The 144179-nt window shown below is 38.7% G+C and overlaps 3 protein-coding genes across 8 annotated transcripts in view; 2 read left to right on the top strand and 1 right to left on the bottom strand.

The window, feature by feature from the left end:
* Positions 1–6346: 6346 nt before the first annotated feature.
* nr1d2a (nuclear receptor subfamily 1, group D, member 2a) lies at positions 6347–14002 on the top strand. The gene is made up of 8 exons (XM_061230628.1): positions 6347–6720; positions 8400–8621; positions 9062–9150; positions 9655–9799; positions 9893–10512; positions 10792–10977; positions 11387–11597; positions 12149–14002. Exons 1-8 carry the CDS (start codon positions 6702–6704, stop codon positions 12343–12345), a joined length of 1689 nt encoding a protein of 562 aa, XP_061086612.1. The 5' UTR covers positions 6347–6701; the 3' UTR covers positions 12346–14002.
* Positions 14003–21116: 7114 nt separating this feature from the next.
* LOC133121467 (thyroid hormone receptor beta-like) lies at positions 21117–67279 on the bottom strand. Of its 5 annotated transcripts, XM_061230660.1 has the most exons (12): positions 66725–67026; positions 54877–54952; positions 52003–52089; positions 39391–39455; positions 38807–38860; positions 34362–34462; positions 33991–34138; positions 33349–33557; positions 32790–32816; positions 31000–31146; positions 25205–25463; positions 21117–24521 (listed from the first exon to the last, which is right to left on the bottom strand). In XM_061230660.1, exons 4-12 carry the CDS (start codon positions 39395–39397, stop codon positions 24280–24282), a joined length of 1194 nt encoding a protein of 397 aa, XP_061086644.1. In that variant the 5' UTR covers positions 39398–39455; positions 52003–52089; positions 54877–54952; positions 66725–67026; the 3' UTR covers positions 21117–24279. The 5 variants fall into 5 exon arrangements, with proteins under 5 accessions (XP_061086644.1, XP_061086625.1, XP_061086635.1 ...); XM_061230641.1 differs by lacking the exons at positions 54877–54952; positions 66725–67026 and adding an exon at positions 67038–67265; XM_061230651.1 differs by lacking the exon at positions 54877–54952.
* An 18514-nt stretch (positions 67280–85793) lies between these two features.
* The window catches only part of LOC133137386 (retinoic acid receptor beta-like), a 125672-nt gene continuing 67286 nt past the window's right edge, over positions 85794–144179 (top strand). Inside the window, exons 1-3 of one of the 2 annotated variants that reach the window (XM_061255633.1) lie at positions 85794–85959; positions 86053–86137; positions 132130–132589. In XM_061255633.1, coding sequence (XP_061111617.1) covers positions 132385–132589 — 205 coding nt within the window. In that variant the 5' untranslated portion in view covers positions 85794–85959; positions 86053–86137; positions 132130–132384. Of the gene's footprint in view, positions 85960–86052; positions 86138–132129; positions 132590–144179 lie in introns of those variants that run through there. The other variant, XM_061255642.1, reaches the window with a different exon arrangement.

The raw sequence follows: 144179 nt of genomic DNA on the forward strand, positions 1-144179 counted from the left end.
CTGTAGTCCTTAAAATTTGTCAGACGAGGATAGGGGGTTAAGGATAGTTTCTCACCTGCTAAAGTGCTTTGCATACCTTTGCTAACCATGCCAGAGGTGTTTTTGTCCTTGTCAGACAATTGCTCACAAAATACACTTCAATGAATTTTTCCCCTGCTAACATTTTACAATTTATCATTCAGACTGGAAAAATAATTGAATGCAAATGTCTGCCTTCCAGTGAGGGCTCTGATAAAGCACTGAGAGCTCTGCTCTGCGGCTTACTGGAAGCTAAACATGACTATTTTACACAAGCAGGATCCATCACAGTGACAGGGCTGATTAGGCATAAGGCCCTAATCTGACAACAGCAGCACCCGCTCTCTGCCAGTAGCATATGATGGCAGAATATCTGTCTGCTGTTTGTGTTTGCACAGTAAACGCTAAACTAAGTTATGGCTGCTTAATATTCTCTAGAGGGCTGAATTTTGACGTGTATGAACTTGATACAGTGTCATACCTTTGTTCCTGACCGTGTTCAAGAGCCCAGCGCTCTGGTCTGTGGTAACAGCTGGTGAAGACTGCATTAACACGAGTGTTAGGGTGAGCGTTCTGGTCTGTGGTAACAGCTGCTGGTGAAGACTGCATTAACACGAGTGTTAGGGTGTGCGTTCTGGTCTGTGCTAACAGCTGGTGGAGAAGACTTCATTAACACAAGTATTATAGTGAGTGTTCTGGTCTGTGGTAACTGCTGACTGCATTAACACGATTAGGCGTCTAATCTGATACAGTTTCTTAAAAGGCCTTCTAAAGGCATCAGGAATTTGAAAGAAGTGCGTAAATGGCCAAGAAGAGTGGGGTTTAGACAGTTGTCCTCTACCATAGTAATGTGAACAAATGAACTGTTTTGCCTCTATAGTCTTCTTTATTGGCGGTCTAGAATGGGGGTCCAAAAGCTTTCCTGGACACCCCTGTGTATGCTGGTTATTGTTCCAAACTACATTTTCAGCCTCTCTATAGCAACAAACTGGTAATTGCGGTTACTTTTATATCTTAAGGGATGACTTTCCCTTTCTGGCCACATTATTGAGATCATGCAGTGAAGGATAAGTGACCCATACACACATGCCAGGATTTACTGATAAAACTGACCAATCGTAATTACAGCCACGCGTGTACCCTGAAATTAAGTGTTCAACATGAATCATTCTGTGTAATTGGCTCAGTTTTTTTTATAATTCATTGTTCGTTTCCTGACAGAAAAGACTACTTTGACTTCGGCATGACCTGGTCCCATTTATTCGTGTTGGTTAATCGCCAAACTTTTTATGTTCACGTAATGTACCACTAAAATGTTATGAATAATAAAATTAAGCACTTTTTCCTCCATTACTTATTTTTTCCACTGAGACATTTCCCTATAAAATATGCGCTTATTATTTTCTGATATGTGTATCATATGTGAAAGAAACAGCAGGGTGTTGGGCCACTACATAATCAGCTCTGTGTTCTTATATTCCACTATACTGGCTCATTAGTAAGCTGCTTTATCCAAAACGCATTAAGTTTGTCTGAGGCAATTTTATTTAATATGGTCAGGTCCTCATTTCATAAACATTCCCATATATTATGTTTTTGATCATTTTATGATGTTAATAAGTTCCGGGGCAGTGACTATGATATGTGGCCATGTGCAACATGAAATGTTAATGCTTGAGACTAAATAATTAAATGGTCTAAATGATCAGTCAAACATATATATTTTGTATATTTGATAACCCATATTTGAGACTTGAGTTAAAACCATTGCCCCCGATCCTGATGAAAACAGTAAATTATCCTTTACATCCAGTTGCCAATATTCTCTGTTGGTGCAATGAAAAAGTGTGCCTTCAATGTGCCCCAATTTGAGTAATCCATGGGAAGCCTGTATTTTCATTTTGTAAATATAATTACCAGTATATATTTTAACATTTTGCATTTTCATGAAAATAGATTTTGGAAATGTATTTAAATGATTCACCAAGGCTAAAAAATATACTGAATACTGAATTATATTCAGATAAATAGCTGAATTGTGCCTGGTCAGTTTTTTTTTTTTGTAGATTAACAATGTAGCTGTTGTATTCAAGCCTTGTTCCACACTGAATGACTCCTGAGAATCTCTTATGACAATTGCCTGAAAATAACGCCTTAGCTTTTTGGACTAGGGCATATACTCAGTTAAGACTAACAACTGAGTTAAAGATGTATCTGCTTTCCATCTGTGTTTATCCGGATGGCTTTCCAAGGGTGTGGTTGGAAATGTACCCGTTTTCAGAACAGAAGATGAGCACAGCAGTTGCATTTTTAACATAGTGTACAGTGTGAAAATCTTCAATAGGCAACTAGGCTCACAACTTTGCACAGTCTACATGGAGTCCAGGGTTGCATGAAAATCAATGTCCTTCCTATGTTGGGACAGTTTGTTTTGTATACGTAAGTCTGATGTTGCATGTTTTGACTGTGAGATTTTTTAAATCCTTGACAAAAATCGCAAGGATCATTGTGAATATAAAACATTTATTGAAACCGCTACGTTATAGATATAAAATCTAATTACATGGGTTTACTATGCATCCATGCACTATAGCCATCCCATAGCTGCCTGTAGTGCATGTGGGAAGGATGACTCAACAGTTCCTATACTGAGCTGCTGCTTATACTGTTTTAATGCAAGAATTTGAGATATCCACAATCAGACATGGCTTGCAAAATAAGACCAATTTTGTAAACTATGACCAATCGTTACCTGCATTTTCAGGGCTATTGTAAAGACGAATGGAGCGATTGAGACAGTGAATGCTAATGGAAAAGCCTTACATTTGTACAGATACTCACATTTAGCACTTGAAAGACTTGTGTGGTTATATTCAATAGTGTATTGTATGAAAGAGTAGACTGTTGACCAGTAGTTAGGGAATGTTAGGGAAAAGTGTTACCTTGTGTGACCCTATCCTGTCACAGAAGGCTTATCTTCTAAGGGACTCAGTAACTGACAGCGCGGGGAGATGTAGCGGCTTGCTTATTCTGTAGCATGTGACCGTTAGAGTGCTGATGACAGATGGCCGGGTTTAGATTGTGTGTGCGAGCCTCTGTCTGCCTGTGTGGATGTGTGTGTAGAGGAGGTCAGCCACTTTTCATACACCGGGTCTAAGCAGTTACCAGCTGTACTCCCCCTGGGTGCAGAGAGAAGTAACACCTTTTCAACTTTTTTTTAACTGGATCTCTTGAGATTAATGTCTTTTGCGAGGGAGGCCTAGCAAGACAACCATGGAGCAGGTCTATATCACAAAAGAACAATCAAAATAACAAATTTATCTTAAATAATAATAAAAAGTGAATTATATTGCTTTGTCTAACTGAAATTACCTAGACTAATATGCATAGCATAAATATAATGTTTTATAATATAATAAAAGGGGCGGCCTGTAGCGTAGCGGTTAAGGTAAATGACTGGGACACGCAAGGTCGGTGGTTCTAATCCCGGTGTAGCCACAATAAGATCCGCACAGCCGTTGGGCCCTTGAGCAAGGCCCTTAACCCTGCATTGCTCCAGGGGAGGATTGTCTCCTGCTTAGTCAAGTCAACTGTACGTCGCTCTGGATAAGAGCGTCTGCCAAATGCCAGTAATGTAATGTAATGTAATTTCTTTACTTGTCCTTCCATTACAAAAGCGTACCTTCTCTAACCCAGTCATTATAGATGGTACTGTTTTCTGCATTCACTGTAGTAACAACATTACATGATGCATTGCCACTGCACACTGAACTTGAATGAGATACAGTCTGACCAGAAATATGAAGCAGTGCTGTGCTATAGGCAACGGGCACACTGTCACAGACTTTTTGTTCTTGTGAAATGGCTATTTTCAGTCACTGAATTAGGTTGCCAAGTAGCATATTTACTTTTCAATAAATCAGTGGCTCATCTACAGTATGTTTGTGGTAATAGCATTACTGCATATTTGCTGCTGGTGGCTAGAATAAATATATATATTCTAACTATGTAGGTATGCTTAAAACCACAGGAATCTACAATTCACAGAAGCTCAAAATATATTGTTTGTGTTCTCAAATTTGCCAGACTTGTCTTGGGTCTTTTAAGGCATTATTACATGTGTGAGGGTGCATAACATGGTGGGAGTCTTACTATTTTGAAAAGAAGGAAGGAAAACATCTGGCATGTTGAATGGAATTTACACGCTGTGAAAAAGTATTTGCCCACTTCCTTATTTCCTCTATTATTGCATATTTATCACACTGAATGGTTTCAGATATTCATAGAAAATGCAACATTAGATGTTACCATGTGATCTGGTGTTTGATAACTTCATTTAATTAAATCAATTGTATTTACTCAGGTTCCCATTGTCTAATAATACATATTGTCTATAGATCTGAAACCATTCATGAAGGGGCAAATACTTTTTCATGACACTGTATGTCTTCCTTACATGCTCTTCTTTAAGAATCATCTTTAAGAAAGTGTCAGTTCTCTACTCAATCACCATCAAATGCAAATGCCTTTGCTTTCTGCCTTTTATTTCTCCAGCCTGTGAAAAGTAGTTTACTCAGGATGTTTTAATTTGTCCATAACATGCTGAACAACCAATTCAACAAACAAGTGTTTACTTACATCATCTATGTGTTCGTTAACCAACAATCAAGCAAGTGTCACAAACAAGTGTCACAAGCATGAAACAAAATCAATAATATATTAGAAAGAGCTCAATACACTACAGAAAATGCAGTATTGTACACAGTAATATTAAAATGTGCGGTGTTGGGTGGTTCATCCTACACATTGGTCTGGTGCTCTAAAAGTCCTCCCCAGTGTTGTGTTCCAGTCGCCTGGATTTGGCAGTCAGCACAATTCTTCAGCTAGAAAGTAGAACTAATGAGTGAAATCAGCTGACTGAGTTTGTGGGTGGATGGAAGTTACACATGGCACTTTTAGTTTCTGACTCCTGGGCTTTCCAACTCTGAATTCCCTCACCAGCACCAGCACCAGTCACTCGTCAAATCCACCCTATAAAGCTGTATGAGAAGGTTTTCCCTCAGTTCACATCCAACAGTGGTGTAATAATAATAAAGCTGTGGCTGACATCATGTTATTACAAGAATGCATGCTTGTTTACGCTCTCAATTGATAGCGGGTGTTGGGGAAATAAGAACTGTTCAAATAGATAGATAGATAGATAGATAGATGGATAGACGCAGAAAGACAAAAACCTGCCTGTTTTGAGGTTTACTCATATAGCATGTCATTGTTATCTTACATGTCATTTTTATCTTACATTTTACATGTGTGTCTGTATACTATTCATGACGATTATTTTTCAATGATTATGGTCTGTGTTTTTCAAATTTTTAGCTTTGTGTAATGTATTATATCTGTCAGTATGCTCCAGAATTATTGCTAGTTGGTACCCTTAACAAAAAAGGAATAAGGCTGCATATAAGAAACAACACATATAATAATATATACGTTATGTTATATATGTAAAATATATGGGACAACTATATACTTTCATGTCAATACATTTACTCTCATGTTTCAATATTTTTTATGAAGTAATCTCACTTTTTCTGAAAACCATAGGTGTCAAAATAATTGGCACCCCTAACAATTAATGTAAATAAAATCGAAACAAAGATAAATTGGCAATATAATTTTACTTAATTTAGATCATCTCTGTCTGAAGGAATGGTACTATTTCATTCCATCACTTCCCGGTTCACTTGAGTCTAAGAATGAGGTAACAAGCATGAAAATTCCCATTTGGAAAGGCCAGAAAACTGTCAATTCAGAAGAAACAGATGGTAATTGCCATTAAGATCAATGGTACAAGTATTAAACCAGGGGTGCCAATAATTGTGATACCTGTTTTTTGGGCAAATATATTTTTTATTTGAAAAATGTAAGACTTGATTCCATTAACAAATCATTAATGAATAATTAATAAAGCACACTACCCATGTTGGAAAATTAAGTTCATTTCAATAACAATATTACTTTTGTAATACGTATGGATATTCTTCCAGAGGAAGGTGGCAGCTGCCATGTTGACTGAGCTAATGTATCTTTTATTAAATATAATTTATTTTGTATTATAATTTATTAAAATGTATAAAGAAAACAATTGATATTTGGCTTGTGACTTTACCATAATCAAGAAGTAGCTGCGAATGAAAAAGTTGCCCTCCGAATCTCCCCGCTTTCGCCTTTGAACTGTGAAAGTGTGTCACTGGGTTAAAGTGACTCAAGCGCCGGGGCAGTGGGAGGGGCTGACAAATGGGTCACATGGTAACACAAGTTAGAACATTCAGTTCTCAGCAGGCTGTGTACAGCAGAGTTGCCAAAAGCGTACACCCAGATGCTTATTGCTTTCATAATGCTGAAGTGCTTTCCTGTTATAAGAGCAAACGATTTAAATCTAACCAAGGAACAAAGGTGTCTCTTCTGTGCACCCAACGGACTGCCTTCCCGGAGTTAACATTTACGTAGCTATATTTCACTATTCGTATTTATTTTGTAGGGGCAACCCAGGGTTATCTTCATTTGATTTTTTTTGCTTGCTGACGAGGCAACGAGCCCAATTCAGCCAGACGAACGCGAGAAAAACGGTGACAACTTTAAATTAGTTCATAAGATACCCAAATTTCTTGAAGTCAGAAGACATGGAATCTACAAAAGCTGGTGAGTTAGCATATCTGCATTTTCTTGTATAAATATACAGCTAGACTAATGAACTAATAGTGGATGTTTTATGCTTACAATTAATAGTATGTTTATGAATTTAACTCCTCATAAACCGTTCATGTAATTGCAGTCATCTAGCTACCTAATCGTTACCTACCTATCTATGTTGTTTACCACTTATGAATGAGAGTAGCTAGCATCGTCGGAATTCTCACAGGCATTGAACATAATTTTTGTCTTACGTAGCCATGCCATTTTAAAAGGACATTTCGAGTTATTTTGAATTGTGGTTAAAATACCTTTAAATGACTAGCAATTTTTGCAGTGTTGTCAACCTTTAAAATATCTGGGTTAGGAGTGCCAGTGGTGGCGTTTTTACGGGTTGGTTCTCTCCTCACATGTACCAGACAGCCTAGCCATGTGCAACTGTGTAGTACACAGTTCTCGGCAGCCACTCCTGATTGGTGTATTACAATGGTGACGTAGCCGTTGCATAATATTGCGAGGCGTCCTGGCGTGGAGACTCGCTGCAGGTCCACGTGAGGCGGCTACGGGAGGCTATTGCGATGACCTACTTTTTCGGGACAAAGCTTAAGAGACACGTGGGAGCGGGTTTAGACATGGTACAAGAATCGTTATGTAGCCGAGCCATAGTATTTATGAATCGAATTGGGCTGGCTCGCTACTCGCTAAATTTTTGTTTGTCGTTTTTTGATACTTGATACTATTATACGGTTACTTATTAGTATATGTTTTATTTAGTGTTGACCAGAAGCTTTGTAGGGAGGAACGCACAATAATATTTATTTGCATAGGTTTATGTTTTTAATTAACATATTTTTACTATAAGGTTGGTGTACTGGAATGGGAAGATTTATATATGGTTGCAGTACTCTTAGAATATAATTATAATTATTGGGTGTTTTTGCGAATTGGTGACACTCTACTGAATTAGAACGCAGTATGTTATCAAATTCCATATCAGTGCCTTTATCTATATACTTTATGATATATGTTATGTCTATTTGAAATGGCTGTGCTATCAGGATCTTGATTTGAATGAATGAGAGTGTGTGAGTGGCTGAAACAGAAAGACAACCCCCACTAGTTTTACAGTGGTATTATGTAACAGGGTTTTTCAACAACCAGTGGGAAGAGAGTAACTAACCAGGTCAGCCAGTGCAGGGTATAGATGGAAAAAAAAGAACGTAAGCAGTCTGAGCTGCCTCTCCTACACACACTGCTGCCATGTGCTCTGTGTGTCATCATCATGGTTATATAAGTCCCTTTTGTGTTCTCAAGACACATTATTCCTGAATAAATGAGATCACACATGTGCGTAAAATACAATTAACTGTTGTCATTGTTCTTTTCTTTATATTATTTTCTTAGTTGGCATGACTTCACCCAGATGTTGTAACATTATGAATTCTGTCATCTTTGCATTGTCTACAAAGTATACAATACATATATGTTGTACAGTACTGTTGTATGGTAGTCATTTCTACAATTTTGTGTTCTGCATACGGGTGAGCATGGGAGATGCCTTAAATGAAATGACATGGGAGCGCATTAGCCTCAGTCTCATGGGACTGAATGTCAGAGTGAATTTACCGCTCGCGTTCGCTGGCCGCGTTTGCCCTGACCGATGTGTTTTTGCGGTCTCCTTCTCCAAGGTGGAGTCATAGCGTACATCCGCTCTTCGAGCTCCACGTCGGGCTCGGAGTCCTGTCACAGCGACAGCTCCAACAGCAGCTTCCTGTCCTCGTCCCCGAGCAGGAAGCAGGACGCGCCTCACGGCCCGCTGAGACACGCCCCGGTGAGACACGCCCAGCCGCGCGCGCGCGCCGCCGAGAAGCCCAGGCGGGCCCCCTCCACCGCCAAGTGCGGCATTACCAGTGAGTATCTCCACCCGCACGGATCGGGTGTACGTCCAGCAATAACGCTTATCTTAAGTCCTCTGCCACTGCCAACACCACCAGGCCTTGGTAGGCCAGAAGGGGGAAGCTAAACTGCTGGGATTAAGATAATGGCTTTTTGGATCGAGTGCCTGATTCAGATAAAGGGCAGTCCCCGGCGATCAGCCTAGCGTGTCATTGCTGCAGGGATGGCCATTGAGTGCACTCTGATAAGGCCTTTACACACACTGGGGTGATGAGGGCTGACGAGTGACAAAACCGGCTTTGAGCCTATTTCTGATTACATCTAGAATACTGTAGGTATTTTCCATTGTTCTGTTCCCTGGACAAGACGCTGTGGTGTGTACGGAGAAGTGCACTGCCTGTGTGTCTGTGTGTGTGTGTGTGTGTGTGGCTGAACGATGTGCTTTGTGTGGCAGAGATCAACGGGATGGTGCTGTTGTGTAAGGTCTGCGGTGACGTGGCTTCCGGCTTCCACTACGGGGTTCATGCCTGCGAGGGCTGCAAGGTGAGGAACTCGCCCCGATTAACCCCATCACACTCACCCCCCCTCACTGCTTACCCAGGAGCAGCGAGCCCTTCATTCTTTCAGTTAGAAGTTACCTTCTTCAAAAATTTGGTTTCATCAGGGCCTGGGGAATTTGGTATTTTCTTGAGTCATCGTGCTGGTGTGTACTGGCTTTACCCAGCTCGGGTAATGTGGAAGCTCTTGCACAAAGACTTGATTTGCATATTTGTGTTTGCGTGTGGGTGGATGTGTGTGCTGGCAGATTCAGTGTGCCTGGTACCTATATATGATCTGAAACTGAAAACATTTCCAATCGGGTGGGTGTTGTATGCAAGGAATATTAGCCAGAAGCATCAATGAGTGTTCCCTGACAACTGAAATCAGGTGGCTGGGTTTTTATAAAATAAAAAGAGCAATTGACAATGAAATCCTCAGGAAATAAGGTCGGTTTAGTTAAAGTTTCTTTTACGAAACAAACCCGGTAACCTGAGTGTGGCTTTGCAGGGCTTCTTCAGAAGGAGCATTCAGCAGAACATCCAGTACAAGAAATGCCTGAAGAGCGAGAACTGCCCCATCATGCGCATGAACCGGAACCGCTGCCAGCAGTGCAGATTCAAGAAGTGCCTGTTTGTGGGAATGTCAAAAGACGGTGAGCATCTCGCGCGGACAGTCGATGTTCATTCGTAAGTGATGGATGTTTGACGGTTCGCTAACGTTCTTGCGGTTGCCTGTGCCCCATCAGCGGTCCGCTTCGGCCGTATCCCTAAGCGGGAGAAGCAGAGGATGCTGCTGGAGATGCAGAGTGCCATGAACAACATGATGAATAACAGCCAGCTGCACAGCCAGCTGACCTCCCCCCTGCCCCCGGCCTACCTCAGCCAGCCCGCCCCTGAGGACTGCGGCTCGGCCTGCTCCTCCGCCTCTTCAGAGCCCGGCTCCCCCCCGGTCGCCATGGACACCTCGTCGGGCTCGCCCTCCTCCTGCTCGTCAGACAGCGGGGAGGAGGAGGTCATCGGCACGGTGACCAGGGCGCACGAGGAGACCTTCATGTACAACCAGGAGCAGCCGGCCTCGCCCGCCCAGGCCCCTCCCTCCGCTGGCGTGGGCGAGCGAATGAGAGACGCCCGCGCGGAGCAGCAGAGAGACAGCTGGAACCAGCAGAACGACCGGGCCACTGTCACGGGCTGTCACCTGACCAACGGCACGGCTCAGCCAGGGACCGCCCGCCCCGCCCAGCATTACAGCAGCCGCTGCACTGCCTACGCACACGGCGTGAGCCACAGGGGCCACAACATCTCAGAGCCCACTGCCAACTGTGCCTTCAGCGGGCCAGTATGGAGTCAAGGCAACAGGATGCATCTGGTGAGTATGCAAGGGCAGTTACAGCCATTAATAATGACAATGACTCATAGCTGAATCAAGACCTATTTTCAGCCTATGTTATATACATCTCAACATCTCAGGTTTCAGGCTAACCTAGAAAAGCGTGCCTCCCTGCTCTCTCCTTAACTTTGAACGTAATGAATCAAGCTGATGTTCTGGTTGCTCATAGCAGCATGAACTGGGTAGTGAGTGCTTTGTCTGTGCATTCTAATTTGGTACGTGGTTGCTAACAGTGTTTCCCTCATTCATTTTCCAAAGGTGTGTCCCATGAGCATGTCTCCATATGTGGACCAACACATGTCGAGTCACCAGATCTGGGAGGAGTTCTCCATGAGCTTCACGCCGGCTGTCCGTGAGGTCGTGGAGTTCGCCAAGAGAATACCCGGATTCCGTGACCTCTCGCAGCACGACCAAGTCAGCCTGCTGAAGGCCGGGACATTCGAGGTACGTCAGCCCCCTCTCTCCCCCACCATTAGGCCTAGCATGATAACCCCCCCCCACAGCCCACCTCATTTTGAAATCACATCAAAGCCAGAAGCAAGAGAAAGTGAACAGAAAGGTCACTACTGGAATCCATAGGGGTCTTTTTCATTCATTCACTTAATTTTTTTTCTCTCAGACATTTCTATTTACTCTAATTCTCTTGTTAAAAATATTTATTTAACTTCTTTCTGGGCAACCAAGCTCCATGTCAGTGTGATTATTAGCGACTCTAATTGGAAAGATAATGATTTGTAAAATGGAGTGCTTGCCTCAGTTGTTTTGAGTGAAATCAGTCTCAGGTTGTTTCACTCAAAGCTTCTATGAGGATTGTGTTGCCCTCTAGTCTTACTGGTACTGGTATTTTTGGCAGGTGCTAGTGGTACGTTTTGCGTCCCTGTTCAACATAAAAGAGCGCACTGTGACCTTCCTGAGTGGTAAGAAGTATAGCGTGGAGGCTCTTCGCTCCATGGGCGCTGGAGAACTGCTGAACTCCATGTTTGAGTTCAGCGAGAAGCTGACCGCCTTGCAACTGAGTGAGGAGGAGATGAGCCTCTTCACTGCTGTCGTCCTGGTCTCTGCTGGTAAGCCCAGGACATTCCTGCCTCCCGAAGACAACTTCCTGTTTCCTCAATGCAGCTGACCAATCAGCCACCTATGTCATCGTCCATTACTAACATTTACAACTGTCGGAAATTCTATTATGTTCTGCACGTCTGTAATATTCATGTATTTCTGCCTGTATATTTGTATTTTGTCTTAATGTTTCATAAATACCCTTTTTTCCTTTCTCCATTTTTGTTTTGAAAATATAAAGTTTTTTCAATTTTCAGTTGATTATAAGTTTATAAGTATAGAGTTGTAAAATATTAGAGTACTACTTCTGATTATGTTGGCCAGTCTTGTATAATTCATGCTGACTTCAAGTAAATAGACTTTTTAGCATGATGGATGATATATGCATATGAAAATGGAATAATGTATGGCTAGTCTTTCTTTGCAAGCATATTGCAAGTACAAATAACAATTGTTTTAAATTGAGCACAGCTGTAGCATATAATCAGGAGAAGTACAGAAGTGATTTCGGCGTTCCCGTTGCAGTGGCACACTGACCGTGCGGCGTGTTTCTCCGCAGATCGCTCGGGGATTGAGAATGTGAACTCGGTGGAGGCTCTCCAGGAGACCTTGATCCGGGCCCTGAGGAGCCTGATCACCAAGAACCATGCCAACGAGGTGGCCACCCTCACCAAGCTGCTGCTGAAACTGCCTGACCTCCGCTCGCTCAACAACATGCACTCTGAGGAGCTCCTGGCCTTCAAAGTGCACACCTGAACTCCTCACCTTTCCCAGCACTCTCTACTACATTCCAGCAGCTCTCCCGTGTTTTACTGTACGCAACATCACTCTTCTTTTATTTTTCACATTTTTTTATGTTGATTTGAGGACAAAAGTCAGGAAAGGGGGAGCAACAAAAAAAACAACAAATCACTGTACTGTATGGCTAGTCAACCTGCCGTGATGGTGCACTCAAACAAATACACTCGCACTTCTGTGTGTGATGTGTACTAGGATTCCAGCTTGAGAAGCACCTTTTAAAAATTAGGTGAGCAAAAAAAAAAAAAAAAAAAAAAAAAGGCTCATATTAATTGTGGGTAGAGTATGGACCTTTGTGTTAGATTTTTCTTAGTCTCTAGCATTTCAGACACTATTGTTTATTCCAAAGTGTAGTGCACGTAGGCAGTTTGAATGTGGCATGTATTCAGGTGCTTTAAAATGAGGTGTAAAATAATGCTGAAATTTGAACTCCTCGGCGGTGAGCCCGGCTGCTTCAGAGTGAGGGTCTAAAATGTGTTGACCTCGCCAAAAAAGTACATGGAAAATGTAGAATGTGATGATAATTGCTGCTAATGCATGGCTATCTGCTATCCTGTATGACAGCTTGTTTTTTGGGGGTTTTTTTGCACTGCCTGTTGTCGAGAGAAAGAGCTTGCCTGGCAGGAAATTGTAACTTTCAATGACATATCATTGAATTTGATGTTCATTTTGCAAAGTTGTACAAGTTTACCATAATTATTGTCCATATTTTTTTTTGTTGCTTCGCTTCTGGATGTAATGAAAGGCTGGCAACAGTTGATTGGTTGTGAAAAAGATTAGCTTTGTTTCTACACTACCCCCTAGTGAGAAGTTGCTATAATTACAAGGTCTTAGTGACCATGGGCTCCTTGGGATGTTGTGAATTAAAATCCAGCCTGAGCCAGTAATGTCCAGCAAGTTTTAAGCCTAAATGTATGAAGCACATGTATAAGTTTGACACGCCTGTGTCTTGGACTACTGTACAATGTTATGATGGTAAACATGGTGGTGGAACTGGAGATGAAGACGCACTATGGTTTCTTCCACAGTCCTCACAGGGGCCATTCTGAGAGTCATGGCAGATCGGGTGCTGCTGGGTTTAGTCCTGTCCTCACCATGTGTTTGTTTCTTATTTTACAAGTAAACAGTGTTAAGTCACAAGCGTATACCGGCCTGTAGAAATGCATCACGTGCACTCGGAGAGAAGGGAAAGACATTTGGACCAGTTACACACATGGATGTTTCAGGGATCTTATCAACTACAGGGGATATCGCCCAAAACAGTGGGAGGAGCTCAAACAACAAACCGCAAAACCAGACAAACTTATGCCTGCAAATCTTGAAGACGGATGTTCCTTGATCACTAATCTGTCCTTTCAAAACAATACTGTGCTGATGTGCGTCACTCTGGATCACCGGAACATTCTGGGGCCATTTTGAGTTGTTCAGAGGTCAGTCCTCCCCTATTGCCCCGACAGGGCATGTTCAGCTCTGACTGTCTGTGCTTCTGTTACTTTCCACATCACGGTCTGTCCCTGTTTCTGTCTGTGAAAGCATTGTAGTATACATAGATTTATATAAATATCGATATAAATATATAAAATATGAATATATATGAATAAACATAATATGCAAAGCCTTGTCTGTTGTCATTTGAATCATTTGAATCATTTGAATCATTTTCATAGTCTATAAACTCATACCGGGTCGTTAAACGTTTTGCTTTTACCTCTATCCAGTTCTGAAGAACCTGCCATGTAAGTTATCAGTGTATAAATAGAGGACCAGAGATTTTATAACCCACTTACATTATAAACTGGTACAATAACCCCACACACACATACACCCCATCATGCAAGAGACAAAAAAGGCTTCCTAAATACTGGAATGAAAGCCTCCTTGATGTGAAAGACTTTGATTACAAGATTTCACAGAATTCTGTTATAAAGTGCCTTATTGTATATTTGGTCGGCCCAATTATTTAGCCTTTCGGAATATTGGATTAACCCGGAATTTAGACATTTGCCTTTTAGGAGCATTTGCGTGATACAAGCAATTCTGGAAAATATTGTGTTTGTGTGCGTGTGTGTGTGTAACCAGAGAGAAGCGACTTGACGTGAAAGTGCATTTTACTTGGAAAAACCAGGGATTCTTTTTCATTGCTAAATGTCTCAAAGCAGAAGAGTGGCTAATTTGGTAACCTGTGTTGCACAGTGGCTGTTTTTTGCTCTGTTTTGTGCAGATTCACAATAAACAGAATGTAATTGTATCTAGACTGCTGTAGAATGGCCATTAGCTAGGCATCTTTTCTAAGACTGCTGTTGTTGGCAAAAGCAGCTAAACCCTGAGTAAGAATGACCTTCCTTAACCGTGCTTCCCTCTTGGCTGGCCTCCCAGCGTCTGCCATCAGACCCCTCCAACTTATCCAGAATGCAGCAGCTCGTCTGGTCTTCAACCTTCCCAAATACTCACGTCACCCCCCTGCTTACTTCCCTCCACTGGCTGCCTGTCATGGCTCGCATCAAATTCAAAACATTGGTGCTAGCCTTCCGAGCAGTTAAGGGGTCTTCCCCAGCTTTCCTACAAAAAATCTTCAGACCCTACACCCCTGCCAGACCTCTTCGTTCAGCCTCCACAGGCTGCTTGGCACCTCCCCCTCTCCGAACTTCCACCTCACGCTCACAACTACTGTCTGTTCTGGCTCCACGGTGGTGGAACGAACTCCCTGTTGAGGTCAGAACTGTAGAATCTCTTCCCACCTTCAAGCGCAAACTGAAGACGCACCTCTTCAAGCAGCACCTTTCGCCGTCCCTCCCTACCTCCCTGTGAACCTTAATTGTTGTCTGTTGATTTACTTTGTGTATCAGTATTTTTAGTTTGGCTAGGTAAGCAGTGTTTGGCTAGTTAAGGGGTTTGGTCATACTTTTGCTTTGTTTGTTGTTGTTGTTTGTTTGTTTGTTTGTTTAAAAAAATAATAATAATTTAAATAGGCCTTGGTCCTTATCTTTGTTGTGCAGGTAGCAGTTGAAATTGTACTTCCCTCTAGGGTCTTTCAGCGCACTTATCCCTGGTTATGGGTATGCACTTTGTTGTATGTCACTCTGGATACATTACAAATTCCATTAATGTAATGTAATGTAATGTGCTTGAAACACAAATTTAAAAAGTGTAACAATACAAAGGAATACAATAGAGTACAGAAATGAGTGTGCCTTGGCTCTTTCAGTGACATAAAAAAACAAAATGGCCATCCTTTCTTCATCTGCATGTGCATAAATGCAGACAGGCTTTATTCTCTTGTCCACCGACGATATATTTCAATACTTCATGTTTTGTGCTGTATTTATTTTTGCTAGCATATTTATTGCTCCCATTGTCCTTGCTGTTTTCACCTCCACAACTGAAATATATCACCTGCTGTCCTGACAGAATGTCTTACCAGCAGAGAGCAGCATTGGCACATCAACAGTATCAACTCAATGGCGCACTCTTATGCAGAACATTAGCAAATAAGAGAGATTCAAAATGTAAAAATTAAACTGACCCTAAGCTCTTTTTGTTATAACAAATTGTTATCTAAATAAAACTTGCTTATCTTAAACTCTCCTGAAATGTGTTCCTACTTTACTCTGCATGTTTTATCTTAAATAAAATTTATGGTAGACATGTATTTTGAAAATTCAATTTTTTGCGTCAAGCAGAAGGGGTTTGGCATTTTCTGTGTGTTTCCCAGCATGCTTTACAAGCTCAGACCTAATATTTATAGCTTGACAGGGGCCAAGACAAATTCCTTCCCCTTTTTTTCTTTACCAGCCTTATTTTCATTCTTTTTTTATAAGGAAATGTTTTGAATATTCAATAAATGCACCATTTGATCTGTCATTTGGCAGTTATCAGTCGACTCAAGATGCATATAAGGCAGTAGGCAGTAGATTTTTCTATTCCCTGGTTAAAGTAGAAGGGTGGAATTTCTCTCTTTGAAAAGTGAAATGTTAAAATGATGAAACGTTGCCAACCAAACAAACTAAACTTAGAGCTCTTCACAATGCCTTGATCTCCCAGCTTGTCTTTGATCTGTAAAGAATTTGTCCCCTGCTGTGGCATGACCCTGCCTTTGGGGATACAGCACTGAAACCCATTCAATCACATCCCTCTCATGCAGCAAGCTCTGTGTAATGCAGTGTGGCTTCTTTAGTGAAAGCCTGGGACCTTTCAGCATGAGACACCGAGGTATTAGTATCCTTTATACACTCACTGAGCACTTTATTAGGCATTTACTAGACTTATTTTTTAGACTTCTACTGCTGTAGCCTATCCACTTAAAGTTATGATGCATTATGTGTTCAGAGATGCTCTTCTGCATACCACCGTTGTAATGTCTGATTATTTGCGTTACTGTCACCTTCCTGTCAGCTTCGACCAGTCTGGCCATTCTCCTCTGAAGTCTCTCATAGGTAAGGCGTTTCTGTCCGCAGAACTGCTGCTCACTGGATTTCTTTTTGTTTTTTGCATCATTCTTTGCAAACTCTAGAGACTAGTGTGTGTGAAAATCCCAGGGGATCAGCAGTTTCTCAGATACTCAAACCACTCTGTCTGCCACCAACAATCATTCCACAGTCAAAGTCACTTAGATCACATTTTTCCCCATTCTGATGGTTGATCTGAACATTAACTGAAGCTCCTGACCCATATCTACGATTGTATGCATTGCACTGCTGCCACACAATTGGCTGATTTGATAATCACATGAATAAGTAGCTGTAATAAAGTTCATAATAAAGTGCCTGGTGAGTGTATAATTACAGGGTAAATTACTTTAGAATTTAATGCTAAATGCAAACACATCACACAAACAATACTCATTTGTAATTATATCATAAACAATTACTAAAAGGATAGTCTCAGGGTAATATTGGATTTCTGTACCTGACTTAAATGAATTAAATAAAAATGTCAGGTACAGGGTTGGGTTGGAGAGGTGGGGGGTATGAAGTTTTATTATGCTAGTATTTATATTGGGCTTTGTCTTAATGCTCTCTGCACATATTTATTTAATAGCCACACACATGCACCAATTCCATTTCTAAGAAAAGAAGTGCCTCACATATGATAAGCATCATCTGTCCATGCAGGCAGATGACATCAGATTAGCAATGAGAAAACAGACTTTCAAAAAACCGCCTTCTCATCTTGACCCAAAGTAGCACAGCACACCAATACTGGGAGCACCAGTCCTAGCAGAGCAGGCCTGGCTTGGTTTGGCTCTGATCTATCATATCAGAGCAGCCTATACAGTGTTGCTAATGCAGAACTGAAAGTGGAATTTGTACTCAGATTTATATAAACATGACTAGCATGAAGCATCTGTGCACAGCTTAGTTCAACAGAATGGAAAAAATGCAAATCAAATCTGATCAAACTTTCAAGAAAATACTTTTACTCAGACCATGTGTGTACATTTATATTGAATAAAAGGGCTAATAAAACTGGCAAGTGAATTATTCCTTTTTGTACCAAAACAGGATTTTGTCAATGGTGTGTTTAGTCTACAGAAAGGATTTGGTCTATACCACTGATAAAATAGATTTAATAAAACACATGACTATAAATGTTAAACTAGCCTAGTCATTACATTAAACCATATTAAACTCCAATTACCCAAAGTGGCTTTTAAGATAATACAACCATCCTGTTTCTGGTTAATAATAACAGAAAAAACCTGCAGGTGCCTGTGTAGCAGGTTATCCTCTCTTCAGGGTTGGTCCTCCTCATAATGCCCTGCTTCAATACAAAAGGCAAATACATTCTTTATAAGGGAAAATGATAAACGAAGGAAGCTTCCCCCAGTGTGTTACCATTTCTCCACATGACTGTAATTACAGATGATGTTTCTGTGCTGCAGCTGGTCGACAGAAGGGTTTGACTCAGTCATCTCTGAACAGTCGTCTCTAAGCAGTCGTTTCTGGAGTGAGTCCATGCATCATCGCAGAAAGTGATGGATGCTTTTAATTTAATTGTCGAGTTTTGTGTAGGCCGAATTTTGTGTAAGTCGAGTCTTGTGTAGGTCAAGTTTTGTGTAGGTTAAGTTTGTTCAGCCAAAATGTCCGCCACCAATGTATATCCTTCCTATCCATCCCTTTATGCTGAGTGACAAGCACAGGATGTTTTTTGGAAAACCCATTACCTCCAACTACAGTATCGTATAATTTCATAATTATTAGGGTTTCAAGCTCATATGACTTTATTAGGGGTCAAGCACTGAAGGGGCAATGCACCCTATCTTATTTTCAGACATCTGATATTCATGAAACTTGGTATATATAATATTGTGAATGAGCGCTACAAATTGAACCACTAAAGTCCACCTGGTTAGATTTTCCACCATTTTCTTTGAAAAACAAAGACCTTTTTGTTTGTGGACTGTACAAAAATGCTGCTATTAACCAATGCACATAATGGGTGATGCCTACTACAAAAGTGGCAAAAAGTATTTATTTGACCAACCATAATGCAATTTGGTACTCACTTTTACCCCTGTTGAGTTTACCGTTTACTGTTTACTTTGTACTTTTGCACTACCACCATTGCACACAATTTATTTAACATAGCACCTTATTTATCTATCTATCTATCTATCTATCTATCTATCTATCTATCTGTTACAGGGAGCCTCCTGATTATATAAACTATATAGGCATATTCAAATCAACAAAAATGTCATGCCACAATTATCCTTGCCAAAATTATCTTGATTTACAGTATTATCTGGTTATAGCTAAAATATTCTGAAAATATGTAAAAAGTACCAAAACATACTGCAATCATTTCACCGACATATCAGCGAAATCTAAAAGTCCCAGTATGACAAAGCCTACCAGTCCATTCTGGAATTTTCCATTTTTGAACCAAGCCAAATAGACAGATGTTCTTAGGAAACATCAAGAAAGTCAATAAAGTTGTTTAACAAGTCATTAACAAGAGGCAATCAATAGTTTTACAAGCAGTTAGTAAATCAGATCAAGTTGATATGCTCAGAATTCTAAATTCAATAACCATCCCTGCTGAAAAAAAACAAAAACTGCCCAAGCTAGGTTTTGAATCAGCTGGTAGCTGGTTGACCAGCTCAAGCTATGTTTTGAAACAGCTGGTAACTGGTATTTCAAGCTGGGCATAGCTGGATTTTACACCAGGGATAGTATCTGGAGGCCTCAGCTGTTGTCAGAATCCTAACAACAGCTGAGCCTCCTGAATTCCAATTTTCCGCAATTTAGAATTCTGAGCATATCTCCCAGCCCACTTCAAGCCCTGGACTGCAGAAAATAATAAACTGTGGTGGTGGCAGAGACTAGGGCAGATGCTCTTTGGTCATGGATGATATAACAGACTATGTGACATGAGCAGGAAGCGTGTGCTGCTCATGAGTAAGTGAAATGTCATTGTGTTTACAGTAATGATGTAGGCGGCAGTGTTGTTATCTTCAGTGAATGTGAGATGCATTGTGAAACAGGTAACCGCACCATCCCTACCCAGAAACCAAATTGTCAAATGAGGTACAAATGATCTGGGGTTAAATATTAGTTGAAATATAAAGTTTGGGGCCAATGTGTGCAAGTGGGCTTGGCCTAAGACATAATTGCTTATAAGTGAAGAGAGGCTAGATGGTGGAATGAGTTCGTAGTTGTTCCCTTCTGAGAAAAATGAATCAGCATATCGGAGTGTAATGGATTCCTTTGCGCTTTTGTTTGCTGAAATGTCAAAATGCTGTAAGCTTCCAAAATCAGAGTCTACAAAAGTTTCATAAAAGCTCTGTGCTTAGGAACACCAATTAACAGGTTCGGAACATGACTCTGAATCATTCTGAAAGATGTAAAGTAGTATGGAGAATGAGAGGAAGACGGAGACATGAAACAGGATAATTCCACAAATCCAATTTGCAAGGACAGCTTTGACTCTCTTCCTTTACCTCTCCCTTTACCATAATCAGCACCTTTCGGCCTGTAGTTTTAAGGCTTGAAACCTGCTCATTGGCAGCTATATTTTTCATTTGAGTTTACAGTATATATTCTATCATGGTTCTTTTTCATTTTAGCTTCCATGTTTGTATACAATAACTATAGCACAACCACTAGAATCTGTGTACAAATCACTCTTTGCAAAAGTGTGCCATCTGACAGCTTTAAGTATACATACTGTGATAATGGCTTCAGGCTTCATACCATCTGAATGTGAAGGAAAGCAGTCATACCCAATCACTGATGTGGCCATATTTTTTATATGGTCTGATTTCCCCTGCCCCCCTTTCTGATATTCCTATCCCTCTTGTCTAACCCCCCCAAAAAAATAGCACTAATGATGACAATATGTTTAGAACAACACTTCATGTGTATTTTACTAGTTGTGATCCTTTCACTTGTGGAAGAACCTATGCACTTGTAAATCGCTTTGGATTAAAAGCGTCTGCCAAATAACAAAAATGTAAATGTAAATGTAAATATTTCAAATGCGTTTCCCCAGTAGCAAAAATCTATAGGGTTAATATAAATGTTTTCGTTTTGTTTTTGGGTTTTACAGAGGTTACCATTTAAAACTTTAAATTACAATTTAGTCTGATACTATGCCAATGGCCAGGAGAGATACATAATTTAATATGATATTCACATTAAAAGTGCTGTCATGTATATATTTTAGTGGTTTCTAGATGATTAAATATTCTTGACACAGTACAGACAAAAACTAAGCACTCAGCACTGTTCCAGGGAGTTCTCCAATCCGTATTTATTTTCAGAGCCAATTCACACAGCATAAACATCATAAGAAACATCATAATAATTACTATCATCATCCCTGTTGTCATTAACTTCCTTTAGTGCAACTTTAAAAATCGTCATGTCAACCAGGACATCCAGATCAAAGCAAATTCAATCTTACTCTGATAGTGCAGCCATGTGCAAAACATCCAGTTTAGTACAAAACTACCATTTACTCAGTGAAAAAATGCACAAACTCAGTCAAACCCTCTCACGTAGAACACATTCATAGTATTTTATCAATGTGAATGTAATTGCTCACTCGGATTAAACAAAACAGAACAAATTAAGATATTGTGATTACTATAACTAGCAAGGGGATGATTTTTTTTGTTGTTGTTTGGTTTTGAGCTCACTACTTGGAATACAAGTTTTGATTTCAAGTTGCCTCAGTTCACATTCTTTTCAGAAATGCCAATGATGAGTTTATTTTAGGGCCTGCAATTATTCCTAACATTATTATCATTATTGTTATTATTATCCATTTACATGGTTGGATATTTATGGAAGTAGCTCAGGTTAAGTACCTTTCTCAAGAGTACAACATCAGTGCCCGACATGGGATGCGACACCCTCTGATTTACAAGCATAGTTTCCTGAAAATCTCTCCACACTGCTACCATAAAAGACTGCATACAATTGTTACCAGTTAATTATAAATATGATGTTTAAAAAAAAAAAAAAAAAAAGGTAAACTGAGCAAGTATTAAACAGGTAATGAATGGCCAAAATGTATTTGAATGTTTTGAGAAAGAATTAGACTAGCACACATTATGTATTGCTCCAAAATCAAAATTTTAAGCCAACAATAGTTAATAGTTAATAATTTTTTTGTTCTGATGAAATGCTTCATATGGCTGAAATGCAAACTCTATTGTTAGATTAGAAGTTTGATTATGGAGCATTGTATCAAGTGTGCAGTCTTATTCTTTAATAGTTTCGATTTTGAATCTGCACCTTAAGCCATTGCGATGTTGTGCAAGGATAATATAGTCTCTTCCTAACTACAGTGGTATAATGACCATGACTACTTACTTCCTAGTTATATAAATGCATTTTAAAACAGCTTTCTTAATGTATAAACCATTTTGCTTGACTAGGATGACCTTCTCAGGAAATCAGCTTCCTCACACTCCCTTTTTTGGAATGATTGAAAGTATCACAGGAAACAGTCACTAATGAATCTTACATGGACAAGTTTCAACAGTATACCGTTGTAGCTAAAAAAAAACAAGAAAATACTTCTGTCAGGTTTGTAAAATGATAAAATATTATATGAGTACAATATCTGCAGAACACCACTGCATTTTGAAAATATACAAACCGTTATCCTTTATACTGGAAAATAGCATTTTATGGTATGTAACATGCCCACTTGCGTACTAGTTCATACCCACAATTTTGTAAAAATGTAGACTATGTAGAGTATACAACATTCCTTGATCAACAAGTTACCTCACGTGTGAGGGATACAAAGACCCACCACTCCATGTTGTGTTCACCTTTCCCTCAGGCAAGTGAGTTCCCTGGTACCCCTTCTCTAGTTCACTTGATTGTCTGTGCATTTACATCAAATCTGAGCTGTAGCGTGAGAAGTCACAATCATCCAAACATTACTGCAAAGCTATTGCTTATAAAAGGCATCGACTTGCATATAACAGAAGCTGCTTTGAGGATAAGGAAAGCTTTTATAGTACTGTTTCACACAAAACTTTTTTTTTTTTTTTTTTTTTTCAATATGAAGCAAAGCACTACGTCTACCTTTCCTGACTTTCTCCTCAAATTCCCCAAAAAACTGACAGCTAAACAGTAAAAAATATCATAAGATAAGCTTATACAGTTGTAATATTGGCCTTTTCCTAACACTGTAGCTAATGATGTCGCATTCGCTCACTCTCTTGCTCTCTCTCATTCTCGCTCTGTCAGTCTAATTTCCTGCTCCTCCTGATCATTATGATTCTACCGTAGACATGACCTTTTGCATCCAGGAACCATGAATCAGAAGCATGGAATTGGCCAATTCTTAGCACCAACAAGTCCTAGCAAAAGCATTGCTTCAGATGATTTGTAATAACTTACACATTTACAAAATGCCACATGGAATTCAGAGATATTGAACATTAACATATAACTACTGCATGGAGATTGTCTGGCGAGTGAGTAATCTGCAGTCTTTTGTACACAGAACACAGAGGGACAAACAACAGCTCCCAAATGAGATGATGATCCCCAAAGCAAAGCACATTAAGAGTGGCACCGTTTTTGTTTCTTACTCGTGAATTTTGTGAATTTCTGAACGCTGGTGAGAAAATGGTAACATTCCCTTAAGTGTGCTACTCAAAATCACTGATGAAGCACTCAGTAATGAGGCTGTTGTGAGGTTTCCGATGTGTGTGGTAGGTAGGCTGATGCAGTTTTAGCAGACAATATTTGGCACCAAAGAAGCGCCTTTTTATAGAGAAAACAAGATGTTGTTTTCTTGCTAATATGTGCACTTAATGGTAGAGAACCTATTCGATGAAATAATGAAATAATAAACAAAAGCAAAGATCTGTTCAAGGCTGTGACTGATGGCACAAACTACAGCATCGTAACTGTTGCGAGTACAGGTGCATGGGTGATGTCACTGCATGAGGGCGCTGTTTGTGCGCAGGTGTGTTTGTCGCAAAACACAGCGACATCATTTGGAATTAGCCACTTTATCCCACCTAAAGTGCTTTTTTCATGAAACACAGTCTCACTTAGATTACATGAAGCACTTTAAAAGTATGGCAAAACCTTACAAATCACCCAAGAAAAGATACGATCACATAAAAAGTGCATGCACTTTTAAAATTCAAAGTCAACTAGTTATCATGGCTAAGTAAGCGCTGGCAAAACCCAAAAAAAATAATATCTCCATGAAATCGAGCAGTCACATCGTTACCGTTAAAAACACTGTGTGTACACAGCTATACAAAAAGACAAGGGCAAAAATAAACACTATTCACGTGTGTACCCGCATTTTAGGAATAGTTCCATCCAAAACTCGGTAGAAGCTACACCTAATCTATGGAATGAAATGACTCAGTAGTGCTGAAAGAGTTTGACATGTCCGCGCCCCCCTTTAGTCTTCAAACACTTCCAGGAAGAGCGGGGGGAACAGCTCGGTGGGACACTCCACCTTCATGTGCAGAAAGCGGCTGGCGTGGCACGCCCCGATCATTCGCAGGTCCGTCACCTTCATCAGCAGCTTGGGCCAGAAGTACGACACCTTGTGTTTGCGATAGTTGATGTAGTGCTCGAAGGCAAGGAGGTAGTCCTCCTGGCACTGTTCGATCCGTTCCACACTTGTCAGCCCCGGACGGTCTGAAAACACAGGGCAGATATGAGCATAATCCCACAAAATGCCCTTAGCCTATCACAAAAAGCAGGCTAAAATTTCAAATAAAACAGTAAAACATGAATACCTCCTAATATACAGGAATACCACCACACACATGCACTTGTGAATGCACAAACACACGCATACACATGACTATCTTTTCGCTGCTTCAATAGACTAACATTACAAAAACACTAAGAGACTACACCCAGTCAACAAAAAGAGACAAAAGGGAATATGATCCTGACTGCACGATATGGATACGATCCTGTGAAACAAATACATTACCTGGTAGCAACCTTACACTATGAGTCTCAATTACAATTATTACAAGGCAGTGTACAATATACTTGTTACTAATACTTACAAAAAGCTGTGTTTCCAAGATTTTCGCGTTAATTCTGTTATGATTATTGGTTTTACTGACTGAACTGCTGAACAGCTAGATCAGACATACCCATTTTCTGACTTTTCTAAATGTTATATGTTATCAATATTGGGTCTGGAAAACTGATAAAATGTTTAATGGCTATAGGCAGGGCCAAACAAATGTGTATGGTCAGGCCCATACAAAAAAAAACAGGTGAAGACAGGTGAATGTGGGTGTTGCAGCCGAAGACAGGTGAATGCCTGGGTGTTGCAGCTGAAGACGGCGAGATATGCACACCTGAGGACATGAGGATGACAGCCTGCAGCAGGGCCACCTCAGAATCATCCAGGTTGAAGCAGGACAGGGACACGCCCAAGTCAAAGATGGCGTCTGATACCACTCCCAGCCCCCCGTTCTTCAGCTGACCCCGAGTCACGGCCATTTCCCCGTTCAGAGTGAGCGTCTCGCTCTCCGGGTCATAGCGCACCGCCGCCCGCAGGGACATGATCTCCATACAGCAGCCCTTCAGGAGAATGATCTGGTCCTCGCACGGTAACTGGGGAATACAAGCCAGGGCTCACTCGACAGTTCCATCAAATGTACCACAATATCTTTACTGCAGAATTATAATATGTAATATGAATTCAATATTTAACAGGTATTCTTAACTTAAACAAGGCTAAAACAAGTATTTGGACAGCGAATACTTCAATTTCTGTTCTATTGTCTCTGTACACCATCACATCTGATTTAAAACAAAATAATGGATAAGATGTAAAAATTCAGATGTCGCCTTTGACAAACGCCAATCCTAAGACTCCAAAGGCAATCAAAAGCCTAGAATCAACACTAGATACTGAAAGTTATCGTCATCAGTGTGATCTAAGTGACTTTGACCATGGAGTGACTGTTGGTGCCAGACAGGGTGGTTTGAGTATCTCAGAAACTGCTGATCTCCTGGGATTTTCATGCACCAGTCTGTAGAGTTTGCAGAGAATGGTATGAAAAACAAAAAACATCCAGTGAGCAACAGTTCTGCAGGCAAAAATGCCTTGTTAATGAGAGAGGTGAGTGGAGAAGAGCCAGACTTGTCAAAGCTGACAGGAAGGTGACGTAGTAGCGCCAATAACCACACGCAGAAGAATAAATACCTAATAAAGCGCTCACTGAGTGTAGTTATTGCTATAGTTATAGGTGTGGATGGGCCTTAAAGCAAAGAATACATTTTTGCTGCTAACGCACAAGAACTTGCAGTTTAATGATTCACCTCAGGACGTCAGCCATAGTCCCCAACTAATATCCTGTAAGGTTACAAAGCACCTTTCAGAACCTTTCAGGTGTAGCTATTTTTTGAAAGATTTTAATAAACCCCCATGCTCTTCTCACAACTAAATCCATCCCAGTCAGCCTCTGTCCATCACATTACCCTTATTGTCCAATTTAGGGCTGCTAAAATGCAAATGGGGCCTAAACTAAAGTACTAGTTACTGAAGCAATAGTGTACCCAACATGCAAATCTTGACAATGTCAGTACAGACTGTTGACTGAGGAGCGATTCACACCTGGCTAAAATGTAGATCTGCAAAGGGGTTCAGCCAGCAGAGTTTCCCCCACTTTTATCAAGAATCATGGCAAACACAAAAAGATCATTTCAAAAGCTACATGTGTGGCTAAAAAGACTTGTGTTAGGTTCACTAGGCAGCAAATAGGGCAGTGATATAAGCAGCAACAATCTTGCTTTGGTACAAATCCTGGCATGATCATTTTCAGCATTTGTAAGCTGTCAAGGACTGCTGAGTGGCTGAGATACCACTGAGAACCACTCCATACACAGATGAGGTTTTCACAATGTGTGTGGTAGCAGAAATCTCAGCCTGGCTATGTCCTGGATATAGAGAAAAGAAGTCTTTTGGGAAATTGTTGATGCAAGAAATTTTTGGGGTAAGAAGTTGATGTAATGAGAAAGTATAATCTACATTGACAGCTATATTTATAAGAATAAATTGAGGAATAAATTGAAACCTCAAGCCATATTAAATTGCTAGAGAAGGAAAGCTTAACTGATGAGTTAAAATTGAGTTCATCCAGGTTTCATGAATGCAGTTCATTGTTTTAAACATGGTTCAAAACCAGGCAGAAAAAGGGAAATCACAATAAATAAAAAAAAGTAGTGCTATTGAGACTATTTTGGTGTCATTGTTAAAAAGTATAAATGAGAACTATAATCTGCAGAAAGAATAGTTCCAGTTTCTATAAAAATGACAGAGCAAAGAACTAGTGTATATCTGATACGTATGATCAGATGCGCATGTCCTTTCCGAGAGAAATTTATAGCTTTAGTGGGAAAAGCACAAAGGTTTCAGAGTGCACATTCATTTCCTCAAATCAGCTGAAAGAAGAAACCACAGCTTACACGAAAGCTTCAAAGGTGTTCATCATAAAGACATGCCTGATTATCTCAGATATGAATACATAATATTATGTTGTGAAGGGCTGGATATTAAAGGCGTATTACAAATAGGTCGAAATTATTTATATCTCAGGATAAAGGGACATGCTTAGGATACATTTTTTGTGAGGATTATATGTATACAGTAAAGATACTCATATTGTAAAATAAAAAGGAAATTGGTCTGTGTCAATAGTTTCTGTTGTTTTCTGTGGTAGTCTCTACAGATGGACTGAACAAATACTTGTGTTCTCGCCAAAGCTCAATAAATCATCCCTCTGCTGGCCACTGCCTTTGTATTCATGCTTTGTTGCCATTGTGTCTGTCTTCTTCCAAGGTGGCTGGAATTGTTTAGCAGCCTTTTTTCACTGGCATTTGGTAGGCTTCCCTATAAGCTTGGCTCATGAAATTCAAGACCAAACATGATTCTGTGGAAAGAAATGTGATAGTCTGCTATATAGTTTCAGCATACATATCAGATTTCAACAAGTATTTGAGCTAACTTCAATAAGCATATGGGAGCTATTATCAGGGCTAAATAATAAAGCAAAAAAAACAAAAAGAACAATGTGTTTAAGCCTCAACTGCACCCAAGTGAAGGCCAGAATTAATGGTTCCAAAAGTTAACAACAGTTTGATAATCTTAACAATGTAGGAAGTGCATTTGAGTGCAACTAAGGAGAAAACCCCAGTCACATTATAAAATGCAGACTCTTATCTTATGTGATTCTTGAAGCTTTTGATGAATTGGATCAATTTTGTTTTGGGAAAGAGGGCCAGGAATTCATAGCTGGGATCAGAGCAATAGTGAGTGGGAGGTTATCAACAACTTACATACAACTTTGCAAAATTAGATAATGAACAGATGATGATGAAGAGAATGAATAAGGTTTATCACTACTATTATTATTATTATCTCTATTATTATTCAACAATTAGAATAATTGTTTCTTCCATTTTCAAGACAATTGGCCTTAAGTCTTTCAAACATTCATCGCTATTCACGAGATTTGGCAGGTTGATAGAGGACCTAAAACTACACCCTCACAACAAACTTGAAGGGGGTGCTGTAACAAGCAGTCAAAGTAAAGACTTTGAAAAGCCATAAATTGGTCTATTGGCAGAATTCATATTCCGAATGAAAGGGCACAACAGAAAATGAAAACGGTGCCAATACGTGAAAAAACAAAGCCGTTAAGAGGAATTGAAAAAGTCTGCCTGCACACCCATTGTTCGATATTGAAAAATAATGATTAAGAACCTTCTTCTCATGAAGTGTAGTTGATACTGACATTATCTGCCTTGGCACAGATTAAGTTTGTTAAAATATTTTTTTAAAGAAAAGTTGCATTGTGAAACAGATGGCTGAAACAAGAGATTGAATACACTACATTGTCAGCAATGTTTTCAAAGGAGCTGAAGCACATGACATAAACACAGAATTCATCAAAGACCTCAAGCTTGGAAGACGATACACTTTTACTCTTGGATTCATTGATGTCCATTGTAACAGGTCTGCACCCGGAATTGCAGCTATTATTATTATTATTATTATTATTATTAGAGGAATGAGTGATGGAGCGAAGACAACACCTGGTGTAATGAACTGTCAGGGAGAATGAGATTAGATAGACTTGTATGACAAGAAGGCGAAGAGCTAAACACAAAGAATAAATTAATGACAGCAATTCAGAGAAAGCAGGCAGGAAACTAATGGAGGGTTGGACAATGAAGTTTAAAATTAATAAGTGGCAAGGATAAGTAGAATTAAATATGACACATTTTAAAAATCAAATGCAAGAATACCTGCTGGTGCAAGTCCGGAAAAGTTGGCACAATACTGTTGTGCGGTAATTTCATATAATTTGTTTGATTTACATGCACAAGACAAGGCTTTGATTCATAGACTACAGTAGAACTGTAGTCAAACACTGTTTCCCAATTATGAAATTGTAGCCTTCAGTATTAATCCACACTGAGAAACATGGGGACGATTGTTGTTAATGAGCAGGTGTAGCTGGATTCCCGGGGATGCTCTTTGGTCATTGCCAGGTCTCAGGTAAGCACAGGAAATTACATTTATTAAGGAGATGTAGCTCCTTGGCCTGATGTACTACGCATCAACAGGTAATACGGATTTCTTCAAATTGCCTGTAGTTCTCCTATGGTATGTGTGGCATGTGAAAACACTGGTTATCATATCAATACAAGTTAACAGAATCACATCCCTGACCAACCCTATGTCCCAATCTCCCAGTCTCAATCCCAATATCAAACTCAGTAGCTTTCCCCTTTAAATAAACATATGAAGAGCACTGCCTACTCATGATCCACAATTATCTAATCAGCCAAGGGGCTTCAGGGGCTTCAGTTAATGTTCACATCAACTATCAGAAAAACGGGCAAGGGAGAGTATTTCTGTAATTGCAGATCTCCTGGGATTTTCACGCACAATAGTCTCTAGAGTTTACTCAGAATGGTGGGGAAAAACAAAAAAAAAACAGTGAACGGCAGTTCTGCGGACGGAAAGAGGCCAGTGGAGAATGGCCAGACTGTTTCGAGCTGACAGTTAGGCGATGGTAACTCAGATAACCACTCTGTACAATTGTGGTGAGCAAAAAAGCATCTCAGCATGCACAACACGTCGAACCTTAAGGCAAATGAGCTGCAACAGCAGAAGACCACGTCAGGTTCCACTTCTGTCAGCCAAGAACGGAAAGCTGAGGCTGCAGTGGGCACAGGATCTCCAAAACTGGACAGCTGAAGACTTGGAAAAACAAGGCCTGGTCTGATGAATCTCGATTTCTGCTGAGGCATACAGATGGTAGGGTCAGAATTTGGCACCATCAGCATGAATTCATGGACCCAACCTGCCTTGTGTCAACAGTCCAGGCGGTGGTGTAATGGTGTGGGGAATGTTTTCTTGGCACACTTTGGGCCTGTTAATACAAATCCATCATCGCTTGAATGCCACAGCCCATTTGAGTATTGTTGCTGACCATGTGCATCCCTTCATGGCCACAATGTACCCATCTTCTAATGGCTATCTTCTAAGTAGTCTCAACTGGTTTCATGAACATGACAATGAGTTCTTCAGTGGCCTTCCCAGTCACCGGATCTGAATCCAATAGAACACCTTTGGGATGTGGTAGAATGTGGTAGAGATTCGCAGCATGAATGCGCAGCTGACAAATCTACAGAAATTGTGTGATGCAATCCTGTTAACATGGAACAGAAGCTCAAAGGAATGTTTTCAACATCTTGTGGAATCCATGTCATGAAGAATGGAGGCTGTTCTGAGGCCCTACTCAGTGTTCCTAATAAAGTGCTCAGTGAGAGTATATACTGTAAACATCAGGGAATCCAGACATTTTGGTGCAAATGCACTCTTTATTCCATCTTTGAGCTATGTCTGTATTGTACAATACACATACCATATTATAGTTCTGGAGATGATGGCATTCATATAAGACGGAGGATTCATGCAAAAAGCAGGCTTTAAGTGGTTCAATCAAAAAGTGCTTTTACCCACTATTTATGGGAATGAAGTCATAGCTGCTAGTCAATGCTCAGGCAATGGCATGGTGTAAAGCCTCACACAAATTGGACATAACAGGAAAGCCAAGGTCAACAGATGTCTCACCTCACAGAACATGGGTAGCTTTTTGGCAAAGTCTACCACCCTGGTGATAGCAGGGGTGATAATTTGTGTAAACTGGCTGAAGGCTTCTAAGTCCACTTTGCTTCCATCCGGTGCATTGATGATCGGAGCTTGACCGATGTCCTCTGCCTGAAACAACAACGATGTGGCACTCAGTACTGAAGGAGCCTAGCAACAGTCACCAAAATGATGATGATGTCATACAGCTCAATATTCTTCTGGAAACAGAAGATGTGTAATGGCTACAACATGACATGTAACATGATAGTACAAAACAGAGAAGAGAGAAGGAAAAAAGAAACAGAAGGGGCTTATAAATTAAATAAAATGGCACATTCCTCAATTAAAACTGACAACCATGCAATTTATGTCCATCACCTATCATCTTAAGAATAAAAACCTCTCTGGATGTGAACTGTTCAAACACCATAGAACTATTAATGCCAGATTGGGGAGGTGATTAGCGCAATTAGTGATTCAAAGTCAGTTTTATTGATTCAAATTCATTAGTATGAAACCCTCGACAAGCTTAAAAAATAATTGCAATAGCTTGAAAAGAACTTATCAGAGCCACTGATATACAGGGTTAGACTATTGTTATTTTCACCAAAGGCTTTGGAAAACATTATTTCACTCAAAGAAATGATAGGCTTTTTTATGCAAATTATTTTTAAGATGTTTGCTGAAACTTTTTTTTTTCACCTCATCTATAGGGACATTACTGTATGAAACATTAATCCACCTCTTTCATTAAATGTTCTCATTAACTATTTAGCTAGAATGTCTGCCTTTCCCAGAATTACCTCTGCCTCCACTTTGTTTCTACTTCAAGTGAAAAGCGAATCCCAATGCATAAACCCCTACATCATCAGAAACTCTTACTGGCCACTTTGCCAATTAAATAATGTTTTCTCATTTCTTAATCATTTTGTCTTGCTCAAAATAGGTACTTGCATTTAATGTTGTCAAACAAAATCAATTACTTCTGTAACCAATTTGCAGCCTTAATGCTACTATATAGAAACATGCATTCCTTCTGACCACAGGAAATGACGCGGAAGAAAGGATGTGAAAAAAATATATTGACAGACAGGGATAATCCCTGGATGGTGGACTTCGGCATCTGCCTGTCACAATTATAATATATAATACATTTACTTCAGCAGCTGAAACTACCTCTTATTTATCATAAGACAATGCATAAATCATAGCACATTACTATATTGCATAAATAGCACAACAACGCATGTATGTAGATAAATACATAAATCTCCTAAATAAAGTCCTAAACTAAGTATGCTCAGTGCTCAAGACAGCAAGAGAGATTTGAGAAGCAATTGTTACTCTGGTCTCTACTAAATCAAAATGCAACATGCCTTGTCTTTCGTTTTGAATAACTGGTTTAAGCAAGGGCTGTTTAATCTCCCTATACAAAGGTAATTATGCAGTGTAATATGCAACAAGCAGCACTATTTGCTTAAATTAATTATTTAGCGTTTTGGATAATGCATCATGCACTTAGGTCAGGGATGCACAACAATGGCTGATCCGTTTCAGGATTTTGTGCCAACTTCTGGTCTTAATTATTTAATTTTACTGTGCTCAAGTAAAGGCTTGAACCAGGGTAATTTATAGAGCTGTCAGCAAATTAAAAACACGCCAATTGGTTGTAACAAAAAGCAGTACACAGACCGGCCCTGGAGGACCAGAGTTGTGCACCCCTGACTTAGATTGAATAGAGGCCTCAGTGTATGTAGACTGCTGGTTCTTACCTTGGACTCCTTCACCTCCACTGCTCTCTAGTCAGAAGTACAGAATAAATTAAAGTTATTTCAAGTAGTTTTACTTCCACAAGCTGGATGTTTCATTGACCCACATCAAGCAAAATAATAAACACAGAATCAAAAATCATGGCAGATGAGCTATATGGAGAGAAAGATGAGAGTATGGCATTATATTTAAGGTGGCTGGAAAGAGACTTGGATCTGCGGGTGAAAATGGCAGGTAACACAAAAAGAGGACATTTATCGGTAGCACTGAGATGGAAAAGGCTGGAACATTCCCCAAAAAAGAGAACAGAACCACAGAGGACAAACACATCATAGACATTAAGCATTGTCACAACAACATTTTGAGGAGGAAGGAAGATGTTCCACTGAGTTAAAGCTGCTTTGCTGAGGAAAACACAGTCTCCAACTTCTCTTACTTTCTGCCCACTCTACAAGGAGACACAGAAACGCTGGGATTAAAATTGAGGACAGAGAATTGAGAAGGGGGGAGGGAGGGGGGGGCATAATCAGATGCTGCAGCGGCTGGGAGAAGGCGCCTCACCAGGAATTTGCGTTTCTGCTTCCAGTGGTTGCCCTGAGCATTAGTGGCCACGTGGGCCTCGGTCACAGCCCGGATCAGCTCCCACTCGTCGGGCGTGGGCTCCGGCTTGCTCCACACTTTCCTCTGGACCTCCTCCCTCCGACGGCGGCGCTGCCGGTTCTCCTCGATCAGCCGCCGCTTGGCCATACGCTTGCTGTCGTCCAGCACGACTGAGAGAGACGGAAGGGGTGTGATGTCATGGCAAAGTAGAAACACGGTCGACGTGACCAGAGAGAGGCGAGGACTGACTTCATCTGAGGTGAACCACCAACCACTGATAAAACAAGGATTTAAAGGCAACTGATTTGTATTTCATTTTAGGGCAGGATTTGAAACGTCATTCTGAAATGTGGGTTGCCTTTGAATTAGAATTTTATGGTTTTAGGATTTCCTATGCATAGTATTCATCAAAATAGTTTTAAAGTTTGCTCTATAGTGGTGCAAAGTAAAATCTTTCCACTTCTTTGGGTCAAACCTATGGTGTGGTCACTGTCAATTCCTCTAGATTCACTCATACTTCTCCTAAAAAAGCAGAGGATCCTAAAAAATCAAGAGGAGGCATGGCTTCAGTTCGCATGGACAAATAACATAACTAAAACTTACGGTCTGTTGCCATGCCAACTGCAATGCATTTTTTGAAGCGGCATTCCTGGCATTGGTTCCTGGTCACCTTGTCGATGGCACACTTTCCTTCGTACTTACAAGCGTACGTTGGATGTAGGTTCTTCTGGATTGTCCGTCGGAAAAATCCCTGAAATATAGGTGAGGAAATGTACCCAAGAATGTCTGAATTCCATTCCATAAAATTTTTCCATTCAACATATTTTCATGCAGGTAATTGGAATTTTACTTGAACAATTCAATTGAACATGCAAGTGTTTTCCATTTCAAGATACAAATAGATGTTTGTTGATAGAAAACATTAAAATATGCAAAGCAAACAAAGACATTTTTCAGAAAAAGAACAGTTGTACCTTGCAGCCCTCACAGGTAATACACCGGTAGTGATAGCCAGTGGCTTTGTCACTGCATACTACGCACAACTCATCCTTATCCAAGTAACTTGGTATGTACCCTGACAAAAGAATAAGTAAACAGTTAGAAAACAATGCCAATGGAAGTGGTTTTGGGGGGCCAGTATGGGGGCAGTCTTCCTTCTGGTTTACCCCTAATGCCCCAGTGCTGCGATGGGGACACTGTGTTGTTGGATAAGATGTTAGACCGAGGTCAAATTACAACTCATTGCCACCTTATCATCTCCTGATTGAATTGTCAAAAGAAATCTATCAGTAGATGGCAGGAGGTGGTATGTGGTGGTGTTCTGGCACAAAATGGCAGCCGTGCATCACCCAGGTAGATGCTACACATTGGTGGTGGTTGAGCACTTCAAAGCACTTTGATCTATCTATCTACAAGAAAGATGCAAAATGTTTGCTGAAATGTGTCAGAAAATGTATAATACACAGTATAAAAGACACTGAATTAGGTTTAGTATTCAAATACTTTGCCCACTGAAACCTTTGCCCTTCACCAAAATGTTGCATACAAAAACCATGTAAATTTGTGGAATTTAAAAACTGGAATGCTTATGTTGGTTGGATAATCAGGAAAAGGAACAGATGAATTTGTCCCTTTGTTGCAAATTGAGTAAATGCAATACAAGTACCAATACATTTAAACAGTTTAGAGTGGACTGTGCAGTGATTACATTATTTTGGCTGTTAAGTGTTATTCATAAGAGTAGACATAAGAGTAGAAAATACAGAACAGAGCTATTTTTTGGTCTAATGCATCCACCCCCACTAGTCATGGCCTTCACATTCACTTCACCACCAATTACTGCAGTCCCTACTTCTAATAAGTATAAATAGATAAATAAATCATGAACCCACCTAAAATAAATCAAGGTTAGGCATAGCCATGCCCTCCTCCCTCGAAAACAATGTGTCATCCAGTATGCCCACCAATCCCACTCCCCACGCACACACACCCCTAAACAAAACTAAATAGTACACACTTCATTTTAGGACAGAGGTATGAACCTTTTGTTGTTAGTTACTGTAATGTATTATTATTACATCTTTTTTACTATATGAGTATAGGATATGTGTACCCTGCAACAAAACATATACTAAAATAATAGACAAACCACAAATTCCCTAATATTGCTGGTACTATATATTATGACAATGATTTGCAATATAGTTGGGCTACACTAAGTACAGCTCTCATATCTAAAAATGTATGAACAGAAATTACTATAGCATAATTTCGTTTCATGCACTGGTAGTTTTCTGCTTTCAAAAGGTTTTCAGGAAATGCATGAAATCCTACTGTTGCACGCAAACATGCTTGCACGCAATACAAGCTCACGCAAAGTTCCTCTTTCCGAGTGGCGAGAGTTTGCCTTAACTTCCTCTGTGGTCTGTGGTCAGGTGATGCACCTCTGATATGACATTACATTACATTATTGGCATTTGGCAGACGCTCTTATCCAGAGCGACGTACAGTTGATTAGACTAAGCAGGAGACAATCCTCCCCTGGAGCAAAGCAGGGTTAACGGCCTTGCTCAAGGGCCCAACAGCTGTGCGGATCTTATTGTGGCTACACCGGGATTAGAACCACTGACCTTGCGTGTTCCAGTCATTTACCTTAACCACTACACTACAGGCCATAATGCTAACCTGCATTACATTTTCATTGCTGTATTGTGCTGTTACACACAGGCTTTTTTCAAAAACTGAAGGGTTTATATAATAAATATATTATTAATTTTGTTTTCAGGCTCTCAGTTGCTTTTGGCACTTGCAAGTCAGCAAAGCATATGCTCAGTTTTTCAGTTTACAAAATACAAACACTGCTCTAAATGAGAGCAGAGATTGCGCTGGTGATATATCACTGTATCTGAGTGAAGCATTGCCTCCTCTTCACTATGGTCCTGGTAACTGTAGCGATTTCATTCTTAACAGAAGGTTGTCCTAGTAACCACAGGTGTTAAGTTAGTCACTCTACAGTCAGCAAAGTTGCTGTCTTCATAGGAGTGGGTATAAGCATAAGAACCCCTTGGTGCCTGACAGTATATTTAAGCTTTGGGACACCATTAATACGGAACAGTAGATTCACCATGGCACTTTCAAAACCGATGAGTAGAGGCAAGGGGAAGGGTCAACAGACTCAATTACAACAGACTTCTAAAGAATAAGTAACTGAATTGATCCAGTTCCCTTCACACCCTTTCAGCACAACTGCTAACAAGCATGACAATAGCACTCTCATTTGCACTCTCTAAAACATCTACATCTACATTAACCAGTGGAAATAGAAGAACCCATAGCTGTGACCTACTCCCATGGGTCTGATTTGACATGAACCTTGACAATTTGACATTGGCCTGCTGAGTTCTGCAGTGCAGACTGTAGGAGGTCTAGGGTATAAACCACAATTGGCCATAGTCTCCCCAGGGACCAGCTTCCTACAGAGGCGTATTGCATCCTTGTACAAGTTATTTAAAATGCATTTTCTTGGTTTAAACCACACATCTCTGAATGCCTGTATACCAGTCATTGTAAAACTGGCTGGTCATTTGAAACTACATACATATGTAAAATATCCCTTGTTGCACAGCAAGACTATCTTTGTCAATCGGAAACATACACAAAAATGAAATGACATGCAAAAACTCCAGAAAGTGAACTATTCTTTTAAAACACAAAATTGGGAGAAAAATTGCGCCTCTTCATCCAAAAAAGAGCGTTCCTTTATAAGATGCTGTGGATAAGAGCTTCTCCCAAATCAATGGAATGTAATGCAAAGGTCATTATATATGAGAATCAGCACCAATACCATGAATTGGTATATACAAATGGGCCCAGTGAGGTATGTGAGGGTGTAGTTTGTATTACCTTTGTAACTTAAGTGCTGAATAAACCCTGAATAAACTGCTTCAATTTGCAATTTGAGGTCACATTCACAACACATTTGTTAATCCTGTGCCTCTCCTGAGAAATTCAGCCACCAAAAGACTCCAATTAAACCACACAGTCATAACTAGATGCCCATTACTAGTTACGCAGGTTTTATGTTTCCATTTTTACAAGTATAAAACAGAAAGGCTGATGACATAGTTATCTAGCCGAGCTCTGACACTGTTGAGGACATGAAAGAGAACATCAAAGCACACTTGACTTTCAAAGAACCCTGAGCTGTCATGCAGTTTAAAAGCCAAAGATCAGAGTGAAAATTCACAGAAGGGAAGGAAAAAATAATATTTTGTCATGTTTCTTGTTCAATACACTTACTGCTGTATAAATTCAGCTTAAAGTTTAAAAATGGTTCCTAAAATTACCTCCACTTGGCTATTTATTGTTTAGTAAATGACAGTGGAGACACAATGGGCCAGATATACTAAGCCTTTTACAACGATTTCAAGGTGCACATGTGATGCATTCTCACCAGGAAACATGAATTCTATGTATCAAACAGCCGCACGGGGCTGGAACCACAGAATGCGTGCCATCTAGGTGAGTCAACAGAAGATGTGCTTCATGCATTAAGGTCACGCAAATAAAGGGCAGCGATATTATAAGTGTGGCTGATTATGTATTCCATTGATTTTACCAGAGTTCACACAATTAACGAGGGTCAATTTGTGCGTGAAATGTCTCTGCCTCTAAAGAGCAGGTGTAAACAGAGGCACAAGCAATACAGAGACTGAGGTGTAGCTCTGAAGATGCACTGAAATAATCGTTGCAAGAGAAAAAAGAGAAATTCACCTGCAACCCCTGTGATAAACACCCAGCCATACCAATAATTACGCTTCTAGGAGAAATAAAAGATGTCTCACAAATGCCCTGGCAATACTCAAGCTTATTGCAATGTTACATCTCACACTAATTCAAACGACAACCACCGCCACAGCTGGATTATCTACACATTTTGTCCTGTGCTGGATAAACTTTTACATGGCACCATATACATGGATATTTGTACATGCAGGGAAGATATTCAATGCACTAAATAGGTGTTTTACCTGCGCGGTTTAAGATCTGCATTTATTAATGCTAATGTTAATTTCGGGCATACTGCGACCGCACCCACACATCCTCATCAGGCTGCTTTTTTCACTGTGAGCTTCATGTACGTAAACCTGGCCCTTAAATAACCCTTTAAAGTCTTTAAACATTGTCATTTCCTTCACTAGCATTTTTTAGATCAAAATGTCAGTCTTCCAAGCTTATAAGCAGCAGCATACTTACATTGTTTTAGCAAAATTTCACCTTTTTCTGAATTATCTGATCTATTCAACATTTGCATGGTGGAAGTACTGCCATCTTCAGAGTACCACTAAAGACAATTTCAGTAAGTGCAGTTTGTATTATAAATGAATTCAGGCATGATGAGTCAGTAATAAAATATTACCATGTTGCATGAGCTCATGTTCTTTCCATCTGGGGCTACATTTCCCTGCTTGCTCTGAAAACAAAACAAAAGAAATAAAGCATAAACACTCCTGCTTAAATCAAGGCAGATCATAACAACTACCATCACGCTAAAACTGTAGAAGCTCTGCAAATGATACACATTAACAGAGGTTATACCACGGATGGGCAATGGGTCCTGCAGATTATTATGCTTACATTTACGGGGGCAGCATAGCGGTTAGTTACGGGATTAAAGTTAATTGTCAGGATCCATGGTATTCTGATATGGAAAATGTTGTTTGTGACAAATAACATTTTTGAATGATTATACATGACAAGTTGCTTTAATAATAAAAATAGAGAAATATATTAAGAATAAAGAAACCCAGAATAAATACTGTAATACATCAGAATAAAATATGAAAATAATTGGTTCTCATTTGTTAAATTAGTGGAAGTCCTCACAATGGTCCATGAGGCTCAAAACATACTTGGCGGTTAAAGTGAAAAATTATACATGTATTATTATTACACTGGGCCAGACTGTTATTCCTGTTCTTATGTAATGAACGGTTGTCCTACCTGACATACTTCTGGGAATTAGGGCCTCAGAGTCATGATCACATCCTCTGGTGACAACAGAATATCTGAGGGGGGTGGGGTGGGGGGGGGGGGGGGGGGTGAGAAAGAGAAAGCAGGATGAGAAAATAAGGTAAAAGAAAGATGTGGAGAACATTTCAGATAACCTAAAACCTCATTTACATTTATGCCAGACAACTCTCCTGTGTGTGACTGGGGACTAGTGGCAATTCTCTGTGCTTCCAGGTGAGCGTGAGGTTGGAAATGTAGAATGTGAACTAAGCAGTAGTTGTGCTCTTCAGGAAAACAGGCAGCATATTCACTGCATTGGCACTGATGGATATAGCACAGGGGTTTTACCCTCCTGTCTTAATGAGACATATTGCGCTCTACTTTCAGTGTCTCCACAATTCAGTGAACAATTCCTGAATCCATATATTCCACACCGTGTGTTGCTGTCCCACATTCAAACAACATTACATTACTGTACAATATTTCTACAGCATCATACCGTAGATTGTCAGACTTTTCTTTATGCTGTCACTAACTCAACTAGATAATGTTATGCTACATGTATGCAAACCATGCCACCTGAGTGTCTGTGTGGTTTGTTTTTAGAATACTTATGCCCCCAACTGGTACAATAAAAACACAAACAAATGCAATTTATAACGTTAGCAGAAATATTATATACCATATGAAATTTCACACCTGTCAGCAAGTAGGGCAGTTGTTATGGAAACTGTAATCAATTTGTTTTTTCATAGTCTTGGTGTGATTTATCTTCTGAAAACAGTCTCAGTCCTCATGAGAACAGGACTTGCATTCCCGGCTGCTATAGGTCATATTTCTGGCTTGTAGAAAAAAAGTCCTGTGCCTGCAGCCTCAGTCATTCTGTGACTGTACACGACAGTCTCTCCTGCATATACGACCCAAGAACAGATCCAGGTCAGACTCAAAGCACTAATGTCTTACTTTGTTAAAATGCAAAACACATATGTAAAAAAAAATATTGTTGCACCAAGTTGAATTTAAATGCATTTGCTTTGGACCAAACATCTCTATCTGTTATGGGCGCAGAGAAGCAGTTCAGGTACTCATTACTGAAGCTCATTTCAAACAGACTGTTATAGTGGACTTCAAAACTGAGTTTTCATAAAGGCCTCAATAAACACAGGGTGAATCAGCTTGTGAAGAGCTGAATCCATCATACAGATATAATTTGCTTCCCTACTAGAATGCACACCATAATTTCAGCAATTTCTTCAGCAGCACTGTATCAACTAAAATGATCATATTAAAAAGCATAGAGCAAGAAAACAAGAAACAAAAACTAAATGAACATTGTATTGTTTATCCAGTGGAACTGCGGCAGGGTAGACTATTGTCCTATTGCTCTTTCATTTGTTCCCTTAGAAAGCGGGATAAACACTACCAGTGCAACTCTCATCTCTGACACCTGCCCGAGACCCCCCCCCCCCCCCAAGGGAACACTTTGAGTGACTTTACAGCACTATGGGTGTTCCATGAAAGCCAGAAATAACTCTGTCTAATTCTTTCCCACAACTCCGTAAGAACTGAACTGATGTATGGGATAATGCACTGTGAGCTAGTCAATTGCTTCACAATAAGCCTTGACGTGGTAATGTGACCCAGACGTGAAGCTGAGCAACCGAAAACAAGCAAGCTCATAATTTTGCATGTCTGGGGAATTCCATTTGCATAGGAGGGCTACACTAGGCAGTTTTATAAAGAAGTTATGTTGTAATGGATTTCTAACACCAGGTGACATCTAGAGAGATCACGAGAAATAACATTTTGACTGAGCTACTTGGGTACGCAGAGTGTGAAAAATCAGTCATCATACATGCCATGGTATAATATTAATTAATTACAAAATGTTGCAATATTACACAGAACAAGATAAACTTAGCGTACAACTTATAACCTGAGCTAATTTTGCATAGCTAACAACCATATCTAGATTGGAACTGTAACACCAGTTATACCAATCATCAATTTAAAGAGTCAGTTGTAGATAAAAGCAGCAAGCCTGTTTATGTACCTTGGTCATGGGTTAAACAGTAGAATACCTACTTATGCATTAAAAATGAATACCCATGGAAAAATGTATCACATACCACACCTTCAGAACAACAACTGTACAGTATCTTGTAGATCTGGTTTTATAATTAATGAGGGAACTACATACTCTTCTGGCATACTGCCTAATAAGGTCTGGAGCATTCCTGCAGTCCAGAGCATGCAGAGCTTTCCCCAGGGTTCTGCTCAAATACATTTGCTACAATCTAGTCCCAAAGGTTTTCAGCAAGCAAAGGTGACTGCCGTGGACAAACCATGACCTCAGATCCCTTACTCAGAAAAGCAAAACTTTGTGACAGTGTTATATTGCTATCCTGTGTGTCCAAAATAGTCTACCTGCAATGGTCTAACTAAAGATTTCAAAAACTACTAGGTAAACTAGGTCAAATTACTTCTGTTCTCTACAGGTTTGTATTTCTGGTTTGCATTTGCAGATTTGCATGTGAATTATATTTGTAATCAAAGGAATATTGAACTGCCTGTATGTACATCCACAATTTGTGCATTTGAGGTTTTGAATCAATGTTGAAGTAAATCACCTCTGAAACACATTCATAATGCACTGAACCCCCCCGCCCAACACACACAAGCATGTACTAAAAGAGACAGTAAAACATAAACAAAGTTAAAAAAAAAACCCACTATTTCTACATTGAACAATAAGGCCGAAGGGCACCAGATAAAGTCCTTCTCTAGACAGCACTTAAAATGTCAACAGCTGGAGCAAGCCTAATTTAGAGTTTTTCAAATGAAAAAATAAAAAAGAGGTATCATTGACCACACAAGATAAAAACCTTTGTTTGTATGTGCCATTTTCAGTAGCATAAAGTAGGATTTAGATACATCACCTTTCAGCTAAATTTGCAGTGATTCTTCTGATCATGCTGTTGTTTGCATAACTAACTTGTAAGTATCTCTTTCAAAGGCATACACATGAAATAAACTTCACAAGCTCTGTGGCCTTCACATTGTTCTCAGGAGTAAAGTGTCTGTAGAGCTACTCAATTCATTCTGCAACCCTGGTACTAACTTTAGAACTGCCTCACAGCAATCCTACTTCCTTCAAGTCGGGCACCTTATTAAACAAATACTTCCATTACCATTAACCAAACACTGTTTTTTTACTATGTTAAATCGGATGGATATTTCAGAATTGAAATGCATGACACTACATTGCAACCAATACTGAGAGATGCAGGTGGACATTGCAGACAATTTTTCTATGCCTCTATTTTTATTGTCTATGTAAAAAGTATATTAAAAGTAAATATATGTATCGTATGTCTGTAGTTGTCTAATATATTTCAAAACATTCAAAACAATGGCAAACACCAAAGATTAATTTACTGAATTATTTGAAGATGTGAATATGGATGTCTGATGTACTGTGTTGCAACACTATTGCATTTCCAATTACTTTTAGTGTGGACAAATTTTGCAGGAGTCTGGTATTCATTCGAGGAACATCATTAAAAGAAAAGTGATGTAGAGTCCCTAGGGGCAACCAGACCTTAAGAACGATATTTATTGTCCAGAGGAAAAGAGAAATGTCAGCAAGATAAACGAAATGCCAATCTTCAGAGGTACTTAAGACGCATACACGTCCTGAAATAACATGCACTAATACTAATGGGTCTGTACTTGCACCGCAGGCCTGAATGTGTTCAATCACTTTGCACACAGAAATAAAGTGCATCTACATTTAAAACGGCAATGCCCTCCCAACACAATCAGTTTTTCAATCACTATTGAGAAATATATCTGCTTTTAGGGATGCCATGCAGCCTCTCAAAACTCATTCAAAAGGACTGAAAAGATAAAAGGCCAGGATGAAATCAGTATTTGCCATTATTTTCGTCTTACAAATAAACACAGGTGTTAAGTCATATTCTTCAGAAAATGATGGAAAATGTCAAATGCTAAAATGTGAAAACGTATTTGTGGGGAAAATATGAAAACACTTGCGTTTCACTGTGAATAAAAGTTAGGAACATACTTGGATGGAATCCAGGGCACAATTTTGGTTTCATGTTCTCACAGCAACCCTACTTGCTTTCCTTCCCTGAATTATGAATGATTTACATGTTAAGCAAAAACAACAAGAATTTGCTAGCTTTGTGAATCATTCCACCTTGAACAAAGAAAAGCTTTTTGCCAGAATGTTACAGAAATGTTATGTTTCTATAGTTTGCATGTGTCTAGCAACTGCCTAATTTGTTCATACAAGTGAATCAACCAATACAACTTTTCCCCAAAGCAGAAGTACAGACCAAAGTGTTCAGATAACAAAAAATATGCCTAGATCCATGCAATCATCCATCCATCCATCCATCCATTATCTGAACCCGCTTATCCTGATCAGGGTTGCAGGGGGGCTGGAGCCTATCCCAGCATACACTGGGCGAAAGGCAGGAATACACCCTGGACAGGTCGCCAGTCCATCGCAGGGCACACACACCATTCACTCACACACTCATACCTACGGGCAATTTAGACTCTCCAATCAGCCTAACGTGTATGTCTTTGGACTGTGGGAGGAAACCGGAGTACCCGGAGAAAACCCACGCAGACACGGGGAGAACATGCAAACTCCGCACAGAGAGGCCCCGGCCGACGGGGATTCGAACCCAGGACCTCCTTGCTGTGAGGCCCATGCAATCATATTGTTCAATATTAGTAAGAGCATATAGTCCGGCAAACAGAAGGAAGAACAGGAAATAAAGGGACAGAGGCCTCTATTCCAACTCCACCACCTTAGAGCGGTACAAAAACACAATTATGTTAATACATTTTTAAATCAGTATTACAGCAAGACAAAGTACACAAAATGGAGAGCACAAGCTTCAGTTACTTAAACACAAAGCACAAACCAAACCTCCCTATTAAGCATGTGTCTCTTCGTGACAGGCTCATAACTTATGAGCCTTCGTTATGAGGAAATAACTCAATTCAAATTGGGTGGCTGCGATGTATAATAAAGCTGAGGGGGGGGGATAAGACCAGTAAAATGAAAAACTCACACCGTCAAGCATCACAATACAGCCCTTGTGCAGGTAGAAAATCATCAGCCATACAAAGCCCAACAATATTTGGAAAGAAAGTTTTTTTACAAGACAGCACATTGCCATTGTGGATATGGAGAATGTAGCTATATAATTCTAGCTTAGCGTTGCCTTTTTACGGAGTTGTGTTCAACTTTTAATTCAAATTAAGCACTTTCATTTTGAATCTCACAATGCGACAGTAACAATGGCTGTGTAAATGTTATGTTTAAAAAGCAATACAAATATGAGACACTAAAAGACGAAAAGACTCAAACAGTAGTAATTATTTTGTTGCGGTTCAAGTCTGGGTCATTGCCATTGTAAAAGAATATCTGGCTTTGTAGAACAAAGCGTATTTTCTTCCTGCATTTTGGCTCTTTTTTTCTGTGTAAAAATGCTGAATCCTGCATTAACACGACTACTGTGTCTGCCTTTCTATGAATTCATATTTAACTGACCATTTTTAAATAAAAGGTACCATGGCCTTATTCTAAATTATTCTAATTTAGTATTATTCTATATACAAAAGCTAGCAAAACGGATAATGAATGAATGGACAATCATGCCTTACATGATTATACTGTAAAGCTGTATATCTAAAGCTTTTATAATTGCTGCTCTCTTTTTCCTTCAATGTTTTGGGTGAATGATTGGTAGACATCTTTTTAGATCCAGTATTACTCCAATGCAGAGACAGAGTAACACATTCCATATGGTAGCCAACTCTCATCCCCATATACGAATCCCTGCTTTCGACCGGGGGTTCCCAACACGGCGCGTTCTGTACTGCAATTCCATCTCTAGATGTAACCCTCTCCACCCCCCCCCCCCATCTGAAGAAAGTGAAAAATACATAAGGATGGTGAACTGTGATGGTGCTTTCCTGACGGAAAAAAGCTATTCCAACAGTGAAAATATGTTACTACACATTATAGTTGCAGAAGCAACTATATTATAATTCAAGGTCAGATGATTTCAATTTCCGAGAGTTCTGCTGTATTTTAATGACCAACCAACAACCAGCAATTTACAAAGGCAGGCCAGCTAACTTACATGAGCACTTGGGCCAGCAGCCATAAGAATGCCATTGTGTCATGCCATTTAATCTTACCTTTAAAAATGCTGAAACAAAGGGATTTCTGCAAGAGGTGTTAACATGGTAACCTGAGTCTGAAGCAACAGAACAGTCTCACTCTGTTGACAGCAGCATATATTAATCTAGACATAGGTGGGGACATGATTTTGTTTTCAGCATAAAAAAGTCTATTTGTCTGAGGAAATATTCTGACAATAAGTTGTTAATAAATTACACAATAAATGCCTGTTCTCCAAGTGCATTGATAGGCTCTTGCACAAGACAGTGTTTGAGGTGACAGCAGCCAGTAAGATTCTAAATCTCATCCTTACACAACAGTTTCTTCACTTTGATGAATGTTCTGGTTTCACTTGCTAATTCAATTTTATTTACTACTCGCCAGAATGCATAATTTTAAAGATGATGTGTTCCAACTAGATGTACAACCTCCAATATTTACCCTGAGACCGAAGCCAATTTACTTAGAACTTTTGAGATTTAATTGGTATATAATTTACTTTTATTGGCAGAAATGTAGTGGTCGCATTACCTCTGAAAATGCATAAAATTAGGTCACATAAACTATACACTTGAGCAGGGGTGGGGGATTGGACTCCAGGTCCTTAAATAGTGTCTGACCCACATGTGGAATGAATTACGCCACAGAAACTACATGATCGAAAAATGCATTCACTAAAAAGACTGTAGCTTTCCTACATTAGGAAAAAATGAAACTGAAAATGTTTAATCAAACCGATGTACATATTTGTAATGAAAAAAACAGCAGGTTTGATATCGGAAGTGTGAATGCTGTTAGTAGTAAACGATTCACTGATGTCTTGCCATTTTGTTATCACAGGCATTATGTTATTAAATTATTAGCACTGTGAAGTTTGTACAGACATGCAATCTGAATGTTGGGGCATAGAAACCTACATGAAAAGACAAGATTAGTAATGAAAACAACTAATTGCACAGCCCACCCTTGGGTGCCCTCTGAAGAGTTTATATAAAATAACCCACCAAAAGTATGTGAAACCAAGAAAAGGAAATTCAGGCGTAGATTTAATGATTATTTGTACTTAACTTGACTGAAAATTAAGAGCACATGCCATTTTTCATAATAAACACAGTTTGGCAAGTTTGGTGATCAAAAAAAAGGAAACACTTGAATTTAATTGAAAGTCAAAGTCAAAGATGTTGATTGATTCCAGGCCTCAGAACGGCAATAAAGGAGAATTCAGTATTTCCTCTTGAATTTTTCCATTTTTTCCCTTTCTAACCTAGGCACAAATCACCCTCCACAGGACTGTGTCTCTGGCCCGGGATAACTAATTACTAATTACTGTAACTGTTACCGTCATTAACAGATTGAAACAATGAAAATAAATCATAAATATAAAGAAAATCTGTCAAACAGAACTGCTTTGATGGTGTGCATGTGTGCTCGTGTGTATGCATGTGCTTGTGTGTGTGTGTGTGTGTGTGAGTGTGTGTGTGTGTGTTTGCATCTGTACTGTTAAAAGACCAGAATTATGGCTCATTCAAAGAGTTTCCATTAGGTTTTGGGGCCTGTCCAATGCAAACACAAAAACACATTTGAATAAACATTTACAGTTGTTTACTAAATTCAGTCCAATATCCTAAAATTATATTATAACTGTTCACATTCTAAAAATGATTTTTTCTGGTGTAATTTTCAGCAAGTGATTCCCTTTAAACATACAATCTGTGAAAAAAGAACCAACCTAAATCACTTGCATATCAAATCAATGGGATTTTCTAAACCTATGATAACTTGCCTAGTAAGTAATTACAGTGTTTTCAATTCCAAATACACATAAATAATCATTTTGCACATAAGCAAACAAAACAATCTCCTGGGGATCCATTTCTGTCTAAAGCACAAAAAACCGAAAATACAGAACAGCCCGGTAACAACTGCCCTGCAACAGCAGCTGAACAGCAACCGCAAAAATAAATGAATGAATTCAATAATAAAACACAGTGCAGTGGGCATTGCTACAGTACCTCTGAATAATACATTTAAAGAAATCGACTTAAAGAAAAGATGCCTGAAGTTTTGGGTGATGAACTCTTGCCCACGGAATTGCATTGCAGGCTGTTAATCATTCTACACCTTCATCCTAGTGGTCGGTTCAATTGGCAGAATAAATAAACCTGCATTCAGCTGTATGCTGTAACCTGACCTCACCAGCCATCATTCAATGGAAGAATGTATTGATGTGACAGTTGAAGGCCAAGCACATGCAAGGATTTTGAAACGGGGAAAAAAAGGGCTAAAAACTGTTTTTCTAGCAATGGTTTCACAATAACAACCTATTGTCAGTCACAAGGTTAGTCTGATCTGGTTCTATAGCTGGTGATTACATATACTGTATCTGAACACGATCATCAGGCTCCTCCAGTGTGCACTGTAAGTGATATTAGTCAAACCGTACAGTACAGGATGATGAATTTCCCAATTTCTTCACAAATCTCATCTGAGAATACAAGCTTTAACACTGAAGAGCTCAGCAAACCACAGGGAGCCCTTTATAATTCATAATCCATATTCGGATTCAAGGCAGGATGTTAATTATTAATTGGGAGTTGCGGACTTCACTGACGTTGTATGCATAGGAGAATTGACTTGTTTAATTGCCAGATCATCAGGCAACCCTGAATCACCAAGCTGTGCCCTCTGAGCCAAAATGAACTGACAGCAGACACATTCAGTGCACCCTGTCTCTCAATAATATCGCTCCTCTTCTTTTCATGGGAGAAACCCAATGGCGTCTCGGAGAACTGTGGAGAGGCTCCTTTAGGAGCTCTGGAACTTCCAAAGCTCAATTCAGTCATGACGAGAGAGAGTGAGAGAGAGAGTGAGAGAGAAAGAGAGAGAGAGAGATTGTAATCTCTCCCAATTTTAGGCTGCGCTTCCCGCCCACAGCCCCGCCTCCCCGTGCACCCTGTCCTTAAATGACCACGTAGCACAAAGAGGGGGAAAAGTCAGGCAGAGCGTGGGGGAGGGAGACGGAGAGAGCGAGCGCAAGAACACAAGCACGAGAGGGAAAGGGGAAGACAAATATCTTCAAAGAACACGACTCGCTCCGCGCCGCTTGCTGAAATGGGCTTGTTTATTATTTCTAGAGCATCCGGAATGTGATTCTGCAGTAAGTGTCACAGAAGTGCTTGGACTTTGTCATATGAAGCAGATTAGCAGACAGCCAGAGCAATGTACTTCCAATTAACATAAAATTCCAGAGCACAATGTCACCAAAGGAAATTATCAGTTGTCACAAAGCAATTGCAGCTTTATTCATTAAAATGAGGCAATACTATGCAAACATTTCAGCGTTGCATACACAAAATATTAACATCCTTTTAACCGTGTAATCTCATTTGTTGGCCAGTTACCTTGCTGAACCTTACTAATCTTACTAATCACTCCTTAACACACACACTGGAGAGTCATATCCAGAAGGTCACATTGTATTGGAAAAACAAAAATGCTTTGGATGCTCTGTAATTGAAAAAATCGATACAATTCAGAAATGTTCACTGGTTATGTTTCTTTGTGGCAAATATAATCATTACCAGAGACATTACATTATGCAGAAGAGTGGATGTTTTTTTACTTCAACTGCATAAAATAGAACGTGATGTTCTAAACAATAGCGGCTAGAATAAAATGTCAACAAATATATATATATAGATTATATTTAATTCTAATGGAATTAGTTTATTTTGTCTGTCAATAACTATAGGTAATCACTTTGAGCAAAGCAGTCAAGGGAACAAATAGTTCATGTGTAAATGGAATCTATGTAAGTTGCCATGGATAAGATTATTTGTTAAGCAAATAAATACTAAGCAAATACACAATAACCATTTATACATATCCAAATATATGTTATTGCTTTCGTCCTCATTAAGGTTTTATGATGTGTATACAGTGTAGCTCAAAGGATGTATACCTGCTGTAACACTGCACAGAGGACAATAGCACTGCATTAGCACAGATTGTGAGGCAGTCTTTATTACCAGGGCTGAGTTCAAGGCTGACTCTGAGCCCGGAGCGTAACCATCCACACCCACATGTGGTGTCAAGGGAAAGACCAGGCCATGCCTTCAGGGCTATGCCTGTCCACGGAAGCACTCAGCCAAACCACACCGGATGGGTACAGCCGAGCTCAGCACACCATGGGTGGGACCAATGGGACTTGCCCAGGCTGCCTCTGTGATCCACACCAAAATCCAACTACATGATGCAAGAAGCTACTACTTCTGCTGTCCAGCAAGGGCCCAGACTCATTCTCCGTTCTGTCCGCAGAATCCCCTCATCTGCTCAAGCAGAAATTATAGCACCTTTTGCAGAAATGTATAACTCATAGCTTACGACAAAAACAAAAACGCAAAAACTTTCCAGTCATCCAAACACAAAGTTTGAGTACAATATATACTCACTGAGCACTTCATTAGGTAGACCTGTACACCAGCTTATTAATGCAAAGATTTCAGCCAATCATGTGGCAGCAACTAAATGCATAAAAGCATGCAGACATGGTCAAGAGGTTTAGCTGTTTTTCAGACCAAATGTCAGAACGGGGAAGAAATGTGATCTAAGTGACAGCTACGACACCCCACATAGCTCCTTGGGGGACTGTCTCCTGCTTTGTCTAATCAACTGTAATTCACTTTGGATAAAAGCGTCTGCTAAATGACATGTAATGTAATTGTAATTGTATGCAGAAGAACATCTCTGAACACACAACATGTCAAATCTCTAAGTGGATAATTTAAAGCAGCAGAAGACCAATTAGTCAAACAAATAAGTCAAATAAATACCTAATAAAGTGCTCACTGAGTGTACGTCAGTTAAATCATTGTGGGTATAGTTTTGACACATGTCACTAGCAAGTAGAAACTGTGAGTCATGCAGTTACCCCACCTATTATAAATGCACCAGCCACATATAACATGTATACTGCATGTACACAATGCACTTATTCTGCCTATAGTATACTCTTATCCATTTCATCCCAGACATTCACCACATATTAATGTTGCCATATGCGGTTAGTATAGACAAAATATAGACCATTTCTACAGGACAATTATCAGATGAAAAATGTCAATGGTAAGAAATGTTGGATTCACCAGCCTTTGACTCGTATTAAAACAAAGCTTTTTCCAGTCCATTTTCCGACATTTCAGTGATTTATGATTACTTACAGTGGTTCCACTGAATTACATCACAATCTCTGTGACATACAGTTGTGTTCAAATAAATAGCAGTGCGTTAAAAAAGGTGAATAAAGTGAAAATATTTTCATAGCTTTTAGTTCAATATTTCAAATGTAGTGGAAACCTTACACATTCAATTCCAAATCAAAGCATTAGCAAAAGTCCGCATTATTCTTTGACAGGAAGCAAAGAAAAGGAATACTTTTTTTACTCTTCAAACTGTATAATTTTCAAGATTTAACTTTAAATTACTGAACTAATATTTAGTTGCACAACCATTATTTTTGCTGCGCATCTGCGAGCCAACCAACTTCTGGCACCTAGAAACAGGAATTTCAGCCCAGGATGAACAGTTCCTGTGAATTTTTGGGTTTTGCTTCAGAAATTGCATTTTTAGTTGGTTTCTTGTTGAAACACCCATTTCAGGGGCATTTCCTCTTTGGCATATGGCAACATAATCTTTTCAAGTATTTTGATGTATTCAAACTGATCCATGATCGCTGGTATACGAACCCAACATGTTAGTATAAAAAACATCCCCATACCATGATTTTTGTGCCACTATGCTTCACTGTCTTCACAGTGTACTGTGGCTTGAATTCAGTACCCGGGAATCGTCTGACGTACTAGACCCGAAAAGAACAATTTTACTCTCATCAGTTCACAGAATGTTACGCCATTTCTATTTGGGCCAATCGATTTGTGTTCCTTGGCAAATTTTTACCAATTCTGCACATGCCTTTTACTTTGCAATTCAGAAGGAAATATATTGTATAACAATGTGTGAAACATTTGCTTCCCTTCTTCCTTAATAAAGGATAATTAATGACACCTGTTTTTCACATAATGAATGAATTCTCTAATTGAACTCCACACGCCCCTTTCAATGAATGAGTCAATTACTCAGAACCAGCAGCGTGCATGTCATGAAAGTTGGCTCTGTTGTTTTTCAATTACACCACTACATCTACAAGTAAAGTATTTGCCATGCAGAAATATCACTACTACTAATAACAGTGGTTCATCAGGTTACTGATGCTGTTCTGCTATTTTCTTGAACAATACTGTATATAAGCATGTCTACGAATAAATTCTTGTTATTTATTTTTAAAGAAATGCATAATTTGACATTGAAGTACTTACCTGAGGTCCTGCGTCACTCTGGCATCATGTCAATTTGCACTCTCAGTGCTGAAAACACCCTGTCACCACCCTCTTCCTCAGAAAACCCTAGAGCAAGAGGAAAGTAAAATAATGTAGACAGAGCCTTCACATTAAAGGGAACATCACAAGAAATTGAAGACACTTGAAACTATAGGTTTCTGTAGCAAGACAATGTTATGTGAAACGTTTTGATCAGACCTAAACTAAAATGTGCATTTAACATTAAAACTACGGCAGATATCATGGCCTGCACTTTTCAGTGCAGCATTTTTATTTGTGCATGAAATATGCATCGTGGATTTTTCCAGGATCCCTTATTTCTCGGACAGCATCTCTGGCCCGTAGCTGATGAAATAAAGACAGTAGAATACAGTGAACTTAGCGATGTTCCGTAGCAGCCAGATGCTGAATAAAACAGCCAAAAAGAACCATAAAACAGCCAAAAAGAACCAGAAAACAGCCAAGAAGAAACAGATAGTTCAACCCACTCCAATTTCTGAGCAACTGGAACAGACTAACATTTAAGGAGTTTTATTCAAGCATTTTAGTGCACCAATACCTCAAAAAAACAGGTCTAGCTATGTATTTCAAACATTTAAGAGCACACTGAAAGACAATAACTGCTGGGTCAGTTAGGAATATGCCGTTGTGTGGTAATCACAAATTCAAGCATGCGCACGTTATTTATATGTTTGGCTCTGTTCTTAAATAAAACAAATCAATGCAGCTCTGGGCCAGGCTCAGATTTGATATGGGCATGCCCGAGATGGACTAGCTGTAAATTTAATCCGTGAGCAAAACTCTCATCAGAAAGCCCTCTCAGTTCTGCTGCAGCTGTGCCAGCACAAGTGTAGGTCAGACAAGGATACTCACTCCGCCGCTGCTTTTATATTTCATGCACAAGGACACATTTTTAGGGACAAAAAAAAGCTTTTGGGACCGGCGTTAAAACGACAGAGATACAACACTGCCTGCTCGCCCGCCGTCGTTATCAAAAGCAAGCGGCAACCATTGTGAGACAGCACAGGAAGCCGGCTCAGTGAATTCTGAGGCAGGGAGGGCAATTCAGGACAGCAGAAGGGGGCTTAAGGATACTGCAGTCTGCAGTCTGCTGTTCCAACAAAAAAATTAATAAATAAATAAAAAAAGGAGAGGGGAAAAAATACATGACTTGGCTGGACATCTGCTTGATGCAGGGACCAGTGCCAGTATTGACCTTCTCATCGTATCGATATCATGGACTGCATAACCATCGAAGGATTTGGCATTTAAAACAGCCGGGCACATGAGGGCACATAAGGGAGTGACTCTTTTATTATCTTTGCTAGGGCTTCTGCAAGTCTGCGTTTTGCCACGTGCACAGCTTTTCAGAGGCTGTTTTAATGTGCAGGGGCAGGTGCTATATTTAAGTTTTCACACAATTCCCTGTGACTCTTCCTTTCCACAGCGACAGTATCAGCCTGTCTAATGTACTATTGCCTTTTTAAAAAACAAAAATACAATTTCAGATCAATTTCTCAATTTTTCTTTTCAAAAAAGGTACAACAATATTTGTATTAGTTTGAAAAATTGATTCAGTCAATCTTTGCAAATAGGAATAGTGATGGGTACAATTCTATGGTGCAGGACCCGTGTTTGAGAATGCAGATACTGCCCAATTCCTTGTTCACACACAAGCACAAAGCACATTGTTTGTTCACTGGCTGGCTGGAAAGTCCACCTACGGCCAAGTCTAAGCAAAGGCAACCAGATTCTCTGCCAAAACTGTAATGAAAACATCCCGATGCTGCAGCTGATCAAAATGTTAAATTTGGTCTCATCGGACCACTGCATCTTAGTTCAATCATAATTGAAATGACCAAATGAGAAAAGGAGAGACACCTTCATGCCCACATTGTAGTTGCCTCTACCACAAGGCTGAGGCCTCGCTGTTGGTAAATATCCAGCAAGACAATGACCCAAACCATACATCCATCCATCCATCCATTATCTTAACCCGCTTATCCTGAACAGGGTCGCAGGGGGGCTGGAGCCTATCCCAGCATACATTGGGCGAAAGGCAGGAATACACCCTGGACAGGTCGCCAGTCCATCACAGGGCACACACACCATTCACTCACACACTCACACACTCACACACTCATACCTACAGGCAATTTAGACTCTCCAATCAGCCTAACCTGCATGTCTTTGAACTGTGGGAGGAAACTGGAGTACCCGGAGGAAACCCACGCAGACACGGGGAGAACTTGCAAACTCCACACAGAGAGGCCCCGGCCGACGGGGATTCGAACCCAGGACCTCCTTGCTGTGAGGCGGCAGTGCTACCCACTGCACCATCTGAGCCAACTCCCAAACCATACAGTGCCTCAAAATTCACACAGAAATGGTTCAGTGACAACAAAACCAATGTTCTGCAATGGCTATCTCAGGTCCTGGACCTCAATCCAATCAAAAATCTATGGGCTGAACTGAACAGCAGTGGATAACCACAAACCAAGGAATGTGAAGGATCGTGCAACAATCTGCATAGAGCAATAGTAAAAAATCCTCCAAATTAATAATTTGTGTAGTCTGCACAGTAAACGGCATATCCATTCTTTGAACCTGGAGAGTGTTGGTCTTGATGAACACTGAAAATAGTTTTGTATTCACTATTGAAAGTAAATGGTCTGCATTTATACAGTGCCTTTATCCAAGTTGATGCTGTACAATTGATGCTTCTCATTCACCCATTCACACACACTCACACACCGCCGGCGATTGCCTGCCATGCAAGGCACCATTCAGTTTGTCAGGTCACACCCAGGGTTCGAACCGGCAACCCTCTGACTGCCAGACGATCGCTCTTACCTCATCTGCCAATGTCCTGAGCCAAAGTCACGCTTGAAGTATTCTTCAATTAGTTTGTTCAATTAGTTTTGGTCCCCTAAAATGGAGAAACTATGTATAAAAAGGGCTGTAATTACAGTACTACACAAACACCTGATATGGATGTAAATAGTCTGGTCTACGCCTCATATTCATTGTTTCATTTCTAATACAATGTGTTGGAGGGGCGGCCTGTAGCGTAGTGGTTAAGGTAAATGACTGGGACAGGCAAGGTTGGGGGTTCGAATCCCAGTGTAGCCACAATAAGATCCGCACAGCTGTTGGGCCCTTGAGCAAGGCCCTTAACCCTGCATTGCTACAGGGGAGGATTGTCTCCTGCTTAGTCTAATCAACTGTACGGTGCTCTGGATAAGAGCATCTGCCAAATGGCAATAATGTAATGTAATGTAATGAGTACAAAGTAAAAAAAAAGACTAATCACTGTCCAAATACTTATGGACTACACTGTATATTGCATGCTTTCTTTTCATTTGCTACATTTAGTATTCAGAAAGTCAAATTAAAAAGCCATGATTTAGTGCCTCATTTATTAAGACCTTTAAAAAAACCTTTTAACATGCAAGACTAATAATACAACCAATGACTGATGCAAAAAGGACCATGACCAATCATTCATCATGTAATTGGTTTCGCATGTGCTAAAAGGTTTTATGTATACTCAAGGTGTTATTAACACAGGTCATAGTGTACTATGAGATACCAGGATAGGCATTGCAGCTGTTTGGTCTATACTTGTTATGGTAAAGAAACACTGAGATAAACACACTAAACATATGGGGCTTCTGACATTTCAGTCTGAACACTGTTCCTGCAATCTGGGGAGCCAGTGGTTACTCTGTTGTAGATAAGACAGCAAGTGCAACATTGAGGCTAAATTTATTCTTCATGCGTGCAAATCCTACATCCAAACTGAAGAGCATGTCAGGTTTCCCCCCCTGAGTGTGCTCTAACAGCTGAGGTGTGAAAAGAATTCATAGCATACTTAGTGGAGACAGAAAATATCAAATCCCAAAACCACAATGTGGCTATCCATTATTTTTTCTAATCTTTCTTCACATGTTGCACAAAACATCCTAGCTGAAATATAATACAGCAGATTCTGTTCAAACTCAAAGTGTTATATAAAAACTGTTACAAGGAGAAAAAAATCCATCCTACCCTTCCCCCAGCCTCAAATGGCCCTGGGTGTTCACCACACAAGTTTCATGGGGAATCTAGCAAGCTGCCAACACGCAACTAGGTCAGCGATAGGCTGACAAAGATTTGTTTGCTCCAGCCTCGTCCACTGATTGGCCTGCCAGAGTGAACCCATTGCCAAAAGCTGGATCCTTTGCCAAAAGCTAGCAGAAACTTCAGCAAAGAAAACAGCTCAGTTACAACTATATGACAAACCTTTTTGTTTGTTGCTTCTCTCAAAAAATATACATATCCTTTAAACTGGGTTCAGCAGCCGACTCATGCTAGGCCACAAATGTACAAATGATTCATGTCACATTCATTTAAAACTACTTGCTGAATTCTTTAGATTATGGAGGGTTAAAACTTGGCATGGACAAAGTGTTCTCTCTCCCCCTCTGCGTATTCTGTCTGCCTCCAACTGCAGCCTTCAGACTTTCACAACATTTTTTCTCCACCTTCTTTTTTAAATTACTTAGCAGTTTAAAACTCCAAACACCATTTGGAATGTGTGTTTAGACAATGTCATCTGAGAAAAGAAATTGGCCAGCGGGGCTATTTCTGCTATTCTGCCAATGGTATAAACATAGGTTTTTGATACAAATAAATGAAAGCATTCCAGTACTGCTCCTCCAAATTATTATCAGTGACCAAACAAAAAAAAAAATGTATTCACATATATACAGTATATAGAAATAATAAAAATCAAAACATATACAATGTACAATAATATCACATGTCAAATTATTCTTGTGAATCAAATAAATGTACACACACTCAAATCTTCGAGGATCACAGATAGGGAAAAACATATTTTGTGGCTCTTCTGTGAGCTCCATGATGCAACATACAGTATGCTATTCATTTCAATGAACTTGAAATGAAATCAAACCAACAGTGAAATATATGGGTGCATATCCCTTACAGTAAATGCAATAAGTGCATCATGTCTATGACCCACTGACAACAGCAAATGCTTCAGTTGACCTTTGATTCAGAGGCTTAGGGGGTGTCTCATAATATTCATCTTTTGATCTCAATTCCAAAATGAAAGCTTATTGCAAGATTGCAAGAAGTTACTGTTCAAATGTAATGAAAGATTACCTTATCATATCATATTTTAAAATATATTAATATGATAAAAAAATAAAAACTATTCAGAAATGTTATGCATCAACCAGTTATTAAATTATTGACAGTTTGTTCCACTGAATAGTTTTTGCAATGTTCTCTCCACTGGCCGGCTCTGAAATGAGCATATTATAAATAAGTTACAATGGTACTTCTAGTAGTAGCTGAGTTAATATTATGTACACTAGTTTGACCTCAGGCCATTTAATCATTTGAAGTGCTTGTATTCCAGATCTGTGAGTTGAGGAAGCATAAGAATGATTAATCAATTTATTCTCTAAGATTTCATTATACAAGAACTGTATTTTACAGGCAAACCACGAAGAGTTTACACACTGTGTTTAAAACTTGATAACCACAGGCACCATTCCATGTCGAAATCACTGCCCACTTCATTTACAGGGGCTTTATCTGCTGTCTGTTTATCAGCTCATTCAATTGGATACCTGGGCATCTGCTCTGTTTTGAGTTAGACCTACTAAAATGGAACTCATACACTCTGTCAATCAGCAATTTGTCAAACTTGCCAAAACGTTTGGCTAGTAACTCTGATAGCCTGTAGCCTATTGTTTGAAGTCCACTGATGCTAGGATTGTCCCCTGATGTGTCTAATCAATTGTAAGTCCCTTTGGATAAAAGTGTCAGATAAATATCAAATTATTATTAATATTATTATTACCATTACAAATGACTGGATTGTCAGATTGTCATGAACATTTTATAGAAATAGTCTTTGTTAGCTTCATTCTGGATGAAGTTCAATCGGTTAAGTGAAATCCTGTAATTGTGAGCAGAGCTGTCTAAAACCTTAATGAGTCATAATTCATATAATAAAACAGTATTGAATTTATTGTTGACTAACAATATAGTGTTCAGACATATTATAATACAGTGCTTTTTCAGGACAAGACTGCATTTTGAATGAATTATGCCTTGAAATGTATTCCTTTTCACAAAAACATAAATTTCCTTTCCTGTTTTGTGTTGTTTAAAAACTGAACATCCATTTATATAATATCTGTTAGTGCGTCAATGTGATAAAACCACATTTTCCTTCCTTCCGAGAAGACACAGCATACTGTAAATTAAACTTTTTAAGTGCTTACTGAATAAAACGACTGCAGCAACAGACAAGAGAACAGTCAATAGAACAAATGATTATTTTGCTCAGATAACCTCACAATTATAGCCATGTGATATCTCAGATGTCAAACTTGAAAATGTTGTCAGCAAATGTAGCTCAGTTGCAGTGCAATCATATGACATATATCTGAGCCCCTGCTCTTACAACCACAAATAAGCACATTTCAAACCTGGACAGAAGTCTGTACCCATATTGTGTATGCAAGAGTGTACACACATAAAATTGGCTCAAACAAATACAAATGGTATTCAGAGCCAGAATTAAAACCGACCAACCGAATTTTGAGTGAAACTTCCAAACTGCACTCAAATCCATAAGTCCAAAGACGAAAAAGACACATAAAACATACAACATTGAGTTATCATACATGCGGTGACATTTGTACCACATGTAAAATGTCACCGCATTTTAGTGGTGTATAAATACACAAGTGCAAGACAACTGCAAAATGTTAATAACCAACAGAAATCTGTGGAAAACACAAAAATAATCGTTGTTAGTAGCTCAAAGTTTTAAATTAAATCCAAGATGCATCAGCTTGCAATCCCTTACAAATTAGATGGTATTTTCATAATCATTACAATAAAAATGATCTATAGCATGTTGCCTGGAAAGTGTGAAAATAATAAATAATAATTACTGGAAAAAACCTAAATAAATCCTGGAAATACTAACAGGCCATGCCTCCATTTTATCTGTGCTTTACATATCAGGTAAGTCTGCAGTATCAAACATGATTTAGCAGGAAAATACAGTCCAGTCAATCAAACAGCCAGGAACAGAGTTAATGACGTAAAAGCAGTAAAATCACATTGGCTAATTGTGCCAAAGTGTGTCAAGATTACAAATAAATACAGGTCTAATACTTAAATACTTAAATGTAAGGATTTGGACAGTGGTACAATTGCTGTTCTTTTGGCTGTGTACTGAGGTTAAAGTGCAGACTGTCACCTTTAATTTGAGTCCTTTAGGGTCTTTCTAACTTGATGGGTGCATTTGATTGCTTCCTTACTGGAGGGATAAGAGGGTTTTCAGTATCTAGTCTTGATTCTAGGCTTTTGATTGCCTTTGACAACATGAGGGCCAGAGTTGTGCCAATGATAGTTAAGGAAGCCATTATCAGGCTGAGAAAAAGTTTTTTGTTTTAATACTATATAATATTCTCTTTCATGGTTAAGACCCCTCTAAAAAAGTTAAGAGAGGATTTGGTGCTCCACTGAGAAACTAATTTGAACAAGCACAACAATGAACAGAAAATATACTTTCATAAGGTCTTAAGGTATGCGTACGTTTATGTGGTGCTCCAACATTTTTTTTTAAATGCCCTTTTCAGTATTTCAAAGTCAAAGATTCAGCCAACACCCTGATTAACCATTTCTGGTTTCAACATCCACCTCACTCACTTCCACTCCGCCTGTCTGACAGTTCACTGGACAAAGGCCATGGCTTCAGGGTTCAATTATCTATGAGACAAATATCACAACCCCCTGGAGGGGCTGGCAGTGATGTGGGATTAATAACTTTCACAAAATTTAAAGTACATATCAAAAAACATTCCATTCCTGTTGTTACTTGTTGGATGTTCACACCACAAAGAACAATTTATAATTTTCAATATACCTAACATAGTCTCTGGAAGCCCCAGTTTGAGCACACATTAGTCTCGTTTTCAGCATCACAGTTTCGTTAAGACATCCACGACAGGTCTGACATGATAAACAGGTGGTTTGGAGAAACAAAAGCAGAATTTGTCTCTTAGAGAGAGCGGAGAGGTCATAACAACCTTTGTTTCAGGAATGATTTGGGAGTAAATGCATGCAAAATGTACAGGAAGGCACTGAAAAAGGAGGAATATTTAACGGTTAAAAGTTAAAAAGGATCAGCTGTACACAAAAAAGGCAGCAGGTAGGTGCCAGTTTAACTCACCACCTGTCACCTTCTGTGTCTCTGTCCCACATTCTTGTCATTTCCTGATTTCCCTGTTTTATGTATTTTCTAGTTCCATGTTCTGTTTCATGTTTTCCTTGTCACGTGCTATGACTCTGTCTTAGTTCATTTCATTTTGTGGTCCTGTACCCTGCCAGTTCCTGATCTGTTCCTGTCATCTGCCTTCTCATCCTTCTGTTCCAGCCCTTCTGCCTGCCTTACACTTCTCCTGCCCTTCAGCCCTCCTGTTCTCCTGCTCCCCGTGGATTGACTACCTGGCTTCAACCTCCGCCTGACTTGCTACTTCGCCCTGTCTGAACTTCTGTACCCTGTTTGCTTGGACTCTGACCTATTGCTTGGATTTGACTTCAATTCTACTGCCTTACCTGTATTGCCCTGATTGCACCGAGATTGGTTCCAATCGGTTCACCTCCCCTACCAACCACCTGTGCATCCATAGCTATTAATAAAGCTATATGAGGTGCAACATGGCCAAAAGTCAAAAGGTAACCACATGCAAAACAAGCGATAATGATCTTAGCGTTTAGGGACTCAGCAACAACAAACTGAAGCTCATTGCCCTAAACATAAACAATACATTTACTTGGCCTAATCATTAAAGTAATTACTTGAATTATGGATTTATACCAGACTGTTATCTTTGTGCTGTAATACAATGATAAAAACAAGTGTAGTGTGTACAGCAAATTTAATTTTGTGTTCATTTATTTGGGTCACAATTTAAAATTACAACCTTAAAACAAGAGGGAATACTTCTGCACTGATTGCAACAAAATTAGCTATAATAGCACAAAGCACCTCATTTGTATTGATTATAGAACTATCTGGTGTCAAGTCTCAAAAAATAACACTGAAGTCATTATGTGGTTGCCAGATGCTAGCTACTTTAGATTATTTCACCAGAAACCTCGAAACCAGAAACAAATCTGTAATCACAAGTGAGAGTAGGCATACAGTAGAAATTATCCTTCTGGACAAGGTGAGCCCTGATACTCTACTCACCAATGACAATAAAAAGGTCACCAATGACATCACCTCTATCATTTAACATGGCTAGTAACTAAGTATATACACTACAAAATACATGTATCTGGATAGCAGCTGCAAGAGTCTCAAGCAAGCATCCTGCAGAGAACTTGCCACGAATGAAGCCACACTGACCAGAGAGAGGCCAGCAGGGGTCAAGTGGAGCAGAGTGGGCACTTCCAGCATTCCCTAAGTCTGAATACTGAGCATGCTGGCATCGAGTTTGCCGCCACTCACCAGTCTCAGGTCACAGAGCATTCACACTGTGCAGAGTGCTTTGTGCTAAGTCAAGTGTAATGAAGGTGGATTGCGTAACAGATATCTCCGCCCTCAAAGCAAGTGCATTCTTGGGCCCTGGGAGGAAGCCTTCCTGCACAGACTAATCAGCTGAGTGTCCTTATGTGAATAGCCCAAGGCTCTGCATAGCACTGAAAATCAAACAGACATCTATTTTTTTCTTCTTGCGGCACAACACAAGGTCCTGTGCAGACACTGTGCATCAGCTGCCAGCTCTTCATAGTTTAAACAGACAACTTTTTTCCATCCTGCACAGTGCATGGTAGCATGCTAGTGTGAATGTTAACCTACAGGAGAGACACTCGTTGCCCTTTACACTAACCCACTCCCCAGCCAGTCCATTCACACCAATGAGAGGATGACCTTGATGTGCTTCATCAAGTGATGTCAACAAATTACAAATTAGGCTGCATGAGGAATGTACAGAGACTTGTAGGTAAATGCAATGTAGGGGAATGCTTGAATTGGCTTCGGACTGAAGATACATAGCTCATGTTTCTGAAGTTTGAGCTTGGAGAAATTGCATGCAATACTATTCATCATTCTCATCCAGAATCAGAAAAACACTGATAAAATAAATGAGTCAACAAATTATTCTGAAGTTGCAGCATGAACAATGGGACATTTTGCTTTCTGTAAATTTGTTCAGTAAACAGTGGGTAGGACTGTCATCAGTGAATTCTGTCAATGGTACAAAGAAGTGCAACTACACAACCTTCAGAAACCAACAACTTCTTTTATTTGTACATAAAACCTTCCGTGAATTTGTTAAAAGTTTTCGATGGCCCTGAAAATATTTCCAACCCTAACACAAAGTGATGCAGGCAGTCCATAATGATTTCATCGGATCTCTTTTCAAATACCTGGTCATAATAACAACAGTGTAACAGACTAAATAATTTGCCTCAAGCAGGATCTGTCAATAACTTTTACAGTAATTATATATGTGTGATGGAACATGCTGGATGTGTCATTTGAAAACAAGTTCTCACTTTCACAAAGGAATGCGCATGATAAACAAAAGTGGAGTGCTCAGTCCCTTCGATCATTGAAAATAAAATCTAAGGCAGTACATTGAGAAGTACTCAAAGAGTACTATTTAAAGCAGGCAGTTTACAGATACAGATACTTCAATTTTGACTTCTGCTTCATGCAAACTAAATAAATAAACAAATAAATATTAAGACGATCAATGGGATGATAAGATGTTTGAAGACAAATACATTTGAAATGCGATGAACAACACAAATAATCTAAAATGACTAGTTGTACATTTTGAATAAGGAGGTCCCAGAAGTTACAGAAAGCAATATTGAGGTCAGGCCCAGTTTTGTGTAATGTGGGTGGTGAACACATTGCAATTGGCTGTAGGACAGCCATGTCACTCATGAGAAACAGCAAGAGGTTACATAATGTCCCACACACTCACTGTCTGGCACTCCATGGCAACAATCCTTAAAGCTGAAGTACAGAATACCACATTTCTAATAGGAAAGTTATTTATCGTTGTTCATAATGGCTAGTCTAGTAAAACACACAAACACACACAAGCAGAAGACAACAACTATACTATGCCTATACTATGTTATGTCTCCAGTTTTAGTCTTTCAAAACTGAAGGAACTAATCTCTAGGAGATTTTAAGCAGGTCATTAAATCATAATCACAGCTTTGAAGCAGTTGCATAGTAAATTAATGAAAAACTAAAATATAAGTGTCTTTATCACCTTCCTTGCTTGGGTGCTTTTGTAAAAGTGGGGAAACGCATTCAGATTTCAGCTAGTGTTTTGCTAATTTTGCAATAATCACACAAATTAAGTACACCAATAAAATAGGGAAATTTAAATCATTTAAAACAATTCAGAAATAAAAATCTAAGAATACAACATTGGGGAAGTAATGACAACATTGGGGACGTAATCAAAAAAGCGCACATTAATATTTGACAGTATTCTGAACATGATAAAACTGGTTACAACAACTCTATAGAACCAGCAATATGATCACAACCATTTAAACAACTATTAAATCCTATTCATATCGCATCCAAACCAAAAATTCCCAAATCTAAACCTGTCCCATCACTGCAACACCCTTAGCCCTATAGACTAGTATGTGCAACATCCAAAATATATGCTGCTTCAGTTATTGCGTCATCTGCACAGCCATTGTGATGACTGAACCCCTTACACAGCTGGCTCAGGCTCTCTAAGTCACTTTTCCTCACCGAGGCCTGCAGCCTCCCTCGCTGAGCAATTCTCCAGTCAGCGGTAGGCTTCCCTGTGGGGCTCACAGCATGTCAGGGACTTGATTCCAGGCTACGGGGTGCATAGCTGCACTATGCCAGGAGTGCTCTAGACAGACACACCATCCAAGAGCCCCGTTGAAAGATATTTGGTGTATTATTAGATCCCACGATTTGCTCAGTCAATGGATCACCATGAATGCAGGCTGGGAAATCGGCTATAGCAGCAGCTTCATGCCTGGCTATCACCAAATGCAGCCACGGGACACAATCAAATCCATCCTACGAGGAGTAGATCTGTTTTATGACATGCTTTGGTTTCTGCTGCATACGTTCAAAAAAAGGCAGCAGGAACGCACAGGAAGCAATGATATGCACCCTTTCCAAATGGTGCGGCATTACTGTGTGGCCTGTAGGAATTAAAATAGGTCTAGGTATGCTTTTATCAAGCACTATACAAGTGAGGTGAGAAAGACAAATCAAAGAAGCAATATGTGTTTGGGCAAAACATCCTCAGGAGCATTCAGAGCTTAATGCTGCTGCTTAACGGACTATAGAAGTAGAGTACATGATACTGTAAGCACCAGGAAAATACTTCCAGATACCATTCTTTAGGATAGGACTGCATTCTTTATTTGCTTTTTTATTATTATTGTTATTATTATTATTATTGTTAAAATTACAAAAGATAATTTTCCATCTACTGTTGCTGAATATTTAATTTATCTTCAAAACAATTCCACAACTAGCCGTCACAGACGTTATACACAAAATGTAAAAAATCATACTTAAGTCGGGAGAAACAAGTAAACAGATCCAGCAGACAATAAAGTGGGTGAACATATTTAAATCTAAAATTTAAAAAATTCAGAATTAATTCAAGCTCCCAAGCGAAATACATTTGTTTCAGGGAGATGAACGTAATCAGAGTGTGGCTACTGTCCAAAGAGTTGCCAAAAGTAACAATAACCATTATTCTGATCATTAAAGGCACAAACAATCGTCATTTGACAGCGTCAGAAGAAAAAAAAAAATGCCACAGGCACAGGACCAAACCAACTTAAAATGTAGCCGAAACCTTGCCAACACAAACAAACACGCAGCTCGTTAGATTTTGCGCAAGCATGTTTAAACAAGCCAGGTGTTGAAGCGCAAAAAAGCAATTCCCAGCTATCAAAATGCAGAATTATTATAACACATTGGTTGCTAAAAAGTTTCAAGGATTACTGTAATTATACAGTCCATGCGTCTGTCAATCCGAGACAATCATATCCCAGAGACGTCAAAAAATCCGTCTCCTTTGATTTCGTCAGCAAAATACGGCCGTGATTATAAATTATCACAGCCTAATCTGCTGAAATGTTTGCGGTTTTCAATGAAGAATAAAATAGACACCCTATATTTCAGGTGAAGGTAGGCTAACTTGCATGTCACACGCACAGTTATCGATAAACATACGGAACGTGCCCAGAAACTGGCTGCAGCAGCCTGGAGTGTTCCGCGGGTCGCAGTTGGGCAGACTACGAAGCTAAATAGAAGCGAAGTAGCATATCCTTTTAAGTCGACGTGTTTAGTCGTAATTCATAATAGCTAGAACAGTTGGCGTTGGAAAAAACGTTTCGAGCACATTGTGTACTTTCATACATTTCCGTCAAACAGCAGCAAGAGCAACTCGTTTATTTGACAAAACAGTTTAGTTTTTTTCTTGCCAGTAAGCTACTGTAATATAATAACGACAGTTAGTAACTGTCTACATGTTCACACCCACCAGGAAAGCTCCTTCCTTTAAAAGTACCTATGAAAATACTAGTACAAGAGTACGACTGTTTGACCTGAAATACCCTCTTGAAGAATCTCCGATTTCCCAGAATTCAGATGCATTGCTTTTAGAGAATTTTTTTATCTACGGCAACCCCAGGCGGACAACATAATCCGTCTAATTTTCACATTTCACTTTATAAAACGAGTATAAAGGCCTGTGCACTTGTTTTTGGTTTCCACGAAGTTAATAACTGCGTAGTTGTATTTCAGTTCTCAATCATTAGTGTCGTCTGAATTCCTTAAATTCTGCAACAATGGCATAGGTTGCGTAAAAGTCACAATAATTCCCCTAGCAGCAAAAATGCAATATGTTGTTGGTCGTTTAAAAATACGGCGTTCTGTTCAGACTCTTTCATAATATTGGACTTTGTGAAGACAAGATTTCACAATTTTCTACTCAATCGACTCGTTCTTTCAAGCACTGTCGCTATAGAAGTAGGCTACCACATACATTCGGGGATACAAGCGCGGTGTGTAGCATAATGCATCAAAATATGATAGCCACAAGCAAATTAAATACGTGATTTTTTAACTGTGACAGCCACCGTTCTAAAAGAACGCAATATTTTAAAGTCAAAAGCAATTAGCAAGCTGCAGTTAAGCTAAAGCCGCGTCCGAATCGAAAGTAAAGCTATCTTCTTGCAATTATCTACGAGTTGAATACATGAAACCTAATAATCGTGCAAGACAATCAGAATGGCAAGTAGCATAATAAGAACAAGCGCACGCAGTCGCAATGGAAAGTTCCAACTGAGTAATGTTTCTGGATGATTCTACTTCGGCCTTTACATATTTAATTTGGAGTTGCTTTAGTTGCAAGTAAGCTCACGGAAATGACTCACGGTGAATCATGCACAACTACTTTTGCCTGCTGTACAATGCATAATGGAACAGAAAGTTGTCAATTTAGCTTGTAAATAACTATGCATAGCCTACCCGTCACCAACATTGTACGTAGACACCCCGTTTAGCTCCACTTTTGCCCATACTGTCCTACCAAATAGCAGTTGAAGAATAACTTACAATGTCAAATGTCCGTTCAAAACGCTTGCAGAAAGTATACCCAACAATAAATATGGTAAGCTTTTCATGATGAGAAATCCAGATGTGAAACTGTTGATCCAGAAAATGTCGGTCGACGCGCCTTATCTGAAAGAACGTCACTTTTTCTGATAACTATTTCCACCCCCTTACATACAAGGTTGTTGATGTTTTAAAATCGAAAACGCTAATCATATCCACGCAAATCGAACGGGGTGGAATTCTAGCCTATGACGAACTGATAATAGCTAATATTCAGCAGAATCACAGTGGCATGTTTACTCTGTCCTTTTACCTGTGTGTGGTGGGTACGACGGTGCTGAACGGATGCAGTGAGTGCCCTGAAATGACCCAGCCAGGCGAAAAAGTCTGGATTAAAAAAAACTTCGGGAGTAGCATAATATCCGTGTAGCACGCAGTTTGATCGAGCTGCAGGGTTTCGGTCAGGAACCAAAGCCTCGCCCTTGTCTAGCTGCTCCTGTTTAAAGCGTGTATGTCATAAGTTTCTTAGCAAATGGGGACGAAATGCTTGCCTGTAACGTGAGATACGGACGGTAAGGGAGAAGAGCACCTAGGGCCGCCAGAAACAGGAAAGCCCACTGGATCAGATCATTTCAAATATATTTTACGCTAGTGTTGGGAAGGCTAGCCTACAAATCTACCTTCCAAACACCAATTGATGAACATTGGTAATGCAATTGAATAAGCAACAATTGTCCAATATGAGAAAATAATTGAATAATTGAAAATATACAGTCCCCTTCAAAAGTATTGGAACAGCAATGTAAATTCCTTTGTTTTTTTTTGCTGTACACTGAAGACAATTGAGTTCAAGGTAAAAAAAAAAAAAAAAAATACATGAGAACACAGATCCATTATCTATATTTTTTAGTAAATAAAAAAAACTTCAAACATATCACCTTTTGTATCAGACCACACAGTTTATTTGTGAGCAAATGTATTGGAACATGACTGACCGGTGTTTCTTTTTGCCCAGATGTGTCCTGTTAGATTGAAATATTCTGAATGTCTACTCTTGGTTTTAGCCTTGGATTTTGACTGAAGACTGCATTTGTGTTAGAAAAGATAAACTAACATCAACCAGAGAGCTGATTTTGGGAGAAAAGCAAGCCATTTTTGAACATTTTGAAGCTTAGAAAAGAGGGGAAATTGACCAGAGGCATTGCACAAGCATTGCACAAGCTTGTACACCAACTTGGAATGTCCTGAAAAAGAAAAAGAAATGCTGGCATACTGAGCAACAGACATTGAATGGGTCAACCAAAGTATTGTTTGCAAAGTAGTACAGAGATGAGCCACAAAAGTTCTGGAACAGTTTTATGGACTGATAAGACCAAGATTAACCTCTACTGAAGTGATGGAAAGGCTAAAGTGTGGAGAAAGAAGGGTTCTGTACATGATCCAAAACATACAGGCTAGGCTCATCTGTGAAGCATGGTGGAGGAAGTGTCATGGCTTGGGCTTGCATGGCTGCTTCTGGAGTGGACTCACTAATCCTTATTGATGATGTAACTCATGATGGTAGCAGCAGGATGAATTCTGAAGTCTACAAAAACATTCTGTCTGCCAGCTTGAGGAGAAACTAATTTGGAGGAACTTCATCATGCAGCAAGACAATGGCCCAAAACACTGCTAACACAATATACATCATTAGGGAGAAAATGTGGAAGTTTTTGGACTGACCTGAGACGGGTGCGTGGGGGTTGGACCCAAAATGCACGACTCAGAAACAATAGTAATATAAAGACCCCTCAGGGCTTTATTCGGGACGAATCCCAGGAGAGTAGTCAACACAAGCAAAGTCCATACACGTAGACCCAGCCAAACAAAAAGTAAACAAACAAAAAGCACGGTGCCGAGGGAAGAGGCAAACTCGTAGTCGGTAGACGTGCAGGGAGGTCCGGTAGCAGGAGAGCTGTCAGCGGGGCAGATGAACAGACAGACGGACGGCAGGCAGAGGCGTAGTCGTGGACGAAGCGGGAGTCGAAACCATGAAACAATCAGCGAAGCAAAAGTACAAAAACGGTAGGCAAGGACGAAGTCAAAAAACAAACGATGGTCACAAAACAGAAATCAATAAACAATGGTCGGTAAACAGGCGTGGATCGTAACGTGTAATCAAACAGTAAATAATGCTCAAGAGTTGCGTGGTAAACAGAGGCAGACAATTTCGCAGTGAACAGTTGCGCGACTGGGCTATAAATGCATGTGTAGACAGGTGTAGACAATTAGTTAGAGAGTAGCAAGGAAATGGAAAACAGGTGCGATGGATGACAAGTTTAACAAGGAGATTAGTAATCGTTAGTAATAAACCTATCCTGCCCTAGCATTAGTAAATTAGTAAATTAGTAAATGACATGCACGAGAAACGTAAGGTAACATGAACACATGATTAGTTTGTTAGTCTCTACCCAATCCTGATCTAGCGTTAGTAGTTTTAGTAAATAGACAAATAGAAACAATTAGGAAGTGAATGACAGAAGGAGAGAGAGAGAAAAGGCGGAACGCAAGGTCTGCGGAAAAACATGTAAAAGTGTATGCATAAACCGTGACCAGTTAACGTAACAATAAACATAAATTAAAACATGACACAACGCGAAACTAAGACGATAACCACTAAACATGACCAGGAATATAATCGTACGAAAACATAACTAGACATGACAAGAAAATAAATCGTAACGAAACATAACTAAACATGACAAGAAAATAAATCGTAACGAAACATAACTAAACAACATGACGAACCTAGACTAACATAATACATGAAGACACTACGTGACTAAGACAACATGAATAAACATGAAACATGGCGAGACAGACCTGAAACGTGACATGACCAAGTCAATCACCAGACTTTAACTCCATTGAACATGCATTTCACATCCCGAAGAGGAGATTGAAGGGAAAAACCCCCCTAAACAAACAGCAATTGAAAGAGGCTGCAGTATAAGCCTGGAAAAGCATCGCAAAACAAGAATGCACCAGTTTGGTGATGTCATTGAGTTGTAGGCTTGATGTTCTTAGTAGTTTAACACATCTAGGTGTAAATACTAGAAAATAAAAGATGAAATTCTGGACTCTTGTCTCGTGTTCATCTTTTTATCTCAATGCCAAATGTATTCAGTGTATTGCAAAAACAAAGGAAATGGCTTTGCTGTTCTAATACTTTTTGAGGGGACTGTATTTTAAGCAAGTGGTGGGAAGACTATGGATGTGCATTCCAAACATCAATTGATTAATATTGGTAAAGCAAGATAATATGCAACAATTGTCCAATCTGTAAAAACAAAAGAAACCAAAACCAGAGAAGAATGATTGACACAGACCCTTTCCAATGTATTTATACCAGTGAGTCAGAAGACACTTAAGCATCTGCATGCCACCAAGGTTATTTTGGTTTAAGAAACGAATCCAGTACCACTATGTATCAGACTAATTTGTTGTTTATTGCTTAAGTGTGATTACAATTTGCTGTGATTTAACCATTTAACCAGAGCAGTTACAAATTTTATGTTATGTTTATTTAACTCCTTTAGTATCGCCTCTTTTCTTGACACAAGCTTGAAAATGACATACCATATATGGTTACTATTCTTGAACAATATGACTACATAATCATGGTCTGAAAGGTAACTTTTCTGTTTTTCAGTGGATAGAGATGCTGTGCCTGTACAGATTGTGGCTGTGCCTGGTGCGTTCAGAAATACAAAGGAGCCACAGCCAAAACACTGAACAAATCTCTTTTGAAATTTGATGACAATATCACCAAAAACGTGTATTCTGTTTTCCAAAAAGGACTCATGGAAACTAAATTATATTATGGGTCTCATGAGGTGGAAATACTGCATTTTGCTAATTTATACAACACATTTTGAAAAAAAGTATTTGCGCTTCCCCCCCACCTGTCACCCTCCCCTTACCTATCCATCTCAACATCCCTCTCCTTGCGCTTTCCTCAGACAGCAACAGGTCGAGAAGATAAATAATAAGTACAATGATAACATCTTATATATTAACATATTCATTGCAGTCCATTGATTGAGGTTTTTGTCAAATATCCAACCCCCATCAACAAGTCAAACATTCCACAATTTCACATACTATTTATTCTTCAAATGCAGGCTGGCTCCTTATTTATAAGCATACGGAATAATAATAAAATATTTTGGGAATGTATTTAGATGCTGACTGAAATGGGGTCACGTCACTGAAAATGCCCTATATTGTGGGGTCACTAAGTCAAGAGATTCCTTGGAAGTCCTCCAAAGGAAGTATTTAGGTATGCAGGAATGTAGGAATCCCAAAATACGTTTTGTTGTAAAATGTCATAAAATGTCATAAAACATGCTAATTATGTTTCCAACAGTGTATAATTTGTTAGGCTTGCTTTAGCTAAAAGTGCATTTCCACCCATCACGTCAATAAAAAGTGAAAAGGCCACTCATTTTTTTGTAGTATGTGGTTTTCCAAAATGCAGAGAAGGTGAGCCCCCCCCCCCCCCCCCCCCATGCTCGTTTTGCCACCCACATGTTCCAAAATAAGGAACTGTTATCACTAAAGCAGTGGCATCTTAAAATGGGTAATACAGATAACCGTGAGTTTTGACACTTTCAAAGGTTATATCCTGTTACTGAAAATTGCACCATGAAAAAGGAATACTTGCAAAAAATCGCTCTTACCAGGGTTTTGACACAAATCCAATAGCTTTGCATTATATCTGGAGCAAGGTTAATTGCAAGTGGAAGATCAAATGTCAGAAGTCAGCACAATCAGATGATATCATCAAGGGGAACTTTTCATGTTGCACGCAGAAATGATACAGAAGGGCAGATGTGACTGTTTGATTGGGTGAGGGATGCAGTGGCAAGACGTCAGTAATTGTAAGACGTCAATGCAGACTTATGAAAATGAAGGTTAATCAGGTTGATACATGGAAATTTACAGCAGCACTCTTCTTTATTAACTCGTTTTTTTCTTTTTCTGCAGGACAGGAAACCCACAGGAAACACACTGTAAAACAGTTTTTAAACTGAGTTGGGCCCAGTTCAGTTTTATTTGTAGTCAGTGTTTTTACATATGCCTGATGTATTTAATACTTTTTGCTGCATAACTAATAAATAAGTAGTAAAGAAATAAATAAAAATGGGCACTTTTGCGTTACAGGTGAGGCAAGGACAAAGGGAGATGTTTAAAAGGCTTAACTACATCACCCCCATGCTGTACGGAGTCTAATGTGACCTTTCACGCCCTCTAAGAACTGGCACAGCTCAATTTTTAATGGCACAATTTCAAATAACTATGGTAACAGGATATACACTTTTAATGTGTAAAAACTCGCAATTCTATCTGTGTAACCTATTTTAAGATGCCATTGCTTTAGCGACAACAGTTCCATATTTTGTAACATGTGGGTGGCAAAACAAGGGTGGGGGGACCTTGTCTTCTCTGCATTTTGGAAATCCATATACTACACAAAATAAGGTAATGTCAGTGTCCTTTTCAGGGCAAGGAAACCAAGTGCACAACAATGCAATTCTAAAACGAGCTAACTCAGAGAAACGTCAATAGAATGCCCATTGTTTACGTCAGATTTCTCTAGAGGAATTATCATTGTTGTCCGTTTCACCACTGCATACTTCTACAAAAGTTATTGGACATATTAATTCTATTACCTACGTTTTGTAAAGGCTGTCTGGAACAAGATGAGCCCATGGACAAACTTTTCTAACCAGCATCAGTAATCCTGTTGTACAGTAAATTGTGATCTGTGAGCAAAAAATGCAGTAAAACTTCAGCTGAGCCAAGAACCGGCTGGTGACATGGTATTGAAGTAACTGAAAAGCATTTGTTGTAATGATGTTTCCAACAGTGCATAGTTTTTTAGGCTTTCATAAAACAACACAGCATTTTTTTGCCTTTGTAATGAAACAGTAGCATCTTCAATACACACACTGAGACTGTTACACTTCGGCCAAAACTGTTCTTGAGATTTTATGGCCAAAAAGGTTCACGTTTTACTACAAATTTTGTGATGCCTATGTCTAAAGAGCAGACTTCCTTGGGGGACTTCCTAGGAATCTCTTGTCTCTCTAGCCTCTCGAGTTAATATTTCTGAGGAAGACAGTGAAAACACATTTGGCTCCACAATAGAGGGCATTTTCATCATTCTGACCCCATTTTGTATCAGTGATCATCTAAATATCTAAAAGTATTGTATTATGATTCAGTATGCTAATGAATAAGGAGCAAGCCTGCTTTTGAATAATAAATAGCATGTGAAATTGTGGAATGTGTTTGACTTGTTAATGGGGGTATTTGACAAAAAACTATCAATCAATGGACCTCAGTGAATAAATTAGTATGCAAGATGTTGTTTTTGTAATTATTGTACTTATTTTTTACAATCTTCTCGACCTGTTGCTATCTGAGGAGAGCACAAGGAGAGGGAGAAGTAGGGGGAGGGTGACAGGTGGGGGGAAGTGGAAACACTTTTCCAATTTCAGAATAAAAAGTGTTGCATACTTTAGTAAGTCAAATACAATATTTTACAAGTCATGAGACCCATACCATCATAATACTATAAATGTCCTTTTTAGAAAAAACAATGCGGAATGCTCATTTTTAATAAAATATGAAAGGGGATTTGTCAGGCATCGGCACAATAATCTGTATCCACTCAAAAACAAAAAATATTTTTTCCCTTGTCCCGCGGGTTGATTTGCACTTGATGTGCTTTGGATAAGGGCATCTGCTAAATGCCTGTAATGTAATGTAAAAGGGTGATTTGTTTGTAAATTCCCTGAGACAAATGGAATATTCCTTTACAAACTTTGGTAACCATGGCATTCTTATTTATTGTTAAAATGAAAGCTTAATAGATTGACGTGTTTGCTTATTTCTATGGTCTCATAGAATCATAACACATTCTAATAATGTTGTGAAGTCCTCCATATAAAATATTGATAATGGACAGTCGTTTGTACTAGTGTGAAACATAAAACATGGCTGTGTAAAACATAAAAAATGTAGTATGTGGCAAAACATCCTTTTTTTTTTTTTTTTCCCAGAATCATTTCATGTGACCTGGATGTTTGCTATCACAGCAGGTATAATAAAAGAGAAAAAGACTAAAGGAAAGGCAATACACCATATTCTAGGCATTCTATTGGCTCATCAACACTTGCCAAGGGTCAAAAGGAGACACAGCATCCGGCTTTTAAAAAAATCACTTTCTTACCCCTGTTATGTCCCACCTGTGTTACTATAACCAGACATATGGTGTAGGGGAAAATTCACAGAACAAAAGATCTCCCTCCTAAAAGCATGATAACCAATCACAAGTCAGTGTATAGATGAAATCCAATCCTGCACTCTTTTCCAAAATCATTTTCCATAATTAAGCAAATGTAGCATGTACAACAGGTGATCTAGTAAGATAAAATAGAAGATCTAGTTATAGAAAAATAAAAGCAGAGCTGAGTGCACATTATCTACACTCACTGAGCACTTTATTAGGAACCTACTTATTCATGCAATGATCTAATCAGCCAATTGTGTGGTAGTATTGTACAAAATCAGGCAGATACAGGTCAGGAGCTTCAGTTAATGTTCACATCAGCCATCAAAAAAATGGTTGGCATTTATATAGCGCCTTTATCCAAAGCGCTGTACAATTTATGCTTCTCATTCACCCATTCATACACACACTCACATACCAACGGCTGCCATGCAAGGCGCCGACCAGCTCGTCAGGAGCATTTGGGGGTTAGGTGTCTTGCTCAGGGCCACTTCGACACAGCCCGGGCGGGGGATCGAACTGGCAACCCTCTGACTGCCAGATGACTGCTCTTACTGCCTGAGCCTTGTCGCCCCAGCATCAGAATGAGGAAAACATTTGATCTCAGTGATTTCAACCATGGCATGATTGCTGGTGCCAGACGGGATGGTTTGAGTATTTCTGTAACTGCTAATCTCCTGGGATTTTCACACACAACAGTGTCTAGAGTTTTCAGGGAATGGTGCGAAAAACAAAAAACATCCAGTGAGCAGCAGTTCTGTGGGCAAAAACCTGTTGTTAATGAGAGAGGTCAACGGAGAAGGCCCAGACTGGCCGAAGCTGACAGGAAGGTGACAGTTACGCAAATAACCACGCATTACAACAGTGGTACACAGAAGACCATCTCTGAACACACAATGCATCAGACCTCTAAGTGGATAGGCTACAGCTGTAGAAGAAAAAATATGTCTAATAAATACCGAATAAAGTGCTCACTGAGTGTATACACGTATATTCTACTGCTGTATTTACAGTTGTAGCTACAGTTATAACTATTGGACTCTCCTTTTTACCATGCTATGATACAAACTCATCAATGAGTCATACACAATAACCCACCACCACTTATGCATGAGTACCCTATAGCTTCTGATGAAAAATCACAGAGATCAAACGTGTATCTACATTCCGATACAAGTACATGCTTTAGTGCAGAGTTCTCGTCCATCTTTAAGATTAAGCCATTTTTTTAAGCCAACTTTACTTGATTTTACCAATTAGTTATACTGTATGTATCGTACGTCTGTAAGCCTTGTTCCTTGTTTGATGATGCATTGTGACTGTGTTAAGTGAATAGATCTTACTCCTGTCATTTTTATTAAATTAATTTGCAATTGGCTTATATATTATTGTGTTTCTATTTTGCCAATGGCTATCTGCAGTAAGGCCTGAACCTACAATCTGGCCTAGTCTCCCATTTGACCTTCCTTCAGATGTGTTGTGTTTAAATATGTGATATTGGTTAATGTTCTACCAGTAACTATTCATTCTGAGCACATGGGTGGGTTGCTCTTGAAAATGGAAAATTCTCTGTTGACCGCAATACAGAAACATGACTATGAGGTGGGAAGGTCTTGATTTCCTAAAACTGAAGATTGATTTGAGTTTAATCTGCTGTTGAGTATTACAGAATTTTTCACTACTTTCCTTTATATTATGACCATGGGGACCAGCTGTAGACATCTGGCTCTCAAATTAAAATTGTTGGAAAGTTCATCTTTTGAGGCTACTGATAAACCTACTGAAATAACCATGGATAACCAAGCCTCATTGTTGTAGCTATACCACCTGAGCCATGTGAGAGAATTCATCACCTGTTGTTGAGAATATCAAGTTTATTTATCAAAAAAGGCCCAAAAATGTTCTCCCCGACCCAGCAAGAATGTTAATACATTGAAAGAAAACCTTGAAGATCAAGGTCTTCCATAATTTCTGAATTTCAAGATTTTTTTTTCATGAAACATTTTATTCCTCAGACTTTTGTTTTATCTCAGACTTCTGCCATTCAAATTTACATAATTCCCAGGCGCTGTTAATTACAGTTCATTACAGCTGTTGAATTTCCCCTCTGATTTCACACTTTTATTTATAAAACAGTCATAGATGTTCAATTTATTTCCTTTTGGGACAAGAATCACAATGCTTTTGATATAAATTTAGCTTGCAATATTATTTGGGAAATTCTTTTATAAATTTATAAATTTTAATAATATTTTATACAAACTAGCTCAAAATATAATATGGATTAAATTCGTATGGGTTATGGGACTTTCCTTCATAATGAAATGTTCTGGTGATAATCCTTGCTCTATGTATGTTGAATTAATGTGCTGTGAATCCTGTTATACATGACACAAAGTTTGTTGTGGAAGTCCAGTTCAAGCTGTTGGGTGGGAGGTACTCAAATTTGACTTACAAAAGACCTTATTTATTAGTACTGTCAGGTTGACTCTGAGATTGTCGTGCAATTAAAGAGAAAATATTATCTAATTAAGCGTTATGGAACGAGAACCCGTGGTATATTGTGGATATTGGCACAGCTAGTGGAGTTTGCAAAGAATGGTGGAAAAAACCCAAAAACGGTGAGCAGCAGTTCTGCAATTTTCAATGAGAGATGCCAGAGGGGAATAGCCGGACTGGTCAAAGCTGACAGGAAGGTGACAGTAATGCAAATAACCACACATTACAACAGTGGTATGCAGCAGAGCATATCTGAACACACAATGCATCATAACTGAGGATAGGCTACAGCAGTACAAGTCTAAAAAATAAGTCTAATAAACACATAATATAGTGCTCACTGAGTGTATGTATTGTTTAATTGGTTCAGGACAACCCACCATGGTTTTTCATATTCAGACATTAATTGTTTAGGGACGATTAAGTCAGCATCCCTGTTCAATTCAGATTAGTTTGTGACATTGTGAAAGTTGTGAGTGCCAGCACCATTTCAGTGCCTTTGCTTGCTTATGACAGTGCTCACAGTAACAAACTAGCAATATTGAGCATTAAGATGGGTGAATGACAATGACAACAATGAAAAATCAACAAAAAAGTATCTTGTTTGTAGAGAATTACATTAAGAATGACAACATGACCAACATAATACATTGATTCCAGTTGCAGTATGCAATATATTCCAGTATGCCCTCCACTGCTGACAAATTGCAGCCTGTGTCAGAGCATAGCAATGCAGCATGTTCTGATGCCCTCACATCATAATTATGTACAACAATTCACCTCTATTTGAACCACATGTTGTCATTTTTGGCAATGTTACATACACACAGGAATGATAACTATTATATTCCTGTGATTTCCTCCAGCTTCCTCATGCAACGAAGCCAGTAGTTAACTGCAACAAAGCCAGTAGTCAACTGTCTTGCTGTATCTATAAATGCCAACTCAATGGATACTTTTAGACATTTTTGCGAAATTCCTCCACCAACGTCAAAGGCCTAATGTTTTACAGCTGGTAGTAGCAGTAATGTGAGGTATTTTTAAACCATAGCTTTAAAGATGTTGAATATTCTTCCATGTATGCTGATGCGGGTATATCTGCATTGCATTTCAAAAATAGTATTCAGGCAGTTAACTTTAATGACAAGGTTTTCTAACTCAAAAATATGTGGCCTAGCAAAATAATCTGAGTCTGTACAGCTCTCTACTGTCTCTCTGTGGTGAGAAACTGTAAAGGAACTGAACCTTCAATGGGTTGCAGTCTTGAAACAGGGCATATTTCTAATGTTTAAAAACCTTGGAAATGCTGTATTAAAACATTTAAATCCTAAAATAATAAATATTTCACTGCATTATAGTGTCGTTACAGAGGTTTACATGCAGAAGTATACGTACATATGTGAATATATGTTTGTAACACAGGAATAAATCACACACATATCTTCTGTCAGCCCCGCACATAGACACACACATACACATGCACATGCACACACACTTAATCAGACTTAATCATTCAGTGCCCTCACTGCATATTTCTAACACAAATCAGAAACAATTTGTGAATCATATCTCATATCTCATGACTTCCTTGTCATGGGTTATATTTTGCTCAGAGACGTCCTCACAAGCAGCCATTAATAAAAAATAATCCTAGTGAATAAATATATTTGCTCTAACTCTCTTGTTCTTATATTGCTGTATTAACTGCTACGCCCCTCTTTAAATTGCAGGTTTCCCTATTTCACTGCCTCATCATCTGTTATATTTTTTTGTTCTTCCATTTGTAGTTTTAACTTCTAGTTATTGTTCTAAAAACTTCCCATTAACAAAATTACACCTTTTAATTAGGGTATTATCTGAAGTACATGAATCAAAGAGTTGGCGCAAACAATATAAGAATGCAAGCCACTGTCAATTTTGTCACATATCATAGCATTATTTTGTGTTGCACATGACTCTATTTCTATTTTTGGCAAATATGTCAGATGGGATCATAGGAGCCTAATGATTGGAAGCTCTTGATTCTGCTGAAAGATGCATGAAACCCAGCTGCAAGACATTAAACCTAATGGGAGTTCAGGGGAGAACTTTGCAGAAACATGGGGCCGCACAATGGTCTTGTTACTAGTTTACTGTGACACTGGCCTGTTAATTTAAAAAAGAATAGCCCATATTGACCAGGTGGTGAAGCTCCATTCGGTGTGAGTAGTCTATCGTAGGGCTTGATTCTGGTCAGTAATCTGTAAAATAGGTTGTGTTTAGATTATGGCCTTAGAGAGGCCCTTGGATGGGGCAAGGCCCCTACAACATTAAATTGTTTACCGGAATGCTGCTGCCCTCAAACATCAAAGTCACAGATACCCTAATCCAGGCCTGCAATCTTTTGGCCTGTTCTCCTGCAGTTTGTCACTGAAGAGACACCAGAATATATTGGTATTTATGCCCTGCCAGTTCCACTTGTCCCAGTTTGTGAATGCAATCTGTAACATTCAGCATACAATTTAAATATGTAACAACATGCAAGTCAATATAGATAATGATTGTTGAAACTTGACAGTTAAAATGTACATTGTTGGAACCAGTTCCACTGTCAACCCAAGACCAACGCAGTGCAATTTAGTTTTATTATATGAAATATGTAGGTGAAGATTGCAACTTCCCAGATTTATAAATTATTTGAAAACAAATATCACATCTGTTGAAGCAGAAGTAAAAACTATTTTTTCTTTAGAGGTATTCAATAGCTATGCAGGATTACCTGCTAACGCATTTATGTTTAGCTTCATTAAAAGGAGGCTAAAACCATTCATCTTTGTATAATAATATAATGGAGTTTAGCCCTGCTTTCAACAATATAAGGTCACATGAATTAATATGTACATTGTCCTATTAAATTGGTTAAATTGGCATTCCTTCCACACCTTAACTCAGCATTACCAAATCAGGGAAAGCATCCTCTAGATATGTAAGATGGCTGTGGGTAAAGTTTGTGTGTTTAGGGACGATTTCCTTTTGGGTGCTGGTTCTTTGGTTGTGAGTTTTCTTGTTGTTTACTTTCTTCTTGTGGCACTGAAAGTGGAAAAGGGTAATACTCGCATGGTCTGGCTTATCAGTCTCTCTCTCTTTTCTGGTAATCTCTTAAACACACTCTATTGTGTATTGTGTATACTATTCTTGATGCCATCTTTGGGCTCAGTGGAGGTTCAGATTAAAGGTAAATAGTATTTTGAGTTTGGCAGTCATCTTCCATTTTATGTGCTACAACTGCAATGCCGTGTAAAATCGCTTGTTGTTCCAGGTGATTCTGCTTTGGTTCCAGGTCTACAGTGGAACAGGAAAGAGGTTCACTCTAAACTTCTCTATGTTTGCAGCTATAATTATTGACATTTATTTTTATCATTCATATTTTATTTTTTTAGTGCCGGAGCAGGAAGACTTGTTCCGGTTAATTCTTTCTTTCTAAAAACATTTCTTAAAAATTTATTAAATGTTATTGCTTTTTGTTGAACATGGAATTATATTTCTGAAATGATGCTCTGTTTTATAGTGATTTATTTAGTACCTAGAAAGAAAACTTTGCCTTATCTGGCCCTCTTTCCTAGCTATATTAAATGAGGAGGAAACATTACCAGATAGAATTTACAGTGTTGCTTTCCATGGTCACTCAAACCTTTAAAATACATATTTGACCATAACATTGCATCCCACATGAGCACTAAGCAGCAGTTAAATGATGTAGAGCCCTGTGATTGTGAGGCTAGCACTAAGCCTGCATGAGCTGCAGCTTATCCCCTTCATGTAGTGTCAATAATCAGTCATCTGGAGGGCTTGTCCTTCGCGTTAGGCCTCACATTTCTGCCAAATCAATGCCACAGAATGCGAGCCTTCAGAGGAAATGATAAAGTGGACATTGATCTCCAAACAGGGAGTGTGAAGCCAACACATTAATAACACGTGGAGCTCGCCAGCTACACGTCCCTGATAAAATCTAATCATCAAAAGAGCACGCAAGGGGAAAATCAATTGGCCCTCGGTACAATGAGGGCCAGAGGAAATTCACAGTGACTTGAATTCTTCATCATGTCTAGATCCACATTCCTACAATTGATAGAGGAGTGATCATGCACACTCTGAGATTGAGATGTTTAGCACCAACTATATGTACAATAGTAGAACAACTAAGCTAATTATTACTGGTTTGTATAATTGCATCTGATATACTGAAATTAAAACCATATTACAACATATTGCAAAAAATGATATACCGGTAGGTTTATTATTTATCTTTTTTGCAAGGGATAGTGAGTGCTTAGTTACCCTTTTACCCAGTGTATATATTCAAAGCTGTTTGAATGTGATCAAAGGCCTTGTGTTTCACAAGTACTTAATGGCCCATATTAGAACATTAAATTGGCTTGGAATGGCTCATTCAGACAAGGCAAGCAGATTCATTCAATTCAGTTATGTACAGTATCACTTTGAAGATTTCTGTCTTTAAATAAGCTTGTGGGTGACAGGACAAATGGACTTTTGTGAGAATGTAGTTCAAAAACATGCAATACTCTCAGATTCCACCACAAGAGGGAGCTGTTGGAGTGTAATAGCTGGCGCTCTCTCATAAATTTTAGCAACGTCTCTTTCTCCCTCTCCATGCATATGCTCACACGTGTTTCTGTGCATGTAGTATTTTCACAAGTTATACAAACACAGTAACCTGACATGTATCATATACAATGAACCCTTCCATCATGTGAAAATCATGATCAATCATTTATAAAAAACGCTTTTAAAGCTGCTATCCTATATTTTTCCATGTGTAACTGCTCAGGTTGTAGATCCGCACCCTACTGCGTTGTTCTCACATCGACGCCGTATGATAATATTCAGATATGTGGGAGTCTGCTATGCCATGATTTCCCATTATTATTCCCACTATGAAATATGATCACTATAATAAGCCCTAGTTTGCTGACTTCACATTCTGGGGGAAAACTGGGGTCCTTCAGAAGCATACTGTAGAAGAAATAAAAAATAATAATAAGGTATAATAGATTGATTCATTGTGACAGGTTACTGTTTCAAACTCATATTTGTGATGTGGTGGCGAACATGTTTATTGAAGTGAGGAGACATTTATTGAATCCAGTGCTGTTTGGAGCAAATCAACCCTGTCAAATGAACCTTTTTTAGTGTAATTATGTAGATGATGGAAACTGCATCATATGCTGTGAAAAGCGAAAGCACATTAATTTCAGTGACTTTTGGGACCCTAACCAAATCATGTTAGTGCAGCTTGTACAGTGTGTCGTCAGACAAGGAAATGACTGCATTTATTTTCTTGAGTAGTCTCAAAGGACAAAGGCTACAAGTAACAAACATATACACATCTGCGTACCTGTATTTAACATGCCCAATACTGCCAAGGAATACATTTTATCTTTTGTAACTATTCCTTATTTAGAATATGAACTACGTTTGGACAGGGAAACACTGGGAATATGTTATAGTTAATCAATTTAGCATGAATAATACATTATATACCTATGCATATTTAGAATATGGACTTCAGTAAGAATGTACTGTATATGAAAATCATATTCACTGACTGTGTAGAAATACTGTTATGGGAAATATAATTTGTCACTCAGTTGCTAGTTCTGTGGAGTTGAGGTTAGACTGCCTTCATACCATACATTTGTGGTTGGATTGCCCTAATAAATGCAATTATTGTTGCATACTGTATATGCAGAAGATATAGCTCTGTGATCAAATGTGTCCTGATGGGAAAGGTTGACCGTTGCTGGATAAAGAACACAGAGGGGACAGTGACTTAATGCATAGCTAGCAGTATGGCCTAATGGCTATGGTATGTTATTATTGTTAAGTTTTGGTGCAGCCCTTATCGTAATAGCAATAGCAACAGTAAATATGCAGATGTTATTGTAAAAGAAGCACTTATGTGTCAAAGAGATTTGTCACATATTTCAAGATGATAGTTTAAAAAGTATTTTGTGGCTCTCCAAAAGATAATTTATCTACCATACCAAATCTACAGTATCAGTTGAAATTGATTTCACAGTCATATGTGGATAGTATACCTATTTGTACTTTTTCAGGTGTTATACTTTAGCAACCTTACACCAGACCTAATGCTAGTGCCGATTCCACTATAAACTGAGAAAATGTGTCCAGAAAGCCTGAGCAATCAAATTAGCAGGTGTTACACTAGTGCTATATGAAATTTGTTCCTATTTTTTATTGCAGAAAGGACCTGTGGAGACATTTAATCTATATCAGTGCTAAGTACACAGTTGTTGCTATATACTGTAAACAGTACTTAAAGCAGTTAAGAAGAGTGTTTATGATTACGCCCACATACATCATGTACTCTTCATCTGCAGGTTTGAGTACAAGGGTAGCCCCACAGAGAACCTGCATAGCCCAACTGGAAAACCAAGGCAATGTGCCACTTCGAAAGAGCACCCATGAGGAAAACAGTGCTTTTAAAACCCATACGCAGTAGGGTCCTATCTATGCAGTTATGTACCTCTGCCAACATGTCAGTTATTCTCATGAAGTTGTTGTAACAATGCCCATAGAGGAATCCTCTCCACAGCAGTATTCATTCATAGGTAGTGCACACGGTATGTTTGGTGTGTGTTAGGGAATGGGGTCGCTGGAGAGGACATACCTTAGTCTTGTCACACACAACTGCCAGAAAAGATGAAAACAGTTTGAGAAAAAGTGAGCATCAGTATTCTTCTGAGAGGTCTATTGATAAGCATACATTTCTATAATGGATGCACTGAGGTGGATACAGAATTATTTTTACATAGCCCAGACCTTCCCCTTCAACCTGTATTTTACTCTTCTTTGTCACAGTACAGAACAATACCATAGCAAATGTTTCATATGTACATATCAAGAGGCTGAATTTACATGTTTTAAGAAATTCTCTTTTACAGTAATTGAAAGTTCAAAAGAATAAACTATACTGAAATGAGTTGCAGTGGTGTTGGCTGTTAGATAAATCAGAAGAGTGGAATCATCTTTATATACTTCAGAGATCCTCCTCTACTTCACCTTCCCCTTATTACAGGACACCAGTCAATGAATGAACACCACCAGTCAATGAATGAACACTACCAATGATTTACTTCTCTAATAACCACCAACGCCATTAATTTGAATCACAGAGCTTGTCTTAGGGAGAAAGTACAATTTGTACACATGCAACATTTATTTACACATAATCTACTCAAGATAGAATAATTATCAGGTATTATCACTTCTGCTCTGACACAAAATGTACTTTTACGGTACTTTATCGCAGTTATCATGATACCCCGTCTGAATGAGATTAACAGAGTTTTGTCACAATCTGCTGGTCTAACATCCTTTATTCTACATGGTACAACTTCATGAGCTTCTATCCAGCAAAGATGTGCTTGTGTAGGCCTCACTGAAGTTCTGGGCCTCTTGCTCCATAATTATAAACTCACTGCATCATTACCAGGTGTTTGCACTTAGGAAACAAATCCAGAAACAATTAGAAATTAAATTTAAATGAATAGTACTTCTATTTACTAGAAATCACCTTTGTTTGGAAAGGCTTGTTACTAACTGAAGTGAAGGAGCGAACATATGTACACCCGCATACAGTAAACATGCCTTGATATCTTGAGAGGGGTTATTTTGACCGGGAAGATAAAAGCAGGGTGGTAGCTTATTACAACATAACAGAGTGCACTGTATTCTTGTCTTTGAGATATGACCTTACTCAGCTGGCCTGCGTTTCGCAGTCAATTTTCCCATTTCCTTAATGAATATGTGCTGTGTCTGTGTCTTCCTCGAATGAGTGCTCACAGAGTGTGAGGGTGCACCAGACTAATTGAGTGTCGGGTCTATATGAATAAAGCTGCTCTGGTAATTGTATTCAGCAGCAAATGGAAAAGATAAGAAGCCATGCATTGATAGGGCGTCAAAACAAGTTTTTGCTCTCCCTCTGTTTCTCTCTGTCTGAGGAGGGGAGAGAGACAATATCTCCAAGAAGAGTAATACACACATCGCACAGCTACCCTGCGTGCTGATAACATCATCTCTTACCACTGAATAACTGGGAAAACGAGAGAAAAGGAAGCGAACATTACCAGGACAATGGAGATGCTACAACCTCTCATTTCACTGAAAGAATCCATCAGCACAATAACACTGGCTGTGCACTTAAGCAGGAGGGCTTGTTTTTCTAATGGGGGCGGAAGGCTCTCATGGGAGATGGATAAAGGAGATCTGGGTAAAAAGCACATAATGTCTATTATTCAGTAAAATTTTGGATTATGGAGATTCACTTTATTGTTGAATATTCAAACATGTTAAAAGTGTATACTCTACATCCTGGTAACATTTTATAAAACTGGCTTTTATGAGCCCAGGTGAGACACCCTGCCAAGCATGCAAAACCAGGTGTGCTCCTCTGACCCTTAGATAAGAGCCAACATCTAACTACAATGTAACCTTATCATAAAATTTCCTCCTTGATATGTTTTTATCGTTGTCTAAAAACGTGGAACTGCTTTTCTTTAAAAAAAATCTAGATAAATATCATGATCATAAAACAGAAAAAAGGAAATAACAATTAACATATTCCCATTCAAATTATGATCACTGATATTGATAACGCGCCCATAGCTTGCGTTGCTAGATCATGATATTTACAAAAAAGGTTCCCTCTTTCTCCGTGTCTAGTCTGGTATATACACAAAGTTGTGGATTGTATAAACCAATTAAAAAGCCCACGTGTCACTCGGTGGGATCTCGAGTACTGTCTTCGCTCGAACAGCATTCGCTTTAAAGTGTGTCTTTCTTATGCAAATATCCAGAACCTTTGCAGTGGCATCAGCCCTCACTGCCTCGCTTGGCAGGCTTCACATGCGCTGCCCCTGCTCCGCGCGCCAACCCAACATGAAGCTGCTGCTGCTGCTTTCATAGAAAATCACACCACTTTGTGTTGGAACAATAGGCACCGATGGCGATCTAAACGCCGAGGTGCGGAAGCCACAGCTTCTCACAACTGCCGTGTGCAGTGCCCACTGTGTTATTTATATTCATACTTAACAGGCACATTGACTGTGTCGAGCCCTTGACTGACTGTGAAAAGCTAGAGACGCCCCTGTCTCTCTTTTCAGACAGCGGCATAATATTCGAACACTTTATAAAGGTCTGGACGCGCATCCCAATATGTGCTTGTGGCAAAGCACGTACTTCGTTACAAACGGCCGTTTGAATGATTACACTGATTCCAAGCGCGCTTTAGATTGATTGTCGTCTCTTGCACCTGCTAGGATTGTATTGAGGAACTCCCCGCTCTGCTCCAGCGCCAAGGCAAGACGAAGCAGAGGTAGATGTCAGCAAATGGGCTATTAAACTTTGTATTTCCAATAACTTTGAGGAAATTGCATATTTTGTGATCACATTCCTGTTGCACAAACAGATTAGCGAATGGAGAAGAACTAAAATAAGCAGATAACCGTGGAATTCGGACTAAACGAAACTTAGAGCTACAGCTACAGCTTCTGGTAAGTTCACTATTCTTTTTTTCCGATTTAACTTTATTGCGATCCAAATAGGAAGCATTTATGTCCAGTATGCTACAGTCTACATTAATATGATACGTCGACTATTATAGCCTTTGTGCACCGTAATGTCATTCCGTTAAAATGCAAAAGGGACAAGAGGACAACATTTAAACGTGTGGTATACATAGTGAAGTGAATAAACGAGGCAAATAGATAGATACAGTATTATTAATATCAACGGTAACTTTTGTAATGTTGTTGGTTTGAATAGTATAGATTGACGAAAACGTTGAAATACTGACAATTCCCAAACTGTAAACCCTTTTACATATTCCCCTGAGACCCGACCCAGACACACTGGCATCCCGTAGTTGATCACACATGCCATTGTTGGTCGGGGGAAGCATTCGAGCTTGAAAGATATTATAATTGCCTACATTGCATCGCAATTTCATCGTGAGTTTTTGCTCTCATACATTCGGCTATATCATTTTGTATATCCTTTAAGTATGAACAGAAACATCCACATAGATGGCAATAATGGCTGTGATAAATAGTTACACTTGACTCAGCTTTTCACAACATTTTAACAGAACTAAAATGAACGAAGGCAGTTCACTTACGCTATATCAGATGATTTTGCAGTCAAAGTACAGAAACCCTGTGTGTTTTCACTTTTCAAACTCTGTGATAGCCTATTAATTTCTCTCAAATGGTGTTTTTGACTTGGCTGTGATTTATAGTGTACAGTAGAGTAATTCTGTTGCCATTCTGCACAAATGATTCCTTAGTGCTGGCGAAAGATGAGATGCTCCACTGGAGAATCTAATTCAAGCAAAAGTGCTTACTACAGTAGTTTGATCGCTTCAGAAATGTACAGATGTTTTAGAACTTAAAGATTGATGGGGCTAACCATTCTGAAAGCACCTTCCATGTTGAGTGACTAATTTGTGCAAACCTGTCTATAGAAAGAAAATACCTTCACAAAGCATACATATTTCCTTCAGTGCTATATGTTTATACACTATCAAGTATAATTGCATCTTGTAACACAGTAGAATATCTCCATGTCTTTTTTTCAAAATTCCTCAGTTGTTATATGCCCTGCATACTAATTATGTGGTTTCCAAACCAAAGACATGTCCCAGATTCCAGAGCTATCTTCAGGCAGGTTTTCTAAACATTTTTGATCTGAAAACTGTTGACTCTGAAAAACTTTTTTGCACTTGAGGGAAGGGATGTAGACTTAATAACAACTTCACTGTTGGAGATATATAGCCAGTCTTTTCTCAATAATTAGAACAAACTCTGTTAAGGCAGCACAAGCCATCTGAAAAAAACAATAAATGTAAACATTGAATATATATTTGAGTGCACATACTCATGCACAATTGTGCATGCACATGCACATGCACACACACAGACACACACACACACACACACGCATGCACACACACACAGAGTTGCTTTCACATTACAATTCCAATGTTCTCTACTTCCCCTGCCTCCAGGACAAGAAGAATACAACAATCAAAATGTATAATTAGTATTATACATATTATACATCAGTATGTGCACTAGAATCACTATAACTGATAACTGTATAACGAACATCATATCTGAATTGTTGTCATAACAACATATTGAAGTATTGTAACATTCATAGTTTTCTAACTGCACAGTGATGTGTAGAATATATACCCCTTCAGTGACATGCTGCCGAGAATCTATTTATCCATCTACAGTGTTTTGAGATGAAACTGTTTATCCCAGAAATTAGTTAATTAGTTGCATAATTAAGTTTTACCACTAAAAACAGCATCCTTCCTAGTTACTATACTGACTATCAAACTTAGTTATGATATCAAAGTAAAATAAATACACGGGGAAAGTATCATATAAAAAAGGGAAGGAAACACAATCTGCCGAAAACCATACATCATAATTTTTCACTGTGGAACCTTCTCACTAGTCATGGTACTGAGTATACTGGTATGTACAGCTCCATGAAATACACACTCCAACTGTATGAAGTTACAATGGTCTCTCAATCAGGTAAAGTTCATTTATCAGTCAATTTCTGACCAGCTTGTACCCTTTGTGTCAGAAGAGTGTATACAGCACAAGTTTGTTTTTCATTTCATAATAGCTTTTGATTCTGTTTGTTCACTCAGTTATTTCTTCACTGATATTTGCCGCAATATCATGTTTTCTGTGCAAAAATATAAGGTTTTGGCAAATGCATAGTAATTTGCATAATATTTTGAGCACATCATTTGTTGACGTGCTCAAAATATGGTGATGTTGTTGCATTAGTGAAATCCCATCCAACATATTATGAATGTGGTCTGGTGTATCTATAACTGTATATCTCCTACTTAGTTGTCAGGACATATTTACCACATGAGGATTGATAGGGATGGAAAAAAATAAAAATAAAACATTTTTTTAGGGATTAAATATGACAAGGGTGTATACTCAATAAAATACATAGCTTCGCCAGAACATATTCACAGCATATACAGGAGTGCTGACTGTCCAATTCATTGGAATTAAGAAATTTGAAATGTGTACCTGAGCCTAGATCAATCTACAATGGTAGAAGAAACGGATAGAACACCTTTAATTATTCATTTAGTGAAATAATGAATTCTGGGCCACAGAACCTCACTACATTCAGTAGGCTAAAAATAAATAAATGAATACATTTTTTCATTGCTATCAATAAAAGTCATTGAGTGGATAAACTTGTCACTGGATGATCTATCCCTGTCTGTTTTGTTGTAGGTTGCATATTTCTATTGGCTCATTGTTGAACAATGTTTACAGGCAAATTCCATACTGCATACAATCATTCATTTGGACTACTACTACTTTTTACTTGTATTCATTGTGAGTAAAACTAACGGATACCTTGCATTATATTATTTATCATAAAATCTATGATTATCCCCTATCTTTCTATTGTTTAAATATACTGTATATTCCAATGGAAAGTATTGGGGGGATTGACATGATGTGTACTATAGGTCAAATGTATTAGTCAGTAAAATTGCTACTTAACAATGGAAACCTATTGTGATGTGCATCTTTTACATTTGGTAGCTGCTACAATTATATTTTTTCCATACCACGGCACTGCAAAACAACTGACCACCTAGGGCAAATATGGCATTCTGATTGGCCAAGATGTGTCATGTGGGTTGTGCATTATTTGCATGTAACCTTGCTAACGGGAATAGATCTATCAGTTGTGCAACTAAGATATTCAACAAATATCAATGCACGCAACATACACTACTACATTTAGTACTTGCACTACTACATTTCAATTGTAATTCAATTGCCGAATTGTAAAGTGCAATTGTAATTCAATTGAAATTTGTAATTTTCAATTGTCATTCAGTTGCATGGCACTGACGTCTAGAATACAGTGTAACATTTCTGCAAATTGCTTACTATTAGTTGCTTACTATAACATTAGTTAACAGCCTAACGTTTTATTTCCTTTCGGCGATGGTAAGCTAGTGAACTTTTCTTCAGCGATGATGCAGTTGGCTTTTAGTTGCTGCAGGGAATTTTTTTTCTCAGCAACAGGGACTATTTTTTCTCCTGTTCCCATTGCGTTTCAATTAATACATTTGTTTCTATGCTAAAAATAACCATAACTACATTACTTTGGCAAGTTAGCCGTGGTGTAAGCGGGATAATACCCTATGGGGCTCCGCTTCATGTCGGGCCATAGCACCCTGTCGGGTAATTATTTCCTAATAACAGACTCCTTCATAGAGTATTATCCCTTATGTATTGATTGGCATTTCAGCTATGTAAACATGAACCCACAAGCTCATCAGTGATGAGTATTCAAATAAAACAAATACAATTTTCATTTTCACAAAAGGCTTCACAAAAAACTGAAGGTTTACTGCAATCTGTGAAAGATTTGGAATGAAAACGTCACTCTTAGCTTCACAGATACATGTGTCCAATTAGCCCTTTGTGCAGTGTATGGATCCTTACCAATCCCATCCAATGCAGACTAGTGCAGGGATGCAATTGCCAGAGGGTTTCAGTCAGTAGGGTATGTGCCATCTCATTGCTCAATAGTGGCTCTACTGGTTGACCAGGTGCCTGCCGTCTGCCAGGGATAGTGAAGCATGAAGTGCATGAACACAGCTCAGCTAGTGGGCATGCATTAGGGTGAAAAGATGCAGTAGCTGGCTAAAGTTGTCTGAAGACATCAATGGTAATTTGTGATCTGCTTATCTGAGAGAGTTGCAGCTTTGGGAGAGGTCTACAAATCGAGTTACGCTTTCCTAATTGGGAAAGACGTGAAAATGTTTTTTTTAAAAGCACATCCCCATTCCAGCGTGTCATACATAATAATAACGTAATATTCAGTGCAGTCCATACGTGTTTGGACACTTATCCAATTATTATTGTTTTAGCTCTGTAATCCAGCGCATTGGATTTGGAATGAAACAATGAATATGTGGTACAACTGCAGACTGTCAGTTTAATTGAAGTTTCAGCTATATCCAGTAACCCATGGACATATTCACCCAATTTTAGGGAACCATTAATTTAATAATCTAAAAGAAAGTATGACAACTGCAAATCCTTTGTATTCAATGACTGCCTGAAGTCATTGACCCATAGCCATCACCAGATGTTGTGTATCTTCCCTGGTGACGCTCTGCCAGGCCTGTACTGCAGCCATTTTCAGTTCCTGTTAGTTTCAGGGGGTTTTAGCCTTCAAGTAAAACCAAGTGAAACACATGTTCAATTGGGTTCATGTCAGGTGAAGAATCTTGGCCAGTGAAGAACATTCCACTTTTTGCTGATGAAAAACTCCTTGGTTGCCTTAGCATTGTGTTTGGGGTTATTGTCCTCCTGCAAGATGAAGCAACGTCCATTGGGTTTTGAACAGAACAGAGACACTGTTTTGGTGCAATTCTTCATCTTGCTGCTGCCTTAAGTAGTCACAGCAATGGAGACAGTAGCAGCCATACATGCCCTAGCCATAACACTACCCCCATCTTGTTTCAAAGATGAGGGGGTTCTTTGGTTCGTGAGTTCCTTTCTTTCTCCACACTTTTTGCTTTCCATCAGGTACAGGTGCCAGGTGCTACATGTGAACATTCATCTGTCTATAAGAGTTCATTTGTGAGCTTGACAGTTTTTGAATGTGGTTTTTTAGCAAACTCTAGCCTGGCTATTCTTGAGGCTTACTGTGTCTTGTGGTTATGCTGGTGCAGTATTCTCTTTATTTTTTGACACATCTATATCTACATCCTGGAGAGTGTTCTTGATCTGTTTACCAGTTGAAAGGTTTTTTTTTTCTCTCACAATTCAGAGTATCCTCCAGTCATCCACTACAGTGGTCTTCCATGGTCTACCAAGTTGTTTGCCATATCTGAGCTCACCATTGCATTCTTGCTTGTTAATAATGTAACTGTTGATTTTGACGCACCCATCAGCAACCGATTAATTTCTTTTTCTTTCACCCCATGATGACTTGCTTTATTAGGGCTCTTTTTTGGTCTCGTGTTGAGAGACAACAGCAACTGACTCCAAATGCCAATTCCATACATACATTACATTACATTACATTACATTATTGGCATTTGGCAGACGATCAACTCTAGACCTTTTGTTGGCTTTTTGTACATGAACATGCAACAACACACAGGTTGAGTTCTGTTGGTTCAGTTCAATCTCATATTGTTAACCCTATCAACTTTGTCCCCTTGGAGTGGAGCCATTGATGTCCCAAATTATTCTCGCGTTCATATTTCTAAACTAATAAAAACTGTGAGGTAATAAAACCGCAAAATTGCCTGACAATGCCAGATTGTTAAAGAGACTCCGCTAGTGAGAACAGCTGTTTAGATGCTGCTTATTTGCAAAGCAGGGCAATAAAACTCCAGCCTCCCCCTCGCCACGCTCACGGTTTATAACCCTCAGAGTGTTTAAGCATCATACTTCTTTCGGTCTCTCTATATTCCTTTGTTGTACTTTGGATGCAGGTTGGTTAGAAAGCAATAGGGTGAGTAATTATTTTTGGAGAGCTTTTTGGTAACTTTGGGCATGCTTTATAAAAACATACTCTCTCTGGTCCTTGACTTAGAACCTGTGATTTTCAATGCTAAACTATAAAAACATAGGACGTTTTGTAATTGTTCATTATTTTGTGTACACTGTTTGTACATGCTCTGACATGAATAAATTTAAGTCGGCAACCATGTGTGTGCAGTAAATCGTTTTTGCGATATTGCCACTCTTATAGGACTAGTGAAAAATAGGTGGAAATTGCCCTCAAAAGTGGAAAGGGTTAAACTAGCTATGAAATAGCACAAAAAAGTGCTATTCCTGCATAGTGGAAGATGTCTTTGTCTTGTTACAGTATGTAAATTGATTTCTCCTGACTTTCATTCTTAACTGCCTTTGATGTTTTGAAGGGCATGACGAAAGTGTTTAAATATGTTAATAATTTCAGAAGAAATTTCAGCGGTTAACAAAATTTGATTAAAAAGTATTAGTTCAAAGTAATTGCATCCCTGTAATATGACCCTGTTAAAAACTTCATCAAGTACAGGTTTCTTTGCTCATGAAACTATATTAAATTTGGTGAGGTGGCTATGGGAATGAATGTTTATAGAGGTGTACTTGTGCCTGTGGTTCCATGTCCCACTTTTTGAACATTTCAGTTGTGAAAATTGTCTGGATGTGGACCAGAGGACCCTGAAATCTTTAATCACACCTGGTCCACTTTCAGACACATTTCCACATTGAACATTTTAAATACTGATTATATTGTATCTTCACTTTGAAAGATGAACTCCATAGTCTTGCCGTATTTAAGGAAAATCGGTGTTTCCCGCAGTGGTTTATAGTTAAGGTGGGGCAAAAAACAGGCCCATGTTCACTAACCTTGAATCAAAAAAGAAAATCTATTTTAAAAAAAAGTAAGAAATAAGAAATCCAAATGCATGGCAAGGAGACGTCGAACAGCAGCATATGCTGGTTTAAAATAACATTGCACAGTTTGTCATTCAGTCGTTATCAAATTGGACCAACATCGAGGTGAGAGTGAATGAATAATCGTAACTCCGTAAAATACCAGCATAACCTGTCTAATATATCGGCAATTATTAAGACGATTGTTTTCTCAAGCTGTTGCGAAACTGTGACTTTCGCACGTCTGTAACATTTATGAGTCGAGTAGTTAGAGTAGGCAAATTCAGGGAACAAGCAGGTTGACAGTTCATCAGCCACGACATTCTTTCATGATTAAAATGCTTTAAACTGTATAAAGTTGTCTATAAACAATATTTTATAAGAAGAAAATTAATATTTAATTATATGATATGTGTACTTATATAAGAGGATAATCATAAGTGAATTGCATTCAATAGTGGAAGTGGAAATGGAAGTCTTGTTATCTCATGGGGGGGGGGGGGTACATTGCTTTGTTATTTATATATATCTTGGTATGTGCTAGTGTTCATGATCACGTCTATCTGTTGAATTTTTCATATATAAAAAAAATAATAAAGACCCGCCATATTTCAAAATTCATGGGTTCTATTTCTACATAAATTTCACTACATGCAGTACCTTGTAATTCCAATGGAGGGAAGAAGGGTGAAACTGATGTCAGATTAGATTAAATTGCTTTAAATATGAAAAATTCTACAGGTCCTGGAGCATGTTAAGGTAGACGTCATCATGAACACCAGTACGTACCAATATATCTAGATAACAAAACAATGTACACCCCCCTCTCAATGAGATTACAAGATTTACATTTTCATTTAAAAATTTAACTTTTCAATGCAATTCACTTATGATAAGTATACATATCATATAATGAAATATTAAGTGTTTATAGAGAAGTTTATACAGTTTAAAGCATTTTTAATCATTAAAAACACTGGTTTTAATGTTGCGGCTGATCAGTGTATATAACACAAAACAAGTTCTTCTTAGACACTTATTTCAGAAATTATATTTGAATTTCTTTTTCTCAAGAGAAACTAGGACTGGTTTTCTGTTGACATTCATTTTAAACCTGGTGCATGCTTTAGCTATTAATACACCTATGACAGTGGGTGGTGTTGAGGAAGTGACAAGTGATTACGAGAGGGGATAAGTCAACATCACTGTACTCACTGTAAATAATCTCCTAAAACCGTCTCCTGCTAAGAAGGGTTTACATTCTGGGTTTACTTTGTCGGTAGCAAAACCACAATTAATGAATAATGTATCATTGATACAGTTTCACACGCAGTATTTATATGAGTAATGCTTTGAAAGAGATTTTAAGAATCAAAATAAAGCAGTAATGCAAATAAAGCAGTAGCATGAATTCCATTCATATCATATTCTACATTGTAAATATATGCTTCTTTAGCATTACCTACCTTATGGTCTCCCTTATTTTTGTAAAGTTGCTAAATCAGTATTATTCCCATAAAATCCGGCTGGCTAAATTGTTCATATGTAAAAAAGATGAGATTATGATTTTCTACTCTGCAAATAAATAAATAATAATAAATAATAATGTAAATCTCTGGCACCATATTATTATTACAGCAATATCAAAAGATATTTTTTGTCGTTTTTTTTGTGTGAGAAAAAAGCATTTAGCAGCATTCCTTACGGACTTTTTAGAGAAGGCAGCTCATTTGAAATGAAGGTAGTTTGAAATATGCACATGAGGCCGTGCACTGACTGCAGGGCTGGAGATATTATTGCCTCCTTATGTAAGCTCATTTCTTCTGCCTTTCATGCCTGTAACAGCCTTTGATGTTTTCTCCTCAGTGAAGGGTATATATAGAAAGAACTTTAAATATGATAATGCTTTCCGATGACTTTTTGAGTGTGTTAATTAACACAGTTGTGTTAAAACATATCACATGCACAAAATTGTATTCTGCCAGTGTGAAATTAAATCAAGACGAGAGCATTTTTAATGATGAAAGAAAATAGAAATGTTAATGATGGGGAGGGAGGAGGGAAGGGAGGGGGTGTGCGGTTGATTAAAATTTCCAGTTCAGGACTGCATGATGCCCTAATTTCATAGATACTGAAGATGTTGCTCGTAAGACATCCTTTAAGATCTCAGTTATTTAACATTAATGAGGTTGAAAAATATATCAAAAGGATTAACCTTGGAGATATAATAGCCTGAAGTAGTTCTTCATAAATAATGTTGTTAATTTCATCAGCTATTTTATACTGCCATTACTTTCCCTTCCATACTGCTGCTATATATATTTTTGCTTGCATCAATTCTTTTCATTTTTATGTGAAAAAATATGTTCTTATTCTATTGCATTATATCCAGAAGAATACCATTTTATAACCATATACACATGTAATATGGTTGAAATGTGTTTGGAATGACTTACCTTCTGATTTGTATGTTCACTGGCTATGTTATATTATCCAGCTTGATTTCAGCTTGTGATCTGTTCCCATACATTTAGAATGAACAGCACTTTCAATTAAAAATAACATCCATAGTTTGGCCATTAATATATAGGTAGAAATAGTGACATTTATTTTCTTGTATTCATCATGCAATTACAATAGTCAATCAGTAGGTGGCAAAATATAATCAGAAAAAAAGGAAATCTCTAACGATTGAATGTACAAACTGACAGCCAAAATCCTTCCTCTGTGTTCAGTTTCCTTTGAAAAAATCATATTGAGATATTGATGGCACTGCATTGTGTTTCTATGTTGTTCCATATGCCAGCACAACCTTTGTTTACCTCACACTGTCATACATCTGAATCCAGAGACTGAAGGAAACACTGCCATTTTCATTTTGGTATGGAAACACTCCCATTGCTTTCCCGCATGGAAATGTTGTACCTGTTAGGGTTCTGATAATTTTTATGTAAAGATGCCTATTAAACTAAAAAAAAGCACATTTTATATAACATTGCTGCATTCATTCATTCATTCAACATTATTGCTTTTTACGTGTTCCAAATGCCAAAGTAATGTTATATATGGGGAGTGTTCTGAAGTAAAAACTGAATAAAGTAAGGATCTAAATTAAATATTTTGCTTGGAGGGACTTCAGCAAATATTCACTTAATCATGAAATAATTTCATAGTTCTTAATGAGTCTACTTACTCTATGTTGTGCCTTACAGAATGCAGAGTAAATAATTATATTTTTTATTGTAATGAAATATACATTTACATGTTCAGATGCCCCACAATCAACTATTGGGCGTTTATATCATGAATATGTCAGTAATATGTAAAAATTGGGTCCTCATGAAGCACAGTGCTTTGGCAAATCTGGTTCTGCTTATGATTTGCACTTGATTTGCACTTGATTGTACGTCGCTCAGGATAAGAGCGTCTGCTGAATGACTATAATGTAATGTCATGTAATGTAATCTACCCCTCTGTTCAAAAACTAAACTTTTACAATCAACATTTCAAATATACAAAACTTTTTCTGTGTATTAAACTGAGCCCTTTTTGCTTTGAGCCTGGTATTCTCTTAAATGTATTCATTGCTTTGTCCAAAACCATAAGTTAAAAACTACTGCAGTTTTGGATAGTGAAAATGGTGAAGACTAATTAATTGCTAGCAAAAAACGGAATCATATTTTTTGTGATTATGAGATATAAATGTATCCTTTCAGTTTGTGTCCCCCTAGCACTATTATAATAAGCTCTCCATCACACCTGGATTTTGAACGGCTAGTTATATAGCTGGGGAAATTAGCATACATTGTCAGCATTCTTAAATGTGATTGGCTGTGAAGCAAAAAGTAGATAAAACTCTTTATCTCCTGAAGCTGACAAAGATTTACAATCATGAATTTCCCATTGCAATAAGGTATAGTATATACATGTAATTCAGGATATGCATGCTTGCGCATTTTTGTCTTGGGTCCCCCTTCAAATTTAAATCGTAAATAATAAAGTCTGATGAAGCTATTGCTAATTAAGTAGGCCGGTACCATAAGTTGGATATGGGCTCCACATGATGCGTGAACGCAGGTTTCTAGAGTGTGCTGACCTGCCTCTCTTGAGGCCCATAGGTCACCAATAGGTCACCTGATTCTGATATAAAGTGAAATTACTGGCCAATTGTTTACATTTATAAATGAACTGCAGGAGTTGCTATCTCTAACAGTTTGACCACTATTAGCCATTCTTTTATAATTCTGTTATAATTGAGTGATACTTCTTAGCTTCACATACTGTAAGCAGTAGATACAGTTTTTCATGGGAAGTGTTATGTTCATAAATCAACATAGTGTTATATATATATTGAATTCATGATGTAGTGTACCTGGGATGGAGAGCAAACAACTGGACCCCATAGAGTTTTGTGTATTCAGGTTGGAATTGACTTTAAACTTCATAACTTTTTTATGTAAGGCTTTTGATTCAAATCCATTGAAGGAATGGGTTATATTTTCATATTTTCAAATGTGGTCTTAATTAAAATTTTTACAAAATGTATAACTATATTTTCAACATATTATGTTCAGCTTGCTGGCCACCTGTGATAGGTGTATTTATTTATATTGCTACTCTTGTTAAACAAATGAATGTTGCTGTTCGTATATATTCATATTTCTGTCTTTCCAGTAGCTGACACATTGCTCCACAGACAGGATTGCAGTTTACACCATGCACATTTCCCGTGTGGCTCATTTATCGGCCTCTCCCTTCTTTTGAAAGAAGAAATTTTGAGGAACCAGATTAATCTGAGACAAAGAGCCTTAGATGCTGTATTTCATAAAAGTACCTATATATATATATTATGAGGTAATACATGTATAATAATACATTTTTTGCTATTCCTGTTTGACCTTTAATTTGCCTTGGTCAGATCAGTCAAAACCCATTTAAAAATAAACATGAATAATGCTTGCAAACATGAGAGGATGTAAGCAAACTTTCTGTGATTATATATTTTTGCACACCATTTATATATCAGTAATCCTTCCAATGAAAAACTTTACAGTTTTAATGGCCTGTATTTATCTGAAGTGGAAAAACTGCATTTTAAAAGTCAGCTCAGAGAGTTGCAAAGGCAAGATTACTGAGTTTTTCAGAGCTGGGCTGGCAATGGGAATTCATGTATATCTTCAGGGGAAAACTCTCGCACAACATCAATAATAGATGAAAAATGTCTTGTTCAGTAGAAGGCTTGAATTTTATAGGAATACCAATTTCTTGCGGAGCTTATGTGAAAATGGCTATAAAATATTTGTTTAGCCTTGCTGATGTTTTAATAAAACAATGCATATTTTTTTTTTAATTAAGAAAAATGTTGAATGTTGTTCAATGCATTAGTTATTTTTAGCTCTGAAAAGAAAGAAACAGATTTTATGTATCTGAGTGGTATCGGAGTAGCTCTGAGTGGATTTGTTGTTCGTCTGTTAGTTAACTGAAAGCATTCAGTAGGATAATATGAAATGCTAACATAATATCCAAGTCCTGTTAAGTGTCTGAGACACTCACAGAGAGCTGCACTGCTCAACACCTCAGTAAGACTTTATTTGACAGTGACTACGGCATGCCCCTGTGTCAATACCATCACATATTGCAATATCTGTCATGAAGTGTCATGCCCATTCATAACTATGACATACTGTTGTTATGACACATTCTTCTGTTTGTGTTATGACACAACTGACATAACCTGCATAGACATCTCACAGTAGCAGGGGTGTCATAACACTGATTCTCCATGGCATTTGAAAATGATGATGTCAGTAATTACTTGAAAGCTATGTCACTGTATGCCAGCTTGCTAGTGTCCTGACCTAGAAAGGGATTAGTAGCCAGTTCTGAGAAAAATAAACAAGGAAAGCCATTTCCATTCATACAAGCACAGTGTCCTGTACAGAGAGGTGTTTTTACTGCATAAAAGCTGTACCTGGTGACAGAAGAGCAGGTTTGCTGACCTGAAAGTGCAGAGAGAGGGGTTCTCTCACAGAGGGGAAAGGCACAGGCAGACTACACTATCAGGTTGCATAATGGCACAGAACCCACATACTTTTTTGTGCCAGTAATTTGTGGTCACGGTTGTTGAACTTTGGAGATTCACCGACTGAACTTTAGGTGCAACAGGAAACAGAGATGGAATGCTCAATGTAAAAGCAATTGGAATACAGCAACTTGTTTACTACTTATATACTACTTATATACTACTTAGATACAGTATCTTAAGTGGCACAGCTCCCACAGTTGTGATTCATACTGCTCCTATATCCCAAGGGACCCCCAGCTGCCATAGGCAGTACAGTCTGCCACACTTATTAAGAATACAACCCATCTAGATGGGCTTAACAATTACTGATGTATATGCAACATTACATGTGCAAATATTTTCCCTTAGCAATAGGATCCTTTGTCATTTATAAATAAGTCTAAGAAGCCCCAATAATATTCAGTACTCAAAAGGCAAAAGTCAAATGTATGTCTGATAAAAGGTTTGAATACATGATTCATTGAATTCATAGGCCTCGTTTAATGCTGTAAAAGGAGGCATTAAATGTTTGTGACACATGTCACAGAGTTAAATAGGAGAGACAAAGCATATTGTGATACTCTGTGTGGATCTGCTGCCTCTTTATGTAATATGCAGGACTTCTTGCTCGATGAGTCTCTTTGCTGGAAGCACTGTGGGATTTCTCTGCTTTACAATTTATTTGAGGGGCAAGTCATATTCTGCTTTTAAATACATTTTTAATTTGCAATGCAAATGACTAATTTCCTCCTAAACAGGCATAGGGAGAGATCGAGAAAGAGAGAGAGGGAGAGAGAGAGAGAGAGAGAGAGTAAGAGTGAGTGGGAGAGAGATAGAGAGAGAGGGGTTTTTGGGCTTTGCTGAGAGGGGTTGGGAGACATCCTTTTACAAAAGCTACGCACTGCACCAAAATGACTTGTAGCTTCATCTGAATATTCAGAATCACATGAAATGGTGCAGTCCATGAAGTGATTAAGACTCATAGATTCTGTGGTATCTCATTCATTAGAATGTTTCCAGTTAGCTTTATCGTCAAAGTACAGATTTATCAGTGGAATGATTTGCAGAGATAATAATTGTAATAATGTAGTAATAATAATAGTAATGTATCTTAACTGCTGTGAAGCTGTATTTAACTTATCTACAGATTTTTAAGAAATAATAATGAATATGATAAAGACAGTAGATCAGTCAGGATTTCTTTTCAATTTTCCAATGGTGATCTATGCCTGATATGTTCGCATTTTTTAGTTAAACAAGAAAGCACATACAAAAACAGACATATATACAAATATTCAGATATATTTCATGCATTCCTGCTGCGTCACTAACCAAACAGAATGTCTCAGAATTATATATTTTTTAAAACAGAATACCTGACTACACAGGTGTGAAGCCATGAGCACAGCAGCATTTATCTTGCCAAAAGCTGGCATGATTCACAGTTTTATATGAAGTACTATTTTAATGCGTTTAATGGATGAATGTGTTTAAGCCACAATAATCTTATGAATAATCAAAGTTTTATGATTATTTAGATTGGCTAAAGGGATTTTGAGGTTTTTGAAAGTCATAGAAAACATTTAAAAAATATAAATTGATTTGATTTCAGGAGCTAATGCTACATTCAGGAGCAGGCACCATATCACATACACAGATATTCTCATACACGTGTCTTGTTTTTCTTTTCATTGATTTTCTTAGGGTAGCCTGATTTGTTCTCTCTTTGGTCACATGTCTGAATCCCTCTGGTACACTGAGTGGAAATGTACCTCTCGCTGAACTCTGTGAGGAGGTGGTTGCCAGTGTGGCAGTTGGCGCTGCCATTCATACTCTGTGCCAGGCATTTGTACTCATCCACCAGGTCTGGTGGGGTGGTCCCTGGCACCCTGCCCATGTATTACACCCCCTTCAAACGAAAGAGGTGGAAAAGAAGAAGGGGGAATGCAATCATGTTTCAGCATGTATAAAGTGGAACTGATGAGTGGCAGTCTGTGTTCCTGCAGTGCCATGTTCGGTTGTGACACTTTAGGGAAGGGGATTTTTTAAAACTTTGCTGGTAGCTCAGGTCCTTTTATACCCTAAGCTAACTTTTATTTTTTTTACCAGACAGCTTGCACGGTACAGGATTTCACTAGCATGTCCCACTTGGGATCAGACTACATTGCCATCAAAGGCAGGAGAGTGAGACAGTGGATGGGTTGAGGTCCATTGAGCCTTTCCACATGGAACCTGCACCAGGCTTAGAAGGCTTAGTAGCAGCCATCATTGCTGCAGCAGGGAAGTGTGCTGTTGAACAGACATTGCTCCTCCTGTTATAGCGAAGGCTGGTGCAGTGTTATTCCCCAACATTAAGTAATTCTTCATTTTCACTTCTGTGGATGATCTTCTGTTTCACCCTAAATTGGTTGCAATTAAAATCGATGGAACTGTCTGCTCATGTATTACTACCATTTTAAACTCTGTGTTACTCTTATGAAATGCACTGGGTTGTACATAGTGCATAGTAAAAATATGAATGCCGACTGCACAGTAAAGCACAGCAATCTGAAAATATTATTTAAAATCCACCACATTGTCAGAGACATGTTTTGATTTCCAAAAGTCAAAGTTTGACAAAAAAAAAAAACTCAAACCCCCCAGGTGACGGAATGCAAATTTCTGCAGCCTGTACAGAGCCATTTGAATATCGTTCCCTTTTGAATTCTCTTAGGATCAGTTACAGCATGTTTCCCAGAAAATGAAGACAGCCAGAATGAACTCGGAATGTTGATTAAGACCAGCCTTTCTGCTTCTGGAAAGAAATCCACATTCCTGAGTGCTGATAGATTGCTCAAATTCCTGATTTTCAGTATGACATTTTTATTTTCACACTCACACACAGACACATACTCATACACACACTGTAGATATACATGTATGTGTGTGTATGTGCATATACTGTATACACTCAGTGAGCACTTTATTAGGTATGTATTAGACTAAGTTTTTGACTGATTGGTCTTCTGCTGCTAGCCTATCCACTTAGAGGTTTAACACATTGTGTATTCAGAGATGCTCTTCTGCATACCACTCTTGTAATGTGTGATTATTTGTGTTACTGTCACCTTCCTGTCTTTGACCAGTCTGACCCTTCTCCTCTGACCTCTCTCATTAACAACATATTTTTGCCGGCTGAACTGCTGCTCACTGGATGTTTTTTGTTTTTCGCACCATTCTCCGCAAACTCTAGAGACTGTTGTGTGTGAAAATTCCAGGAGATCAGTGGTTTCTGAGATAATCAAACCACCCTGTCTGGCACCAATAATCATTCTACGGTCAAAGTCACTTAGATCACATATCTTCCCCATTCCGAGATCTGGTCTGAAAAACAGCTGAACCTCTTGACCATGCCTGCATTCTTTTATACATTTAGTCGCTGCCACATGATTGGCTGCTGAAATATTTGCATTAACAAGCTGGTTTACAGGTCTGCCTAATAAAGTGCTCACTGAGTATGTGTATATATATATATATATATATATATATATATATATATATATATAATTACATGGTAAGAAAAGCCTGCTACAGTGTTCACTCCAATTACATGTTATGGAGCCTAGGATCACATTATATGGACAGACAACCATGGTGCAGGAGAGATTCTGCTATTGTGATGGCTTCACTTTTGTTTGGCCCTTCTTTATTTCTGTTTGCATTTCCCTGATGGCAAAGCTGGCAGGGAGTGATAAAGAAAATTGTCATCATCAAAGAAGGAAAACACACTATCAAATCCTTTTTGCTGACCGTAGGAGGGATTCTTTTTTATATTTTCAAATAAATTGCACCACATCTCACAGCAAATTATATGAATGTAATGGATCACCTCCATCAGATTTGATCTATATAAATAGTGGTGGTGCTTGTATTTCCAGGTTTTGTACAAATGTTGCTTTATGTGGAAAGCATTGCTTTGTTGGATTGTACATCTGGACTTTCATCGCAGCTATGTTACTGGATGAATTTCCTGTAGTGAAGATGTTGCCTTTTATTTCCTGGATAGCTGAAAAGAGTCGGTTGACTGATCGAGACCTTGTGGACCCATTTGAATCATTTGAATCATGAGCTGTAGTTCCTTCCCGTGGCATTAGCATTAACTCTGGGATTGTATTTTTGGTTACAGATCCCAGCACCACTGTGGAAGCCCTTAGCCCCAGAGCACTGGGCACAGTCCCGTTTAGCAGTCCGATCAGGTTCACTAGCCTCAGTGCTGCTAAACTCTACATAGCACAGCTTGTCTGATTTGCTTTGATCTCTGGCTCCGAGCCCACAGAATGAGACAAACACCACTGCTGCAGATCTATACCAGAGTTCAGACTTCACAACACAGGGAATCTCACAAATTATAATTAGCCATGAGAACTCTTTTAGAGCCCAGGTTTGAGTCCTCCTTAGGGGGAATATATCTCATGACCAATTAAAAATGCCAATACAGTCAGTGCTGCTGGAATTTGTTATATGGTCTTTTATGGAAATCAGCAGTTGATTAAATTGTGTTTTTCTTTTTCTGTTGCATTTTTAGAATATTTATGACAGATGATAGTTATGAGACTGAAGCAGTCTTGAAATTTGACAACAAAATAGCCTACCCTTAACATGCGCATTTGAAAACAAAAAAGGGATGAGCATATTTCTCTGCTAAATACTTTTCTCAGGAACCATGGCAAATGTCGTTATCTGATGGCTGCTGCATTTTTAAAGAGGTATATGTATATATAATCACTTTTTTATTAAATGATTATTATGGCCTTGAAATAAATAATTGCACATGTTATTGGGGACAAAGGCATTATTTTGCCTTCCTCGATGTTTTAGTGAAATTAATTATCATAGTTATTATTACTATTGTAATATAATTGGGAAAGCATAGTTTGAAGCAATTGCATATACTCTAATAAACAAAATGCAGTATAAATCAACAAGCCAGTGCATTCTAAATCAATTAGCTGTCCATTGGAAATGCACAATAAATCAATTCGGCAGTGCAATCTAAATAAATTAACAACCCATTGAAATCCTTTGCCCATGCATTTTCAAGGAATTGCCTATGTAGTATTCTGTGATACCAGAATGCGCATTTTCCAGAATGTAGTACCCTGTTTAAAAATTTTACATCAAAATGCTTGTAGAACTATTTAGCAGTAAATAAATAAACACCTTGAAAAGCTAACCAAGTTGTGAGGCAATTATAATAAATTGAAATATGCATTTCAAAGGCATGCAGGGTATGCTTTGATGTAATAATAGCTTGTCTCTGAGGTGCAAGTTATGAAAAGATGTTTTAATATGAATATGATTTCAGTTCACACGTTTAGGAGGCACGTAAGGGCTGTTTCCTCTTGTGTGATTCTGGTTGACCTCTCCATGACCGGTGTGAAAAGGTCAGTTTCAGAGACGAGAACCACAGCCTGCTTTTCAGGCTTTCAGACAGCAGCATCACTGCCGGAACATTCATCAAAGACCTGCATATATTTGAAAAACTGCATTTAGGGCAGATGGATGAATTTCAGATTGTGATGAAAGTATTGTAAAATGGAGACGTGTTGTGGGAATGAGCAGACAGTCCTCGATGCATATACACCACTGGAGACGTTACACTAGATTCAACTACGACTAATTTCTTTCCAATGAGCAGATGACTCCTCTGGAAAATTCAGGAGGTGGAATTTGTTTCATATTAAAAATGCCAAATTTGCTACCTTTTCACATTGGCATATTGGCACTGGTATATCAATTTAATGTCTTTGCTTTTTCTATTTCACTGGTGTCGGGTGCCACAATCCCACCTAGTATTCAAATGTGATGACGCACGTTTGCCAAATGGGAAGAGCAAGCGGCTAAAATACAAAAAACTTTAGGTTTGATATGTTGTTCAATACTACCGTGTCAGATGACATTGTTGGTTGTCTCTAGACAGTCTTCTTCCTCAAAAATACGAGACTGCTGGATTATCTTCTAAGAAATATTTGTTTTGAACTGAACTGTCATATTTGGAGTGTGAAAATGACATTTTGTGACCACCAGTCACTACAGATGTGGCCAAATCCACCATATTTCATTCATATGTTCAAAATATTTCCCTGAAATAGCTCTCCACATTCAAACAGCGTGTGATTCCATCATTGAACCTGTGCTGCTAAACCTTAACTGATAAACCAATATTTATTTTAATTTGAGAGGGCATTGAACCAAAATATTAAACATATGTATATGTGTACCTTATTATAATTATATGCAAGGAAATGGGAGGCAGATGTAATTGAGAACTATTACATTGTGTGTTCATTGCTGTTGATTCAATTGCTGTTTAGTTCCTTCTCTGGTCAGATTTTCTGTGCTTTTAGCTTTTGCAGATATCCTTCATTAAGGTACATTTCTTTAGCTGCAGAATGAGGGGGTTGTCTTGAAGCTGTTCGATAAGGCTGTTTGTTTCTAATAATGATTTGTGCCCCTTTTAAATGACAATTTAGCCCCATGGTTGGACAGAGACACAGAAAGATAGATGATTCCTTGAGGGTAAGGGATTAATTTCTCCTCTAGAGTTTGTCAGTACGGGCAGATCTGTCACACCGGATCAATAGAGGAAGGAGGTATTGCTGTTGCTGAACAATTATGCTTTTATAATTAGTAAATTCACATATTTCATGGTAAATGTCACACTAGGTACTTGTTATTTTGGTCCATGGTTTCTGCATTGCTGTTAAAATAAATATGAAAGAGAATGCATAAGAAATGCGTTTAGAGTTTGCATTTAGATATTAGCATTATACAACTTATGGTTTTCAAAGTGTATACTCTGATGTTATATATAATATATTAAAATAATAAAATAATATAAAAAATAATCAGTAATTATTCATTATTTCCAATAATTCACACATTCAACAAAAATGAGAGCAAATAACAGTGCCATGTTTAGTTGTGGCATCTTATTTTAGATCTTATATTATGCTCATGAATATAAACCTGAAGATTTCAAAAAGCAAACTAGATCATTTATGCAAGTAACATTTCTTCCACAGTTTTGTTTGTACATATTTAGTTTTCTTGCCTGCAGAATACACCAAGGGTTGTGGAGCACACCATTGGCTTCAGTGTTTTTATACTAACCTAATAATAATAATAATAATAATAATAATCATCATCGTGGTTGTCATCATCATAATTGCCATCATCATCATTATAATCACTATATACAGTACATTTTCTTTGCAAAGAGCCTTTCTGTAGCTTAATAATGCAAAGGCAAGGGGACAAACTGCATCACAAAATTTGAGACTGGTAAAAAGCAAAAGAAAAAATTCAAATGCAGTTTAAAAGGATGTAGATTTCAATATTTCAATCAAATTCACAGAAAATTGAAAGGTGGAGAATTCCAGAAGTGGTGAGTAACTGTCACCCACACTCAGTTAATGAGTCAGAAGACCACGCTGCCCTCTGATCAGGTTGATAGAATCATATGAGTACCATGATTACCTTTTACTGCTCTGCCCACAGAAAGTTTTGAATTGAAACAAAAACAATTAGAATTATAACCACTGCCTCGCTGCTTGCATGTTAAAATATACTTTTCCTCCATGGTTCCATAGGTTTTAAGGTCTAAGAGGTTGAGCAGTGCAGTTCTCTGGCGTCTTGCATGCTCTGGCTAGCACTGAGACCAAGGAGAATGAAAAAGCTTTCATTCACCATCCATACTTGACACACGTGGAAGCAATTTCTCACATTCCTGCAAGATTAAAGCATGTTTTGTGAAGCAGTGTATTAGGCCCATTTCTGGCTATGGTGACTTGAGATTTAAAGAAGGAATATTTTGTTACTGTTAATGTGGTCTGTTTCAGAAGTCAAAGACAGGTCATGAAAGAGAGAGAGAAAGAGAGAGAGATTTGTATTGTAGGGGTCCTCGCACGGGACTCCAAATTATGTAGGGTCCTCGCACGGGCCGCCAAATAACGCAGGGATTTTACTCTCTACGAAACCGGGGCGCCAGTTAAACGTTGTGTAGCAGTATAACTGCGAAAAGTAATCAGTCTCATAAAATTACTGTTATCAGAAATATCCAACCACAAATTTAGTATTTTAATTAATTAAAATAACCAATATTAATGATTGAACATACCCATAACCTGAAGGTTGGAAGTTCTTCGAAAGACTGCTTTAACTCGGCTCTCATGTCTATGCGATTCCAAAACGGGTACCGGGGTTTAATAAAATGTATTTATTAAACAAACATACAAACACATAACAGATAAACTAATGGGAATTAGTAGGGGAAGTTAGTAGGTTAAGTTAGGGCGTGTATGTGTGTGTGTGGGCGTGCGCGAGCGCGCGTGTCGCTTGAACAAAGGAAAGCTGGGAGTAGCTAGCTTGAGTAAGCTAGAGTTCTGGGTGTGGTAATGAGTTAGAGTTAGCTGTGAGAAGGGACTACTTGCGTAGTTTTACTCTATATATGCGCAAAAGACGGCGAATCAATTCACTTACATATATATGTAGCAAACCAAACACATTACAATGGTTGGATGGTAAATATTGAAACACAGATTCACAAAAACAGTCAAGACTAAACTAAACACTGGCTATGCCTGAATGTTTGTTTTCTTACTGAGTCCATGCGCATTGCTGGATCCAAAAGACATGCTGTCCTTGTAGAAGCGGCAATGGTGCTGTGAATGGTGTCCGGGAGAGATGCACAGGCTGGGGTGTTCCCGTCTTAGCAGCGCGATGTCATCTGATCCGCTGGTCCTTTTCCAGGTGTAAAAGTTTGTTGCTGTTTCGTTGTTGAGCTTTATTGGGGTAAACTGATGTAGCGTTCCGCGTACAACAATTTCCACTCACTATAGGCCACGTAGTTACCGCGAGGTAACTGGGTGTGTCCGTAGGCCTGGTAGTGCGCTGTGCAGCATTCAGCCTCTGTCCGAGTCTCGGAGCAGATGAGCTGAAGCGAATGGCCAAAAAGGGTGCGTCGAAGAGAAGAAGCAGAAGAAGCAGAAGAAGCAGAAAAGAGATCCCAAGAACGTGTCTTGCTCTTATACGGGACCGTTTATTGCTCCCGCCATTACGGGATTGGCTGAACCAAGTTAGACGTCATTCGTGGTGGACGTCGCGGAATTTTCCTGTGGGAATGTGGAAGTTGTAGTCCCTACAGTATCATTTTGGGTACGTACTTACTGTGGGTCAGATATTAGATGTATGGTCTTGAGTGTGGGGGCTGGTGGGTGGCTTATCTTGTTGTGATTGTGTCCCAGGTGCCCCAGTCTGGTATCAAATTGAGACTGTGGCTGGAAGGCCAACACATCTATGCATGGCAGTAGTGTCACCCAAGAAGAAAAGCTTCAGTTGGTGAAATTCACATCTCAGCCTCATCTGGTTGTTCAGGTGTCTGTAGACTTCCTGTGCTTGCTTCCATGCAGTGTGCAATTTAGCAGCTCTATAAAAGTGCTTGTTTAATACATACACGTCTCTAGTTTATATTTTCATTGTTATTAATGTGTCACCACAGTGTTGGAATATAACCGCCTTTTTACACTGTTAATATTACTGATTGACTTCAAATAACAAATTTAAGTGTTCTACAGTCTTGTATAATTATATATTTTTTAAGTTTAGTGATAGGTGAATTAAATTAGGAAAACACTTAATAACTGACACAGGGATTAAACACTTTCCACTTTGTCCCCCCTAGAGGGTAATTTCCACCTATTTTGTACTTGTACTAGTATAAAAGTGTCAATACTAAATAGTAAAAAACTATTTATTGCTCACACATGGTTGAAGAATTAAATTAAAGAAGAGGCTTGTACCGTTCAGAAATTTGAAGCTTTATTACAAATTACAAAACGCCTTATGTTTTTATAGTTTAGCACTGAATATGTTGATTTTGAAGTGAAGAACCAACCCAGAACTGCTTTATATTTGAGCAAAAGTTTGCTGTGATCTTGTGTACAAAATATGATAAAGCTATGGAAAGATGTCCTCAAGTGTCCCTAAAGCTTTCCAAATACAAAACATCTGCATATCTTTTTGTTTAGACACATGAATAATCAAAACATCATCAGCTTATTTTTCTATTAAAACAGATTTTGATACAAACTCAAAAGAAAATTTACCTTCACCTGTGTTTTTTATGCACATATAAGAAGGTATGTTCTCATAAAGCATGCCCAAAGTGTCCAAAAAGCTGTCTAAAAGGGGTTACTCACCCCAATACTTTCTAACCAACCTGCATCACATTTAAAATTGAACTTAATTTCAAAATTAGGTTAACCAGAGCCCTGTTAGCCCCGTTAGCCAGTACAGTTACAGAATAATCAAAAGCAAGTCCGAATCTGTCCGTCACCTGAATATGACACATTATACCTTGTTGGAAAGGGTAGGAAACCCTGTACAAGAAGCTTACCATGTTTTACATTAGTTTGGTACTGAAATAACCTAGCAATGCATTTACACAACAATAAGAAGTCGTTCAAGTCACAGTTTTTAAGATATAATATATGAACACAACAATAATTTGAGATGTTGACGACTCAACCACAAAGGGGTAAAGTGAATGGGTTAAAACAAGTAAATGGGGTTACAGAAGAAGAATTGTGCTCCTTCACCTGTGGCAAGAGCATTAAAAATCCCTTACAAGAAACACATTAAACTTGAATAAATCGGTAGTTTTGAGTGACAGATGTGTGTGAATGGGGGATGTTGCTCACAGGAAATAGACCGTCGGGAGACTTGGAGGTTTGCCTAATGGTGGTGAGGTGCTGTCAGAGGTGAGTGTGACTTGAACATTACAGTCAAGGTTCTGTGAGAAGCTGACTAAACAAAGAGCTGCCTGCACACAGTGTATAACAGAGCAAAGATGCACCGGGACCGATAAATGGACATGCTCCCAAGGCCAGAGCACTGTTCCAAACAAAAGGCCCTACCCCCACGATGTCCTTCTGGGAAAACAACATTTGTATATTCTCACGTGTAACAAACATTGCATCTAACATTCCTTTCAAAGAGGATGGAAAAATATCTGATAAAAATGTTGAGGTCCTTTCGCATTGAAATGGAAATGAGGCTGTGATAGGGCATCATAATGCCTTCAAAGAGAAAAGGAATTTATGATGCAACAAAGTTTAAAATAATCCGCAAACTAAAAGCAGGAGCAGGTGCGAGTAGATACTTCACAGTTCAGACACATTTCCATTTGTTTGTTTTTAAGCTGTTCCGTGACACAGCTTGAGGTGTGAAAATATATATATATATTTTTCAAGTTTTGTTTTAAGTCAGTGGTGGATGCTGTCCATTTTAAACGTAATATTTTGTATGATGTAACATGGTCTTGGCTTATGCATACTGTACTCTTACTGTAGTGTGTTGTAAAAACATTGCATATGTTACAATAGCTTAATGTAATTAAATGCAAACCATGGGAGTAACAAGATTGGAATGGAATTTGCTGCCCATAATCCTTGCACTTTACAGCATATCATCAGTAAAATCTCCTATTCCTTCAGAGACTCAGTTTCAATCTTTGCCATTGACAATAAAGAGGGTCTTATTTTTCAGATTTACGGAAAGATGACATTCCTTCTGTGAATGCTTGTTTTTTGTTCTTGAAACACAGGACTGAATATTGTCATGAGCAAATCACGAGTGAAAAACGATCAGTATATGCAGAATTGAGAATAAAAGCACAATTTTGTGAGCAGAAGTGCATGCATGTTCTCAGTGCTGTAGTAAATCTTTCAAAAATTCGAAATCAACAAGCAGCCACATCATCTGCAGTTAATGGGGAAACATTGATACACATTTCTGAATATTCGAAGACATGTTGTACACCACAAAATTTAGAAGTAAATAAAGATGCGTGTTTTTACATTACATTACATTACATTACATGGCATTTAGCAGACGCTCTTATCCAGAGCGACGTACAACGAAGTGCAGTGCAGAGGACTAGGCATCCGTCCCTGCTCTCCTCTCAGGAAGTTAAAGATACGAATGCAGAAACCCTGCAGATGTTCATCTGGGCCGCTGGACAACAGCAGCGCTTTAATATTTCAGGAGTGTGCTGCTGATCCATGAGGCAGCCACTCGGCCCTTCAGCTGGGTTCTGCTCGGCTTAATTAGAGAGGGAAGGCACTGCAGGGTTAGTGCTGCATGGCCAATGTCTGGGATAAATTACTCATGTCTTTTCTGAGAGAGAGAGAGCGAGAGAGAGATAGTGAAAGAGAGAGATGTGTTCTGGCTTTGCTGATCAAACATAGTTACATCACAATTCAGGGCACTGATTCGTTTTTTGTTCTGGATAAGTGAGTTTTATAATATTCTGATGTCTTACACTGGGTCCATCAAACTATATTAATCTGTTTCTGAATCCTTCTAGTCTTGTAGATATTCTACATGTGTCTGGGCGACAGGCAAATTTCTTTGGCACGTTTTATCTACTAATGCAACAAAGTATTAATTTAGCTAAAATGAGCAAATTCATTATTGAACTGAACACTGATATACACTGAAATTATATAGTACAGGTCCCGTGCATTTATTCCTACCCTGCACAAGAACATGAAACCCATGCATTGCAGAATGGTCAAATGACGCAGCTGGGAAAAATATGGAATGCTGTCTTTGGGAAGCCATGTAGAAAAACCGCATACAAGCCATGAGACCCCACGCTGCAGAGAAGATAAACACTGGTTCACATCTGTAATTATTCTGTGTGCTTTTGTTTGCATACAGTACCACTCTAATCTGCAGGGTTCCTGTTTGTGTTGGTTTTTTAATTTAACCCACTTGTTTTGGAAACGTCTTTTTTTAGCATGAGACTTCAAAGGTGTTTTATATCCATTCATAGCCAGTGGCTACATTTACAAAATTGCATTAATGAAAATTTGGGCATTTGTGGAGGGCTTTTTTCTCTTGCAGATTTCATTGTAATAAAATATCTTTGATGTTATACAACCTTGGTTTACTCTTCAACCAGCTCCTTGGTGGATATGTTAATATGTAAACCACAAATATGTAGATCAACATTGTCCAGAGATTAATCAGCATATTGAAATATTTCATTCATTGTCTTTTAAAAATGATAAGAGACAAATTTAATATAAATGCTTTAATGAAATCTATGCAGTATTTACTGTGGGCTCCAAAATGATTGGCAACCCTGACTGGCAATGCCCAAAAAGTACTTCAAAAAGATAAACAATATGATTAATTTAATTTAAAAAAAGTTGTAGCCTTTATTCTACACACCCATGAGCACACGCTTATACCAAGCACACACACACTCATACATGTTCTATGCAATTACTACTTGTGTGTTGTTAATATAGCATTCTAAACAAGGCTTGTGAGCACCAGCAATTAGTGTTTTAATGCAGCCTTGTGAGCACCATCGACTGGTTATGTGCTTGGTGCATCTTCCCTTTTCGGGAGTTCATTTTCAGATATTTCTTAAAGATGAGTTTTAAGCTGCAATGAGAAAGGAAGGTTTCATGATAATTGCAATTCAGTGGATGCCCTTCATTGTTAAGGATAAGGACATAAACAGTAAAGGGTCTTTCTCTCTGTGTTTTCCAAACTTCCTTGCTTCGTAGCCAATGTGAAAGTAAGTGTGTCCCTGTGTTTTCTTGCACAGATAGCTGTGCACAGAGAAGTGTTCTGATTATTCTGAATTGCAGACTGTTTAACATTTTAACCTTTAATAAGTGATTGTTTTCACCTCATTAATTGTGGCATATGTTCATTTGCTGGCTTAGGGAGGACTGCTCTATTAGGTGCATGTTGACCTACAGTAGGATTCTAACACTCTGAAAGAACTTATCATGCAGCAAATTCAGCCAGTGTGCCTGTCCTTGAGGATGAGAAAGGCAAATATAATTCAACCTTTTAATATACATTACATGCCAGTACCATTTGCACTGCATGTGTGTGTATGTGTGTGCACACACAATGAAGTACTGATGATCTCTTGTAACTTTTATCAACTATAGATGTCCTTGGAGTAGGAACTTGCAAAATACTGCCTTTTGTGAAATGTCTTTTTGAAAATGTGGAGTATGTCGGCTGTGTTCTTATAAAATGGCCATTTGAGTTTAGAGCAAAAATTGAAAAAAGAAGTATGGGTACTGTGTACTTCAGGGACAGGAAGTACCGTGATTAATCTCTCTCCATTATACCATTATACGACACTGTCAGCTAATGGTGTGTGTTACCTCCAAATACATTGTGACAGTTACACCAAAATAGGATTTTTTAAAATGTACTACATTTTAATACATGCATTTTAGAGCAGACCCATTACATGAAATATATTGGCTTCATAGCTTTATAGAATATACTGACACAATTGCTTATTGTGAGGAAATTGCTGATATTAAAATTTGTGCAAAAATGATACCTACTTCATTTGCCTCTATGTTTGGTTTGCATAGAGATAAAATGCATTACTTATCTGTTATTTATTGTGAAAACAGTGAATCTGTTTTTTTATAAGGCCGGTGTATAGCAAAGAGAAACTTACAGATGATGGGGGATTGAATCAATTATTTAGACTAAAACAAAGAAAAGTACAAAGGCACATCCCTGCCTGCAGAGCGCGCAGGAAATGAGGTCAGTTTCATAATATTCTTATGGGATCTGAGCACTGCGGCTGCCCCGATAAAGCGAAGGGCTGGATCTGCAGCCGTGCGAGCAAAGTGAGAAAACAGACACAAGCCGGAGCTCCATAACACGGCAGCACAACAAACACTGGCCAAATGTTCAGCCTCCACAGAATACAGTGTTTTCAGACGTTCATGCAGTCATATTTTTGCCCAAACGCATTTACTTACATTGACAAAATATTTGCATACGTATTCTGTACAATGTCTGTGAACTGAGGGTACTGTTTGTGTGATGTGAGAATCTTTGAGTCACAGATTGAATTTTAATTTGTTTATTTATTGCCTTTATATTCTTTTTTTTCTTGCAAGAAATTGCCATTTTGAGGTTTCCTGAAATTGAGGTTAAACATTGTAAAACATTAAATTTAATGACTAGTGATGATGTTTATGTCTTTGGAATCTGTTTCTGTGGTTTCTTAACAAAAAGTTCAAGACCTATAAGTTGAATTGGGTACCTTTCTTCGTGCTGGGCTAAAACAGAAACCTGTTAATGTTCATATCAACCATCAGAATGGTGAAAAAATGTGATCTCAGTGTTTCCGTGGCATGATAGTTTGTGCCAGGCAGGGTGGGTTGAGTATCTCAGAAACTGCTGATCTCCTGGGATTTTCATGAAAACAGTCCCTAGAGTTAGCAGAGAATGGTGCAAGAAACAACAAACATCCAGTGAGCAGCAGTTCTGCAGCCAAAAACGCATTGTGAATGAGAGAGGTCAGAGGAGGGGAAGGGCCAGACTGGTCAAAGCTGACAGGAAGGTGACAGTAACACAAATAACCACACATTACAACAGTGGTATGCAGAAGAGCATCGCTGAACACACAACATGTTAAAATTCATAAGTGGATAGGCTACAGCAGCAGAAAACTAAACAAACAAACAGCAACAAATAGGTCTATTAAACACCTAATAAAGTGCTCACTGAGTGTATATGGTATATATTTTAAATCAGTTTCTTTTTCATTCTCTGTCTTTAGCATTCCACATCCCATTGTTGTTTAAATCTTAATCTGCTGAATGATGAAAAAGCATCCTTGATTTCTGCATGGTTATGCCCTTGCTCAAGGTATTCTCAACTCAAATGGCATCACAAACATCCGTCTGTATAAATTTATAGCAAGTAAAATATGAGTCACGCTGGATAAAGGTGACTGCTAAGCTAATAAGGAAAATTAATGGCATCTATTCAATAATTTACATATGATGCAAATGACTCTTGTCAGTAACCTTCAGACATAGGATTGATCCTTGCACAGACAGCACTGCCTCACACTCCATTGGGTGCTTCTATACTGAATGCATCCTCACCAGCCTCTGCTAGACAGCTGTTATATTCACCCCACAAGGTATGATTTCATTTTCATATTTTTCCTTTTCACACCTTTACACAGCTGTCAGGTTTGTCAATTTGTTTCCTCTTCTAAATCTATCAGGTGTAGCCAAGTCACAAGTTCACCGTGCAATGTGGTTATGAAAATCACTTTTATTAATTCATTTATTATTTATCTTGTCCTTGCTACCTGCTGTCAGACGCACATTGAGAAGGTGGATTGATTTCTGGTTAGATGGGTAAATGATGTGTGTTATTTGAGAGTGAAATTTTAGCAGGCGTACACAGCCTTGAAGCGTATGCCTCATGTTCTGGCTTCTATCACTCAGCCACCCCTCAGTGACAATAGTATGGGGAACAGTGCACCATTGGGGATTGATGGACAGTGTCATCTTTTGTTCCAACACAGCCAGTGAAGACATTGAGCATTCAGGGTTACTGCTTTGTAAATGTTGCCAGTGGTCAGAAAGGACACATTGACCGCTTAATATCAAAAATACGGCAATAACATCATGCACAAATGACACTGTAAATGACTCCTTCATAATGGTTTTAGACTGTTCAATAATGCATTACATCAAAATTTCAATCATTTATGGCATTTATTTTTACCTTATACATGTTTGCACATTTGCCGTACATTTTCTTATCTTTTACCTATTTATTATTTAAAATTACATATGAAAATCATTCCAAATTTTCTATATTCCCCTGAAACCTCAAAGAAAAGAAAAAAGTAGCATTTTTTGCTTTTGTATTTGCATTTATTTTTACATAATATAAGCAGCTTGAATGTCAAAAGCAGTGAGAATATTTCTAAATATATATTCTTATATTGGCCACAAGAAAAGAAGTAAAACATGATTATTAAATAATAAAACCAAACTTAGAAGGAAATATAGCTTAAAGGCCAGTTTATATTTACAGAACATGACCTGATAGCAAAGATACCTGATCGCTTTGATAAAAGAAGAACTCGAGCAAAGAATATCTACATTCATGGATGAATTGCCTGCAAGTCAAACAGTAAGCTTAGCAATGTCTCTGTGCACAGCATAGCTCTGTTCCTGCATAACGATTGGCTGTGTCTACACAACAAATGTCAGTGATTGCCTTTGATCTTACTGCAACCTCTGTGATTGGCTGCATCCAATCTCCAGGCATGATGATTGGTTAACTGCCCTGTCTCCAACCACGCTATGGCAGAATTGTACATAGCAGAATTCGCACTGCGTATTAGAATGAATGCAAAGCCCTATCAATACTGTCAGGTTGTCACGCTTCATATTCAACCCACGCCCTGATTCTATACTGCTTATTTGGTATAGCCCACTATATTCAAGGTGACACAAAGTCGAGTAAATTCCTTGTTTTAAAAAAATTATATAATTAGCATTTTCTTAACAGCAATAAAAACAAGTTTTTCATTTTATGTGCTCTTTATTGTAGATTTTTATTTAATATTGTGATATTTGAGAGTGATTTGGTAATGGCACTTAATAACCTGGTTCTTAAATATTACCTTTTCTTATTTGCCTGTATCTTACCTCTGAACTGTATGCCAGATATTCCATGAACTAAATGATGAGTTGATTTTTTTTATTTAGCAAATGGTATTACATATTATTTCTATTGGATTTCTCCTGTAGCACCTCTACAGGTGAAATGAGAAAGGATGACTCTCAGAAACACTGTACCCATAGTCCAGTGTTGGAGTCATAAGATCCTTCAGACCCCGTTGGCACGATCCCGCACTTACACCTGTCTCAGTGAGCTGGTCACATGACCATGCAGGATGTGATCAATGCTGCAAAAGCATCTGCTCTTTATCGGATTACACCCAGTCAGTCATTATACATCTCACGGTGGCTGCAGCTTTGTTGCACAATACAGTATATACTATTTGGCTTTGTAAGCATCCCAGATCGTACCTACTAATCACACTATATTTATAATATCTAATAATATTCATGTTGGGTTGGGCAAACCTCTTGTTTAAGACCCCTACTATGACCTCTGAATCTGCTGATGTGTGTTTAATGATGGGGTGCTGACAGACTGCTCCTGTGGGGTTTGTTAAAGCCATCCTGTGTACTTGTGTACCTCCACTCCATTTCGGAGGGAATAACCCAACTAACATTTTCTGAGAGTGTGAGTGTGTTAGGCAGGTGAAGTCACCTGTGGGCCAGTGTGAAGGTATACATGCCTGTATGAAATTTTAATTACAGACAGGAGTGCAGAAATGTCTGTATTAGAGAGTGGCTGACATGCTGTGGGTCCTGAGAGACAGATGGGGGGCTCATCCCAGGCAGAGGAGCTTTGATCAGCTCCCTGATTTCCATATCTCAATGCACAGGCTGCTCTCCCTGTGAAATGAAAGATTACATGGATTATTAGTGGATTCTCTGTGTTTTAATAGAAATGAATTAAAGATAGTTGTATTATTTTTCCCCAAGCCAACAACTGTTATTACAACCAACATGTAATATTGACTGTTTTCTGTTTTCTATAATCTTTTTTCTTTTCTCTATTCGCTGTTTATTCCGTTCACCTTTCATTTGAAAAATTTGGTGATGAAAACATGAAAGCATGAAAACTCTGAGCCCACTGCTTTAAAATTATACAGGTTGGAGACGGTTAGTGTACTTGGGGTGTTTGTGTTCATGCACACCACATGAATAATGCAATTATATTAACTCTTACTTTGTTTCATACAAGGTCTTTGGTGAAAGTAAGGTGGGTTTAATTATTTCAGCATCACAATGTTATTTCTGCTGTAAAATTCCACTTGGAGAGAACAGGTTTCTCAAAGGTGAGGTAAAATTGGAACCTTTGTCTGAACGGTGCTCTGTGCATTTTTCGGCATTGAACAGTGTGTTTCTCTCATTTGGTGAATCAGACCTGTCTCTGGTGTGTGTGTTAATCTCCTTCCTGCTGCTTGTGTTTGCTTTGGCACGGTGATGTCGCACTGTTCCTGCGAGCTGCGTGCGCATTGTGTGGGGCTGGCATGCACGCTGAAAGAGAAGGAGCCGTGAAAGGGGGAAACATTGGCACTTGAGAAAGCTGCGACAGTCGTGTGACCTCTGTGATAGCTGGAAAAGAGGTTAAGTGGCTCTTACAAATGAGCATTTTTAATACCCAGCTCCATCTTTGATCATCGCGATTACTCACTGAGAAATGCTAATCTGCATCGATTTATGTTGCGTTTGTCCTGCAACTGAAAGGAATGGAAAAACGTCTTTGATATCTTTGATCCATGCATTTCATTCCATGCATTTTATGTATGTAGAACGCATGATATTTGCTATAATACCGTACAGTTCTGTTTTTTATTATAGACATATATTTAAAAAATATTAATTCTGAAAAATGAATATTAAAAAAATATTACATAAATTGTGTTTATTTATATGTCCATGGCATATGGGACCACCACCAGTCTTGACTGGGTTGTCACAGTAATATTGATTGGAGCATTTTAAGAAGCTTTGTAATATGGACTTGAATTCCTTCAGAGACAGCAAAAGGCTGAGTATGGTTCAGAATGGCATTTGATCATAGAAGCTGTCCAAATTTATCATTTCTTTGAGATTTTGTTGTCCATATTTCCTGAAATTGATTTCTGCCTTCTTTAAGGATGATGGTGTCATAATCACCCAAGCTACTGGTCAATATGCAACCAGTTATTCAAGAAATGTTGGGGGAGGTCTTGCACAAGTTCATATCAATACTGTACAATACAAAATAGATTTGTACAATGTCTTTAATCTGTGTAGAACCTCAAGGCACAATAAAAAATTATGCAAAAACATACGTCATGTCACATGGGAAATCATTTTAGGAACAACTAGGAATAATCGCACTTTGAGGAAATATTTTATATTGGACCAAAAACATTTCCCATTTCCTCTGTATTTCTGTGGAATTCAGCATGGGAAGGTTACGCAATATCCAAGGCCTGGTGTTATTTGGACAGCTCAGCAGTGATGGAGGGTGGGTATTAGAGAGCCCAGTTTATGAGCAATATAACTGAGCTGTACCTGTATCAGTATAAAACAGCATTTGAAGAGTTCCATTCCAAAATGTGATATATCTATTTGCATACATTTTGACAATTTGACATTTATTATTCAAGATGGTATTACTTGAGAATGAGCATATTTTTCTTATTTTCACATGGGAAAATTAAATGATATATAACCGTAGTTATTTCAAAGCTTTTTTATTTTATGGCAGCAAATCATCCTTTTTTTTAGCGAAGCACAGTATCCATTTTTACTTGCTCTCTCTCCCTAGTGATAATTCAATTATGGGGTTATTTAAACTGTTGTGTTATATTTAATATTAAAGAGCAAAGCCAGGTATGCTTGCATTATGGAAAATAGTTCATGACACACTGGATTAAAACATCCTGCTGTCTGATCTTGTCCATCAATCTCATTTTAGTACATCTCCAGCCATTGTCTGCTATATAATTATATGTAATATAGTTATATAATTATATAGATGTTGAATAATAATGAGTTGAACACTTGGGAGCCCCAGTAGTACGTGGTTTGGCTGAGGAGAACATGATGACCTGAGTCATGCCAGACGCAGTATTATCTCATGCCAATCAAGAAGTATACTGCAGTCAGTGGTGTCAGGAGCTGAATTCAGATCCAATAGCAAAGGCCTGGGTGCATGGGACTGCAGCTATCATGTCCCAGACCACCAAACTGTAACGCTTCAAAAGCCCAGGAGAACACCATCAATTATCTTGTCTCTGGATGAAAAGTGTCTACAAGAAGAACTGAAATCTGATAGGTGGGAGAAATTTGTTATGTGTTGTGTGACCTTCCATTGGTCATCCAGAGCCTAGATAATTTAGAGGGAGTTGGCAACTGCATGAAGTCCTGACTAATGTTTTGTGCTGTTTCTGCTTTTTAATTTTTTTATATCTCATCATATTCCATTTTTTAAATATGATTTTCTCACAAGCTAATGTGGATTGCGCTCTTATCCCTGGTTATGGGTATGCACTTTGTTGTACGTCGCTCTGGATAAGAGCGTCTGCCAAATGCCATTAATGTAATGTAATGTAATCTGAGCTGTAACAAAGTTAAGATATAATGACAAAGTTAGATATATGATTGTGGCTCTATTTGCTCTTCTTTCTTTTGTTGACCAGAAAGCTACGCGTGATTAGATGTTATCGTATCTGAATGAAATTTTGCTTTCTAGTTATCAACATTTTTCAAGTGCATTTATTTATCTGTTAAATGCATTTATCTGTTATTTCCTCAACTTGCATTGGCTGCCAGAGACCTAAGCATATAGATTTCCCCCTCCTCTTAGACTTTAACTCATAACTTTATTCTGCCTTTACCTTTACCATCAAGCCATTTTTTTCCAAACAGGTTCACCTACATGAACAAAACATAAAAAAGTAGTTTCATTGTATTATGTGTGTGTGAACTGCAATGAAAGACCAAAAAAAGAGAAAAAAAACATTCTTTTTATAACACACAATCGACACATAATGTGTTCCAAGGCCTTTTATTCATATTTCTGTAACTCCAAGGTCTTTGCATGAGAAAGTAACCAAACCAATTGAAAATGTGTTAAGGAATGACGGTTTTATTAACGTTTGATTAAGAGAGTATTAGGAGTGCATTATTGCCCACCGGTGACCCGGTGGCTCTCAGAGGGTTAAACAGTTTGAGTAACATTACAACTAACTTTTTTGCTAATGTTAACTTGAAAACTTTCCAGAACAAACACTGGTGGGATAATAGCAAACAATTTAGCAAGCGACCTTCAGCCACAATCCGTATGCTAAAATTGCAAGTCACCTGACCTCATTTACTCTGCTATATGCCCCAGTCCTCCATTGTGAACAGTGTAGCAACCAGTGCAGAGATAGCAGCTTATGTTAGAATGATCATCAAACCACAAATTGGGTTTTAAGTTAATTCAAAATCAGAAAACAAAGATTTACATTTGTGCTGCCAATGTCTTGACATGGCATTTAGCAGATACTCTAATCCAGAGAAATTTACATAGATACTGTTTTAGATATAATCCCCATGTATATATCTGGATATTCACTGAAACAGTTCTAGTTAAATAACTTGCTTGAGGGATAAACAGAAGTGCCGTAACTGGGAATTAGAGCCTGTAACCTTTGAGTTAGTCCCAGTTCCCTAACTGTTATACACACACCCTACAAAGTACATATGTCATTTATTCATTTAACTCATCAGATTTTTGTGATTTCAGAAAATTGTAAACTTCTGTACAATTCTTTGTAATGCATGGCTTAGACAATAAGAATCTAGTAAGTTAATGAATATAATTAATACATAATTTCATGTACAAATTGATTAGATGTACACATGTGCTGGTAGCCATACCAGAATATATCTGGGATGCTTGGTAGCCCAGAAGAGTGCTCTATGGATTTGCCAATCCCGGAATAGATTCATGTCTGCTTCTTCCAAGGTGGGACCCTGTGAATGAAACTTAATTTATTAAACTGAATTGTAACAAAAAGGTCAGCATGTAAGCGAACATAAACTGTTGAAATATTTGTTGCGTTTTAAAATCCTGTTTGAGTTTTCTTAATTAGAAGAACACATATTTTCAATACAGATACTGTATATGTTTTAAGGTGTTTAAGATCTCCTGGAGACATTGTTGATCAGGACATTTGAAGCATTAAAAATGTAAATCCAAAAATTGAGAATCCTTTCATTTGAAAGAATATTGTCAAAACATGTTAAACTGTGTCTTTCCCCTAAACAGCTGCTTTGGGTATCATATTGTAATGCAGCTGAGGTAAACATTTAAAGGATGTAAACATCAAAACATATTAAATATTTTTGTTTATCAATTATAGCACATGTTTGGAAATGCAGTGCTTAGTAATCATCGTCAAAAGAAGCTTTGACCTCTTCTATTCATCTTGGAACGTATGCATGTTGTGATATGACTCCGTGGAGAAGACGGTGTAATTTCTCATTAAACTAAGGCCCAACACACTCAACTTTGATTCGACTCACATCGCATGGAGCTTCACGGCCCATCACAATGAAATATGATGACTTTTTCCAAATGCACCATTTGCACTCCCATACAAATGTGATCGTTTTTGAAACCTGTGAATACGACAGTGCAATCACATCGGGACTCTTTGATCTAAGGATACCTCAGGGTGCTATTTCTCTGCCTTTTCTGCTGACTCTTTTAACATTTGTTTTGAAATTTAACTGTTAGTGTGCTTTTTATGTGGTTAGAAAATTCTCACCAGCCAAAACACAATGCCACTTTTGGTAACAAAACCAATTCTTACATTTTTAGTTAGAGGTTAAGAGCAAAGCCAGCATTTCTCAAGTTCATTTAAATGTACACTTATTTATTTACTTATTTAATAGAGCAAGGTTCTTTACCTGAATTGCTTTAGCAAATACCCTCATATATAAGTGGATTCTGTATAAAATGTAAGATGTGTCTGCTGTACTGAACACATGCATCTGCAAACAAATAAATCATTTAAATAATGCAGTAGGAAGATTAAAAATCCCCCTTAGCATCATTGCAGGTAAACCTGGTCTGTCATCAGCATTTTAACAGCATGTTTTGCTGGAAGTGTGTTTGACCCTGGACTCAATCTGCTGATCCTCTTCTCTCCCACTTTAATCCCATGAGCCTTGAGGAGATGATGTCGTCACTGCCTCCTGGTCTGTGGTGTTATGGAGTTCATTCCATCCAGGAAGAGGTGCTGTTAGCCAGTTAATTTAAAGTGTGTTGTTGGGGTGTGGGAGGAATCCAAGGTGTGTAAGGAAAGATCACTACAAGGAAATACACTCAAACTGCTCAGACAGATCCCCTGGTTCAAGCCAACACATTATCTGAAATCTATAATGTGTGGAGGGGAAGACAAAGGTTAAATTAGTATTCTGCTAAAATGGACAAAACCCTCATTTTGAGATCATGTAGAATCATCGTAAATGATTTAAACAGGCTTAGCTTTTAAAAATGTGATTAGCATGTATTTGCTTTACTATAGACCCTTGCCTAATGCCCTCACAAAGTCTAGGGTGATGGTGGCAAAGAAAAACTCCCAAATTTCCTAATTAATTAATTAATTATATTATTTATGATGTATTTTTAATCCAGGTGTCTTATCATTGAGCAGGAACGTCCTTGGCATGGACAATGCTAGTTGGAGTGGGCATTGTAATTCACTGTTCACGTTTTTTAAAGAATGTTCATACATCGAAAAGGTCCTTGTACTGAAGGAATTGTGTTTTTCTTTCCCTTTGAATTCCTATTCAGTACAGAAACTGTCGACAGCAAAAGAAAGGGCTATATTTATAACGAGGAGCTGAAAGGGAGAACAAATTGAACGCTTCCATAATATGAGAAGACTGCGGTTTTTCAGAGAACAGCCTCTTTTGTAGAGGAGAGCTATAGTTACGCTTGCACTTTGGGGTTAAGAACCTTGGCACTGGCTCTGATGTTGTTGCTCTCAAACTGTAAATAGTCCTGGGAGTTCAAAGTTATTAGCCAGATTCATTGTTTGACCTTTGGGCCATAGTGCTTACTGTATAGTTTCCAGTTTAAACAAACTCTTGAGGGATCTCTGCATTTTCTTTAATCAAGTGGTTCTTTGTGTGTTTTGAATTGGAGCGAAATGAAAACTTAGCCGTCAAACGGAGAAGTTATTATTCTCATGTTGTGATAATGAGGAGATGAAAGGAACAGCACTCATTATGTTGTGACCAATGTCGTCCATGCAGAACACATAACCTTGACCTTCACAACAAAATGGCAAAACTTTGCGACTAGAGACAGGATTAGCTGTGTGAAAGACTGGATACATTACATGTGGAACTAATCAAGCTCTAGGGAGGGACATGGCTACAGAGTCACTTAAATATTAAGCTCTGTGGCAATAAGCCCCTTTAAGAAGATGGATATGAATTGGTATTGAGTATTTCGGTGTACTTTTTGTGGGGTAAGATTTACAGTATGTGCAACCACATGGCACAACAAGAGGTGCAATTATCTTTCTGGGCAAATACCAGGGTCCCATGCACAGACCTAATTGAGCTCTTATCTTGGCTCAGGGGGTAACATGTCTGGCTGTCTGGACCCATGCACATGCTCTACTACATGATACATTGATAGAAACTACAAAATGAGCTCTAATGAAACCTCAATATGCTTCAGGCTCTGAAGATAGCTGTGGATTTGAATCTTGATCATGTCATCATGGTGTGACCCTGAAGCAAGCCAGTGAATCAGAATGAGGTCAATGGGATAATCATGCAGCACACTCCACACACTCCTGCTGTTGCCTGGCGCTCTCCATTTGCAGATGAGCTGATTACCCATTTGCCCACTTGCCCGCAACCTTACTGTCAGGATTTGACAACCGGGGCACTGAAACTCATTACATCAAACTGACCCAGCTATTCTTTTTCAGTTGAAGCTGAACTTGTAATCAGCTTCATCATCACATTTTATGAGAATCGCAATCTTCGGCACTAATCAGTCACAGAAAAAGGGAGTAAAGAGGGCAGGAGAAGTTCACATTGAGATGCTTCAGTTTTTGACAGGAGCAATCAACTATCATGTGTTTTATGTATCTTCTTCAGGGAGAGTGTGTGCTGCATGAAGCAGAGCCTCTGTACTGGTTCACTCACTGCGCATGAGCAACTGAGAAGCAGCAGGCAAGTACAATCCTTAGGGTTCAGTGACCGCTCAGGGTTCAGTGTGCATTGAATATCAGTGGAAAAACAAACAAGTTTAAACACAGTTTCTGGCTATTTGAGGAGACTTCCTATGGATAAGCAGTAGTACATTGAAGCTAGTCAGTCTTCATATTACATATTATGTGCATGCATGTATTGTGGCCAGAGTTGCCCATTAGCCAGGGCAGTGTATTGCAGTACCGGACCACACGTAAATTACTGGCCAATTTTAATATACTAATGCTGGTATGCCTCATTCTGTCCCAAAAACGCCCCTGCCTCCACTCTCCCACTTGCCCTTTGGACTTGGGAAGATCAGGGAGGGCTGGGACCTCGCTAAGAGGGAGACAGGAAACAGGAAATGGGAGACAATGCTGGGACACTTTTCCAATGTTTTTGTGAAAACACAGTATGTGAAGGATCATGTGTGATTGTGATTATCCAGCTCCTTCAGGGAATTGCCTCAAAGTTCCTGCTGGGGCTCCTACTATAAGTGAAATAAAATAACATTGCCATTGGTAGAACTCCAAGCACAGTGTAAAATGAGAGCTCAGAGCAGCTAAAAGTTCACAAAAACAGTATGCAGGGTTGTAACTGAAAGTTTCTCATCTACTTTCTCATCACTTCCTGCCTGAAACAGACTTATTTACTCCAGGTGTTAGCATGAAATGTGACTGTAGTTTGGCATGAAAAAAATTGATGCTGCTCTCTTTACTTATACCTTTGCCTTTCCCTCCACGTTGTCTTCTCAAAATGAACCATTAACCTAACTGTTGCATAATCATCCCGCTGTGGTGATTTGAAAGATGCTAGAATGTTCTAGCTGGAATATGATATGTATCAGGTTATTCATTCTAACTGATTTGTTCTGTAGTTAGTGATCATTTATGCTCACCCTAATTCTGCTGTCCCCATTTAAGACAATATTAATCTTGATTGTATCATATAATTATGTACTTATATAATGCGAGGGAAACCAATAAACTATTTACTATAGGTACAGAGTAATCAGGCAACAATGTATTTATGTACATATGACTGTGATTTGAGATGGATGAGATTGGCAGAGCATAGATAGTGCCTGTATCCCTACAAAATATAATATGGGGGCACAATCATGAGTCAAGTCATGATATAACAAATATATTTTCTTTCATGTTCAAGTCCAATTTGGCTTGTGAGTTTGTATTTGTGTTTTATGCATTACTGTTAGGTGTGATTTGTTGGGTGAAAAAGGCAGCATGCACAAGTAAACTAAACTTCATAATTTCATCAGTTATTACTTCAGTATAAAAAGCCTATTTCAGAAATGAAATGTTTAGATATTTGTGTAAATAAAAGATCTGTTGCAGTTTAATCGCCCAGTCTCTTTGGTTGTCAGAATTGGATGCTGTTCTGACAGCGCAGAGTTACAGAAACTTGTAGGTGGAAAGCCCTGGATTTGGAGAAAAGGGAAATGAGAGGCTGTTAGAGAAACTCATGAGAAAATGAAGGGGTTACACTGCACTGTAGTCTGAATCAGTGGCTGCTGTAGTTTCCATGCACATCACTATTTTGATATTTCGATCAAGTATTCCAGTCATTCCCATGTACCCTTATTCCGCAAAGCAAAACCCAGTTAAGCCCCCATTCCGAGTATACACAATCCAAATAAGATTTGGATTGCATATGGATTGTATGTGGTTACATATGTCTTTAATAGTTTGATGCATGTAAAAACATAGTTGTATTGATTTGTAAACAGAATATGTGCACATATTCGGATTTGCAAGGTGTTTTGGGCGATGAAGTCAGCCCTCTGTAAAAAAAGGTCACTGAAAGCAGAAAACCCTAATTTCTGAGAAGTCTCCATCACTGTATTATAATAATTAAAATAGTAATTTTAAGGCTGTAGCAGGAAAAATGGAAGATGCTCATTTTTTCAGTTCAGTTCAACCATAAAACAAATTAGAAATAATTTATATCATTGTAACCCTGGAATATGGCTTGGTTATAGGATGATATGGCTTTGATATAAAAATTATTATTATCATGTATTAATATTGGAATTTGAATTAAATTAATTAAGTGCTCCTTGTATGACATGTCTTACATGTGTTAGAAGTTCCCTAATCCTTTGTTTTTACTTTGTGATCAGTCTTCCTAATTGGTTGTGAAGTCATCCTCATCATAGGCTACACTGATGGACTTAGCACAGCCAAAGCTCTTGGTTTTTGGTTTTACACGGGGGAGGATTTCAGCCCATGCTAGCTTGTCACACTTAGCATGATTATGAAGAGATAGAAGCCAGGTGTCTGTTGTAAGAAAAGATAGGGATTACACACAATGACACTCTCTGCACCCCACATGACACCCCAAGGCTTTCTGTGTTTGTGTGGTTGAGAGTGTGGGAGGTTATACTCAAGGTAATAAGACATAGTGTAGCAAGATGGTTTGTTGTTGCTATAGTCAAAATTACCTAAAGACTTGTGCTGTAGGACAAGTGACAAACGAGTTATGAACCCTACAGAACAGACAAGGAGTCTTTGCATAATTAATCAGGGGCACTGTCTTCTTTATTAAGACAGTAAATATCACAAACAACAACAGTAAAAGCACAAACACAAACAATGAATCTACAAATTAAGTACTGTTCAACTGATTGAAATTAATACATTAAATTACATGAAGACATGTCTAGAAAGTTTGTTAAATTTGTGCTATGAGCATGGAAAAGGCTGTTGTGTAGGAGGCCCTAGCAGGTATTGTTTTATGAAGTACATGCTGACATGCTTTTGTAATTGACCGTAGATGATTAATACACAATCAATCATAACGATCCAGCCATCAGGATCCTGGCCTTGATTTATCATGCTCAAAAACAAATGGCCGACACACATAATACCACATGGTAATATTGACCTTTCTGCAGCACCTCGTCAGCACCAGGCTCATTATGATAAGCCTCTCGATCAGGGGACAAGGTGTGACAGAGAGCTTCATTACAGGCTACCCAGAATCCTCAGGGAAAAAAAACGCTATGTCTGTCATTAGTGCAGACTTCAGGAACATATCCTCTCCTCTCATATTGTATGCTTTGAAAAACTGACATTGTGTTATATACTGTAGAAGCCTTTTTCCATTTGACACATTTTTCATTAATCTACCAAATTCCTAATGTTGTGCAACTGACACTTGCAGAAATGTGTTATACATGTGCTGCGTTGAGTTCCTACTGAATCAGCGGCTAAGCAACTGAGTAACTATCAGTTGACATGAATATTGTAGAATATCAGAATAATGCATTGCATTGTCTTGGAAGGCTATATTTTTCTCTTCTTCAACATTCATAAATGAACATAAATGTGATCTCAGTGACTTTGACTGTGAAATGATTGTTGGCGCCAGACAGGGTGGTTTGAGTATCTCAGAAACTGCTGATCTCCGGGGATTTTCACGCAAAGCAGTCTCTAGAGTTTGCAGAAAATGGTGCGAAAAACAAAAAACATCCAGTTAATTGAATGACTTTTCAAGTACCTTTATCATCTAATAGAGGGTTATTAGCTATGTTATTATATCTCTGGATAAAAAATCAACCTCATCGAGAATCTTGTTAAAGGTTTCTGTTGTATGTTGGTAATCTTTGACAGGAATTAAATGTCGTTTGGGTGGATTCACGCCTAAAAATGAAGTATTAATTGAACCTCTTAAATAAGGAAATTAATCACAAAAAACTAAGTGAAATGTTTGCTTTTGCTGAAAGACAATTGCTAACATCAGCTTGCATCAAGGTATCAGCACAGATTTTGACAACATGCTATAGCCCTGTAGTTTATATTCAGTTTGTGCATAATAACGCTCATTTCTACCAAATTTTTTGCATAGCATTAACATGGCAGTATATTATTAGATACAAAAAGAATTGTATATATAACATACAACATTATAACATTTATTCCTACAGTGATAATCAAACTGATTTGGGGGTGACACTCATTGAGTGATTGTGAATGCACAGTAGTTAGCTATGACTTTATTTAATTGGTCTATTACTTTTGGACAGATATTAGGCCTATAGCAGGACATACAGTAGGCCTATATGAATGAGATCATAGCAATATACACTCTGTACAATATACACTTTAATGCAGGATCAATCAATTAATCACACTAATTTAAAAATTGAATGCTACTTACCGACACAGTTTTGGCCCGCTATGTTGAAAGAGTGGTGCAAGATACAGTATGTGGTCCCAAATAGGACACATTGGAAATAAAGCATGCTTTTTTAGCATTTAGCATTTTTTTTTGAAAAGCAGACGTTTGGGCTGATAAATTTAATTCCCTGTCTTTTGAGGCTTTCAGCAAATGCACTTTCACTTCACTTTCACTTAAAGCATAGTTTTTTGTGATTCATTATATTTCATTGGTAGCTTTCCAGCTATGAATGATCAGATAAGGCCTCTGATTCAGAAACCGGCTACTGTTGGCCATAGCCCTCACCAAAATAGAGCACAGTTCCAGCTGTAGTTAAAATGGGAGCAACCAAAAAGACATACTGGTGACTCAATGGCAAGTATTTTAAATATTCTTCAAATGTTTTAATATGTGAAGTAGTCGTATTTATTTCACACATTCTAACCACTACACTTCCCCCCAGTTCTCACCAATCAGCCATCAGGGGGATAATAGTCTTATTATTACTTGACAGCACCGGGGAGCCACTGTGATTTCCGTTACGCACATGTTCATTTGTTTACTGGAAAGGGTGACCTTCCCCTGGGGGGTCTCTTTTCCACAAACTGATCAGAGCCCTACATAATACAGATGTGCTCTGCTCTCCTCTGTTGCACATATTCAGACAGTGTAGCACAGATCAGCAGGAATGGGACACTTTGATCTGGATGAATCACCAAATGCTGAGTTTTAAATATTGTGAAATGCAGTCTTTGGATGAAAAAGTTTATGAAGGGGGAAAGAATGTGATAGAATGTTCCAGCAGGGGGAAATGAGGAGATGTGAAGCATGCTGATGGGTACTGGCACCTGGAAGCCTGGTCTCCTATCTCCTTCTCAGACGCTGTGGTTTCAACCGGTTCATATGTGTCTGCAGGCTCTCAGCTCCTGGTTCTGTCTTCAGGCCCTTGAATAAAATTCCCTGCTCGCATCATATCATTTCTTATTCACTCCTCAAGTGCTCAGTCTCAGTTTGTGTGTATGGGAAGATAAACAAAAGATACTGTCAACATGAATTTTACTTTAAGAAGATCCTGCTCATACCCACCCTTCTCTGTAAGGGGAATTATTGTGCTATATGTGCTACCTGCATAACCCTCAAAATATAGCAATGCTAATTTAGCAGGATTAATAGCAATAGCAATGCTCTATATTTCACATACAAATGTTATTATTTGTCATTATGAAACATGTTTCCAAAATTCACAAGCAGATTCTGGTAGCTATTGGCAGATTTTTCTGTTAGAAAAGTCAATTACGTAATTTATCATTATTTTTATTTTATTAAGTTATTAGTAATTTTTGTATTTGATTTTTCTTCATAGGGTAATGAGGGGTGTGATTTGTTGGGTGACAAAAGGCATTGCACTGTATGGCACAATGACCTGTGCAAGGCCTAGCAGTTTTAACAGACTAGATTCCCATTAAGCTCCCAGACTCTTTGCAATGAGAGAGCATTAACGTGGCCCATTGATTATGAAGTGTGGTTACATATCACTGTAATAGCACTCTAACTGCAGATTAGTGTATTATGACTGCAATTATCCTGATGTAGTTTATAATGCTGTTAAACAGGATTCACGAGATGTATAAACTGCACTCCTCCTCGATCATTTCTCTCATCCCAACACTACAAGTGAGCAGTACTGCTCAGTATAAACCAGGGCCCATGGGCAATGATACTCAGTACTCAGCTTACAAGCAGTGGGCTATGGGTTCAAGTCACCAGTTTTGACATATTCATAATTATAACACTCAAAGCAGTTCAATTCACCACATTCAACAAGAGGACTCCTCAAAGGCAGGTGTGACTAAAATAAAAGTCCAGCAAGACCTTATTTGAATCTACTTCACATTTAGAACAATGGTGTGTACGTTGTATCTGCAAATCAATTATTCTTCTGAGGTTAATTTTTGCGTACTTACTGAATTTTTCCGTAACATAAAGTCTGTCTGATTAATAAATTCAAGTTCCAGTTTGTTGAAGTGTGTGTAAAATGAGGATCATCGTAAGCTATCAATAATGTCTTAGAGGGCACCTTTATTAGCCTTTTTTAGCAAAAGTGCTAAGGAAAAACAGAACTCTCATCCGCTATTCTCTCTGCATTATGATGGAGACCTGAACCAGCCCTCACTCATAAGTCCTGACCTTTCTGAGACAGGGCAGATCCGGCTGTTTCCTGTTTCCCTCCATTGTGTGCTTAAGGGTCTGTGCGGACCAATCGGATGGGTTGGACAATGACTGGATGTCCTCCGCTTGCTACAGAATACTCTGAGGAGAGTTAAGAATATAGTCTCTTAAATGAGCTTCATTATGTTTATTTTTAAAATATTTATTTTGACATTGGTCTCAGATGTGTCAGCTTTTATAAGATTTTTGGGCGGGGTATAGATCAAAATGCCTCATGAATATGATCAAAATATCTTGAGTATCTGCTAGTAGCACAAACACAGGAAATAATACATTAATTACATCATGGAATACATTTGTGAATGTTTCCTTGAAGATAATAATCTATTCTGTTTTTTATTAGAAGAAGAATGTTGGTGCAGCAAAAAGATTATGTTTTATTTTTTAAATAACATATCTCGGCTTGCAAGATATCTGAATGGGCCAATATAAAAGATACAAATGTTCCATAAGAAGGGAATTAGTCTATAAACTGTACATTCAGATTTGAATACATTTTATAAAATACAAAAACAGGTAACAATTTAGGTTGAATATTGTATCTTTCCCTTTGTGGTTCAATCAAGAAACTTTACTGGAGATCTGTAATACATTTACGAATGCTTTTAAAATGTGAAAGCAAGAACACTTTTCACCTGGCAGATGGGCATGATCTCCCTCCTTTTCAGCTTGCAAAAACAGACGCAGACTATTTATACGGTGGATTGTTCACACATTACTTAATGAAGCAGCCTAAATGTGTTACTTCAAGCGCTATATTAACTATATAATATCCATGTAATACTCTTTCTGACCTTCCTTTTCAGCACAGTGGACAATCAGGATGAAGTAAGGCTCAGAGGCTCAAAGGAACCCTTGTGTTGGCAGCATTCATGTCGAGATTTTCCTGAGCTCATCCACGGATTCTACCGAGAATAGAAACCAGGTTTGAGAGGAAGAAGAGGGGAGGGGATCCATGAGGGCCCGGATCTCACGCAGTGGAACCCCATGGAAGGTGTCCCTCTGAGGGGCATGGGCGCTGCACACCGGCCCAAGGGAGAGAAGCGCCTCCACATCCCGCGATGATGGCGGGGATCCTCGGGAGAATGAAGAGCGCCGCCAGGGGCCAGCCCTGCCGCAGTGCTTCGCACGGACAGATGAGGCGCCTGAAGGCTGGCTCTTACCCTCTCCTCTTCCCTTCAGTGATCAGCGGGCTGACTCCGCCCCTGTTCCCAAAAATCCCGTCGCACCCGCCTTCCAGTGCGGGTAGCACCCCGTCCCCTGCCAGTGAGTACCGACAGTCTGTTCTCTCTCTGCGACTCTTATGTGTGTCCATGAAATGGCTGTCGCTTTTACACAGTAACTGCTGTTGTACATTTGCTTTTTGAGACAGATTTTTTGATGCTGGTGATTTGATGTGGAATGCAATTACTCTAATTACTCTCTCTTTTTAAATCCTAACTATAGTAACTATAGATAAATATGGTTGGTGCATCATTGTTCCAGCAATCATTGTGTCTCCACTGGCTTTCAGAAGGCAGCGCTGAGGAAACTAGACTTACGACCAGTGAGGTTGCAGATTTTGCTACTTTAACTTTGGGGCATTTTGCTTAGCTTGAGTAGCTTCAGTTAATAGTTAATAGGTATGCAGAGATGCTCTTCTGCATACCACTGTGGTTATTTGTGTTACTGTCACCTTCCTGTCAGCTTTGACCTGCCTGGCCCTTCTCCTCTGACCTCTCTCATTAACAATACGTTATTGCCAGCAGAACTGCTGCTTACTGGATGTTTGTTGTTTTTCGCACCATTCTCTGCTAACTTTAGAGACTAGCAGTTTCTGAGATACTCAAACCACCCTGTTTGGCAACAAGAATCATTCCACGGAATGAGAATCATGAAAGTCACTTAGATTATATTTCCCCCCCATTCTGACATTTGGTCTAAAAAATTGCTGAACCTCTTGACCATGTCTGCATGCTTTTATTAATTTAGTTGCTGCCACATGATTGGCTGATTAAATATTTGCATTAACTAGCTGGTGTACAGCTGAGTGTATATCCACAGAAAGTCCTCAACCTACTTAGTCAGTGAGTTATATAAATCCAGCCTTACTTCAATTGTTTCCGAGAAATTGAAAAATCAATACAAAAGTAAAGTAACATCACAGTATAAATCGACTTATGTAGTGGTCCCAAGAACCCTATTGTAACCTGAGGACTTGCTGTGTGTGTGTGTGTGTGTGTGTGTGTGTGTGTGTGCGCATGTGTGTGCGCATGTGTATGTGTGTGTGTGTGTCTGTGTGTGTGTCCACATGTATGAGGAAATGGGTAAATGCAAAAGTACTGGGACATTGACAGAATTTTTGTTTTGGCTCTGTACTCTCACACAATAAAATATGACAATGAGGTTAGTCAGATGGTCAGCTTTCATTTTAGGTCAGGGCATTTGTATCCATATCGGGTGATCTGTACAGGAAATACTGACCTTTTTATGTGTATTTCACTCATTTTATGGAAGCAAAAGTAATTGGACAATTGGCTGCTCAGCTGTTTTTTGGCCAGCTGTGTGTGTTCGCGTCATTAGTTCATGCACAGAAAGCTAAAACAGTAGAGTCTGTTGCTGTTGTTCAGCATGAGGACCAAAGAAGCATCAATGCCAGTAAAACAGGCCATCATGAGACTGAAAAGTCTGAATATATTAGAACATTGGGTATATCAAAAGTGAGATACTTTTTTTTCTTTTGTAATTGTTGTTGTTGTAAATGTAAGGTATACATTGGATGTATTAATCGGTCCTAATGCTGTTGCTTACCTTGGAAAGCAAAGTCAATACCAAGCATTCACTGGAAAAATCTTGCGTTAATCTACTTGGAAGCCTGAGAAGAAGGCTGAGGATTTTAAAAGGCCTGATCAGCCGGCTCTGAGTCGGTCATGATCCTATGCCTCGGGCAGCGCTAATACCTGTTCTCAGCGCTTGGCTCTTTATCCCCCCGACCCGAGCACCAACCGTGTGAAGAGAGCGCTGAGAAGAGTCAGGTCCTCCTCCGCGGTGCCAGTGTTTCACTGGGCTCTGCCTGCAGCTGTGCCAGGCTGCATCTCAGGTGCCACTGACAGGGACCCACGTTTTAAGCTGGGTGAACAGGAGGGTTTGAAAGTACACAATATTTTGATGACATTTTCTCATTTAATCAACTTTATTGTGAACTATACCTAGAAGTAGTGTAGGTACAGATTTAAAAAAATGGATACAACAAAGTACAGTAAGGCCTGTCCATCATTTTATAGATGACCTAGGCCTAGGCATATTGGAATATTACTGTTTAATGTGTGAGCCATGCTTCGGTGGTAGTCGCCGCAAGTTTGCATCTTTGCAACAGATTTGGCCTTTTCTGAGTATGGCCATTTTCAGGAGGTGTGATGTTAATGTGCAATTTGAAATCTCTGTGTTTCCTGCCTGTAGATTCTGTACATATGTGCTGAGATATTGTGGCATATTTTGAATTTTTCCGTCCATTCAAGAATGTGGAAAAGATTGGAACATACATACTGCGTACATACATACATCTACAATAACTTTCCTTATGTTCATGTATTCAGGATGTAGAAATAAGTTAGATGTTATGGGATTCTGAAAAATAGATTAGATATGATATTTTCAGACACAGATATACAGGTGACAGACTATTTAGGGAATATAATTGGTCCCTTGTGGCTTTCACCGACACCAGGCAAAATCCCCAGTAACATATTAATAACCTCCCAGAGATGTTCCTGCTCTGTACCTCTCTCCAGTGCAAATCCCAGGCCTATTCCAAGATAAACACCCGCAGGTGTGCCCTGGGGAAAGAGGTGGTCAAAATCAGCAAATCTCACTCCTCCAGGCTCTCACACCCGCTCTCCGCTGAAAATAAACACACACTACAAATAAAATAATAGAGATCTGAATGAGCAATAAACTGCAGAAAGTGTCACATAGCTACAGACTGGTAAGAATGCAATGTTCTGTATTGGACTTCATTTCTGAACCTTTTCTACAAACAGATGGTGCTCAGGTAGCATGCTACGCACTGACATATTAACAGCTTAGGGTTCTTGTTGCAGCTTTCTAGGCTGTGAGATTTGGAGAAACGTTTGTTTTTGAGGAGGTTAGCCGTTTCAATCCTGGGGTTCTGAACTGCTGCTTAGCCTTTTATCGAGATCATCTCTGATAAAGGCCTTCTTTCCCCTTTCAGTTGTCTCCTGGAGCATCCATATTGTCTCTTGAAATAGACTTTGTGTCTAAAAGACATTGTACATAGTGCACCTCAACCTTTTAGGAGCCTGTGCATTCTACACCATACTGTAAAATGAAATGCATAAATTGTGAAACATAAATAATGCAACATTATGACAGCTAGATCACTGGTGAGGCAAGCAACAAATATCCTCATACACTGTCAAGAACATAAAACCCAAAGAAGGAACAAAGAAGAGAACAGAATCCTTTGAATTTGACTTGAAAGATCCATAGAGGCCAGGTCAGTGATTGAAGCAGAAATTCAAAGCTGGCTTCTCCCTTCTAAATGTATTAAAAATGAACTCATATACCCTTAACAATGCATCTGAACTTTCAAGTCAATAGCGAAAAAACAAACTGGTGAAACTGGTGAAAAAGCGAGCATGTTTTTGTATCAGGGAAGCTTATTCTGAATGGATTCCCTTATCTCTAGCGATGTAGTCACCTTCACATCATATACTACTCCCACATCACAGTCACCCTTACCTTTGACAGTGTTGGTCTCGGAAAGTTGCTGTTCCGTCTTTGACAGCCATACAGGATGTTGGTCTTTGGATTCATTACCTTATTCATTCAGTTTTTAGTAGGGTCGTAAACCTTAAAATTTCATCCATTATTCGGTCAAACTGCAGCATTTGCGTTGGAAAATCAAGCAAAATAATTTACGTATGTGAGAAGCAATTTAATGAAAACAAAGGTCAAATATCCTGCTAAAACCTGAAATTATACAACCTTTATCTTTGTTGCTTTTAAAAGAAGCAAAACTTCACAGATGAGGCCATTTCTCTGTCCGCTCTGACTCGGTTCCAGCAGTCTCCGTTGAGTCATTTTCTCCATTTCAGCACTGCTCTCTGACTCAGTCTGCTTCATTTCTGAGCCATGAGTCAGTCTCTGCCATCTGTATCGTGGCTCTTCTCTGACTTTCTGCCCCCTGCAGGTATTCAGCAGCCCTTTATTATGGCTGCCCTGTGGGAGGGGAAGGACTCTTGACAGGATGACTTATTGATTCTGAGACCATGTCAGACACAGGATTCACAATCAATTTGCACAATGAATTGAAGTCTGCTCTGGATATCTTTTTAATGGACCCCATCTGTGTGCTGAGGACTAGCAGCGGACATGGAGAGATGCTGACTTTGGAGCAGATCTTGGGCTGCCTCATGCCCCCTGAACAGAAACGCTCCTTTCCGCCTGAAAGGGAGATAAGTAAGGGAGATGCTTATGAATTCTGTGCTGACATTACCAAAGCCACGCTAGGAATGTTCTTACCTTGGGCATGTAATGAAGTGTTCTGCTGCACATATTTAAAAATAGTCTTGGCCTTGAATAAACTGCACCATCCCCTGTTTCAATGAATGTTCAGAGAAATTAAGGCATTAAAACATTTAAAAGGTATTAAAAGAGTTTGCAGTGAGTCTCCTGCTCTTGATAAAGCTTCTTGTCAGTACTTTTCTTCTTCTTCTTCTATTATTATCATTATTATTATTATTATTATTATTACTAAGAAAAATAAGAAGATTATTTTTACTTCCAGTGCCCAAAACATAGCTTAATACAGAGAAGAAATATTTTTTCTGCTGTTGAAACAGCACTCCACTCCCTCTATCCCCCCCTCCCTGTCTTTCCCACTCTCTGCTGTTGCTCACACGCTTTGTTCTCCACAATGTATGTAATGTTTCAGAAGATATTTGGGTCACATGCAGGGCTCATACATTCAGCACAATGCATGAATAATGCAAATATTTCTCATTATACCATCTTCTAACCTTGTGGATTTAAAATCGATGCACACTGAAAACATGGGAAAGAAAAGGACCCCTCCCCCAAAGCCTGTGGAGAGCTGGGTCATGGTCTTGGGGACTTGTAGTTCATAGAGCAGCCTCTGTTCTAGTGCTCTGTTCCTAACCTGTTTAGTTAATGAAGGACACTGCATTCATCCCTGTCACTGACTCCAGTCCTCCTGTGGCTGGGGCACTTAACCTGAGTCTAATTGAAGAAGATAGAGGAGCCACGGCAACAAACGTCTTTAGCAAGCAACAATCGATATGAACTTCTCTAAGCTAACGATTGTCCCCCTCGTCTAACAATGAATAACAGGGGGTTGCAATCTATTAATTACACTGTATTGTGTGAACAAATTCTCTGTCCAGTTGCTATGGAAACATAACATACAGTGAAAGGTATGAAAGGAAAATGATTGATGAAAATATTTATTTTATTTTCAGCCAAAGTAACATACAGATATCGTAATGCTTCAGAACAACAACATAACAGCAGGATCTATTAGACTTTATTATAACAACTTCAATTCAGAGTCAATTCACGGGAAATTGCATTAAGCAGTGTGTCCCTGCAGTAGATGCCTAATTCTCAGGTTACACAAGCAAATAACCCTTTTGTCAAACAGATAATGACCTTGAGCTACACCACTCTGGTTCAATTACTATCATTTAACAGAGTTGTGGTACAATGTAATACATTGTATTACTATCTGCTCTAGACCACAGTGTTTTTACTCTTCTAGCCTTGTATTGAGCTCGCTTGTAAACATGTTATGTGTTCCTTTTTCTCCTCTTGCAAGGCTATGTGCATATTTGTCTTGCCACAGTCAGCTTCATAAAAAGAGTAAATAAATAAATAAAACTGTGAAGGACAATTCCAAACTCCATCTTGCAAGATAACTTTTTTTGTGAAAACGCAGGCCAAATTCTCTTCCACATTTCTCTTTTATTGGAATTATTGAGTTATGCCCAGAATTATTCATCTGAAATTGGTGTCTTCAATTTTGCCTTGCACCTCCTTGCCCCCACACCCCCACGCACCCCAAGAAAATAAAAGTAGCTCCAGGCCTCGTGAAGTTCTAACTTCCCTCTGTTCCCCCCTCAGTGGCATTTCTATGGCAACCATATATAAATCAAGAAAATGGTCTCCTTTGTGAGTTTGTTAATAGGCATGACATGCTTCTTTAGAAAAACCCAACTATTCTTTGAATGGACTTTGATTGAAAGCCAGCCTTTTTCTACAGCCACATTCTCATTCTCATCCTGTAGCAGCTTGTGTGGCTGTCTGGGGTCTAATTTATTACCTCCTTAAAGCTAAGACAATGAAAAAGCAGTTCTCAGGACAGTGTTTACATTGAAAGGCACGCAGTACAAAGCTGTAGGAGACCATCTCTCTCTGTTTCCCTGCTCAGAAAATACATTTCACCTTAAAGACTGTGTTACCGTACCCCCCCCCCCCCTTTTGCTGGGTGCTGAAACTCAGTGCTGAGGATCTTCCCTGGGGTTCCGTGAGAGAGGGTGGAAAGGGTAAGCCAATGAAAAGTCAAACACAGGACACCAATTACTTGCCAGTTTAAAGTGAATAATGGTCTACTGGATTTGCAAATTGGTAATGTAATTTCACCATTGAATGATGCTAGAGACTCTAACAGTTTAAGTGGGTGTCTTGATATATGTTAAAGGAGAAAAGGAAAATCAATTAATTGTATCCCTTCTATACATGTTATTTCTTATCTTTACACGTGTTCAAGAATGGCAAAAAATTAAACAGGAACTAAAGAACACCTTGAAGAATAACTTGAAAAACAGCAAGAAATGAAAGATGTTTTCTGCCCTCTGTGTGATCTGTGATTTAGCTCATGACTGGATTCATGCAGATTTAACCTCAGCTGCTATCCAAATTGACCTCAGTCATCTGCTCACGCTGAAGGAAGGCAGTTATTTAAAGAGGGCCTTCAGTCTCTGATTCGCAGCATTTGATCTTAGACCTGAAGTAGAAGAAAGTGAGAAAAAAACGCCTTGGCTCTTTAAGCTTCTGACAAAAGACCTCTCCAAAGCACTTTTCAGTGTATTGAAATCTAATCTGTGAGCCAGGGCGCTCCCTGCTACTGCTGCTCTGTGAGATAAGCGAGGAAGATGTTCTGTCTCTTGCAGGGGGACATTAATTCTGCCAAAACCAGCATGACGGCCTAACTCTGTAACACACTCGCATACACTCACCCCAAGGCATAGGTGGTCCTAATGCTCAAGCAAGAGATTTGGTTTATTTTTCATCTGTGCACTTTAACATTGTAGTCACATTGCTGTGAGGACATATGCCCATAATCACTTCAAAAGCCAAAGTGTGAAAATGGCCCTTCTCCACGGACCATGCAATTTCTGTGGTTCCTCTTCTAATCGGTCACAGTGTAACAGACAGAAAGGGCTCATTTTCTCTTGTGAATGGTTCACAATAAATTCCTATAAACATCTCACATTGTATTTGTAAAATCTGACATTTCATTTCTCATTCTAGTTTGCAGTGCTAGTTGAGGGTTTTTTGGGAAAATATGTATGCGCTTAATTGACATTTGGAAATGTAAATTCACAGCATCCTGAATAAATGAAATCAGCTCACTTGCTACTTTAAACCATGTAATTGTCTGGAATGTAAAGATAGTATTTACCACAATGGACAAGTATGCGTTGAACTTAATGTTACTTCTGCGTAACAGTAGCTCTTTTAGAGATAAATAAATCCTGTAAATCAGTACTGTATTGGGTTTGTCCCAATACACAGACATGAAAATACATTTATGTTCACTGTGACATGAATGGCAGGAAAGTGGCAGGGGTTCAACGATAGTACAACTGGTGGTGAACTTGAAGGGCTAACATCAGAGCTGTATTAAGGGGATGAAATGTATGATAATTTATTTCACATATTTAGTTGAAACAGCATAATGTTTGTCATTGTCTGCTTGGTTATAATGTACTCCAATATAATGTATCTGCAGTGAAGGATAGTACAATTCCTGGGAAACTTTTGGTTCTGGGTACACCTTTCTGACAGATACATTTTCTAGTATGGAATAGAGGAATTTCTCTTTCTTCTATTCTTCTATTATATGAATGTAATCAGAGAAATATGAAAATATAATGTATTAATGTTTTGCTTCTGCATTTACCTTACAAATATCTGCATTCGTATTAATTTGCATGGCTGGCATTCATTTAGAAAAGTTTCCTATTTATTTATTCACACATCCCCGTGCAGCTTATTACTGCAGAAGGTACATTAAGCAGTCAGCGGGAGCAAGCAAGCTCTTCAATTATTGTGCTACTACACTGAAAAATATATAACACTGTACTTCAGAGGATATTCAGCATCCATGATCACTGTTCAAACACTCATTCATTTTGTGTTTGAGTGTGGCTTCCTTAACAGCTGTAAAGAAGCAATGTGGCTCATATTGGTTGATTTCTGCCAGTTTCACATTCCTGCATGTCCCTGCTCTGCAGTGTTTACACAGTCTGCTCTGTCACCGCTGCATGCGAGTGCTCATGTTATGATGAGTGGCCAGGCAGGCGTAGGGTCAGGTGTCTTTAGACCTGCACTCCTGGCCCAGGCTAGTTTATTTTGAGCGGAAGGTGACAGGATGGCTCTAGCTCTTTCTGTAGTTGTCTTCCTCAGCCCAGGCTCATGAGAAAACAGACCTCTCTAATTGAGGATGTTTGCCTTGGGGAAAGCCAGCAGGCTGTTGAGCCATTTTGTTGAGAGGATGAACAAAAGATGTTTATGCAGCGTGAGGATTTCTCTCGTGGCGAGGCGAGGGTGTTTGTTTGCGCAGATACGGAGTCGGACTCCTCAGAGTGGCACAGAGACAGCGGATGCGCAGGGATTGCACCTCATCTCAGCATTGTGAGAGTCTGTCATGAGACACCCAAATCAATTAGCCCCGCACACAAGCATATTATCCCTGTGAATGACATCTCCTTCTCCCTTCCACACTGCTGCGGCTGTCCCTTCCTCACGTCTCCACATGATTATGACAAGCTGATGGTTATTGTTATTGATAAGTGCATGGCTAATATGATGTTACATTTGTGTGTTTGTGTGTGTGTGAGTGAGTGTGTGATATGAATCTTTTATAAGGCTGAGGAGTTTAACCAATAAATAATTAACCGACGCAATAGAACCTACTGGTGTTGCACACAGAGGCATGCACGATCCCCCCAGCAAATCAACACACTCACCATACACTCACATATATTTCAAATTTCATATAAAGTCATATATGGGTATTTTTTTATATGCGACTACATTTGAATTTAAATAAATTATGTATGGGCAAAAGATGAAATAGGGTCCGACTGTTTCAAATGTCTGGGCTCGATCCTCTGCCGTACAGTGAATTGTTATTTTCTGGAGCGGAGCAAAGGAGCGTAAATCTATTTCAGGAAATGCAGAAGAAGAGCAGGGATGGGGGAAGTGGGAAGAAAGAGGAAAGGGGGGAAAAGGGAGAGGGGAGGGAAGAGAAGATGCAGAGAGGTAGTGCTGCAGCACGGGAAAGAGAGCAGGAGAGAGGTGTGAGACAGCGTGTACAAGAGGAGGCATGGGGAGCGATGGAGAGAGAGGCAGAGAGAGAGAGTCTATATCAAAGCAATGGTGAAGGGAAGCCAGAGGAAGGTGGGATGGTGGTGTGAAAAGAGGACTTGGTGATGGAGAGAAGAAGGGCGGGTATAGCCATGTCTGGGCGTCGGGGAGGGCCAGTGGCCCACAGGAAGGCCTGCATTCCTGTCCTCTGGGTGACCTCTCTTCTGAGGAGTGCAGGAGTTATTGGGTAATCAGCCTCTGTCAGCACCTTGGTTATGCGGCATGGGCTGAATCCAATAATGTGAATGGAGCTTGTAATAGCACTGGTGAAAAGTAAGTTTACTGTGAAAAGAACCCCTGGAGTTTTTTTTGTAAATCCTTTCTTTTGCTTTTTTTTTTTTTTTTTTTCTTTTTTAGTTCATTTTCGGTTTACGTGCATCACATTACTGATGCAGTGACTTTATAGCATGAGGGAATTTCTCCACCCCCCCCCCCCCCCCTCCCCATTTCCCTCCCCCATTTTCTTTTTTGCATTTCTTCTGTTCTGTTAGACTTGAGTGCGCACAGCATATTTGAATGATCTTTTTATTTCAAGAATGAGAAACAGGCAGAGAAAATAGTAAAGGACAAGCGTGGCTGAAATGTATTGATTTTTTTTGGCACCGGCTCACTTAGATTAAGAAATGCCAATACTGGAATCCCTTCCTGATGCCCCAGTTCATGTTGAGTTCACTTGTCATTTTCTATAATTTTGAAAAAATCAAGAGCCTTAACAATGATGTAGTTAGCCTACTGTAGCTGCCTCAGGCCCTGTTATTGAATTAACCGGCATTGGTCTGCTATTGCAGTGAAACAGAATTTGTACTTCTCGATGGAAGCAATTTTTTTCTTTGTGATGGGTACATTTTAAGGCAATGGCTGTTCATAAATGAACTAATTAGGAGTCTTCATTGACCGTCTCTTAGAGGCTTAATCGCTAATTAAATCCCTACATCTCTGAAACTAGTTTGCTTTACAAGCAGTAATGAAAACACAGTAAACATAATTTATTTTTTTAAACATTAGCATTAACAATTACCAAATTGCGTGTGATGCGCACATGCGCTTGTGGACGCGAAGCCCTGAAGTAACATGGAAACAGATGCGGACGAGTGGACAAGCCATCGATAATATCACTGCAGAGAGAGATTAGGGGACTTTGAGTGTTAATCTCCATGAAATCGCCAGCTTGGCGAGTGAGCTGGAGATAGCGCTGTTCTGCTCTGATGAGATGGGCCTGGGCTCACCGTCTGAAGCCGCTCGAGCGCCGGTAATCCCTCCCCCGGCCGCAGGGCCGTCTGCAGGGCCGCCCGCACCCATGAGAAGCTCCTCCAGCGAGGTCTGGGGGGGAAACCGCTTTCCACCAAATTCGGAGAATTGGGCTTTGCCCGTATGACGTGAGGGCATTAAGCGCTTATAAAAAGGGAAGGGAAGGGTGCACGGGGGGCTGGAGACTGGAGTAAATGCACGCTCTTTTCACCTCCTCATGCTCCCAAAGCTGTGCTGATGCTCCACAGAAGCCTGTGTGTCAACCTGATGTATTTCTGTATTATTTGAAAAAAAAATCATTATAAGAAATATAGCTGCAAGCAGCAAGTAAGGCCAAGAACTCATAACCACAAATGCCCAACTGCCAGTGCTATCACCTGGAAGTACCTCATTTATTTAGATGTCACCATTTGGTATCCATCAATTTTGGTAAATACATTGTGATCATTATGTATCTTGTGAAGTATCACATAATGTTGCTATATTCTACTTTGAAGGACTTAATTGCAGTTAGGTTTAAACATCAAATTCTTGTATTCTTGTGTGGAACTCACATATGTGTACAAGTATATATTGTAATCATATTATATAGATTTCTCAATTTTCAAGTTGAACACAGAAAGTTATAATGAATTAGCATTAGCCGATTTTCTGTTTCACTGTTCATGAAATCCATTTGTCTGAAATGAACCCTTGTACATACAGTATACAGTATTTGTCTTTGTCTAACACTCCAACACTTTCTGACACAAGCATTAGACATTTCACTTCAATGTTTTAACTGTTTGTTACATTTCTGAAATAATAATATTGCAAGAGTAGTATGAAGGAATAACTTTGCAGTCCATAAGTATTTGGACAGTGGCACATTTTTTTGTTGTTGTTTTCACTCTTAACTCCAGCATATTGAATTTGAAATAAAACAATTACTATGAAG

This window comes from Conger conger, chromosome 1 (genome assembly GCF_963514075.1).
Source record: "Conger conger chromosome 1, fConCon1.1, whole genome shotgun sequence".
NCBI classification, from domain to species: Eukaryota; Metazoa; Chordata; class Actinopteri; order Anguilliformes; family Congridae; genus Conger; species Conger conger.

Coding starts and splice junctions, on each gene's coding strand:
- nr1d2a (XM_061230628.1), top strand. Junction 9,151..9,654: donor ATGCCTGCGAGGGCTGCAAG/GTGAGGAACTCG, acceptor GTGGCTTTGCAG/GGCTTCTTCAGAAGGAGCAT. Junction 10,513..10,791: donor AAGGCAACAGGATGCATCTG/GTGAGTATGCAA, acceptor CATTTTCCAAAG/GTGTGTCCCATGAGCATGTC.
- LOC133121467 (XM_061230641.1), bottom strand. Junction 34,139..34,361: donor TTACCTGTGAGGGCTGCAAG/GTACAACTGTTC, acceptor CCTATATTTCAG/GGATTTTTCCGACGGACAAT. Junction 33,558..33,990: donor AGTTGGCATGGCAACAGACC/GTAAGTTTTAGT, acceptor CGTCTCTCTCAG/TCGTGCTGGACGACAGCAAG.